At 34.3% G+C, this 120,938-nt stretch overlaps 25 protein-coding genes and 2 long non-coding RNA genes across 34 annotated transcripts in view; 17 read left to right on the top strand and 10 right to left on the bottom strand.

Moving 5' to 3' along the window:
- Positions 1–1,646: 1,646 nt before the first annotated feature.
- Positions 1,647–6,409, top strand: LOC105642588 (importin subunit alpha). Of its 2 annotated transcripts, none has more exons than XM_012227461.3 (11): positions 1,647–2,031; positions 2,654–2,750; positions 2,848–2,939; positions 3,041–3,172; positions 3,313–3,498; positions 3,598–3,761; positions 3,867–3,945; positions 4,609–4,737; positions 4,946–5,073; positions 5,170–5,546; positions 5,861–6,409. In XM_012227461.3, the coding sequence occupies exons 1-10, from the start codon at positions 1,807–1,809 to the stop codon at positions 5,543–5,545; spliced, it is 1,608 nt and encodes a 535-aa protein (XP_012082851.1). In that variant the 5' UTR covers positions 1,647–1,806; the 3' UTR covers position 5,546; positions 5,861–6,409. The 2 variants fall into 2 exon arrangements, with proteins under 2 accessions (XP_012082851.1, XP_037496197.1); XM_037640269.2 differs by lacking the exon at positions 5,861–6,409 and adding an exon at positions 5,630–5,762.
- Positions 6,410–7,182: 773 nt separating this feature from the next.
- LOC105642587 (uncharacterized) lies at positions 7,183–8,838 on the top strand. The gene is made up of 3 exons (XM_012227459.4): positions 7,183–7,724; positions 7,825–8,211; positions 8,309–8,838. Exons 1-3 carry the CDS (start codon positions 7,307–7,309, stop codon positions 8,668–8,670), a joined length of 1,167 nt encoding a protein of 388 aa, XP_012082849.1. The 5' UTR covers positions 7,183–7,306; the 3' UTR covers positions 8,671–8,838.
- A 1,023-nt stretch (positions 8,839–9,861) lies between these two features.
- Positions 9,862–11,059, top strand: LOC105642586 (GATA transcription factor 15). Its single transcript, XM_012227457.4, has 3 exons — positions 9,862–10,266; positions 10,382–10,507; positions 10,631–11,059. The coding sequence occupies exons 1-3, from the start codon at positions 10,240–10,242 to the stop codon at positions 10,874–10,876; spliced, it is 399 nt and encodes a 132-aa protein (XP_012082847.1). The 5' UTR covers positions 9,862–10,239; the 3' UTR covers positions 10,877–11,059.
- Positions 11,060–11,860: 801 nt separating this feature from the next.
- LOC105642585 (GATA transcription factor-like protein) lies at positions 11,861–12,991 on the top strand. The gene is made up of 2 exons (XM_012227456.4): positions 11,861–12,166; positions 12,269–12,991. Exons 1-2 carry the CDS (start codon positions 11,984–11,986, stop codon positions 12,812–12,814), a joined length of 729 nt encoding a protein of 242 aa, XP_012082846.1. The 5' UTR covers positions 11,861–11,983; the 3' UTR covers positions 12,815–12,991.
- Positions 12,992–13,606: 615 nt separating this feature from the next.
- On the top strand, positions 13,607–14,519 carry LOC149496484 (uncharacterized). Its single transcript, XM_089721611.1, has one exon. It carries the CDS (start codon positions 13,709–13,711, stop codon positions 14,282–14,284), a length of 576 nt encoding a protein of 191 aa, XP_089577737.1. The 5' UTR covers positions 13,607–13,708; the 3' UTR covers positions 14,285–14,519.
- A 756-nt stretch (positions 14,520–15,275) lies between these two features.
- On the top strand, positions 15,276–16,174 carry LOC105643302 (uncharacterized). The gene has a single exon (XM_012228407.4). The coding sequence runs from the start codon at positions 15,398–15,400 to the stop codon at positions 15,932–15,934; it is 537 nt and encodes a 178-aa protein (XP_012083797.1). The 5' UTR covers positions 15,276–15,397; the 3' UTR covers positions 15,935–16,174.
- Positions 16,175–17,058: 884 nt separating this feature from the next.
- On the top strand, positions 17,059–18,008 carry LOC105642582 (histone H1). The gene is made up of 2 exons (XM_012227454.4): positions 17,059–17,293; positions 17,367–18,008. The coding sequence occupies exons 1-2, from the start codon at positions 17,198–17,200 to the stop codon at positions 17,835–17,837; spliced, it is 567 nt and encodes a 188-aa protein (XP_012082844.1). The 5' UTR covers positions 17,059–17,197; the 3' UTR covers positions 17,838–18,008.
- Positions 18,009–19,730: 1,722 nt separating this feature from the next.
- LOC105642581 (uncharacterized) lies at positions 19,731–20,596 on the top strand. The gene has a single exon (XM_012227453.4). It carries the CDS (start codon positions 19,981–19,983, stop codon positions 20,431–20,433), a length of 453 nt encoding a protein of 150 aa, XP_012082843.1. The 5' UTR covers positions 19,731–19,980; the 3' UTR covers positions 20,434–20,596.
- Positions 20,597–27,236: 6,640 nt separating this feature from the next.
- LOC105642580 (putative galacturonosyltransferase-like 7) lies at positions 27,237–29,615 on the top strand. Of its 2 annotated transcripts, none has more exons than XM_012227448.4 (2): positions 27,237–28,872; positions 29,190–29,615. In XM_012227448.4, the coding sequence occupies exon 1, from the start codon at positions 27,759–27,761 to the stop codon at positions 28,848–28,850; it is 1,092 nt and encodes a 363-aa protein (XP_012082838.1). In that variant the 5' UTR covers positions 27,237–27,758; the 3' UTR covers positions 28,851–28,872; positions 29,190–29,615. The 2 variants fall into 2 exon arrangements, with proteins under 2 accessions (XP_012082838.1, XP_012082840.1); XM_012227450.4 differs by having other exon boundaries at positions 29,166–29,615.
- A 2,630-nt stretch (positions 29,616–32,245) lies between these two features.
- Positions 32,246–36,406, bottom strand: CSLD5 (cellulose synthase-like D5). Its single transcript, XM_012227447.4, has 3 exons — positions 35,347–36,406; positions 34,251–35,055; positions 32,246–34,156 (listed from the first exon to the last, which is right to left on the bottom strand). Exons 1-3 carry the CDS (start codon positions 36,255–36,257, stop codon positions 32,384–32,386), a joined length of 3,489 nt encoding a protein of 1,162 aa, XP_012082837.1. The 5' UTR covers positions 36,258–36,406; the 3' UTR covers positions 32,246–32,383.
- An 840-nt stretch (positions 36,407–37,246) lies between these two features.
- Positions 37,247–39,823, bottom strand: LOC105642578 (uncharacterized). Its single transcript, XR_016320795.1, has 3 exons — positions 39,339–39,823; positions 38,370–38,452; positions 37,247–37,593 (listed from the first exon to the last, which is right to left on the bottom strand). It is a non-coding gene; the product is annotated as an uncharacterized LOC105642578 (long non-coding RNA).
- A 1,155-nt stretch (positions 39,824–40,978) lies between these two features.
- On the top strand, positions 40,979–43,601 carry LOC105643301 (COBRA-like protein 7). The gene is made up of 2 exons (XM_012228406.3): positions 40,979–41,833; positions 41,989–43,601. The coding sequence occupies exons 1-2, from the start codon at positions 41,302–41,304 to the stop codon at positions 43,398–43,400; spliced, it is 1,944 nt and encodes a 647-aa protein (XP_012083796.1). The 5' UTR covers positions 40,979–41,301; the 3' UTR covers positions 43,401–43,601.
- Positions 43,602–43,739: 138 nt separating this feature from the next.
- On the bottom strand, positions 43,740–46,803 carry LOC105642577 (syntaxin-42). 3 transcript variants are annotated; one of them, XM_020682780.3, is made up of 8 exons: positions 46,187–46,803; positions 45,515–45,788; positions 45,296–45,385; positions 44,978–45,055; positions 44,606–44,683; positions 44,463–44,528; positions 44,300–44,380; positions 43,740–44,103 (listed from the first exon to the last, which is right to left on the bottom strand). In XM_020682780.3, exons 1-8 carry the CDS (start codon positions 46,372–46,374, stop codon positions 43,996–43,998), a joined length of 963 nt encoding a protein of 320 aa, XP_020538439.1. In that variant the 5' UTR covers positions 46,375–46,803; the 3' UTR covers positions 43,740–43,995. The 3 variants fall into 3 exon arrangements, with proteins under 3 accessions (XP_020538439.1, XP_012082836.1, XP_020538440.1); XM_012227446.4 differs by having other exon boundaries at positions 45,515–45,791; positions 46,187–46,788; XM_020682781.1 differs by having other exon boundaries at positions 45,515–45,759; positions 46,187–46,373.
- A 982-nt stretch (positions 46,804–47,785) lies between these two features.
- CDA1 (cytidine deaminase 1) lies at positions 47,786–49,041 on the bottom strand. The gene has a single exon (XM_012227444.4). It carries the CDS (start codon positions 48,853–48,855, stop codon positions 47,920–47,922), a length of 936 nt encoding a protein of 311 aa, XP_012082834.1. The 5' UTR covers positions 48,856–49,041; the 3' UTR covers positions 47,786–47,919.
- A 1,412-nt stretch (positions 49,042–50,453) lies between these two features.
- Positions 50,454–53,398, bottom strand: LOC105642575 (Myb/SANT-like DNA-binding domain protein). 2 transcript variants are annotated; one of them, XM_012227443.4, is made up of 5 exons: positions 53,072–53,398; positions 52,144–52,566; positions 51,972–52,065; positions 51,350–51,855; positions 50,454–51,208 (listed from the first exon to the last, which is right to left on the bottom strand). In XM_012227443.4, the coding sequence occupies exons 2-5, from the start codon at positions 52,477–52,479 to the stop codon at positions 50,621–50,623; spliced, it is 1,524 nt and encodes a 507-aa protein (XP_012082833.1). In that variant the 5' UTR covers positions 52,480–52,566; positions 53,072–53,398; the 3' UTR covers positions 50,454–50,620. The 2 variants fall into 2 exon arrangements, with proteins under 2 accessions (XP_012082833.1, XP_012082831.1); XM_012227441.4 differs by having other exon boundaries at positions 51,350–51,882; positions 53,072–53,394.
- Positions 53,399–53,672: 274 nt separating this feature from the next.
- On the bottom strand, positions 53,673–58,312 carry LOC105642574 (uncharacterized). Of its 2 annotated transcripts, XM_012227440.4 has the most exons (6): positions 57,775–58,311; positions 57,105–57,304; positions 55,031–55,316; positions 54,847–54,932; positions 54,595–54,686; positions 53,673–54,501 (listed from the first exon to the last, which is right to left on the bottom strand). In XM_012227440.4, exons 1-6 carry the CDS (start codon positions 58,063–58,065, stop codon positions 54,245–54,247), a joined length of 1,212 nt encoding a protein of 403 aa, XP_012082830.1. In that variant the 5' UTR covers positions 58,066–58,311; the 3' UTR covers positions 53,673–54,244. The 2 variants fall into 2 exon arrangements, with proteins under 2 accessions (XP_012082830.1, XP_020538450.1); XM_020682791.3 differs by having other exon boundaries at positions 53,673–54,686; positions 57,775–58,312.
- A 2,995-nt stretch (positions 58,313–61,307) lies between these two features.
- NDT1 (NAD+ transporter 1) lies at positions 61,308–66,939 on the top strand. Its single transcript, XM_089721924.1, has 9 exons — positions 61,308–61,751; positions 61,954–62,043; positions 62,275–62,381; positions 64,569–64,617; positions 64,756–64,862; positions 65,271–65,365; positions 65,463–65,551; positions 65,634–65,728; positions 66,266–66,939. The coding sequence occupies exons 1-9, from the start codon at positions 61,682–61,684 to the stop codon at positions 66,500–66,502; spliced, it is 939 nt and encodes a 312-aa protein (XP_089578050.1). The 5' UTR covers positions 61,308–61,681; the 3' UTR covers positions 66,503–66,939.
- Positions 66,940–67,793: 854 nt separating this feature from the next.
- On the top strand, positions 67,794–70,638 carry LOC149496482 (uncharacterized). Its single transcript, XR_016320835.1, has 2 exons — positions 67,794–68,955; positions 70,097–70,638. It is a non-coding gene; the product is annotated as an uncharacterized LOC149496482 (long non-coding RNA).
- Positions 70,639–72,808: 2,170 nt separating this feature from the next.
- Positions 72,809–79,102, top strand: LOC149496481 (P-loop nucleoside triphosphate hydrolases superfamily protein with CH (Calponin Homology) domain-containing protein). The gene is made up of 19 exons (XM_089721094.1): positions 72,809–73,260; positions 73,473–73,639; positions 73,719–73,862; positions 73,984–74,220; positions 74,318–74,389; positions 74,781–74,849; positions 74,952–75,029; positions 75,194–75,325; positions 75,411–75,492; positions 75,604–75,699; positions 75,780–75,953; positions 76,039–76,145; positions 76,251–76,431; positions 76,576–76,735; positions 76,840–77,093; positions 77,198–77,364; positions 77,474–77,668; positions 78,138–78,628; positions 78,714–79,102. Exons 1-19 carry the CDS (start codon positions 73,143–73,145, stop codon positions 78,838–78,840), a joined length of 3,051 nt encoding a protein of 1,016 aa, XP_089577220.1. The 5' UTR covers positions 72,809–73,142; the 3' UTR covers positions 78,841–79,102.
- A 118-nt stretch (positions 79,103–79,220) lies between these two features.
- LOC149496480 (uncharacterized) lies at positions 79,221–80,715 on the top strand. Its single transcript, XM_089721097.1, has 4 exons — positions 79,221–79,637; positions 79,732–79,893; positions 80,354–80,410; positions 80,522–80,715. The coding sequence occupies exons 1-4, from the start codon at positions 79,539–79,541 to the stop codon at positions 80,651–80,653; spliced, it is 450 nt and encodes a 149-aa protein (XP_089577223.1). The 5' UTR covers positions 79,221–79,538; the 3' UTR covers positions 80,654–80,715.
- Positions 80,716–82,427: 1,712 nt separating this feature from the next.
- Positions 82,428–88,490, top strand: FUM1 (fumarase 1). 2 transcript variants are annotated; one of them, XM_089721095.1, is made up of 18 exons: positions 82,428–82,571; positions 83,479–83,647; positions 83,747–83,864; positions 83,949–84,098; positions 84,440–84,550; positions 84,693–84,776; positions 85,544–85,642; positions 85,736–85,786; positions 85,883–85,932; positions 86,005–86,086; positions 86,180–86,274; positions 86,369–86,435; positions 86,600–86,650; positions 86,816–86,911; positions 87,488–87,586; positions 87,671–87,700; positions 87,784–87,849; positions 88,206–88,490. In XM_089721095.1, the coding sequence occupies exons 1-18, from the start codon at positions 82,535–82,537 to the stop codon at positions 88,290–88,292; spliced, it is 1,542 nt and encodes a 513-aa protein (XP_089577221.1). In that variant the 5' UTR covers positions 82,428–82,534; the 3' UTR covers positions 88,293–88,490. The 2 variants fall into 2 exon arrangements, with proteins under 2 accessions (XP_089577221.1, XP_089577222.1); XM_089721096.1 differs by lacking the exon at positions 82,428–82,571 and adding an exon at positions 83,206–83,362.
- Positions 88,255–90,025, bottom strand: LOC105643300 (protein PHOSPHATE-INDUCED 1). The gene has a single exon (XM_012228405.4). It carries the CDS (start codon positions 90,012–90,014, stop codon positions 89,031–89,033), a length of 984 nt encoding a protein of 327 aa, XP_012083795.1. The 5' UTR covers positions 90,015–90,025; the 3' UTR covers positions 88,255–89,030.
- A 12,615-nt stretch (positions 90,026–102,640) lies between these two features.
- On the top strand, positions 102,641–106,604 carry ERS1 (ethylene response sensor 1). The gene is made up of 6 exons (XM_012227434.3): positions 102,641–102,830; positions 103,559–104,488; positions 104,779–105,147; positions 105,262–105,528; positions 105,817–105,944; positions 106,132–106,604. Exons 2-6 carry the CDS (start codon positions 103,583–103,585, stop codon positions 106,376–106,378), a joined length of 1,917 nt encoding a protein of 638 aa, XP_012082824.1. The 5' UTR covers positions 102,641–102,830; positions 103,559–103,582; the 3' UTR covers positions 106,379–106,604.
- A 766-nt stretch (positions 106,605–107,370) lies between these two features.
- On the bottom strand, positions 107,371–109,640 carry LOC105642567 (Ribosomal protein L19e family protein). Its single transcript, XM_089721191.1, has 5 exons — positions 109,464–109,640; positions 108,426–108,548; positions 107,822–108,135; positions 107,649–107,707; positions 107,371–107,560 (listed from the first exon to the last, which is right to left on the bottom strand). Exons 1-5 carry the CDS (start codon positions 109,573–109,575, stop codon positions 107,536–107,538), a joined length of 633 nt encoding a protein of 210 aa, XP_089577317.1. The 5' UTR covers positions 109,576–109,640; the 3' UTR covers positions 107,371–107,535.
- A 956-nt stretch (positions 109,641–110,596) lies between these two features.
- LOC105642566 (subtilisin-like protease SBT1.5) lies at positions 110,597–113,006 on the bottom strand. The gene has a single exon (XM_012227432.4). It carries the CDS (start codon positions 112,964–112,966, stop codon positions 110,705–110,707), a length of 2,262 nt encoding a protein of 753 aa, XP_012082822.1. The 5' UTR covers positions 112,967–113,006; the 3' UTR covers positions 110,597–110,704.
- A 4,598-nt stretch (positions 113,007–117,604) lies between these two features.
- On the bottom strand, positions 117,605–119,049 carry LOC105642565 (ethylene-responsive transcription factor ERF071). The gene is made up of 2 exons (XM_012227431.4): positions 118,644–119,049; positions 117,605–118,552 (listed from the first exon to the last, which is right to left on the bottom strand). Exons 1-2 carry the CDS (start codon positions 118,816–118,818, stop codon positions 117,783–117,785), a joined length of 945 nt encoding a protein of 314 aa, XP_012082821.1. The 5' UTR covers positions 118,819–119,049; the 3' UTR covers positions 117,605–117,782.
- A 1,377-nt stretch (positions 119,050–120,426) lies between these two features.
- The window catches only part of LOC105643299 (protein SEED AND ROOT HAIR PROTECTIVE PROTEIN), a 1,033-nt gene continuing 521 nt past the window's right edge, over positions 120,427–120,938 (top strand). Inside the window, exons 1-2 of the mRNA XM_012228404.4 lie at positions 120,427–120,798; positions 120,875–120,938. The exon at positions 120,875–120,938 is cut by the window's right edge and continues 521 nt beyond it. Of these exons, the coding sequence (XP_012083794.1) occupies positions 120,597–120,798; positions 120,875–120,938 (266 nt within the window). The 5' untranslated portion in view covers positions 120,427–120,596. The remainder of the gene's footprint in view (positions 120,799–120,874) is intronic.

The following is a 120,938-nucleotide window of genomic DNA, read 5'->3' as shown; positions in this document are numbered from 1 at the left end:
TTTGCTACTTTCTCAACCGCTTCGCTTTCTTGCTGAGTATGCTAATAAAATTATTTTTCAACGAAATGTGAAATAAAATGAATTAAAAAATACTTTTTTTTTAAAAAAAAAAAGTAGAAAGAGAGAGTAGAGTTCAAAAAAAGTCTACTTTAAACAAACAGGAGAGAGGGAACCCACGAAAATTGAAATAACCATTAACTAAGATATAAGGGAGGAACCAAAAAATAAATCCCAAAAATTATGTTATTGGCCTCATTTTGGTTTGTAGTTGCATCAGCCAAATGTTTACGGAGCAACGTTGCTAACTTGGAAAAAATCATGTATATTTGTAATAGAATTAAAGTATAACTATAAAGGCACAAGCATACAAAATAACAAAGAAAAGAAAATAGCAGTAGAATTTTCATGCAAAATAATTTATAATTTATTTAAATGAAATATCAAGAGTGGAATGTAATTTCCTAAATTAAATTTGAAATAAATGTATATATGTTAGTCTAATTAAATGTATCTATGGCTTCGTTTGTTTCCGTAAAATAATTTGCAGGAAAATATTTTCCACAATTTTCTATTGTTTGAGACGCTCAGAAAAATAAGTCAATTGGAAAATATTTTCCTGGTCAAAGGAAAATTAAATCATTTTTTAAAGAAAACAACATTCCATTTTCGAGAGAGTAAAATATTTTCCGGATATTGACAAACTTTATAAATTCATATTTTTTAATTTATTAATCATTATAGTTACTACCACTAGTTACCATTTACCACTGGTCACTACCACCGGCTACCACCATCGGTCACCACCCGCGGCTTTCATAATTTATATATATATATATATATATATATATATTTGCATTCTTTTCATATTTAACAATAGATTTTTTAAATTTTAAAATTTATATTATTATTAATATTTTTTATGATATTATGAGATAAATACTTTAATATTTTTAACTAATTTTTATTATTACAACCAAATAAGAGAAAATAAGTAATTTAAAAAATATTTTTGAGCAAGTTATTTTTCGGTAAATTATTTTACCGAGACAAACCAAATCTTAGTTAAGTCTAATTTTCTAAAAGTACCGGATTTACCACCTAGGTAAAGTATCATTTTCTCTCTATTTCTTTTTTTTTTTTTTTTCTTTCTTTTCGGAGGATATTCAAAAGTACAACAAAATTAATAGGAATTCTTGATATCCAATTCGCAACAAGTCATAAACATATATATTTTATTTTTCTTTTCTTTTCTTTTTTTTTTTTTTTTGCAAATAAGCTCTAATTCTGTCCTAGTTTCATCAGTTAAACATTTAGGCATTAGCTATAAATTTTGAAAAATTGAAAGGTTAAGATTAAAATATAAAAAATTAATTGCCAGAGAAAAAGAATTAAGATTCAAATTAAAATTTTTGTTGAAGGGAAATATTCAAATTAATTAATACCTATTTAAATTGTTAACAAATATTACTTAGAATATTATCCTAGGGCCAGAAAAGCAAGAACATTTACGGCGGCGGTACGTTAGAGCCCTTGAACTTCAAATTCAAAAATCACAGTGGCAGTTTACGTTAATACGAACCAATCCAGGCCCACTTTTTATAGTCCCGGTAGTTGAATATTGAAAGAAACCCTCCTATAACAATACCATACCATATCATTCCTTCTCATTCGATCCACGTTCAATAAAAATCCAAAAGCCCTTCCCTCCCTCGTTCTCCAGGCACTTCTTTCAAACCAATCAAGCAAAGCAAATCTCTCTTTTTATTTTGTCTTTTGTTTGATTGGATTTTGATTCGATAAACGACCATGTCGTTGAGGCCAAGTGCTAGGACGGAGGTGCGGAGGAATAAGTACAAGGTGGCGGTGGATGCCGATGAAGGGAGGAGGAGGAGAGAAGATAACATGGTAGAGATCCGGAAGAATAAGAGAGAAGAGAACTTGCAGAAGAAGCGACGTGAAGGACTCCAGGCTCAGCAGCAACAGCAACAGCAACTCACCTCGTCATTCACCAATTCCGCTAACGATAAGAAGGTTTTTCTAATTTTACTTTCTTTAACTTTTTGTATTTGTTTCATTTTTCTTTTAACTGCTCATTTTGGATCTCTATTTTAGCTAGATTGATTTATTTTTTATCAATTTTATCAGTTTGATAATAAACGAGGAGTGGATATTAGTTACTTGAAACTTGAAAATTTGTGCTGACATTTGTTATTGAACTGTTTGGAAGGCTTAAAAGAGATTTAACACTGTGAATTCTGGTGTTGAGTAGGAAAAAGGGACTTGATATTGTGTTTGCTAAGGAGAAGTGACGAGTCCGGTTGTGGATGTGTGAATCTTTTGGATTAATATGAAGTGGTCTTCTTGGATTATGATTCGATGAATTTAAGTTTATAGATGTATTAATTAATACTGAGATTTGATTATGGAGTTGGAACTTAAGACTTACAAGTCGCGGGGGTCTTCGCTTTAATATTTGATCTGGAAATTTCTTAGCACTTTGCGGGAAATTATACCTTGCCAATACTGTTGCTTTGGAATAAAAGAAGTTTATTATCTACCCTTTGATTCTCGTGGTTTGTTTTTAAACTTAGATGCTTGATTTCTTTTTTCTTTTGAATTTGCGGAAATGATGTTCTTATTACTGTGATTGCAGTTAGAAAGTCTTCCAGTAATGGTTGCAGGTGTCTGGTCTGAAGAACAGAATTCACAGCTTGAGGCAACAACTCATTTCCGAAAGCTGCTCTCTATAGGTTGATTTTGGTTTTTGTTTTTATTGTCTCTGCTGTTGTAATATTTTGAGTTGAATACTTGATGGATATAGTTTCTTACTTGGAATCTTCTATACAGAGCGCAGTCCTCCAATCAATGAAGTTGTGCAAGCTGGTGTTGTTCCTCGTTTCATTGAGTTCCTTGCAAGGGATGATTTTCCACAGCTTCAGGTTTGAACTTTGCCATCTTCTTTTGCTATGGATCATTATGATTATAATTATGAATCCATATTTCTTAGCAATTTTTTTTTTTATTGTTTCATCATTGTTAGTTTGAGGCGGCATGGGCTCTCACAAATATTGCTTCTGGAACATCAGAGAATACCAGGGTCGTAATTGATCATGGGGCCGTCCCAATATTTGTTAAGCTTTTAAGTTCGCCAACTGATGATGTTAGGGAACAGGTAAATGACCTCAATTTTGTTTGTTTTTTGATTTACTGTTGCCTTAAGGTTTGAATATTCAAACTGTATTCTATGGCTGCAATCCAAATTTCATATTGAATGCCTTGTACCACCCTTCACTTTTTTGTCTTGAATTATAGGCTGTTTGGGCATTAGGAAATATTGCTGGTGACTCACCAAAATGTCGGGATCTTGTCCTTGGTCATGGGGCCTTGATGCCATTGCTCGCACAGTTCAATGAACATGCAAAGCTTTCTATGTTGAGAAATGCAACGTGGACTTTATCTAACTTCTGCAGGGGCAAGCCACAACCTTTATTTGAGCAGGTTTGACTCTCAAGATTGGTTATTGGTAGGAGGTGTGATATTTCCCCTTTTATATAATGGTTCTTACTAACATATGTACTGTTCATATTCAATGAGCAGACAAAGCCTGCCCTCCCAGCTCTTGAGCGTCTTATACATTCAAACGATGAGGAAGTTTTGACAGATGCATGCTGGGCACTTTCGTATCTCTCAGATGGAACCAATGACAAAATTCAAGCTGTTATTGAGGCAGGGGTCTGCCCCAGGCTTGTTGAACTTTTACTGTAAGTAATGTTTTGATTTTTGGCTTTTCTTATATTTTTAGATGAAAATTTTAACCTTTATGTAGCTGCAAAAGCTGAAGTGGTTTGTACTTGTTCTTTTGCTAGCCATCCATCTCCAACAGTGCTCATACCTGCTCTACGTACAATTGGAAATATTGTCACTGGTGACGACATGCAGACTCAGGTATAATTTTCCCACGCTGCCCTGTCCTTGCCCTGTCCCTATTTCTTGATATACACCTCTTGTTTCCTTGCCATCTTGTTTTAGTAATTTCTTGTTATCATTCTGTTGATTGGATGAAGGGCATCAATCCGTCATTATGTTTTGTAGGTTTTCCTTTCTCTATTTTAAAATGGTCTCATATTTAAATAACAATTGCATAATCTGAAAGTGTACAATGTTTTATGGGTCTATATCTACATTATAATTTTAGAATCACCAAATGGAATGACTATTTTGGCTAGTTGGACATGATATATGTATGTATATATTTCTTATGGTTGGGTGTGTGGGAGTAGATGGGTGTGGATGTGTTTCAGGCAACAACTAGGGATATTCTTACTGTACCATATGCGATATACTTTGAAGGTCAGATAAACTCTCTAGTGTTCTTTATCTAAGATTAGTATTGAGACCATGTGAAACCTGCAACTTGAGTGCAGCTGTAAGAAAAGTAATATTTGTGTCAAATATTATTATCTGTGGCTAAAATTTCACTAGTGCATGATATGCATAATGTATGTTCAGTGTGGGATATTTGAAAATTTTACATGGCTTCTAGTGCTATTATGATCCTTCTGAGTTCTGGAAAAATGAGCTGATGCATCATCTTACTCCTGATCTCAGTGTATAATAAACCATCAAGCTCTTCCGTGCCTTTTGAATCTCCTGACACATAATTATAAGAAGAGCATCAAGAAGGAAGCATGCTGGACAATCTCAAACATCACAGCTGGAAATGTAAATCAAATACAGGTGAGTGGGTCTCTTCCATTATGTCACAGCGTCTTAGGCTTCCCTGCACATTCCATTGCATTGTTTCATAATAGTTCATTGTCTCATATCTCTGGATTATTCATATGCTGCGGTATATTCTGAGGCTAGTGGTACTCCTGGCGATTTTCAGCTTTAATGGTTATGTTTATTGCCTATTTGAAATGAATTGTATTTTGAATCTATGCAGGCCATAATTGATGCTGGTATTATCGGTCCGCTTGTTCAACTGCTCCAGATTGCTGAATTTGAGATAAAAAAAGAGGCTGCATGGGCAATTTCAAATGCTACTTCTGGTGGCTCACATGAACAAATCAAGTATATATTCACTTCCATAATCGATCTTTTTATTTGCTCAGCAAGTTTTGATCCATGCATGTCACTAAAAGATTATGTTTTATTTATGCATTGTAGGTTCTTGGTGAGCCAAGGGTGTATTAAGCCATTGTGTGATCTCCTGATTTGTCCTGACCCAAGGATTGTAACAGTTTGCTTGGAAGGGCTTGAGAACATTTTAAAGGTTGGTGAAGCTGAAAAAAATTTGGGCAACAGTGGAGAAACAAATCTGTATGCCCAATTGATTGATGACGCAGAGGGGTTAGAAAAGATTGAAAACCTTCAGAGTCATGACAACCATGACATATATGAAAAAGCAGTGAAGATTCTTGAGACTTATTGGCTGGAGGAGGATGAGGATGAGACACTACCTTCTGGTGATGCTTCCCAATCTGGATTTCACTTTGGAGGCAATGAAGTTCCCGTTCCTTCCGGTGGATTTAAATTTGGTTAAGGTATGCAAACTTAATTCCCATGAATGCTCTTCAGATACTAATCTTGTTCAAAATGTGACTGTGCCAACCCTTCTGGCTAGTAGGTGACTAGGTGTCTTCTTCCCTGAGAGTGTGCAAACATACGAGTTAATGGTGATGAGAAGCCAGCCCCTCTCCCCCCCCCCCCCCCCCCTCCTTTCCTGTTTTTTTTGGGTGGGTTTGGACAGAGCATATGAGCCTATTCACTCCTATTATTGTTTTTAATAAAGTTTTAAACCATGAAAATGGGAAGGATTAATTTGCACTTAAATGCCATCTCTGTTTTATACTTTCAGCATATAAGGTCGCTGGTGGAATGAAGCTGAGAGTCCAGGTTCCTGTTTTCGTTGGGCGGTGAAGGCACTTGCCCTTGGGTCCTGTTTTGGTCCGGTTTCTAGAATGCCATTGAATAAAGCAGGCGTGTGGATTCAAGAATTGCATTAAATGGTAAAAACTTATCACTGATAATTAGCGTTGCTGGTGGAAACTACACAAACATAGTCCATTGCTTTCATTTTTCTGTCAGTTTTTGTTCATTTTTTATTGTTCTAGATTTTTTTTTTTTTTCCATTTAATTCCAAGGATGGACATGTAATCTGCGTGCATTTTCCTGGTTTATGAATACGAGTTAGAGCAATTAAATATAGAAAAAGGCTACATATGTTAAATATTCTGCTTCCAGAGACAATCGGGTTCTCGAGATTTTGTCCTTTGTAGCATTTGTTAGTTTGGAGGATCAAATTTTTTGATCGGTTGATTATTAATGTCAAAAATGCAATTATTAGTCTGCTCTTTTGGATGGAACCTCTTATGCTCTGATAAATGATTATTATCGCTGTTATTTCTCTTGTTGACTTCTCATTTTCTTTTTTATGTCTATTAAGTCCTGTCAATTTCTCATTATCCTAATAATCCTGATAAGATTTCATCATCCTCTGCTGAGCTGTTGTGGGGACCATAAAAATCGGCTTCATGTTACCTAAAAAAAAAAAAGGTTCGCATTATATTTACAAAAATATCTACAGCTTCGTTTACTCTTAGTTGCTGTCGACAGATTAAAATTATAATTACATCAGGTAAGAAATTCTGGAAGGGGAAAGACTGGAAACTTCAAATTCAATCAAATCTTGGTTTTGCTGAGTTGTAGTTTAATACAAATTTAAGCAAAGAATCGATCAGAGGCAAACTTTTTTCCAAATCAAAAAAATAAAATAAAATAAAAAGTATGTACTACGGTCCCGCAGGGAATTATTGAAGTTACACGTTTCGAGACCTTGTGGTTGATTTTACGTTGATTAGAGAGATGAGGCATTGCCAATTTGCCATGACGATCCAAAGCTACATTGTCCTTGTTAACCGTTACGACGAAAACACCCCTAAACTGCACAGGACACTCAATCGTCAATACTAGAGCGAACGAGGAGGGTATTTCAGTAATATCTTCAATACTCGAAATGCCTGTTGTACTGTAGAACAGTAGAAGTATCCACCGTCAGTACAAGAAGAAAGAACTCGGAAGTAGCACAGAAGCCGCCATCAGACAAGGTTACAACTGTAGTACTCGTGACTAGGGTTCTTTTTTTTGTCCCTATCTCTTCCTCCATAATTCATTTGCGGTATTTTTATACTTTTGAGAGTATCAATCAACTGTTTACTCGGAAATAGGGCATATTTCATCAATGCTTCTATCTCTTTCTCTCTTTTATTTTTGACACTATTTCTAAAATCTGAAAATAACAGACATGAAAAGCCAACTATCTTCAAGCGATGACGATGAAGTTGACGCGTACCCATCATCACCTTTGGTGACGAGTTGTTGGTGGAGATCAGCTGCTAAGTTTGAAGAATGTGCAAGGCTTAAGCATGGCTTTCCAAATATTTCAAGTCTGACTCCAAGACTTAGACTTTTTAGGGAGCTTGAAAGATTAGCTTTAATTGCACATGAAGGACTTAATGAGCTACGTTACAAATTACAAATCTATCGGTCCGGTGATTATTGGGTACCTACTGGAGGATTAAAGAAAGAAGAAATGGATATTCCTCCGATTGTTACAATTCTTTTGGTGGGTTTCTCTTCTTCTGGAAAGAGCTCACTTGTTAACCTAATGTACAGTGTTCTTGGTCGAACCGGACTCGTTCTTTTCGCTCAAACAAAGTCAGGTAATTAAAGCGCACATTTCTTTAATTTCTATGTTTTAAAAATTAAATTTGAAATATAATTTCACAGTTCTGAAAATAATTTTTTTTAACATGATTTCAGGAAGTGGTAAAAAGAACTATACGACAATGTTCATGGAAGAGCACAATGTATTAAGATCAATAAAAAGTGGGTTTTGCGTTTATGATTCAAGAGGGTTTAATTATGACAAAGTAGGAGAGGCTTTAGAAGAATTGTCAAGTTGGATGAGTGATGGAGTGCACCATAACCAGCTATGCTTGAGATCAGGAGATCATAATGTTTTGCTAAAAGATATTGATGCAGAACAATTATCTTCTAGAAATTCTTCAAAGTTTATACAGAGAAGAGTAAATTGTGCAATGGTGGTGGTTAACGTAGCTGAAGTTTATAAAGCTCTAAAAGCTGGTGATTCCAAGCCTTTAGAGGCTACAAAAGAACTCTTTTGCTCCTCTGCTTTGAGAAACTGCAGTAAGCTCTCTCTAATTTGACTCTCAAGTACTTTCTTTAGTTATTTTTTTAATATTTCTTACACTTAATTTGACGTATAATACATTTGTGATTGCAGATGAGAATCCCATCTTGATCTTGACACACGGCGACTTATTAACAAGTGAGGAGAGAATTGAAGGCAGGCTAAAGATATGTGAAAGTTTAGGCATATCAGAGACAAATGGGATATACGATGTCGTTTGCCTTACAGAATATGGATTTTTAGCAGAAGAATCTGACCCTGTTAGTGCTTACAATGTAGCTGAAGCAGTATATAGGGCATTGCTCATTTCTGACAGGGAACACTTGCCAAAGAAAACTTTGCAAGACTGGACGCTCTTCATATTATCATGGCTAATGTCTCTCATGGCTATTTTTTTCGCTTTTCTTGCTCAAATTTGCTCTGCACTTGGACATAGCAACAAGCTGAAGCGTTAAAATTTAAAGAGAAGGAGATTAGGAAATACATACATATATATTTTCTGTATATTATATTGTTATGTGTTGTTTAGCTTATAATGACAATTTTAGTTAGGCTAACTGAATATCTGTTTAATCTCAAATTAGTTTAGTTTTATAATCTATATATTAGCTAGGGTTTTCAGATTCTTATCCTCCAAATGATATTTTATTGATTTTGCTGATATATGATCAGAATTGGTTATTAATGCTCATATGGGTTCAAGATTTTATTAACATTTGCATATCAGAAGGAACAGAAAACAAGTATTTAAAATTAATTTGCCTTCAATTTGAATTTAAATGAAGTTGAAAAACACCATTTTTTTAGTTTTATATGTGGAACTGAGTAAAATAGTTACAGACATGATTTCCTGTAGTCGAGGAGGATACAGCTTTCAGCCATAACCAACATCCACTTTTTGAACTACGATCTGCAAAAGGCTTTTCTTTTCTAATTAATATTAATTAAGGTCATGGCTCCATTATTCAACGTGCTTTGGGAGACCAGACATGATGGTGGAATTATTTTTCAAAAAGAAAATAAAGTACAAAAACCAAAGAATAATTAAAGCACCAATGTTTAAAAAATAATAAGTGGCAGCAAGAAGGTTTGGCTATGGGATGCTGTTGCTGTCTGTGGAGGTTGAAGACAAAAGAGATAAAGACATGGATAGGTGTCTGTGTTTATGGACCAGAATCTATGGGCCGGGTTTTTGTCTCTTCCTCTATCGTGTTATGTTTTTAACATTTTAGTTACTGCCCTTACTTTTTCATCTTACTCCCCTGTCGTCTCTGTTTAGAAAATTCAGAAATGTAAAACGACAAACATCACAACTTCTCAAGATTCTTCTCCTTTCTACTATCACTATCATTAACGCCCAGCGCTCTTACCCTCCAAAGCCATTTCTGGCAGCGATTTTCAACATGAGCACCAATTAGTGAAAGTAAAGACCAATCTTTGTTTGATAAAGCTAATGCCCTCAAAATATTGTAACGTAGCTCTCCGAAATCAAAATTTTATTTATTTAAAATGGTTAAGTCCCTTTTATTCGGACCAACTTGCATTGGCTATAGATTATTAATTTATTATAGCACACAAGTATCCGGTGTATCATATAAACTAGCATGCAACAGGATCAGATGAGGTAGGAAAAGAGGGTATTTTGGTCAAACTAAATAAAATTAATAATAGAATTAGGGTTTTTGCGCCGCAGCACCAGAATCAAAATTGAGCACAGACAGTACCGACCTACTTACGTATTTAGTGAGCCAAATGTTTATACTATCAACTAAAACCTTACCCTTTTTCCTATTCCCCTGTTTTTCTCTGTTTCCTCCTCTGCTCTTACAAATTAAGTGACACTATCTATTCACCGTCGCTGAAACCCTTTTACTCCTCTCTTAGAACTTCTATATGCAATATTTTCCCTGCGATTAGTTATTCTCATCTTCTAATTTGTTCTTAGCTTATGTGCATGGTAATTGCTGTGTCCAACACTTGAGCACTTGTAATCTTGGAAAGTTCTGCCTCTCCACTCTCTAATAATGAGGATTATTGATTTGAACAAGAATGTAATAATCTTATCCTTATTGAACAGACTTCTTCTTTTATTTTCTTTTCTTGTTTTAATTAATTAATTGATCATACCATGTATTGATGTACGTCTTTCTTCATGTTCTTAAACAGGATCAAGAAACAGAGGAAACACTTAATAACACTCCTTCAAGCAATTGTAGTGAGTTAAAGAAAAGCTGCACAGATTGTCACACCACAAGAACACCTTGCTGGAGAGTAGGTCCAGCTGGTCCTAAGGTTTGTATCATTTTTCAGTAAACATTTATGATCTTATTTATCCTTTTTTTTTTTTTTTTTTTTTTTTGGCATATATGTTTCAATGCTATGTACTTACTCTGATTTACTGAACCTTGTTTGTAGACTTTGTGCAATGCCTGTGGAATCAGATACAGAAAGAAGAGGAGGGATCTTTTCGGTTTGGACAAAGGAGGAAAAGATAAGAGTAAAAAGAAGATTGCTAAAAGTAGTAGAAGTAAGCTAGGAGTTCCATTGATGATTTCTGGAAGAGAGATGTTATTGCAGGAACAATGGAAAAGAAAGCTGGGAGAAGAAGAACAAGCTGCCTTTCTGTTGATGGCTTTATCTTATGGCTGTGTCTCTGCTTAGAACAAAACTATTGTAGCCAAAAAAAAAAAAGAAAAAAAAAAAGGGATGAGAATTGTAAAACTAGAAGAAGACGATGTTATCAATCAAGAAAAGAGAATACATAAAATTATTTTTCTTTAATTTTCACGTAGTAGTAATATATTGTGTTGGCTTTTGGATGCATAATATTTCATGTTTCTTCAATTTGTGTTCGACTATACATCCAAACATTTTCAGCAGAACATAATATATTTTCCTTTGTGTTAATATTCATAAGTGTAATACTATCTCAAAACTGATGCATTTCTATTATTTTCATTTTATTTTTTAATACTTCAATTGATCTAATTTTAGTTTTAACAACTTTTGTGTCCCCTCTTCTTTTAATTAATAGTTTGAATTTAACTTTTTTTCTCCAAAACCATTTTTTTTCCCTTTTTCACACACTAAAAGAAAGATTAAGATTTTCTAATTACTAATTTTATTGATAAAGTTAATTTGTTTTTCATTTAATAGAATTGTATTCAAATGCGAAATGTGTGAAGTATGAATGTGATTTTTTTTTTTTTTTTTTTTTTTGGTAATAATGTGAAAGTGAAATTTTTACCTTGCCGAAGCTGTAAACTGATAAATTAAATGAAATCAAATCGATTTTTTTTTTTTGGGGGTATGATAAGGAGGTATAATTTCCTTAATCCATAGAGCATATAAATTTGTCTGTGATTTATTACTTAAATTACTACCTTGCTAGTCAAATCAAACCGATTTAAAGCAAATTTAATTTTCGTTTGGTTTCTCCTTTAAAATCAAGTTTTGACTTGACTTTTGATTAATGATGATGCCCCTTAGACAATTTAAGTAAGTATACTACTAGAAGCAGGAAGTAACTTCTCCTTCTATCCAGATGTCTCTCTCCACAAGCAACACGAACACAACACAAAAGTACTGTTGCCACGTCAATAAAACTAAGACACGTGTCCTGACGAAACATCTCCACTTCTCTAGAATGTCCTCTCTCTCTCTCTCTCTCTCTCTCTAGTCTTCCCTTCCCCTTCATATCTTCTTTCTCCTTTACCTCGTCTGATTCGGAAATTGTTCATTGAAAGATTTCATCAAGAAAAGAAAAAAATGGAGCAATCAAGATTAGCTACAACCGCAACAAGACTGTATAGGATCCTATTTTTAGCACAGAATCAAGCTCGGCAACGAGGATTCGCCGCCTCTTCCACTGGTCGTGTAGCTGACCCTGATATTTTCTCCACGGAACGTGATCGTGAATTGAAACCCACCGTTCCCTCCGGAGAACCCGAAGTAACAAGACAGACTCACTATTTTTACTTACTAAAATTTAAGTACAATGTTAAATTTTCGTTGTTTATAATATTGAATAATTGATATATATGGAATTGGCAGGAAACAAGAGATCACTACGAGCCTGAAACAGCCAAGCGAGGAACGGAAGCTGAAGCAGAAACAGAACACAGGACCAGTAAAGAAACTGAACCACTGGCGCAGTCGAAACTGCCATATGCTTCTTCTCCTAGGCTGGAAAGCATTGGAGTGAATCATCCTCTAGATCCCTATGTTCAACAAAAACGGGAAAACTCGACGGTGACTGCGGAAGAAATAAGCTGCGCTGGTCTAGATGGTACGCCTTTGCCGGAAGATAAGGAAACGCAAGGAGAAGAAGATGAAAATGAATACTACAGACATCACAAGGCGTCCCCGTTGTCGGAGATTAAGATGGCGGATACTAGGACACCAATAAGAAGGGCAACTGATAGCACAGCCGATGCTGGCTTGGGCAGAGACGTAATTGGATGGTTGCCGGAGCAGCTTGACACGGCTGAAGAGGCGCTGGAAAGAGCTCGTAGGATATGGATGGAGAATGCTATGCGTGGCGATCCTGATTCACCACATGGACGGATTTTGAGAGAGCTTCGTGGAGAATGGTTTTAAGTTCTGACAGGAGATATAATTATAAAAAAAATCAGTATGTTTGGTGTAATTCCTTTTGTTTCTTACAGCAATCTTTTAGACTTCTACGTTTGAATAATGAAGCCCACATGTAAAAGTTCCAAAGATGGCCAATTGTGGTATAGTAATGTAATAGAGACCGAAATTTTAACTCAAGAATTGATAATACTTGGAACACTACCAAATCCAATTTTTGAGCACATGCAGAAGGATCCAATTACAGACAAAACTTTCATTTTTAACAGAATGAGGATGCAAAACGACATTTTAAAATGTCGGCAATTTAGTTTGGCAGAATCCAAGTAGAGTTTCTTCACTACAAAGTGATATAAGACGGAATTCTTAAATACTAAAACGACAATGGTCAATTTTATATCAAGTAACACGGTTACTTCGCCATTTGGCATGCATCAGTTGAACACCGGCTCTAGCTCTTAATCATCAATCTTTTCCCTTTTGGCCAACACTGAAAATTCATTTCACATGCAAAATTTTGTTATTGAAATTTTAATTTCCGGCCTCTTTTAATACAAAAATAAATAAATAAATAAATATGAATGTTTGCGAAAATAATTTTTACTACTGATCTTCTCATTAGTATAATTTTTTGGACCAGATGATACTGATAGGCTAACGAAGGTGCGTGAAAGTGTGAAACTCATTATTAAAATGGGATAAGGACCACTATTTTTGTAAATTTTATTTTGTTTGTATTTTTTATATTGTGATAATTGTTCATGAAAATGGTGCGGTCACCAATACACACACCATATGTACCCATATTTGGCTCTTCGCTCTTTCTCCATCATATAATAGTAACACTAAACCTACACTTCTCTTTATCTCCAATCCTTATATCCTCTGCCCAAAAATTTAATGGCAATCGCCATGAAAATTCTGCTCATTCTAAGTCTACTCTTAGCATGTACTTTCTCATTTACAAAGTCAACTACCACAGTATCGGCAGTGTACAAAGACCAAATGCCATGCACAATGTGCTATTTATGCGACAACCCATGTCAGCCTCTCGCATCACCACCACCGCCACCCATCCCTGAATGTCCTCCACCACCTTCTCCTCCTCCACCACCTCTTCCTGAATGTCCACCGCCGCCGCCCATCCCTGAATGTCCTCCACCACCTTCCCCTCCTCCACCAGCTCTTCCTGAATGTCCACCACCGCCAGCTCCGGTCCATCACTGCTCAGAATGCCCGCCCAATGCAATTCCCATTCCATCTGGGCCTCCAGCTCCTATAAAGCCTGGATATGAACCTCCAGCGGGTGGTGAGTTTTACGCTCCTCCAGGTTCAGGTTATGGAACAAATCCAACGCCTTACTTTCCGAATTATATGCCTCCGCAGCCATCTTCCGCGACTGACTATGTCCATTTGAAATTGATGCCGATGATTATAGCTGTTTTGGTTTCCTTTACAGCTCTATGCTGCTTCTAAATATTACTGTATTATTAATATTTATATATATACACATATATGTGTGTGACTCTTGAGCTAATAGGAATTCGCAGAATAAAATATATGATTCATTTGAGTAGATCGACCTAGAAATTCTGGTGATAAATGTTGCATGGTATGTTCCTCCTAATTTTATTTTACCAATTAATAATGGAATTGTATTTACTCTCAGATTTAATACTTAATTAATAGTAGTTCTTAATTATTATTTTTATATGTAATTTTTCTTATATTAATAATAACAAAAATTAATATTCGGATGATTTATTTATATCTGCCTTGTACTACTTTAATTTAATAAAATCATACAGCCATTACTTAGCTAAACTTTCTTAATCCGATTTACTAATTTAATTTTGAACTCAGCCAACCCACTCAGCATATATACGAGAATTAGGAAAGAGGACTCAAGCAGGATTCTTAATTAAAATGGTTAATAATTTTTTTTTTTTTTTTTTGAGAAAAGGTTTAATAATTGTTTTAGATTGTAGGTAGAATGCTAAAAATGCTAAAAATAGAAAGTAAAGAATCAAATTCTTCTTAGCAAAAGAACAAAATAAAATATTGTATATAGTTGCATGTATTTTTAATTTTTTCTAAAATTAAAGGAACCAATATATATATATATATATGTGTGTGTGTGTGTGTGTGTGTGTGTGTTTATTTCTTACTTGTACATGAAAATATTTTAAATGAAAAAGAAAGGAGATATCAGGATAAGAAATTTAACCTTCAATATTACAAGACTCATATTTTGGGTTTTTAGCCCAATAAGAATGGCCTGGCCCATTAGTTACGAGGTAACTTGACTGCTGAATGAGCAAAGCGACTGCTATCTTCGTCTACAAGTTTCATCTAGAACAATGGTTTTTAATTTTTAAATTTTTTTTTCATCTTCTTTGATAATGGTGACGTAGAAGACAAAACATGGGATAGTCCAATCACCAATGCACATGGGCCCACTGCTTCCCTATTACTAAAATCATCATTTGTCCTCTTCTCTCTGCTCTCCACTGGTTTCACCTTTCCCATACTCCCTCTCCGAAATTTTGATCAAACAGTTCCTTCTCCTCCGTCAATTCATAATTCCAAATGGGAAACTCAGAAACCCTATTCTCAGTTTTCATTCTCTTTCTTGTCAACTTCTCATTAACCGCATCAACAATAACACCAACCTCGTCCAAAGACCAAATATCATGCACAATGTGCTCCGCCTGTGACAATCCATGTCAACCCCTACCACCGCCGCCACCTCCTCCAGTCTCTGAATGCCCGCCACCTCCTTCACCACCACCACCAGCTGTTGTCTCTGACTGTCCGCCGCCACCTGTAACGCCTAGTTCAGGTACATATTACTACTCCCCGCCCCCGCCGCCATCAGAGCCTACCTACATTTACTCATCTCCGCCTCCACCTGAGAATAGTGGCGATTCTGGCGAATTTTATCCGCCACCAAACTACGGGAACTATGCAGCTCCACCGCCGCCAAACCCAATACTTCCTTATTTTCCGTTTTATTATTATAATCCTCCGCCATCTTCTTTTGCTTCTCAATCTGCCCGCTTGGAGATGCATTTTCCAATTGCGCTTTCCATTTTTCTTTTTGTTTCTTTTATATTCTCCTACTGAAAATGATTACAAATAATAACTGTTTAAGTCTTTTGGTTGTGTAGAAAATAAAATTTTTTTGTTAGAGTTTATGATATAGGAAAGATATAGAGGAGAAGAAATAAAGCTTGAAGATGATCAAAGAAATATCTCTTCAAAGCCACTCATATTGTAATGTTTTCTCTTGATTCTTGATGTATTCTTCATTGTCATGATTTGTCAAATTCATACAAAATTTTATAACATTTTCCGTTCCGATCATTGTTAGCAGATTAATTAGTTATCTTTCCTACTTCAAGCCTCTCAGTTGTTTAACAATTAATGCAATTGTCACCATCAGTTAACGTTGTTAACGTTATTAGTTGGAAATGATTGGAACTTTGTTTAAAAAATGGATAAAGTCAGAAAAAGGAGAGAGAGAGAATAGCTTTTCCAGCTTGCTTTAAGGAGTAAAAAGGCCAAGAGAAGCTTCTAATAGGGAAAAGTCGGTGGAGGAAAGGAAAGATTAGGCGAATTCAGCGCCTCTGTAGTCCACTACAGATCATGGCATGTGCTTTTTTATTAGTAAAGGAAGGTAATGTCTACTTGGAGATATGAAAATTATGCTCTTGCACATGACTAATCGCTTTGGGTTGCTCTTTTCCTATATTTTATTTGCTTTCTCCAAATTGTGAAAAGAGAAAATTAAAAGTCAACATTATAATACTGGGATATGGGTACATGGAAGAACATGCTTACGGCCAAGATACACACAAAAATTACTATAGATATATACATTTTCATTTCATTATTGAAATTAATAGCTAAAAATGAATGTTTGTCTTATAATATTAAAAAAAATTACCAGATTTTTTAATCATCAGTGTATCTTCTTTTTTTTTTTAGATATGTAATTATATTTTAATTGATTAAATTCATGGGGTTTGCAAATAATTTCGATATTTAATAATTTTATACATAATTTCCATATTTATTCTCTTCATGTATTGTGTGCATATGTATAGTGGATACCGCCCACTTCAGTTTGGGCTCTTGGGCTTTCGCCCATCAACATTCATATTGGGCCGGCAGCCTTCACGTCATTTTGGCCAATCACGAAACGTCAGCGTCTATCTCTCACGTTCTATATTCAGTTATTCACCACTGTTATTTCTACTCTCCGCGCCTAAACAAAATTTGAAATTGAAAAAGAAAATCTCTTACTCATTCCAATACAAAATATTTCACTTTCCTCTTCGTCCTTCTCTTGATCTTTCACCTTTCTCTGTGTCTCTCACCAAAAAAATGGCGAAAGGAACAGTTGCTACTGCTACGAAGAAGAAGGATAACAAAAAGACCACCAACTCCCCCCCTGTTCTCCACCACCCTCCTTACTTTGAGGTATTCTTCGTTTCCAATTTTCTCTTTTCAAATAATCAAAGTTTTTAATTTATTTTTCTTTTAACAATTACAGATGATAAGTGAAGCTATATTGGCGTTGAAAGAGAGAAACGGATCAAGTCAGCCTGCAATCGCAAAGTTGATAGAAGAAAAGTACCAAACTGTTTTGCCTTCAAATTTCAAGAAACTGCTTTCGGTACAACTAAAGAAGTTCGTAAAATCTGAAAGACTCGTTAGGATCAAACATTCCTACAAAATTTCTTCCACTGAGAAGCTAAAGTTGGCCATCAAAGAAACCTCCACTACCCAGAAATCAAAATCTGACGCCAAGAAGAAGCCTTCACTGGCTCCTAAAGAAAAGAATGCAAAAAAGATTAATATTCCAGAGAAGGGATCCAAGACTAAAAGACTTGGTCAGGTTAAGACCCCTGAGGTTCTCAAGAAGCCCAAGAAAGATGGAAAGACTGAAAAGATGAAGAGACTGAGTCAGGTGAAAACACCTGAAGTGCTTAAGAAGAAACAGAATCCAAAGGCTAGAAGGTGATGTTTGATGGATCGGTGGATATTAGGTTGGTTCTTTTTGGTTCTTGGCCTGGGTTAAGTTTTTCCTTTTTCTTTTTAATGCAAAGACCTTTTTTATGCTGTTCTTAATTAAAATGTGGTAATTGACAATTCTATCTTTAAAATACAAATATAATCTAATTAATTGATGATCTTTCTTTTTTTTTTTCTAAAAAAAAAAAATATTAATTTTATATTTTGGAGTCAAACAAGTTATACATTGATTAGTCATTTTTAATTTGAAAGTTACCAAATTATCATTTTAATTTAACTATGTAAAGAGCCAAAATATGAATAAAATGTTGTCAAAATTTAAATAAATGCCAGAAAATATGGTTGGAAGAAAATAGGATATAGAAATTATGGGGGGTTTCGATGTCTCAATCTAGTGATATTGATGGTGTTTCATTCATGGCTTGAAGTGTTTAGGCTACCCTTTTCAAGTTGGAAGTTTGCAAAAAATGGGAAAAAAAAAAGTGCAATTAATACCATCTAAAAATTGGGTAGTTGGTACAAAGAGATGAATGTGACAAATCTAAAACACTTTCACATATTTTGTTTTTGTCTGGATTTTTTGAGTGGGAAAGCAATTTGCCAAGCACAAATAATAGTAATAGGTACCTAGGATTCCCCTCCTTTTTCTGCAATATTTAAGCTTCATTATTATCATTTGACTTCAGCAACATCAAGAGGTTCTATGTTTATTTCATAGTAATTAGCCGGCCTGTGTTTTCTTTATAAAAATAAAATAAAATAAAATCCAGAATTTGATAATTTTTACTTTGTGTTAGCCAAACAAAATCAGTTTGTGTTAACAAAGTGTGGTTTCATTGGTTTTTTACTTATAAAAATAATATAGTAGGTCTCGAGTTCAAATTCTATCAAACACAAATTTTCACCTATTTAATTATAAAAGAGTGACTTCTCTATTACGTAGTCTGTAATATTATTTTACATTATTTAAATAGTTTGTTCGATCAAACTTCATTTAAAAGGCAATGAAAATGATAAGTGGAGACAAATTAATGTATCTCTAATTCCATTTTCGGCCATATGAGATTAGATTTCCAATTAAGTAGAAAAAGGTCAAGAAAGTTGCACCCTTTTCTTATATTTTGATGCATGCAAGGTGATCAAATTAGGCGTGAGTCCTATTATTTTTCCTATATCAAACACTACTCCTGCATGTCTACCCATTTTATAGAATTTGGTAATAAGCCAAACAAGGTTTCCTTTTCCTACTCTCATTCTCCTCTATTAAATATTTTTTTTATCAAATTCTAACAAATTTCTCCACATTAATTTTTTTTTATTAAAAAAGGTAACATAGTAAATTAAAAGCATATAAAAAAGGAATGGGTATGATATTATAATTCAAGAATTCAGAGGCCATTTCAAGTTTGAGAACGCGAGAATTAACCCTTTAGACGATATATTAAGGTATTTTGATATTTTTTTCTTTGTTTTTAACGATTAAAATTATTTTAATTTAATATAGACAAAAAAAAATTTATATAGTGGAATAAGTTTATAAATATTAAATAATATATACATAAAATTTATTGAAACAATATCTTGCTTTTACATACATTAAAATTGCTTGCTTGGCTGGCCAACGGAATGCAGGAAACCAATATCTTGTTAGTAGTATACCATTTTTTTCAAATGTCGAGCAGATCATGTGTCTCGATCACACAGACGTGCTAATCCCATCTTAAGAATGAGTAATGGTTAACCTCCACTAATCACAGTCGTTAATTTAGGGAAAGATAAAATCCGACGGTCAATGTACATTGTATCTGGCACGTGCCATGTAGAAAGGCATGCAATACCATTAAAGAATGCAAGTAGGTAGCAAATAGCCAATCTCATTTATGAATGCCGCTCTCTCTGTTCCGTCCCATTAATAAATAAATTATAGCTCACCTCCATCCCTCCCATGCCATCTATTTATCTTAGAGTAATCTACTTATATATTATATAAATTAAAAATATACTACAGGTATTGATTTAGCTTATCATGCCTCATTTATTTTCTTTCATCTAAGACCCAATTTATCAATTCTCATCTACCCGCCTCGATTCCTCTTCTTCTCTTGAAAACAAGCCAAACCACCAGTAGATCCATGGAGGGTGTTTCTACCGCTATGTACACTAAGGTCAGACGCTATTGGAGGAGGAGAGGCTACGAGAGGTTAAATGAATCGACCCGGAGACGACAGAACACGGTGGAGTTGGGTTCAACCCTCCAGAAAAAGAGGAGGGTATGGCGGATCAAGATCAAACCTAAGCTTAAAATCTTTAAAATGTCTTCTCCTAGAAAGTTCTTCGTTTGGCTTCGCGACGCTTACGTTAAGATGATGATGGGATTTGCTAACTCGCGCGTGATTGGAGCTGGATACGGTGGCGGAGCAGGGGATGGCCTTGCTACTTTTGGAAAACGGCCAGTCAAAGAGTATGATGAGAGGATGATCATTGAGATCTACAAGTCGTTAATGATGGCGCAGGGTCAGTTGGTGGCCCGCGAAGCACCCAGGTTTGGCTCCGTGCCTAGACTTCCTGCTATAGTAGAATCATAATTAGTGTTGTTAATTACAGTATATTTATGAGCAAATAAATTGGGGTCAAAAATTGCCGCAAGGAATTAATGTTCTGTTTTTTTTTTTTTTTCTTTTTCAACATTCAGTTCTCAAATAGAATTGTAATTCTAGCAAGCAATTAGAATCTTCATCTTGGCAGTAAGCAGCTTTTAAGATTTTTCAAATAAAAAAAAAAAAAAATCCTCAGATAGAATCATATAGACTGGGTCCATTCCATAAAACCACTGTTTGATTTCTGATTTCTGATCATCCCATTTGGGAGGATGAAGTTTCAACTTTCAACAGATGCTAAGCTGATGGATTTGAAATTCTAATTTTTGTTGCGAAAAAAAAAGAAGAAAGAAATTAATAGTAATTAATTAGTTATGGGGTCAAATCAAGAGAAAATGTTAAGAGGAATATGCTAAGCATGTGTATTTTCATAGCTTCTGCCGTTGGTTTAGCTTACAATTAACCGCTCTAGTTCTAAATAAGTCTTCTTAGAAGTGAAAAAGAGAACATGCGTGCTTCGTGCTTCAGCTGAACAAATTTATTACCATTTATTATACAATGCTATCAAGTTGGCAGGTAAGGTAAGGTCTACACGTGCTGCCCTTCCTAGCTCGTCGGGTCGGTGTGTTGGTATATATATATATATATATATTGTTTATTTACATTAATCTCTGTACCGATTTTCTACTTGTCATGTTAATATTTAATTATTTGAATTTACCGTTTAATTTAAAATTTAATTTTTACTGAAATAATTATTGAAGATTTAATATTGATTAATAAAAGTTTAAAGATTTAACGAGGAAAATTCGATAAATTTTGAGAGTTAAAATGTGAGAATGGAATGAAACTACTGTTGTGTTGATTGTAAAGAAATGATATGTGATTTATATTATTGGATTTTTCTTGTTATATAGTATTAATATTTAATACTTATTACTTAAGTTTAGTCAGCACATCAGATTTGACTCATCAACCTATTTTTCACTCTAAATTCTACTTTCTTGCGACACACACACTCAGAAATATGCTTGAAGAAGATTTAGATTCTTTCTTTGTCGTTTTTCACAGCAATTATAATTTATACCCATCCCCTGTTTTAAATTTTTTATTCTTTAAAACCAAGATTGTCAATATCAAATTTAGCTGATCTAATAGAATTATTAGGTGATATACTGATAATTAATTTGTAAAATAGAGAACTCCGAGTGCCTTCTGAGCACCGTCTCTCCAAAATCTTGGTCGTTTGGTCTATGAGCAGTCATCACTTCTTCAACTTTATTATTTATATACCCACCAAAATTACCCAACTGTTCAGTCATAATTGAATTTGACAAAATTTAACTACGAAAGCATCATCTTTTTTTTTTTTTTTTTTATTTTTTTTTGACCCAAAACAGTTTCAACCATTGACCTTATGCAAAGGGTAATAAAGGAATATGTATTGTCCATTCATTCCCTGAATGGAAATCTCAAATTCCTCTCATCATCATATTAGGAAGTTGATAGGAACTTCTGTGTAGAACAAGAAGTGAGGGCTGACCTATCCATTGTCCAGTAGAGGTGGTCAGCAGCGGATGACAACGATGCAGTACTTATCCAAGAAAGTCGCAATTTGGTGACCATATCCATTTAAATAAGGCCTGACCTAAATGAGGGCCCATATTTATCGCAGTTCACTTTAGGGCTTGGCTTTTGAATCCAATTCCGAACCCACCATTGTAGAAAAATGTCCAATGGGCCTGTTATTTTAAGCAATAATCCGATCCCTCTAGCCTTTGAATTAGCAAATTTGTTCTAGCGTGTTATTTTTAAACCAAAAATTCAGTTTTTTTACGTCTTATTGTTTTTGCTCTCTAAGAATTATTTTTTAATGCCTTTTGATTTGTTAAAATTTGGACAAAATATTAAATTTTTTTTAAACCTTTTTTATTTTGTTCACGCTTATTTTAGTATGATTTTTGGATAGTTTCCTTATTTTACAGGCATTTACATTCAATAATAATAGTTACATTATTAACATTAAAAATTGATACTAATTTTAAGAATAACCATAAAAAATAAATATAATTCGATTTTTCAATTAAAAGTTGATTCTCAGACTCACTCTAATTTAAATTATTTTATTAGTTTAAAATATCATTAGGCTTTCAATTCAAAATGTATTTTCCTTCCATAAAATTAAAAACTTTTAGAGGGTTTCATATTAGCAACGAAACAAGCATGAAGCTTTTAATTTACTATTTTGCTCTACATTGTGTAGGTGTCAATTGTTTGAAGTCCCAAATATATATGTATGTTACACACTAAGATATAGTCTACTTAAAAGTGCATATACGACCTGATAATAAATTCAATTTTAACCCCTTCTCCAATAGTCAAATATATATATGTATATACGTGTGTGTGTGTGTGTGTGTGTGTGTGTGTGTGTGTGTGTGTGTGTGTGTGTGTGTGTGTGTTAATATTTATACATACATGGTAATGGGAGGTTATACATACACATGTAGCAAATAATCGCGTTGGTTGAAGGAGGCTGTTAGGTTGTTGTTAGGGAAGCTTAATATATATAAAAATAATAATTATAATAAGCGATAATGACTGTTAGCAAATAAAATATTGATAATATAAATTAATTATAATGAAAAAAGTTATTCAGTCAATTTTATAACTTTAGAACTTTCTTTGGCCATTAAGCACAGGAGTATATGCTATTCTTTTCTAGACTGGCTTTCCAAGTCTTCCCATTCTTTCCGTGGATATGATGCACATGTCTAACCAATATAAAAGGATTAACTTTTATTTATATTATATATTATATAATGAAAAACCATAAGTATAAACTAAAAAATATATACATATATATGGTCTATTTAAACAAAATAAATAAATAAAAATAAATTGTTTAAAATATGCTTCAACTGTTAATGGACTGTAGCTTAGTCGATTCAGGTAGGAGTAAAGTCCACATCAGTACATGAGTTGAAGAAGAAATCTGAAAATTGATATCTAAGAAAGCCGAGGGTGAAGCCCATCAAGTATACGTTAGATTTAACCAAATACGTCACTTGCATATATACAACAGCTACGTGTTTCTACCTTCAACAAACCTGTTTGTTCCAGAAATTAGAAAGCAAAACCAATATAATCTTCCATTTTTAATTTCTTTCTCACTAGTATATTATGAATTACATATTGAAAATATTAAATTAAATTATTACTTATTTTTAGTTGATTGATTATGATGATGGGATTTTCAATTCTATTATCCTATTCTTTATTGCAGTTTATTATGTTTCAGTGATATAAATTTCAATCTAACCTATATATAAACAGATTTTGGTGAAATGAGTAAAATTGCAGGTTATTAGAAATAAGAAAAAAAAAATGTAAAACATAATTGTTTGATCGATTGTTCTTCCAATCGAGAAGGAAGAAGTCAATGGTATGTAGGTAAGGCATAAAACTGACCACCCAACGGCTAAACGGTAAACAAGTAGAGAAAAGGATTTGGTTTTGAAAATTGAGCTCTTCTTTGCTAGTCAATCTTTAAACCACTCTCTAGGTGCTACCGGCTGCCCCAATTAACGTCTATAATCTGACGCCGACCGGCCGCCGCTACTTGAACCCCAAATCAATAAGTTACTCATTTCATTATATATTTATTTATAAAAAAATGTTTATATCGTAAATTCAAATAATGTTATTTCATTTTTGTTTGATAATTTCTCAAAAAGATAAAAAAAAGGTCGTTATCCAATCAACCGTCATCCGCATATAACATTTTCAATTGTCTGAAAAGAAGTACAATGATTTTCCACTTCCTTGGTATGTAATGGCATCTGAGAGAGTCGAATGTCCGCCATGGTTCATTCAGGCTTTTGTGACGAATTGCAACCGTCGGATAAAGTCATTGATGTGATAATAGAGTCACCGACCTCTCTGTGAGGTAATGCAGTACATTTTCATTTTTGGTCACTTTTCTCATCATGACAATCTGAGAATTCTAACCTGCGTTCCATATATTTCACCTTGATAATTTGAAATTTTTAATAAAAAAAATTAAAATTCCATTCATCTGGAAAAAGATAATACGACTGAACACTGTAAATACTTAAATACTTACAAATTTTTAGGGGAAAAAAAAAAAAAGTTCAAATATGAACGAATGTAGTTGATAATAATGAATACACAATAGTTGATGGGTTCATATCCAACATGAATGCACAAATCGAATTGAAGCACTTATATTTTTTCAGAAATACCTGATAGATAACGAAAGTCAAGTCAGGGGAATTTAGTTGAAGGCGCGGCGCCTTTCTAAAACTTTTCCTGAAATGTAAACTAAACTCTGTTTTTGATATGGACAGAATGTCAACGTGATGGAGCATACTTGGATCCTTCAATGGAGGTCGGATCGGATCCGATCCATAAATGGGAGGGTGGAAGCCAGGCTGTGGGAAGTGTACGGACTGGTAAAGAAAATGTTATCACCGAGGAACACGCTTCACAAGGTCTAATAATTATGTAATGCATAGCCATAGCTGTGATGATCAGAACTTGCTGATGCACCGTACGCCTGCACTCCGTAAATGGGACATGACACAATTGGTAAAGATGAAGCCACGTGTTACCCACTTATTGGTTTGACTTAAACAGCTGGTCTACACTACCTTCTCATTCAGTCGCTCCTGATGTTTTCTGACGAGTTTACAGTTTACCCTGGATTTTCTCTGCTCCTTTTCGCCTTTTCCGTCTCGATTATTGTACAATTTTAGATTTTTACATTAACGTAAAATGACAAAGAGTACTAGCGTGGGGTCCAAAAGATTCTGCGGGACCCGACCCGACTAGTAGAATGACAAACATGTATGTCTACCAAGGAAAGACGTCCATGATACATAATTTATTTTATCATTTTGATGCGCTTAAAATAGTCCAAACAGCAGGGTGCAGGGATGGGATGAGGGAACATGCATTGCTGATTCGCTGCGTCAATGATTTTGGTCACGGTTTTAATTGGCAGGGTATCATTCACATGGTTTCACCTGTTAAAGAGCTGGCTACGTTTCTTTATTTCTTTTCTTTTTTTTTTTCTTAATTACTTGAAAAGTTTGTGATTAAGTATAATCCAAAGTGAAATCTTCTTTGAACGTTTCGTTTGCCAGTTCTGATCTGCAAGTGGGATTACTGCAAGTTAACGTTTTATGCAAAAGGGGCAAGTTGCCTCTTTATATATATATATATATACACTTTCAATTTTATAAGCTCTTTCTCTCTATATATAAATTAAAGAATATATAACATTATTTTCTTGGCTAAATGATATATGTGATGATATGTAAAAACGAATATACTCTCTCGCCTTCACATGTATATTTGTGAAAATTGTCAAAATATAAAAAGAACGCTAGTAGTTCATAGCTTTTTTTTTTTTTTTTTTTACCTCTACAGGATCATTTTATTTATTTATGTATTGCAAATTAACAATGACTGCTAAATGGGAAACTAGTAAGAAGAGCAATAGAAAGTGGGGGAGAAGGATGAAACTGAAAAACAATTTCCAGGTTCCTTTATTAAGATAAAATTTTATTTAAGCGATAAGAAATTAAGGTTTGGACGTTAATAATTTTAGCAATTTTCGTGCATAATCCATTTATTGGAGATCCAAATCAAAATCACATATATGAAGAACATGAAAAGTACAAAGCTTTTCCATCACTGGGATTAAAGAAAGAAAGAAAGAAAAAAAAAAAAAAAAAGAGCTTGATCAGGATTAGTTTATTTGCCGGTGAAATAAGTTGCTCTATTCTCTAGCCCCAAAAAGCAAAAGCCAACATTGCAAAGAGGCCAGTGAAGACCACTTTTAGGTATAAGTGTAACACAATCATTGGAGCAGGCCAAACACTCCTTTATTAAGCTAATAGTATGTGATATGATGTTGATGCCTCATCCATCCTTCCATCGCAACTTTCCCAAAGGCCAAAAGGCCACAGGGGAATTTTATTATTTCTCATTACAACAACTCGATAGCCTTCCAATTTAATATTTAACCAAATCGCAAAGACGCTAACATACCAATTTAGTTCAAAATTAGTTAATTACACGTGTAAACTCCTAAATTTATTGATTATTCTTATTATTAATTCTTCATTTAACTAGGAAAAAACAGAAACCAAAGTTACTGACAGTAAAATTAGATTAACAAACAATAATGTGGTATATAAAAACCTCAATTTCCATCTGAAACCCAAATAAAAACAAATAAAATCAAAACTAAAAGAGAATAATGTTAAATTCCTCTTTTTTTTTTTTTTTTACCCCTGTCTTTCTTCTGTCAATCGAAGAAGATCTAATTTCATTAAGTAATGGCTGTACGATTCATTACCTAAATAAGATTTTAAACTTAACAAAAATAAAAGTTTAAAGCCTCAACATGAAAAAAAAAAAAAAAAAAAATAGCTTAATAAAAAAAAACAAGATAAACTCAGGGACTTGAAAAATACTTTTTGCCAAATAATTATAATAATATAGAAGATTACCAAATTGTATTTCAGGTGTAGACTAGAAGGCAATGGGTATGTATATACTATGTACAATATACAATATACAGTAAAAGTACAAGAGTTGGTACTAAGTGCTAGTTTGAGGACGCAATTGTAATTGTAAAAGAAGACAAGGACAGCTGGTTCTTCCCCTCTCCTAATCATGTTAATCAATGCGAAGGAAATAAAAATCGAATACTACTAAAATAGATTTTTATATTTCCAATTTCAGGTTTTTTTTTATTAAATTTAAAAAATTACTCTAAATTATACTAATTTGTTTTCTGGCCGTGGGGGATTTCTATGGTGGAAAACACAAGGAAAGGAAACACAAAATCCCTTCTCTCTCCAGTCTCCACTTGTTTCTCTCTTCTGCTTCTATACCTTCTTCTACAGGCCAATACCGAGAGATAGAGTGCAAGTAGGGAGACGGAGAGAGACCGGTGGGGTGAGTAGAGCGCACTGTAGCACCGGGGCCTTATTCTGTGCCCTGGTTTGGTTTAATGGATTCTTTCTGTTTTCTCTCTCCTTGAAGGTCGCTTCGTTCCCACGACAATTCTACTTCGAAACACACAAAAAGATCGATTCTATCTTTTTTTTTTTAAAAAAAAAAATTTCTAATTTCCGCATTTCACATCACCAAAGTTCACTCTGGCAGACCTTAAAGGAACCCTAGCGTTCCTTCGATCTTCTCTTTTCTCTGTCCTGCCAGATCGCGTTGATTTCAAATCAAAGAAAAAGAAGAGGAGAGGGAATTACCGTGGAAAAATGCTTTGGATTATGAGATTCTCAGGCTTTTTCTCCGCAGCAATGGTCATGATCATCCTTTCACCTTCTCTCCAATCCTTCCCTCCTGCCGAGGCCATCCGATCGTCTCACCTCGACGGCCACTTGAGTTATAAGGCTGACGATTCGTCAGAACGATTCTCCTTTCGAAAAGCTTCCGTATTTCGCAATGCCGAGAAATGTGGCTTCACCGACAATCGAATCTCAGGGAGAACGGGTCTCTGCGATCCTTCCTTGGTACACGTTGCGATTACACTTGATGTCGAGTATCTCCGTGGTTCAATCGCTGCCGTTCACTCTATATTGCAACATTCATTGTGTCCAGAGAGTGTTTTCTTTCATTTTTTGGTCTCAGAGACCAATTTGGAACCCCTAGTGCGATCTACTTTCCCTCAACTGAAGTTTAAGGTGTATTACTTTGATCCAGAGATTGTGCGGAATCTGATCTCCACTTCCGTGAGGCAAGCCCTTGAACAGCCCCTCAATTACGCGAGGAATTACATGGCTGATCTATTAGAGCCCTGCGTTCGCAGGGTGATTTACTTGGACTCTGATTTAGTTGTGGTTGATGATATTGCAAAGCTGTGGACTACAAACTTGGGTTCTAGAACAATCGGTGCCCCGGAATACTGCCACGCAAACTTTACCAAATATTTCACGGGGAGTTTCTGGTCAAACAAACGATTTTCCGGTACTTTCAGCGGTCGGAAACCGTGTTACTTCAACACTGGCGTAATGGTGATAGATCTGGTAAAGTGGAGACGGGTCGGATACACAAAACGGATTGAGAGGTGGATGGAGATTCAAAAGAGTGATCGGATCTATGAGCTAGGGTCACTACCGCCTTTCCTGTTGGTTTTTGCGGGACACGTGGCGCCGATAGAGCACCGGTGGAACCAGCACGGATTAGGTGGTGATAATGTGAGGGGCAGCTGTCGTGACCTACACCCGGGTCCTGTTAGCCTCCTCCATTGGTCCGGTAGCGGAAAGCCCTGGCTCAGGATCGACTCGAAGCAACCATGCCCACTCGATGCACTATGGGCACCATACGATTTGTACGGACACTCGCATTGAATCACAGGAGTAGTCGCCGCCGGTAAATTCCCTTCAGGACTGTTTTGTCACTAATCTTCTTTTTTATTTTATTTTTTTTCCTTTTTGGTTCTTTAATTTCTTATTTTGCCATTTGATTATTTTTGTGTCTTCTTCTTCTTCTTCTTCTTACTAGACCTCACCGATTTTTCTTTATTTTCATTTTTTTAGCTATAATATCAAATCATTTCTGTCAGGAGATTTGTATTTGTATTTTATTCTATTTTTTTGTTATTTCTGTCTCTGGAAATAAAATGAAATAAAACAACAAGGGATATTCAATTTAATAAAGTGCAGTGCTTATTGGATTTGATATCACAGTTAAATTAGCAATTAAGGCCAAACACAGCTGCTCTGTTAATAGGAGGAAAGGATAATCATCCTTCAATGGAGGGAAGAGGGGGCGAGAGACAGACCACAACAGACTGTACTGTACATGTGAGAACAGTGACGTTGGAGCGTGGAGATAATTTTTGAAATGACCAAATTGCACTTTTTAGTCTCGTTAAATTACTAATGTCGTTGCAATTGGCAATTGTAAATTACTAACATCTCGGTTGGTGTCGGTTAACTTGTTTTTTAGGCTTTCGGGGTGTTCGTTCCTCGTTTTTAATTAGGTAGCATTGATTTTGTTTTTTCTTTTTGTACAAAAAAATGGTAGGCCAGACCCATCTGTATTATGTGGTACAGTCGAGTGCTTACTATTTAAGCATTGGGAAATTCTATGTTCGCTATACATTATTACAATACGACCCTATTTGCTTTTTGCACGCCATTATAACTAGAAGAATTAAAAAAACAAAAAGAAATATATACAAATTGTAGATGGAGGGGAATGAGCAAACGTTGGAGTGGGCGAAGTCACATGTGGGTTGTGTAATGGCCAAATGCGTGGCCCCAAAAGACCAAAAAGAACTATACAGGAGAGTTAAGGCATTGGAAGAATCTAAACTAAAGACTAAAGAGGTGATAATGGTAGCAAAGTTGAAGATTTATCAGATTATATTATGGGGGTGGCAGCGGTGGGAGGTTTGTGAACCACCTCATATCCTGTCCTTTGCAGATTTCGGTGGCATCCTATTTTCATTAGGTTCAGCTTCGCATGTTTGTTTTTCTGGTAAATCTGCGGGATCGCATCTATAATTTTAGGTTATCCCGCTGTGATTACAATTAGAAAATGATGTAGAAATTAATATAAGTTATCCTGAAATCTTATTTAATATATATTTTTTTTATATATTGATATCTAACAATTGAATTCAAATTCACATTTATAAATTTTTATTTTGAGATGAAGATAATACTATTATTATTTTAAGAAGAATCAAAACTTAATTTTGGAATCGAAGGGGACCCATAATTCAATTGTTGCGTAGGAAGTGTCCATAATAGAACTAGGGACCGATTCCTTCTGCCCTGGCATCACACGTGGACATTTGCTACGTGTGGTTTTAGTTTATTCCATCATGGGATGGGATTAGATTGTATTTTAATTTCATTTTTTCTGTACAAAAATATCTAGAAATTATTTATCATGTGATTTTTAGGTTTTACCTCTCTATGTGCTGGCGGCTTGTTTTTGTTTTAGCTGTTTCTTAAACGTCAGATGAAATTAATTAATTAACTTTATAGGAAAAATTGATTAGGACTAAGCAACAGAAATCATAAAAAAGATGGATCTGAACTTGACAGATTTTGTTTGTCTCCGCCAATAATTGTAATCTTATACAAGAAAAATAAAAATTTAATCATTTGGTAAGGTTAGATAGTTCTGGAATGTAACAACGGGGTAATCATCCCCTGTAACACAACTATTTGAAATCATTCGTTTAATTCGCGGTCTCGGTGGACCCACTGCACACGTCATTGCTTTCATGCCCTTTTCCCCGTCCCCCTTATCTGGAGAGAGTCGGTTACTCATGTATATGGAATTGCACACGATGATATGCCGTTTTCTGATGATTTTCTCGGCGTTTTTCCGCTCATCGTTTAAGCCTTTTTATAAGAGGATTGGTTAATTAATCAAATAAAATAATCAAATAATAAAAATAGTGAAAAATCCTAATTAAGGAGATTGATTTGTTTATTTTTAAATAATGGATCAATTACTTACAATTAGATATGGTTTTCTTTATGCAGAAGTCTTACAGCTCATCTAACGTACAACATAAAACTGATTTAAGAGGGTAATTGGTCCCATCGCATGAAAGTGTCTGTCCAGGATGCTAGGATTTTGAACACAACATTAAACCAGTGCAACAGCAAGCCCTGAAATAGTATTATTTGAGCAAATTCCAAGCAGCTTGATTGTTTTAGACCAACAAGAATGAAACAGAATCCTAACACATCAAATTGGGAGTTTCAGACCTTCAAGGAACTTGGTACGAGTTGCTAGCAAGTGCAACCCAAACATCATTCGGTCATTGATACCTAAAATAACTCGACACCATTTACTGCCAAAAACAAACAGACATTTGGGTTTATATGAGAAACAATACGCAGGTAAAAAGGACCACGATTTGTTCTCTGCTATATTTTGGTATGTACGGTTCGCTACATATAAAACATTTGCTTACACAAGGCAGCAAGCTGTTTCTATCAAGTGGGACATACAGTTTAGTAGTCAGCCTTGGATGATTAGGCACCATATTTTAGCCTAATCATGGTAGTCTGGTAGTTAAACCAGTCAAAATTCATGTTGCTGCAATCATTTTAAGTTCTAGGGGTAAATTTTTAATTGCGCATTTTCCATATGCCAGTTGAGTTACTCTTAACTATTTCTTAAGGTGAAAATTGTAAACATCAAAAAGACAACTAAGCAATTGACAGGCAAAAGCATGTGGGCTATAGAAGCAAGTAGAGGGGAGAAGTGGGACAAAAGCAATGTTGAATGTTCCTTATGGATAGGACCACTTGAAAAGACTATTTAACAAATGAAGCATTATTTTTGCTAGAAAATGAATCCAAAACACATTTAGAAAGGTGCAGGTTAAGGTAGCAAATTTTTAGGAGCTGACTGTCTAATCTTATATTATAACACTGTACCTTCATTCATTTTGTTGGTCTAATCTTATATTGGATGTCCATTTTTCCGTAGGTCTATATCAGTGTGGTGGGATCTGAAAGAGAAATGTCAAGAAGTCCTTCCTACCCTTCCTTCTTTTAAATTCATTATTTCCTTTTCAGAATAAGGTGATCAAGCAAGCTTTTATCTTTCAATTCATAAAACAAAAGGTCTTGTGTTACTGCAGATCAAGAATTTTATCGAAACGTATAACAGATGGTGAGACAGATAATTCTTAAATATGATAAGATTTTACAATATTCTGAGGTAAATTTAACTCCAAAGAACTCAATGCAACTGCTGATACACAAGCTGTAAAAATAAAAAGATTACATACTTCTTCAACAATAATGGAGGAGAGAATTCAAATCAATTACAAAGTAAAACTACAAATATGAAGTTGAGAAACTTCAAATCAATAACTACTGCATACAGGCCTATTTTATATCAATCATGGGAACTGAAACTGATTGTAGACTTCCGTTCCAGAAGGAGGACTAATGTACACCCAAAGCAAAGAAATGATAATAGAGAGCAATCCAGACCAGACATAAACAATGGTTGGTACCTTCCCTCTTCTTCCCATCAAGCCTTTTGCAAAAGGGTAGAGATGAGACAAAACCCAGAAGCTGAAGAACACACCTCCAATAAGCTTGCTCCACTGTGGAATAGGACTGTACAGAGTCCTTGATACTCCTACTGCAATTGCAATGAGGTTTAACATCATTATTGTAATTGGAGGTAACATTAAGAAGCTCCATTTAACCACATATAGCTCAGCAAACTCATCATCTCCATCCTCAGGCGTGCTGGATTTCGATGTCAATGTGAATGAGATGTCAACTCCTGCTATAACCTTCAGTAGTCCTTGCAATACTGCTGCAGGATGTGCACTTGTTCCTCCAATCAACCAAAACTGTTCGTTTCTCCACCAATCATGGAGAGTGATTCCTGACCATTTGATTTCTAGGAGTGCAAGCAAGCATAGTGTAATTGTTATACCCAACAAGAACACTAGAAAGGTCACACTGAGAGATTGGACTATAAATTGACCAGAGAATAAAGATACCGCTGGTAAGAAGCAGTAAACTATGAGAAACATAGATGTAAAAGGGTACATTCCTACATTGAAATATGCAACCCTTTGCAAGAATTTCATCCGGGGACTGGCAAATAGTGCATTGTTTCTTGAGAAAAATATTTCTACTGAACCAGTTGCCCATCTAAGGACCTGATGGAGCCTGTCTGTTAGATTGATTGGAGCTGTACCTCGAAATGCATCCCTTTTGGTTACACAATAGACTGACCTCCATCCCCTATTGTGCATTCGATAACCTGTCACCACATCTTCTGTGACAGAACCATATATCCATCCTACCCTTTTGCCCCACTCAGTTTTATCCTCGTAGAAGCAAGAGATAACACTAATTGCTTCTGCAACAGTTGCAGCATCCAAAGGCTCTCTAGGAACTGCAAGGGAACCGGCTGGCCTTCCATGATTACCCTTTCCTTGCACATCTTGAAGTAACCTTCCTTGATATTCTGCAATTGGAATAGATGCAGCAAGAGAAGTGGAATTTCCAAACCTTTTTGGTAGGAGCAAAGACTCAATTTCTGCATCATCGTCATTGTGGTCTCCATTTATTGGCACTGCTATCTCATCTTCTTGTTTCTTTGTTATCTTGGGTTTCCTCAAAAACAACTTAATTTTCTTTCTGCCAAACCATCCATGGTGTTCTGTGGTTCTAGGTGGACTAAACCCATATAAAGCTGTTCTGCGAAAGATGCAGCCTGTTCCTACATACATTGGACCCTGCAATCCATCAAGAGCTCTCATGCTCACATCAAAGAACACTGTGTTGTGATTTGCATACCGATCACTTGGATCAATCCCTTCAAATCTTTGTGGGAATTGAACGTAACATATTCTATCACCACCTCTATCGAGCATAAAGCACATCCCTTCCCTCAAAGCCATAGAGTTATAAATGTAGTGATCACAATCAAGATTTAAAATGAATGGACCATTTGACATGATGGCACTAGTTCTAACTAGAGCATTCATTGCTCCTGCTTTCTTGTTGTGATCATAACCTGGCCTTTTCTCACGAGACACATAGACAAGCATTGGCAATCTAATATCAACTTCTGTTGTGTCAAGCAAGTTCTCCCCATCTGCTTCTGCCCCAAAAACAGGTTCTGCATTTGGTGGGGCAAGCATTGCCTGTAAAAAGGCATATAATATTAAATCATTACCCAATTCAGAATAATTAAACTATAAGGGTAGTAACTTTACAGATTCCAAAAGAAAGAATTACCTGAATTATACCGGCATGGTCTCCCCTTGAATGGTCACTCTCTCCAGAAGTCCAAGTTCCTGGCCAATGAGAACCATCAGACATCCAAGTAGCTTTTGCTATCTTAATTGGTTCTGATAGATTGCCTCCCATTTCCATTTGTTTCTTCTTTGCACGAAGCTCTTCGTGAGCATTATAAGCATCTGATCTTCTCCTAATTGATTCAGGCAATGAATTAATCCTCACTTTAAATTCATCATATTCTCTTTTCACTCTTCTCCTTTCTCTGACAAAGTCAAGTCTCACTTTGTTCTTAAGAAAATTCCGCTTCTGCCCGAAATATGCCTCAGGGTTTCTGGGTTCAATATTGTGTTTCCTGCAGAAAGGAACCCAAGTTCTTGCAAAACTAGCTGTCTCAGCTAGAGCTTCAAATGTCAAAAGAGATCCACCATCATCTGATAAGTAACAAGCAAGCTTTTCGACTGGATAATCAACTGCAAGGATAGAGAGAATAGTGTTTGCAGTAACAAGAGGGGGTTCTTTCTCAGGGTCTGCAGTTGAAACGAACACATCAATGCCTGGAAGGTCTGACCGGCCTTTTGGGTTGCGAAGATTGGGGGATTCAAAACGATCTTTTAGTACAGACAAGTCAGTCACTCTGTTTACTGGGCAGAGCTTAGGAAGCTGGTCAAGAATCCATGAAATGGCAAACCAAGACTCACAAGTTATGGACATTCCCCATAACCACATTGCTTCACGATTGGGGTGTCGAATTCTCCATGTAAGAAACAAACCAAGAGCCACCAGACGAATAGCGATCAGTAGTCTGTATAGCAATAAATGTCATTCTTAAAATGAGATGCTAATGCCACCATATAAAAAAAACCCAAGATATGTTTTGCAAAATCCAAGAGATTTATTTGACAATATTATGTTGATATATAAAAACTTGCTCACTTTGAAAGCAATAATCAGAACCAAAAAATTTTGGATTAAAAAAAAAAAATTAATTTCAATAAATACAAAATCAAGTTCAATAAAAAGAGAAACGGAGCAATTGAAGTTCATAATACGGGAAAAAAAGAGAGAGAGAGAGAGAGAGATGCTGTAAGCAAACCTGTAAGGGCTGAGAATTGCAGCGGAAACCCCAACTTTTCTAGTCAAAGGCCTTCTAGATCTTTCTTCAAAATCTGGAGGATGCTCAAATCCATTTCCTCCTGACCCAATTCCATACCCATCTTTAGGCCACACAGCATTTCCATACCCATAAGTTCCTTTTGTCTCAAACAACCACCTTGTATGATCAAAATCAGGAGGATGATTCAATGCCTTAAATGATTTCACAAGAGAAAGTCTTTTATCCAACTTGGGCAACGGCAATGCTTGGTCTTCTTCTTCACTTTTAGGGTCATCATCTTCTTCATCAAATTCCTCATCATCAATATCCTTGTATGGTTCTTTACAACCAGGACAATGGCCAACTCCATTAGATCCTATACAATCTAAATAGCAATCTCTGCAAATTTTGAATCCACACTCACATTTCCCTTGAATGGCTTTCTCATCACAACCCTTCATCCCACAAATAAGCCCTGATTTGAGTGACTTGGTTACCTCCATAGAACAATCAATAACATGACCACGAGTCACTGAATTGAAACCACCGGTGAAGATAGTACCAGAGATAAAACTCCGGTCAGGCTTGCCAGCATTGTTGATAACATCAGAGAGGCTAGTCTGTGAGACAGACATAGGCTGGTGGTCCGGTGTAGGCGGTATATGGACGGTGTAAGTGACAAATTCTCTATTGGTCTCGTCTGTAGTGTCGTCTTTTGACATCGAACAGTATCTGCCTCCACTTGAAGTCCGGTTCTTGCTGTTACTGAGCGGTGAATTTGGGTTGTTTGATATGGAAGCTCGTGGTATTGGACTCGTTAAGCCCATGCTTCTACTTCCTCCTCCTTTGCCTCCCGACGAGACCGTTATGGTCACCGGAGAAGAAGATGGAGAATTAGCCGTTTTCACCATTCTCTCAAAATAGCATTCAAAGATTGAATCTTTTTACCGGGAAATTGAAAGGAGCAGAATAATAAACAGAACGCAAATAAGAAAGCCCTCAAAGAACCAAAAGCAAGATGGGAAAAATTTTCAAGTGAAGAAATAATAATAAGAGTGAAGTCTTAAGGCGATTCGATTTGAATTTCTGAGAGGAAAAAGAGGTTTTTGGAGGGTTGGGAGATTACTATAACGGTCGGATGATCAGAACCGTAGGTGGAGCTGATCTGACGGTTGTAATTTAAATGAAACGGTCGGGTTTAGGATGTGACATGTTCATGTGGTCCATCGTGGAGTAAAAGGTCAAAAAGGTTAGGGGCAAAAAGGACTTTCCCTCATCTCTGCTTTAAATGGTCGAAGCCGTTGAGAATGTAGTACATAATTTAATATGATACGCGATAAAGTTAAAAGTAGGGACTGCGATGCGATTCAAAAGTTGAGATTCACATATTGCATTTCTATTTTAAAAGGTTTTTATATGCTAATTATATGGTAATCATTTTTATATTTAATACAAATCTATTTTGCTTTATAGATTGATAAATTCTTAGAATTTTAAATTTTATGTCACTAAAATTTTCTTAGAATTATATAATTTCATTTGGATAATTAATATTTGAAATATTTAATATTACGTAATACTTGTTATAATTTTCATTAGTACTTGCCTCCTAAATCAATTGAAAACCTATAACATTACTTTGAGAGATAAATAACTTGATTAAGATAAAAAAATACTCATTTTAATAACATTTGCTCTTTTCACAATAATTAAAAAAATGATTGAAATTTATTGATTTTCTAAAAACATATGATAGATTGACTAAATTACTTTTCTTTGATGTAAATATAAAAATAAATCACACCTAATATATACGGGTAAGTTGAAAAAAATAATTAATAAAAATTAAAATTTACACCACAGTAAATATGGGTAAAATTAAAAAAAATAATTAATAAAATTGAAAAAAAAAGTAATAAAAAAATCTTAATAAGAAGAATTGGAAATTACACAACATAACTGTCACGACCCATTTCCATGGACCGGACCGGCACTAGGACTTGAATGGGCTTAAGGTCCTCAAAGCCCGTAGTAAGCCTATATTATGCAAATCTCATTTACTATTCATAATTGTGGATACAGGCCCAATAATTTATTTCAATTATGTATCACTAGTACAATTCATCCACAACCCACTAGAATACAATTGCGGAACTCTACCTGTACATTTACATCATCATTTATTTATCGTTTACAATCTTCTATACTTATGTCTCAACTCCATAGGATTTTTCTTTCTTCTATTACCTGGAAAAAAAAATAGGTAGGCAGGGGTGAGCGCCAAACTCAATGAGTAGGGTTAGATAACCCTCTCACTCCACACAATCATACAGATGCTAAAATATTTTTATTTGTTTATCGATTAAATTTATGATCATGCAGTGTCACACAAATGGCAATACAACTGCAACCACAATTATTATCACCTTCATATAATCACATCACGTGGAAATTAGTCAGTGCCTCACTGACCAGTCCTCTCATTGTTTTTTTTCCATTCTCTCTTTTTTTTTTAAAAAAAAAAATGCCAACAGGAGGCAACCCGGTGGTCTCCATCCAATCTAGATCATCAAGTGCAACAGGAGGCAACCCGGTGGTCTCCATCCAATCTAGATCATCAAGTGCTCACAACAGGAGGCCACCCTGCGGGCTACAATCAAATCTAGATCATCAGGTGCGCAACAACAAGAAGTCATCCTGTGGTTTTCCATATAATCCATATCATCATGTGCACACGGGGGCGCCGATCTCCCATTTACCCGGCTGACGGTCAAATTCCATATCATATCATATTCAGGATCCATATCACATAGACCGTCCTCACAAACCCATGGTGGCCCACTTCATCCCAATTCCACACAAACAAGGCACAACATATACACAGCACAAGTAATCACATAATTTATTTAATATCAACAAATAGTGCAGCACAATATGGCAATTCAACAAATTAATGCATGATAGCATTTAGCCGTGAATGCATGAATGCAGGCGGATGATACTAGTTATCTAACACTACTCACAGTTTTTGTTGTCCTTAAAAGGACTGTCTTTCTTATTGCGCGCTTCCAGCCTTTGTCTTCACAGTCCGAAACTTTATAAGTATCTATATAATAAGAAAATTCTACATAAGAATTCTAATTTGAAAAATGCAGTTTGCATTCATTTATTTGTTTTCGTTACTCGTCGGTTCATTAATTTATCAAACTAACTGTATATCTATAGTGCATCTTTATTTGATTATTTCTTCTAATTTATTCATTAAGTAAAACGTCTAGTTATTCGGTAATTTATATTTTATGATAATACTAATCAAAATATTAATATGATTAATAATAATAATATTAATAATGATAATACAATTGATCATATAATATTCATAATGTTAATAACTTTAGTCAGTATTTAATTTACTGAACTATATATAAATTCGTTCTTCTTGTTTATTTATTTATTTGTTTATTTATCACTCTCCTAATCTTATTTTATATTTTTAATTTCTATGAATAATTTAAAGTATTTTAATTTCTAAAATAAAATTTATTTTCTATCGACTTTTCGGCAACATCTCCCCTAAAAATTGGATTATCCACCTGTTAAAATGTCAACATTATATCAATTAATTCCAAACAACACAGCCCATCCATCGGGCAATCAATCAATCAATTCAATTTTCCCATCCTCCGTCCGAATAATAATATCAACATTACCTTCGATTCTTAAATCCTCATTTTAGTCCATTCATAATAGTATTATCAAAATTCCTCAATCAATTATTTAATACCGAATTTAATTTTAACTAACTATTATTTTGAATAAATTTTTAACTAACTAAATAACTAAGATTACTAACTAAATTATTACTACTTAAATTAATTTCACTACATAAAATTAATTAACTACGCAGAATAAGTAAAATTAAATGAACTAAATTAATTACCTACAACAATAAAATTAATTCAGTAACTAAAATTATTAAAATTAATTTTTACCCCAAAATACAATTCTTGTTGAACCGGATCCCACTGACAGTGGCGGAGAGAGGCGGAGAGAGTGGTGATGTTCGCCGGAGAGACAACCGGAGGCGATTGGAGCAGCGACAGTGGCAGCGGCTGCTTGCGCGATCGACGGCGATGGTGCTGTGGCGCTGCTCGATTTGGCAGTGGGCGCGCTGCTGCGTGACGCGACGGCCTGGTGGCGCGACGCAGCTGGCCGGCGCAACGAGGATCCGCTCGTCTGTGGAGGTGGCGCGACGTGGTTGCTCGCGTTTCTGCTGCTCCAAAGCTTGCTGGAACGCGACGCAGGAAAGAAAGGAAAAGAAAGGAAAAGAAAGAAAAGAAAAGAAAGAAGAAGAAGAAGAAAAGGAAGAAGAAAGAGGAGGAGGAGATGGCGGCGAGGAGCTCAGGTGGTCGAAAAATGAGAAGGAGAGGGAGGAGCGGCGCTGCTCCTTGTGTGCGCGAAAAGAGAGAAAAAAAAAAGAAAAGAAAAAGGAGTAGCTCTAGAGTTTTCTAGGCCATTCTGGTTCGATTCGAACCGGTTTGGTCTAAATCAATGATTTGGTCTCATTTTATTTGGTTTTTAAGTTTTCCAATCGATTTTTCGGATCCTTCGTGTGGTTCTCGACAAATTAAACTGATTTTTAGGTCCGGTTTGATTTATTTGTTTATTTTAATTAGGTTCCATAACATTTCCTCCATTAACCAAAATAAATAAAAAAAATAAAAATAAACCATAATTAGTAAGGAGATTTGTTTTTAGGGTAAATATATATTAATCGCTGGGATTTTATATTATTTCTCGAAAATTTTAACTGTTTACGAATCGAAATTTTTGACATTTTATTTGGGCTTGGGCCCAACTCCTAAAACTTTGGGCTCGAATTAAAATTGCTCGGTCTTAACAACCCATACTATCAAAAATAAGGATTTTTGATTTAATAAAAATTCCAAAATTTTGAAAATAAAAATTCGGGGTATTTCAATAACTTAATCACATAGATTTAATTAAAGTCTCCCCTAAAAAAAATAAAGTATTTTGAATTAATGATCCTTCGAACTAATAAGTATCTAATTATCTGATTTCAATAAGTTTTTTTTTTTTATCAACGAAATTAATTTATTTTATTATAAATAAAATATTATAATTATGAACTATATTATATTATAATTATTTTTACTAAATATATAGTCTACAATTTGGTTTAGTCATAAATTCTTTAAGTCTAACTTTTGAATTATACTAGTATATGTTAAAAAAATTTAAAGAACAGTAAAATAAATCTTACCATGCAAATGAGCTCTAGGGAAATAGTCAAAGTAATTGATATTTAATGTGATTAATTAGTATACATTTTAGCCTTAACCGGAATGGATGTTAGGTTGACTCTGCATGCACTAACTAGAGTAAAGGGCTCCTTCAAATTTGAAAAGAGAAGACATAAATGTTAACGTTAATTTGAAATATACATGTTCCAGATAATCCTAATCCATTAGATATTTAGACGGGAGATTTAGATTTCAAACATTAGAATTTGAACATATGACCAAATTACCCATAAATTGCATCCAGTCCATGCATTATATATATTGTCTTGAAAGATAATATACAGAAAGAAAATGGCGAGAGACTTGGTAAGATTACATGCACAAAAGGACGTCATAATATTAATATTGATGGACTTGGTCCTGCCATTTCCTTGTCCTCTTCAAATACCAAACCAGATTTATAATATTAGTTACAAAATAATTGAAATTAAAAAGACCAGTTCTTCAATCTCCTCCTTTCTTGCTGTTATAGAATAGCAGCTGTCCTGCCGGCACGCCATTGAACTTGTCTTCATGGTTCTTAATTTCTTCCTTCTTTGCCTGATGTCGCAAACATTCATTACTATTCTCTGCTGATTACGTTCTTTCTCTTCATTGACTCCTAGTTCTGGTTATCAACCAAAATTAAGACATGGCTAGAAGAAATAATTTGTTTATCTTTTTCACTTTAGTCTCATTCTTTGTATGTAATTCTTCCTCTCAGCCCCAACCAGCCCCGCCGCCGCCGTTAAACGCCACCTGCAACGGTGTGTACTTATCCTACAGTTACACCGGAGGATATCCTATCCCGCCAACTGACCCCACCAACCAACCGTATCGGTTCGAATCCAGTGTAAACGTGCTCAACAACGGACCTGATGAGCTCAAGTCTTGGAGAGTCTTTGTTGGGTTTCGAAATAATGAGTTGTTGGTCTCTGCAACTAATGCTGTGCTGGCAGACGGCTCGTCTCTGCCTGCTTTAGTCGGGAACGGTACCGTTTTGGCTGGTTTTCCTCAGACTGACCTCAAGTCAGCTATTGGGACTGCTGGGGATTTGACCCAGATGGAGGTTAGGATCCAGTTAGTGGGCACCCGGTTCGGAAATGATAATTCGGATGCTCCATTACCGGTTAATTTGACTCTAGTTAATGATGGGTATTCTTGTCCTGACCCAACAAGAAGAGGTAATAATACCATACCCAAATAGTCAAATTCTATATTTCGATTGTTAGCATTCTGTTTTTGGCCGTTGAAGCAGTTACGTTCATGTTTGTTTAATACTATCATTTAAACTAATCATTCCAATTTAATACCCTGAATCATTGTTTATATTGTGCAGGTAATGAATTAGAATTGTGTTGCGTTACAGATTTGGGAGCTAAAACAAACATTTCTCAGGAAGATAACGTACAGCCCCGCCAAGATGGTGATCTTATAATCATGTACGATATAATCAGCACATCTGATTCTAATTACTGGGCACAGGTTTCTATATCAAACCATAACCCTCTTGGGAGGCTTGATAACTGGAAATTAAGCTGGGATTGGATGAGAGGTGAATTTATATATGCCATGAAAGGAGCTATTCCATATGTTAGTGATGTCTCAGATTGCATATTTGGTGAGCAAGGTGAACACTACAAAGATATGGATTTCTCTCAAGTATTGAGTTGTGACAGAAGCCCTACAATTCTTGACTTACCTCCAACAAGAGCTAATGATACACAAATTGGAATGATTCCTTTCTGCTGTAAAAATGGGACTATTCTACCTCCTAACATGGATCCATCCAAATCTGTTTCAGCTTTTCAAATGCAAGTATACAAAATGCCACCTGATTTGAACCGGACACAACTCTTTCCACCGCAGAATTGGAAAATCAATGGCACATTTAGTTCAGATTTTCAATGTGGATCCCCAGTACGGGTAACCCCTAGCCAGTTTCCTGATCCAAGTGGATTGCCTTCAAAAAAAGCAGCAGTAGCTAGTTGGCAAGTAGTCTGCAATATTACACATTTTAAAGAAGAGTCTCCAAAATGTTGCGTATCATTTTCGGCATTCTTCAATGATTCTGTTATCCCTTGTAGAGCCTGTGCTTGTGGCTGCAATAGCAACCCAAGAAAAACCTGCAATACCAATGAACCAGCTTTGCTTTTACCACCCGACGCTCTTCTAGTCCCATTTGAGAATAGAACTGATAAAGCTTTGGAATGGGCTGATCTGAAAAGAAAGGCTGTGCCAAATCCTTTGCCGTGTGGGGATAACTGTGGAGTTAGCATAAACTGGCATTTAATGTCAGATTATAGAGGAGGCTGGACTGCGAGGATTACCCTCTTCAACTGGGGTGAAACTGATTTAGCAGATTGGTTTGCTGCAGTTCAACTAGACAAAGCAGTGCCAGGATTTGAAAATGTCTACTCGTTCAATGGAAGTGTGATACCTAGTTCAACAAATACAATATTTATGCAAGGTCTTAAAGACTTCGATTATCTAGTGGCAGAAAGGGATGGTGACAATCCAAGAAAAGATCCTCGAGTCCCTGGGACGCAGCAATCAGTTATCTCATTTACTAAGGAAAAAACTCCAGGTATTAATGTGGCTGGTGGTGATGGATTTCCAACCAAAATCTTCTTTAATGGCGAGGAATGTGCACTGCCTACGGTACTTCCAAGCAATGGTCACAGGACAAATGCAGCTAACAGATTTTTCAGCTTCCTACTATTTCTGTCTCTTCTACTAATGCAGTGGTAGCCTTTATAGAGGCCACTATTACCAATTCTTTTCCTGATTTCTAAATTTGTTTCTCTTGTATGTATTTCAAGTTTCTGCTAAATTTCATGTTTGGCAATTTGGGTAATGGCGGATTTAGATTACATTTTCAATGGCATTTAAGACTGTAACTTACTCTGATATATTCTTTTAATATATGCATAATCTTTTATGTTTTTATCACTTGTGAGACTTGAATGTGAAGAACATATTGCATCATCACTCGTGAGAGTTGATCAGCTAAAGGGCCATATTTAAACGACACGCTTCAGAAGTCGGAACTGCTAGTTAATAAATTCCATCTGTAAGAAAGGACACCAATTAATATTTTATGCCTTTAGCTTCTTTATAATGAGATATTTGCAAGAAATTTTTGTTACAACAAAGTCATCCTTCAAAGAAATTATGGAGAGAGCCTGACAGACTTTCAAAATAACGTCAAAAAATTGAGGACAAAAAAGGCCCGGACTGCTAGCAGACTATTCTTCCCATTAGCAAACCTTTAGTGGCAAAAAAGGAAAAAGAAAGTACACGTTTGGAGCAAGTACAACTAGCACGCTAAGGTAAAACAATATTATCACAAAAATAACTCCTTTAAGATCAGGAGGATTAGCATGATGAAACATAAAATAACCAGCACTGTCGCACACATCACCATTCCTCCTTTCTTTTGTGATCTTTCAGCCTGCGATTCGGGAAACAAGCTGTGATTATTTTTAAGTTGATCTCCAATGCTAGAGCAAGCAATATGAATCTAATTTGAAATGGAACATTCAATCATAGAAGAATGAAACAAATTACCAAACATAGTTAACCTTAGAGAAACATATTCAAAAAAGATGGATGGGCATGTGCATGTATGTGAAAGAGTAAGACAGAACCTTCTGCAGTTGTTTAAAGCCCTCCTCCACTGAATTAGCAACATTTTGAATGTTATAGTCTATCCGATCAACAATTGTACCCTGCTTGAGAACATGAATTTCATTAGCACCTGGAACTGATAAACTGTGCCTGCAAAATGCAATATAAAATTGTGACTCAAACCTGATCTATCACAAGAACAGATAGGTCCTTCATGATTTGAGCAAGCTCATTAACTGATGACACAACCTACAAAGAGAGATAATATCAATTTCAATGAAACTCAGCAGCTGATTTCGAGTGACCAATTAAGTGTACTCCAATACCTGTTTGATCTCTCTCTCCCTTTCCTCAGTTAGATGTTCGCTCTTCTTTAGCTTAATCATTTGGTGCTCATTAAAACCCTAATTTATCAATCATCGAGTCATCATATCAAATACACAAGTAGTTTAAAAAAATTTGTTTTTCAAAGGGACACATCCTTGTTTAAAAAAAAAGTGACAAAGGAAAGTCTTGAATCAGACCACACACAACTCAAGAGAGAAAGTTGAGGCTGTGGGCTAAATCTTCAAAACATTTAATTTATGTACCACAATGATCATTTTTCACATCCATAATAATAATGATTAATTATATAAGTAGACAAATCTAAGGATCAAGCAGATCTTACTAAATGTAGGTTAAGCAGAACAGCATACCATGTCACTAGATTCACCATCTTCATATCTAAATTTCTTCTCATTTAGGTTAATCTCAAAGTCCACCCCATCATATCCCTAGCCACAAAAAGAATCAATATTATTTAATATAAACACATAAAAGTAACACTGTAAATAGTTAAGCTGTAAGCAAACAATAGTTTAAAACCAAAAGAGCAGTTCAAGGTTATGTAAGAGGAAGTTCAGCAAAGTACGCACATTAGTTCCAAACCTGCAATATACAATTTAACTGCATTTTCATTGCTAGAAAAGAGTATGTCATTTTGTAATGATTTATGCACATATGCATTTCCAGACCTCTCTTTGCTGCTGCAGACGTTTAAGATACGTTGATTGTCTTCTCCGAAGATCCATTGAAATATTTTGAAGGTCTGTTGCAAGAGAACGCTGTGTAAAGAAGAGACATCCAAATCAACCAAAATTCTTCATTCAGGATACCTAGCATGTAAGCACGAGATGATGCTAAAAAGCATAATTCAGGAGCAACTGCCAACTGGGGAAGAAAGTCAACCATACCTGTACATTTTTTCTAACATTTGAATCCTCAGGAGACTCACTGGCAGAAAGTTTCTGCAATCTCTTCTCAGACTTCCTCAACAAATCAGTAATATCACGAGTAAGAGCCTCAATCGTTCGTTGATCTTCTTTGCCATCTCCAAAAGAAGGCATTAAAGCTTTCGCATGAGCCTTGACTAACTCCGCCATTTTGGTTCTAACAAGTTGAATATTTGCAGCTATTTCTTCGGAATCATCCACCCAGTCTGGCGGCAAACCAATGGTAAAGGCATCACTACTGTACGAAGGAAATCGTATCTCAAGATGAAGATACTTGGAAGTTTTAAAACACACTCCCAACGACGGAAACACAAACAGAAAATGAAAAAGCGAAATGCCAGAGCAAAATCCATGAAGTTTCATTTCCAGAAACTTAGAGCCATAAAACAATTACAGAATTATCAAACACAAACACAATACTTCCAATATGAGAAATTTTACACTGATAGGAGTGCAATTAGGGATGGCGGTGCGAATCAATTAATTAGCAAAATTTGAAGGAAAGATTGATTAATTCCTTTTAATATTTAACGAATAGAATAATCATTATATAACCAAAAATAACCAATAAAAAAATTCCTAAACAAGTTAATTGATGGCAATTAATAGAGCGTGTTAAGCCAAAAGGGTTACCTGGAAGGAACCGGTTCTTCAGTGCTAAGAGGAGCATAAGAGGTATGATTGGAACGAAGAAAAGAAGTGCTAACCATTTCAATAACAGGACCTCTCGAACTCGAAGCTGACGATGATAGAGGAGAACGCACGCTCTTCACCGCATCTCTGTGCTTCTTGAACTGCATGGTCCGGTTTCTCGTCGCCATTGATAACCAAAAAAAAAAAAATCAGATGCAAGGTTTCAGGAAGGCCAGAAGAGAATTTAGCGTGGGTTTGTTGATAGAAGACGAGGATTAGGGAGTGAGGAAAATAGTTTCTGCGGAATTTGAAGAGTTGGGAGCGCGAGAGGATTTGAAGTCGTGGAAATTAGGATTTTAGTGGGTTTTGATGAAACAGAATTTTGATCTTGAGAATCAGAGCAGCTCTGAAATGTCAAAAACTGACGCTACTTTGCGTATTTGCGCGTTTTCGTAAAGAAACTGGGCTCGCGTTTTTTAGAGACTTGATCATTTCATGTTTGGGCTTCCACTGGTGATTAAGCCCAATCTTTCATGGTTTTGAACTGAAGCCCGGTCTTTGTAAATTCCCATAACGTTGATTTTTCATCCTCTGTCGTTTCCCAAAAAAATAATTAATAATAATAATAAAACGAAGACCGAAATAATTGAACGACAATAATGGTAATAAAAAAAGGTTTTCGGAGGGAAAGTTTCCGGTGTCTTCACATCGATATGAAAAAGTTGCCATTTGATAGGGAAACAATTCTTGTATCATTGGAATGATTGTTTTCCTTTTAAAGCAATCATTAAAATGACTGTTTCCCTTTAAATAAGAACTTGCCAGCTTAACAGAAATTACTATTCCACTATGAAGGGTTTGGTGCTGATGACGCAGAACGGCCTGATAAGAAATAAACGAACGAGAAGTAAAACAAAAGTCCAGAGTACATCAATGGCAATTACTTGTCCTTTCAAACTGGAAGAGAGTATGAAACGCAACTGCCACTAATTCTTTGATTATACCCGTTAAATAAATTGTTAGCATGTTTTTTAATTAACACTTGTGAATTTGATCACAATTATTAGTTTCCTTTGCTCAATTCCAATAATGAAAAATGTGTTTTCGTGTTGAAGTGAACCTTTTTTTGAAATATTGGAAGTACAGGTCAGAAAACTCCACTGCCACTAAGTATTTTTTTTTTTTTTTTTCCTAAAATTGATACCAATTTCAGTGGCAGAGGACCCTAGCTGCTTTTGGGATGTCCCGGAAAAGCTTTCAAAAAATAATCAGCAGTCGCAAATGCTTATTTCTTGCCACAGTAAATTGCACCCACCAACTACAAATATGGCCAAAAGAGTGCACACTCATGGTAGTACTGCTCTAGTAAATCAAATTTTCCTTTTCTCCTCAAACCTACAAGGTAGCAAGATACATTTCCAGCCTATAAATGAAGATTTATTTTTAATTCTGTGACAATTGATTCTTACTTTGATCAAATTGTATCAAACCTCAAGTTTGCAAGATACAATTCCAGCTAATATTCAATAATCATGTCTGCAGGAAAACTACCAAGACAGGGAACATCAAACATGAAATCTGATAACAGATACACAGAGATTTAAATGTTGACTAAATTTAATTCATTAATAACCCCTTCGATTTCATTCCCATCTTTCATGGCAGCTTAAAACAAATATTATTGAGAGAATTTTATAAAAACAAAATTAATTTACCAGTAACAACAAGATAATTCAAGACCTGGATCCGCAATGGAACACCTTAAACTCACACTTCGATGAAATCGTCTGCAAAAGCAACCTTGCCGTGTACTCCTGTCTCACCACAGCCCCTTCTTTTTCCACCAATACAGCAGCCACAATTTTCTCATACCCACCCCCGCCGCCTTTTACCAAGTACGACACAATCGCCGCCTGTGCTGGGCCCAAGCTCGGATTATACGCAGCAGACTCTATGTAAGAACCTCTATAAATTTTACCTTCACAGTCCATCAACGCCACCCCAGATGGGCACTTACTATATGGAGCATGAGACTTGTTGGCGGCCTCTAAAGCCTCGTATTTCAAATCATCGCAAATAACGGTACTAATTCCATTTGGAATATTATTATTACAATTAGAATCATTTAGCAACGACAAATTGTTATCATGTCGTTCTAAAACTAAGGGAAAATCCTTATCGAGAAGATCGTCTGGCCCGAACCTGTGAGGTAGAAAATGCGATAAGGGCTCAAATTTCTTTTTACCTCCATTTTTGCCAGCTGCACCGCCGGAATTATCGATATTACTATCGTCTGTGACAAGGATCTGGATATCGGGAGCGTGGCGGATTTCCTGGAAGAATTGCCGGCAGTGACCGCAGGGGGCGGCGGAGACGGCAACGGAGTTGAGCTTGGGTTCAGCATTGAGGGTAAGATTAGTGATTAGGAATTGTTCGGCATGGACAGAGTGGTGGAGAGGGAGGCCTGGAAATTCGAGATTGGCTCCGAAGAAGATGCGACCGGAGGATCCAAGCCCGACGGCGCCGACGCAGTAATTGGAGATGGGCGTACGGGCCAAGGACCGGGCCGAATTGACCAAGGTAGGTAGGAGCTCGAGGACAGTAAGGCCTGATTGTTTGGCCATTGATTCGGCTTCGTGGGCTTCGATTACGAATCCGAGTTGCTCCATCTCTGGTTGGTTAGAGGTTTAGATCAGTGATTAGAGAAATTCGAGAGAGAGAGAGAGAGCCTTCCCGGAAATGGTGAAGAAGGCTGGGGAGGTGGGGGAAGATGGCGTGGAGCGATTGCGAATATTTATAGGGGGGATAAGTGGTCTGAGTTTCTGGTAAATTAAATTTTGCTAGCTCAGCGATAGTTTCCTCCTGCCTTCAATTTTTCTGTCATTTTCCTATGCTTATTGCTTTGCCACTAATTTCAATAACATCCTCATGAAATTAAATAATTAACTTGGAACACTAGGTCAAGTCGTTGATTTACTTATTAAAAATAAATTTCAAAATTTTTTTATTTACATATAATCAATTTCTTGAAATTAAAAATATATAATTTTAAATATCTTAAATTTATTAAGTGTAAAAAAGTAATAGATAAATGCTATTTAATAACTATATTAATTCATCTCTAAAGTTTAAAGTGCTACTTTTACCGTTAGGTGCATATGAAATATGAATGACTAAATAGCTAAAAATTGTAAGAAATTTAACAAGTTTAAGAAATTGTAAAAAAAGAGGGATGAAATGGTAATTAAAGTTAAAATTTATTTTATCCTAAAATTGAATAGAATTGTCATATCCAGGAAATATAAATTATTATGTAAATATCAAGTAAAGACAAAGGGATTTGTTGAGTGAAAGCAAGAATTGAGAAATGTGATGGAGGTTTCTGATTGAACAAATTGGCATTGCCTTGTCTGGAATTGGCAATTACAATTAATTTTAAAATTATGTTTAGGTAGGGAACTATGACTTTAAACTAATTACGTTATTAATATGTACAAAAAGGTATGGTCAAACTTCCAGCATGTGATTGAGATGCAACCAAAGCATAAGTATTTTATTTTATCATTTAACTATTAAGAAGTGGCATATAATTGACAAGGAGACAATATTGCATTATGGGCCAATTGGGCCAACCTATATACTTGAATAATTTTCAAATATAACATAATCCTAAATCAGATTCTTTCTATCCCAAATTTAATAATTCAGCATCTCATGCAAATACACTGGATTTGCCTAGCACTTGTGCCAAGTGCAAAATGACTCCTTTCCAAATTGCCTCTGCAATTTGCTAGTGGAAAGAAGATACTTAATCCACACTGTTTTTTAGATGGGTCTTTCTTTGCTGCTGTTTTGCGTGATTCTTAATGAGATAAATAAAAAAAAAAGGGTCGCCACATGCAAACAGATTGAAGAACATATGTTTTTAATTTTAGCGAATTGATGCTGACTTTGGATTACACTGCTTGAATTTTTATATCAGTTGCTGCAAGCTTGCAAGCATTTGTTTATTTATTATTAGCTGATGTTAACTTATCATCAACTTCTAATAATAGAAAAAAAAAAATGAAAAATGATCATTTCCTTGTCATTAAAATTTGATGTTTAATGTTAATAAGTGCCGAAGAATAATGAGAAATCTCAAGTTCGAGTCCTATTAATAACCGGTTGTTTTCCATGTCATACCAACCAATCTAGGCTGACAACATGTCTCTGGTGTCATTTCACGTGTCAACTAGATTTAAGTTTGATTAGTTGAGCAGAAACATTTTAAGTAACATAGCCTAAGAGAAGAAGGTTTCAGAGCTAAAGCTCTAGTGATGAGTCAAGATTTACATTAGCTAATGTTAAGTAACTAAAACCTGTGCAGACTATGAGCCAAGACCTCATATATGCATGACCTGCCAAAGAATGAAAAACTATCTCCACAAGGATCTAAATATCTGCACGAAGCTTCCTTATTAACCATCTCTTTCGTAGTTTGACATCCAAAGCCATAAATGTTTTAGCTTTCATGTCATCCTCCAAGAAATCACAAGCATCTAATATAAGGTCTTCATCCATGTCTGGCAAAGCTTGAACTGCTTTAATTACATTCTCTATCGAAAAAGAATTTGAAATCTCATCCTGCCTTTTATCTGATAAAGATGAAACCGCAGTTGCCATCTCCCGGAGAGCACTTGCCATGCCCTCCTCTTTGCCTCGAGCCCTTTTAGAGTAATCAGAATTGGACTGGTTTTCTAACTCACGTTTCTTATTCCCACTAAGCACAATATTTCTTGAAGCTGTATGTATAGACTCAAACATGTCGTCAAATTCCTCTTCAATGGAAATTGATGCAGCTGGAGATTGAGAACTCTGCGAAGCCCTGGGAAACTTGACTTCTTGAAAATCATTTTGCAGCTCCAAACATTGTGCCGAGAAGCAATCACTTTCGTCGAAGTTCTGATCACTGCATATCATACATAAATCTTTGTAGTATGGGACAGGTCGGGTCATGAACTGTCTCGCATCTGTATGTGTCTGCAAGTAAATCACATCAAAGCTTTTAGAATGCCTTTTAGTTAGTTAAATCTTACTAGTTCACTATTAATTCCACAGTCATAAAAGATATTCAATCTTGCTCCCAAAAGTTTTCACTACAAACCAAACAAGCCAACACACCTTTATATAGTCCTGCCAGACATAATCATCAGCAGTCACCATTTGACGAGTGTCATTCCAAGCAAACCCAGGCAACTCAAGAAGGTTCTTTATGACATTATGTTGCCTTCTCAGAGTTTTGTAGCGATTTTTTAGAACATCTACATCATAATTAAAGCCAAATTTAGCATTAAAGGATGTAATCATATCCATCCATGCTTGTTTACGGAATACACCATCAATCTGATTCCCTTTCTGCATATGTTCAAGCATAAGATCAATGAAATAGCGATCCATTGGAGGTTGCCAATATGTTCTAGTGCGGTTGTTTGCGGTGCTTCCTGTTGCATTTGCTGCAGCCTGATGCACATCATCTAGTAACTCTTTTGATACAGAATCATCAACTACCACAGTTGACACACAGATTCTGTAATCATCATCAACTGTAATTTCTTGAAAAGTCTCCAGAGCTCCCTTGTTCACACTCTTAGCTTGATTTCCTTCGATTGTTTCATTTTCTGTTGAATCTGGCAACAACTCTAGCACATTGTCACCTGCTTAATAGTAGCAGCAGATTCTAAAACTTCAAATAACATAACTGTAGACATGTGATTTCAACAACAATATCAATACTGAAACCCACCTTTTTCTTCAAAGTTTGCATCTCCATATATCAAACATAAATCCTTATAATACGGGATAGTTTTTATCCTATATGCACGTGCATCCGGGTGCATCTGCAATAATAAACCAATAAGACATTCCAATACATAAGAAAAAATTTTAAAGTTACTGGAAACTGAAGACTATTTCACCTTGATATATTCATCCCAAAAATTATTATCAGCTGTCACCATTTGCCGATTTTCATCCCAGCTAAACCCTCTCTGATCAAGGAGCTTCTTTACAGCCTTGTATAAATTTCTCAAAGTTTTGTGCCTATTTTTCAGAACATCCTTTTCATATTGAAATTTGAACTTGGCATTGAACAATGAGGTCATATGCTTCCATGCTCTTTTGCTGAATAAATGATCATCAAACTTATTGCCTTTGCTGACTTGCTCTAACAGAAGACCAATAAAAAATCTATCCATTTCCGGTGTCCAAATAGTCCTCAAACGATCATTACCATTCCTGGCTCGGATACCCATTCGCTTACTCAATTTCAGAAAATGTATCACTGCCAATACACTTTGCACTCGCAACAAAAAAAAAGTACAAAAAATCTTATCCTCCGTCTGCAAAAATCGTTGCGCAAGAATTCGATTCAGTTCTATTAATAGAGTTCATTTCAAATGAGTTTATAATAGAATTCATGAGCTTGGAATAATGTTAAGGAATTGAATTCTATTCATCATATGATTTCCAAACAAGAAAATCGGTATAATAGAATTCAATCGACTCGAATGCCTTTATCATAAAAGTGCGAAATTGATCGTGCTTCAAGTTAATGCCTATAAGGAACAGCAAAATTATACTATTCTACTTTCTAACTTATTATAAAAATTTCCATTTTCTTCAATAATTAAGGGTTTTTGGATCAGACACAGATAACTAAGAGAATGATTCCAAGATTCATACACACATATATTAGCTCAAGAAATCGAATGAGCACATAATTAAGAGCAGAGAGTAGATGGCGACCAAAGCTCCTAATGTCTAACAGAGAACAAGCTTTATGTAAGTGCCCATAACAGAGATGAGGTAAAGATAGAACCTTGAACAGGATAGATTAAAACGCACCTTGGAATCGATTTGGAAGAGCTTAGACCTGGAATAGGTTACAGTTTGCGGTTTCTGCAAACTTAGGGATAAGGATTTCCTGGATAGGGTTCTAATTTGGTTGGATACAGCGATAACCTTGATCGAATTACCCCGACTGTAAAGATACGAAGGGCTTGGTTTTGTGAATTGGACTTTTTGACGTAGTTTGCATGGGCTTCCTTTTACGGCCCGCTTTGAGAGATCAGAAAATTAGAGTTTGCCGAACGACAGGATCAAGATGGGTATGCCGTGCCCAATTGGCTTTATCATCAAGAATTACCTTGCTAAATTAAACAAACGGCGAATCATTTCCAAAACGATGGAACAGGTATTCTGGAAACTATCGATTCTCGTCATGCAGAGATTAAAAACGGATAACGTTTTGAGCGTTGGGGAAACAATTGATAGCGAACGACAGGAAAGCTATCTTAGGATTTTATGAAGATTTTTTGTCGTTTTCAGAAAACTTTTTGTAAGATTTTATGGACAAATCAATGAAAATAAGAAAATAGCCTTTACATTAGAGTATTTAACAAAGCCTTCAAAAAACTAAGATAGAAAATGAGGATCCACACCAACATTACTCAAACAAGTGGTAACCATTGATAACAAGTGACAAAAGTACATTGCTCCTGGAGATGAAACATTAAAGAAAGGTTTTGAATGGATAAATATTCCCTTCTTCATTGCAGTAAGATTATCTTAATTGCTATAGTCTAGGGCAAAATTTAATTCCTGAAGAGCTATACAACTAATTCAAAATAATATATAAAATAAACCTGATAAATTAGGAGATGCCATGTGCTCAGAACCACTGGCACAAAGCGTAGGTCGGCAAACAGAGTTCATATTTCCTGTAAGCAATGCCAAAAGTTTTAGGAAGAAACCACATGAATCAAACTAGGAGGCACGGTCAGTGATTTACCAATATGCCCAGATTATAAATCAATGAAGGTTCCCATGCAGCAAAAAATAAGCAAGTGCCAAATTATATTTCTCCTTTTTCCTTTCTTTAACAATGGAAGCCGCCACCATTGGGATGAGAACTTACAAACAGCAAAGATTAAGCTGTTTGGCATGAGAGGAAGATTTTTATGCAAAGGCATTTCACCTTGAAACTTCTCTTTCTCCGCCTACATCCCATCCCTATTATCACCATCGTGAATTGTGTGAAACAAAAAATTGGAAATCAGGAAGATTAACATCCAAATGTCGGAGCCAATCGTCAGCAGCTTGCAAAAGATAATTTGCTTGCTGCCATTCATGGACTCCACTCGGAGTTAAAATTGAACCTCGCAGCTTATAGGAAGCAAGGCCAAAAACAGGTAGACTAATCTTGGAAGAAGCAACCATGTCATAGGCATTTCTACCACTCGGTGCGTCAAATTGTCCTTGATTCTTGCCTACAGCTGTCACAAAAAAGATGCATGAATGGAAGCTAGACTTATGTAATGCTATCAACTCATCGAAATTTGAGACACAACAGGGCGAGAGAAATGTACTTCTAGCATGTGAGGTTAATGAATGGAAGGTCAAAAAAGATGCATCCAGATTTTGTAGCGTTGGACCCATTGGTATTCTATATATTGGATACCTGCATCAAAGTTTCAAAGTAATACCGAAAAAAAAAAAAAAGAAAAAAAAAGAAAGAAAGAAAAAGAGAATGATTAAACCAAAAAAAAGAGAGAATGATTAGAATGAATCATGATTCAAACACCCAAAACTTGATAACATGATAAGGAAAAAGAAAATACCAAGCCACAGAAACCCAACTTGCAGGCAATAAATCACAGCTCCTAAGAGTTTTGATCTCTGGAAATTCAGATGCAAGAGTTGAAACCTGGAGAGGCCAGGGTAAAGTAAGTGCACACGGGAGAAAAACTGACAAACACAAACCTGAACATTTTAATATTCCTGAACATGGAGCCATGGACTTGCCTTATCATATAAAGGCTTCCGATGATGTGGTTGTTCCTGTTCCAAATACTCATAAACAAGCAGCCCATGTGAGCTGGAAATCTGAGTTTCATTGTTGAATGAACAATTAAGAGCTTTATCCCTCAATGAAAGTCTTTGCAATCCTTGTGAGTTTAGGTTCTTGAGATTGTCTAGACCCCACACTCCATCAACGCCAGTTTTAGCCCACTGTTCTGCTTCACAGTCACTGCTACCAGCACTACTTGTCTCCCTCGAAGACCTAGCATCACCATCATCACCATCCCTCCTAATAAAACACGAGGAAAATATCCATAAATAAGAAGTATCTTACAGTATTCCATGCAAACATAAACCAAATCCAGAGGAAGTAGTTGAATATTGAACATATGAAAGCTGTCTTGAACATGAAACACTACCCACAACACAGTTTATACATATACTTATTTCAACAGATTAAATGTCTATAATTTTAGAAGGATAATGAGAATCTTGACCACCAAATTGCTTTTGTGAACAGAAAGAATTGAAGAACAAAAGACAGAACAGAGCTTCAGAAGGTACAATTGATTTTCATACGGTTTTGATGAGGGACTTTATGTTTCTAGCTCATGTTTGGCATAAGCCTTCCTACATAAACAAACTACAGAAGATGACTGAACCTTTATTTTCTAACATTTTGAATACTAATGAACTGTACAAAATATCAAATTGTGGAGTAGAACAGCTGGGACCTGCAGCCTTACAGATTTCAACAGCTTGTCCTGCCAAGTTGCTTAGCTACTTGGATTGCCAGAAAAATAGTCACAATGGATTACTGGCTGGAACATGTGCAAGACAATGGCAATGTCTGATAGTTGTTGAAAATGCTCTCATGGAACTGATTTTGACATTTCATTGTCTTCTGTCTAGATATATAACCTCTATATCTTGAAGAAATGAGGCACCCATTGATAACTGATGATTTTGATAAACAACAGAATGGTGCAAATGGCTGGATAAAAATTCTACTAGAATTATAAACAGCAAGGATAAAGCTTGTGATTATAGCAAGCCAACCTCCCCATCACTAGTCCCAACTCCCAAGATATCTAATGCCAACCAAGTGGTTCAGAAGTCCTAACTTATAGAGCAAGCAGATGAGGAAAAGTTATTTCTTTCACATGGGTAAAAACAATTGGAAAATATGAACGGGTGAAGATTTTAAAATAATTGAATGATCACTAAAAAAATATGTAAAAAATATTATTTCAATCAGAATTCACCAGTGCATAAAACAATATTAAAGGATAGAGCATATCCCTAAATTATACCAAATGATACAACAAGGCTGCAGATGAAGAAAAAGTAAGAGGACTCATGGCACTCAAGAGGTGGTTGCAAGAAGGGCACATGAAAATAACAGAAAAACAAATGCTCAAAATGCAAACAAACACATAACAACATCATAAAAAGCTAGCCATAGTAAAAAATGAAGAAACATGACCATAAAATACATAGCATGAAAATTTTCAGCAAAGTATGCCTTAGGTTCAGTTCTAGAACTTGTTCTGATGATTCTCCACAGCATAATTTCAGCCATCATATTCAGTTATACTACACCTAATCCATCTGCAGCTAAATTTTCCTTTTTATTCTGTTAATATGGCTCACTGTGATTTTTAAGGTAAAAAGACCCGAGTTATATGGGCACTTTTACATTCTTCTTGCCCACTCTCAAATAAAAAACCAAAGAAGCTCAAGTTTGGTTTCACAATCCATCAAATCATAAACATTATTAAGAGAACAGGTAGACAATGATTTCTCAATGAAATCACTCACTCACAACTAAAAAGAATATGTACAATATTAATGGCATTGCTTTCCTGGCACAATTCAAAAGGCTCCACTTGTTAACAAACAGAACATGAGCCCTTCTGACTAGCATGCAGTGCAAGAGAGGGGAAATTGAGAACAAGTCTCGACAATTGTTTGTTTAAAAACCCATTACCACCGCAACAATTGGGAAAAAAGAAAGGAAAAGAAAAAAAGCAACAAAGAACTAAATAAAATACGAAGTAAATGCAAACAGGCTCACCTCAACCTATTTGGGTCCATATACAATTGTATGCCTGACAAGGATGGGACATAGTATTGTTTAACAGTTTCACTCCCACTTAATATTAGAGGCACTACCACTCCATATACACTCCACTCTTTGAATGATTCCCACAGATCCCCAAGGTAAAAGAATGGCTGCATATCAGCTTCACGAGCACTTCGACCCTGCAATCTTGCCTGTGGACCAGAGACTAAAAACTTAACGACATAAAAGTTGCCCAAGATTGTCAAGCAAATGTAATGAAATTGGAATTTTTTCTTTCCCCTAATGTCTACAAATAGCTAATTCTCCCTATTCCTTTTCCCTTTGTCCTCTATGGAATAAGTAAGAGTATCTGCACCAACAATAGAACCTGAAGAACTCTTTTCAGATAATAAAACAAAATGATTATTTTCAATTTTGATTAAAATACACAGATCTTAAGTGCATCTACATTTATTCGATTTGTTTTCACCAAGCAAAATATTTAACTCACATCAGCTTGATTGCCTATCCACCAAACAATATTAATTTAACAGATTCAAAATCAAAAGGCATACAAAATGCAAGCAATTTTGATATTCAGAACTCTCTTAATTGACCTGAATTTGCAATTTTTAAGCATATGAACTAGTGTAAGACTTCACATTCTCTAACTGAAAATTACCTTGTCAAAATAATGAGCAGGAACAACAGGAGTAACCGATTCCACAAGGCTATCTAAATTGGTCAGATTAAACTTAGTAGTAGGAGCAGCCGTCCCCGAGTTAGACATACACAATGTCGTCTCGTCCGACTCGACACGAGTCTGAAACTCTATTGAGTTGATTTTGTGTTCACAATTCAACGTCCTATGAAGTTGTTTCTGCAACAACATCTGGTGGTGGTGGTGGCGCCTCACCGCCGGCGGGTTATAGAAGCGGTCCCCAGGGTGAGTTCGTGTCACCGCATTAGACATTATTAAAATATAATTTGGGGGAGGGTTTTACTGGGGTTTTAAGCGAGGAATGGTGTAAAGTATTAAAAAGTGTGTGTAAGTAATGAGTATCTGCGTGTGTTTTGGGTATTTCTGTTACTGGTGCTATCCTGCTTGGTAGGTTTAGATTTGGACGAGAATAAGAAAGAAGTGTTATTGACTGGAAGAAGTAAGATGATGACAAGACCTTTCTCTCTGTTTTATGTTTGGCGAATTTTGCGACTTTCCGTTTCTCTGGGGTGGGGTTTAACGGTTGTGGAATGCCAAAATTGACCTCGGCAACCAAAATGGCTTTTTCAGCTTCTGTACTTTAAAATGGCAAAACTAGCCCTAAAAAACAAAACAACAAACTTAATTTTGGCCGCTTTGTTTGGCTGAAAGCAATATTTTTGTTTGGCTGAAAGCAATATTTTTTTTTCAGTAAATCGGTACTAAACTGACGATTCAACCGGTTTCGTCACTGAAAAACTGGTGACACGTGTTTTTCTTTTTCAAAAAAATACTTATGGCCGGTTTGAAAAAAATGAACTCTGAAAAAAAAAAATCCTAGAATTTATTTAGGAATTTAAAGTTTTGTATTTTGAATGAAAAAGAAAATAGTAATTTAAATACTACCAATTGAATTCTATAAGAATGAGTATGACCAATTCAAATATTATTAAAATTTATGGAATTTATAAATGAATTTCATGAATTTAAACATTAAATTTTATAAACTTTAAAAAATATACAAACTAAACACATAAATTCAATCTTGCTATTTTTCGTGGCACCTAAAATTTGGATATTGTAACATTATATATTTCTCCATACTAATAACGGTAATTTTTATGTGTAAAATATTAATTTGATAATGCGAATGGTATATATTTTTGAATAACAAATTTTTTTTATTTTTATTGCATAATAAATATTTAATTGATTCAATTTTATAAGTTTAAGTGTTTAATTATTTAAACTAAAGAGTCTGTAAATTGTAATTTTATAAGTTCAAGTAATCAACGAGTTAAAATAAAATTGAGAGTACTATAAAAATTTTTCGTAAAAAATATAAAGGTGAATTTCTATCTTTCATATCTCAAGTGTTTTATTTCATTTTGATTTCACTTATTAATTACTAATTATTAATTTTCTTTTAGTGTTAGAGAGGGAGATTTTAAGTTGAATTTTTCTAAGTTTGACATATATTTATTCATAAAAAAATTATAAACTTTAATATTTTTAACAATAACTAATATTAATAGTACGTGGCTCATATATGTTGCATTAATATTACTACGAAATTTATTAATAATTCAGTAAAAAAAAATTAGTGCTTCTAAGCTGACTTTTTTAAATATATTATTAATATATTAGATATATTATAATCTGGCCCCATTCACTTTTAGGCTAAATAAGTCAAATAGATAATATTATATCCAATTACAAAATGTTGTTATTTTTAACTAAATATAAAATTTAGATGTGTAACTGTTCACGTGATCAGCGAAAAGTTTCAAATTCGTACCCTTTATCAAAATGTCTTTTATCAATGGAATAGGTTAAGGAGACGGTTAATCTTTTTATGTAGCATGCAATATTATATAAACTTATCAAATCTCTTAATAAATAAAAAATATAAATTATTAAACTTCTCAAGACATGACAAATTAAATTATTTATCAAACTCCGATAGAAATTTACAAGGTAAGTTTAAAATAAAAGTAATGATTAGAAGAAATTTAATTTAAAGCATCCACCTTTAATATGGCAAATAGTGTGAATGTAACTGTATATATATCTAGCTCATTTAATTTAAATAATAAATTTCCTCTAATTCTATTATATCCATCCTCTTAATTCTTTAAGTTAAGTTTATTTTATTTATTTTAAAAATATATAAATATTGCTTAGTATTTACACCAAATAATAAGATAATTCAGTAACAAATTAATGCAATTAAGAATATATATTTATTTATATCCCCAATCCATGTGACTATGAAATGACATGTGGCAGTACTGACTACTAACTAGCAACAAACACATTTGCAGAGTGATATATATATATATATAAAAAAAAAAAAAAAAAAAAAAAAAAAAGAGGAAGAACAGATTGACCAGTTTATTAGTAGAAATTAATAATTATCGGTTTGAAAGTTTCAAAGCTTTTCTGCTTTTTCTCTAGTTTTATTTACTCTATTGATAGTTTGCTGATGATGGCGTGAAAGAAATTGACAATGTCAAATTTGGGCTTCTGAAACATCGGTCAACCATCACATCAACTGCTGGAAATTTTTTTGAGCAGTTTAGAATTTAGCCTGTGCCTTCAATTATACGTACCCAAGTTTTTATGTTGCCAGTTATCTTATAAATATGTGTACAGAAGAAATAATATTGTGCAGTTTCTTTAATTAGTTAATTAATTAGTTTTTCTTGGAAAAATACTCATGTAGAAAATATTTTTCAGAAAAATATTTTGTTGTGGATGTTGATTGTTAAGTGAAAAATAATTAAAAATAACTTTCTTTGATGTAATATTAAAAAAATTATTGTTTCACCAAATATATTTTACGTAAATCTAAAAAATAAAGTTATGAGAAAAATCAAATAAAATATTCTGCAATTTTAATTTTATTTTCTTTTCTTTTCATCAATAAGTTATTTTTTATTGACTTATTTTATTTTATTTAAGTATTCTGAATAATGAAGAATTAGAGAAAATATTTTTAATAATTTATTTTTTAAAAACAAATAAAGTCAATTCATTTTAAAATGAAAAAAATATAAATGGATAACTAAATTACATCTAAATTTTAAATTTCAGTATTTTCAAAAAGTAAATTGAGTTTTAATTCCCTGACCTATGAACTCCTTTCATAAAAAAAAAAGAAAAAAACAATTTTGTGTTCCGAGTTAACGCATCAAATTGCATTTTTATGGAAGGAGACGGTAATTAACTAAATTTAAATTTAAATTAAGGACTTTTAATTATTTTTTGAAAATAATGAGATTTAAAACTCAGACCCCCAATTAATTGAAGCAAGTCCAATGTTTATTTATTTATTTTTTTTTGAAAGGAAGTCCAATGTTTGATTAAGTTAAGCATTTTCCTTAAAAAAAAAAAAAAAAGCCGGCTTTGATTAAACAATCGCGATCCTGATGGGAACCCACGTGCAGCGAATCGTTCGGCTAAGAAGTGATAGGCCAAATTAGATTGGACAGTAGGAAACGAAACGAAACAAAAGCCTCACATTTTGGAAGTCGGGCTGGTCATCAAATGAAGTGTAATGAATATCCCCACCCAACCATTTCTCATCGATTTCCCTCTCTCTCTCTCTCTCTCTCTCTCTCGATCTCATCGAAATTCATCTGTAGCTATGCCTCCTTCCCAATAGCTTCCTGATTTGTCCGCTCCCGAGAAATTAACCAAAACCCTAACTCCGAGCGGTTCTATCTTTGGCTCACCCACGCATAACGTGCGCAAGCAAACACAGAGAACTATCCTCTGGCCATGCGACTGTGGTTCTCTGCAATCTCCCTCTCGAGAGAGGATTCTTTGTGTTTTTCTCAAATCTCCTCTGCTTCTAAACCTTTTGATTCTACGGATTCTGCAAGAAATGCCCACCGATTCTCATGGCCCTAATCCCAGGGGTCTTCTCTGCAATGCAGGCGCTGGTGCTGCTGCCGGTATCTTTTTTTATCTTTTATATTATTATCTTCTATGTTTTGCCCTCTGCTTGATGGCCGGGGAAAATCGAATGAGAAAGTTTTTTAATTTTGTTAGTCAAAGGTCATTGCCAATTGAGAATTAGGAAATTTGATTGTGCATTTCTTACTAATTTTCCAGGCGATTCTGATCGCTGTTTTCTTACCGGTATTATTGATGCAGGAGTTATTGCTGCAACTTTTGTGTGTCCTTTAGATGTCATCAAGACTAGGTTTCAGGTTCATGGGCTGCCGAAGCATAGGAATATTAAAGGTATGCTTGTCGCTTCACCTTATATATATATATATATATTTATCAATTACGTATTGAATGTCATAGTTGCTGTGAAATTTATCCATATGAGGAAGAGTTCGTGGATTTTAGAATTCTGTTCTATCAGACATCATTGTTTTTTAACATTTGCTCGTGTATATTGTTACTTGTGAATGTTGGCATCGATGAGCAAAATTTAATGAATCAAATATTTATTTCTCTCTTTGCCAGGAAGTCTTATAGTTGGTAGTTTGGAACAAATATTCCGGAGGGAAGGCTTACGTGGCATGTATCGGGGCCTCGGTCCTACTGTGCTGGCGTTGCTTCCTAATTGGGCAGTAAGTGATTTTTCTTCCCGAATTTTTTTTTTTTTTAAATTCATGCTGATTTCCAGAAAAGAAAAGGTTAAAGGAACACAATCAATTATGCTTCTTTCTGATGCTTTGTATGATATTGGTTCTGCTATGGGAAAAATTGAGTAGAAGGGAAATTTTGGATTCCTTGCTACTTGATCATATAACTTTGTCTGAAGTGTTTTTAATTAAAGTTATTCTTGTTTCCTTTAAGAATTTGAGAAAGAAACACATTAATAAATTGAGAATTTTTAATTTATTATCCACTTTATGGAATGTGTTGACTTATAGAAAATTTGGTGCTTTGAATTTTTTTTTTTTTTTAAGACATATTACATTTGATGTATTAGACCTGTCTTCTATGAACAATTTGGATTACTACTACAGGACCACTGGTTTCTTCAGTTAGAAGTTTGAAGTTGATCTCTTTGGGACTAGGTGTATGATACCCATAGAATTAATTTTTTTAACTGCAAAGAATGTAGATATGGAATAAATGTTGAAGGGGCCCTTATTATTCGACTAAATATTGGGAGATGCAAGATGTTATTCCTTTGGCTATTTTTTGCAGTATACTGATGAGTGGAATTTATGGTTTTGAGATAATACGAATGCCCTTGGACATATATGAAGAGAAAATGGGGCATTTTCTTCAATGTAAAGGAATTTTTTTGAAGATGATTTTGCTACTGTAATTTTTTAATAATCTCTAAGCTTAATTAAAGGGAACCCTTTAATTGTCAACCCTCTAGCTTACAAAGGTGGCACTCCATCTGGCATTTTACTCATCAACAATGGGTTGAAAATAAAACGGAATTTCATTCATAACTGACAAGAATCCTTGACGGTCACTGATCAGGCACACACTTCTCTTCTGAAGCCTCAATAGTTTTTATTGCATTTTTTTTCATGAATTAAATGCTTTGTAATTGTTGAAGAAGAAATTTAAAACCAATGTTTTTTATATGTTTGAGTAATAACATGCAATGTTACGTGTGAAATTTTGAGCAGTAGGCCAGTACATCCTTTGGATATGCTTATTGCTATGGTGCATATCTCTTGTTATTTGGATTAGAGGTTTATCAAGTATTCTTGGTATTATGGATACCATATATTGGGTCCTCATGAATTCTGTTGTGTGTTATCTTTATTAACAAAAGTTAATTTCAAGCATACTAACTGAGGCAGCTCCACCCTGGATATATTTAACGTAATGTGCATTACAGCATTACAATAAATCCTCAGCATATGGATGTATTAATATATTTACGTGTTCTTTTATGAATAATTAGATTAAATAATCAAGTTTTTTCATTACAAAAACTATTGAGAAATTTGAGGCCGGCATGGGGCTTTAGTTTTCTTCAAGGTTGTGCTTGGGTTCATGCTTTTGGGCCCATCCTTGATTTCCAGAAGCTTTAAGTTTTGGTATACATTGCACTAGATAATTCCAAATGTTAATTTAAAAGTAAAAAAGGGTGCATTTCATGACATAAACCTTGAAAAATATTTAGCGCTGCCTTCCGAAAAAAGATGTCATGGAATGAGGATTGCTAAATAGCATTTGACGAAGTGAAGAAATATCTACTCAATTCTCCTTGCCAATTAGGGGTGTGCAAATGGTTGGTTCAGTTCAAACTAAACAGAAGTTAATAAATACAAATGGAATCTGCCTGGTTCTTGTAGGCATTTTTGAGTTGTTTTGGTTTAGTTTGCTCAGTTCAAACCGAAGTCTGCACATTCCTACTGCCAACACCTGGTTACGCTCTTGATGTATTGGGAGTAGGAAGCATTGAATGAAGAAAATAATTCAGTTATGAGGCCAAATAGTCTATGTCCATAAATGATATCGAATAAAAATAACTAATTCATGTTACTTCTCAACCAATCATTCATCTTGCCAATTCGAATTATACATCTTAAATAATAGTTATAATCAGTAGAGAGGAAGATGTGATCTTCTTTAGGAATTTGAGGTAGTGGTCCTCTATTCTGAGAATTATTTTGGTGGATTCAGAAAAAAAAAAAAAAAAAAAAAATATATATATATATATATATATATATATATTCCTCTTTCCTAGTTTTTCCTCATTTTTCTTAATGGGTTTATGGAGTGTTTAACTTTTCCATTTTAATTTTCTTTCAAATGACCCAATTTTTTAACTTTTGCAGGTTTATTTTTCAATATACGAGCAGCTCAAAAGCTTTCTTTCTTCCAATGGTTAGTACTAACCTGATACTTCTATTTGATTTTCGTAAGAGTCATCTTGCTGTGCCTTTGTCCTGAGTGCTATGCCTTTAATTGTTTGTGTTCTTAATGCCAAGTTTTAATGTTTCTGTAACTGTGCTACTTGTGTAGATGAGAATCATCTTTCAATAGGTGCTAATGTGATAGCTGCTTCTGGTGCTGGAGCTGCAACAACTATTTTTACTAATCCTCTTTGGGTTGTTAAGACAAGACTTCAAGTGCGTTCTATTGATTCACATCGTCATTTCTCTATTATTACCATATGTTATTTGTCAATAAATAATATATATTGCCATGCTACAACCATAAGATTTGTAAGGTCTTTATATAGTGAAGAGACAGGAGACTTGAGTTTCGTTTGTTTATATGGTTGGAATGCTATGTATTTGGAAGAGTGACCTTAACACATTTGTCGGTTGTACAAAACCAAAATAATAATCGAAAAAAGAAAAAATCCCCACAGTTATGAGTGACAGTATTTGGTGACTGGTAAGTAGAAAAATAGAGGAATCAGTGGAATGAGACACCATTTTAGCTTGCTACTAGCATGAGTGATAAGTCATTGCATCTTCAAAGGGTTTGCAGCATTGAAAATTGACTTTTGCTCCCCTCTTTTTGTTTTTCAGACCCAAGGAATGAGAGAAGGTGTAGTCCCATATAGGGGTACACTGTCTGCTTTGAGGAGAATAGCTCATGAGGAGGGTATTCGCGGTTTATACAGGTAATGTTTTCTAAGCTAATTATGCTGTACCATGCAAGGAATTTGTTGATTGCAAAGATGAAACATAATAATATTTTAAGCTTTGTGTGATGCGCAGTGGTCTTGTCCCCGCACTGGCTGGCATCAGTCATGTTGCCATTCAATTTCCTGCATATGAGACGATTAAAATTTATTTGGCCAATCGAGGTAATTGGTTATCTGTTTCAGTTGCTGACAATATTGATATGTAGACTAGAAAATTGATATTGACTTAAAGAGGTTGTGCCAGATAATACTTCAGCAGATAAACTAAGTGCACGTGATGTTGCAGTTGCCTCATCAGTGTCAAAAATATTTGCTTCCACATTGACATATCCGCATGAGGTATGTTGCTTAACAATTTTCTTTGTGCTATGCATCTATAAGATCATGGTTGACTGTTGCGTAATTACCTTTCCCTCCGACCCCTCTCCCAGTTCAGTCACATTTTTGTCACTATCTACTTCACTAGCCTTTTCGGTAATTTCCTTTGCGGATTAGATTAACTTTGAGAAGAGAGAAAAAGGATATTGAGATACTTTTTGCTTGTGACTTGAAAAGATATTTCCTTTTCAATCTTGCAATGTAATTTCCTATTTTAACATTAAGTGTGTTAAAATAGGACTATTGTGACTTGAAGGGCTCTAGGACTATTCTCTTCTTGATATAAAGAGTCTGTTATCCATCTTTGGGACATATCTTTTCTCTTACCTGATAAGCCACCTTTAATGGTCGTGTTTGGCTTGTCTGCCGAAGTAAAGCTTAAGCTGTTGTGTTTCGAGGGTCCAGATGTTAAAATAGACTGTAACAGCTTGTTGCTATTATTATTGCCCCTTTAGCTGACTCAAATAATAAAAATGAATTGTCATACGACATTTGCAGGTGGTACGCTCAAGGCTTCAGGAACAAGGCCATCATTCTGAGAAGCGATACTCTGGTGTGGTCGATTGCATAAAGAAAGTATTCCAGCAAGATGGTCTTCCTGGTTTTTACCGTGGCTGTGCTACAAATCTTCTCAGGACTACTCCTGCTGCTGTCATTACATTCACCAGCTTTGAGATGATTCACCGGTTTCTTGTTACTCTTTTCCCTCCTGACCCCCACCCACACACATTGTGATGGTGGATTCATCTCAAGGTTATTTCAAACAAATAGCCCAACTTGAACAAAATGGAAGAAGTGATGAAGTTAGCTTGAGATTGGATGGTGATACGTTCTTCTAGATTGTTTGTGTACTCTGTATTTGTCTCTTGTAGTTTTGTAACATCAACAGCAAATTGAGGTCTGCATCCCCTCCTAGAGCTTCTGCAACTAAAAGTGGCTGAAGGGGAAGGAAATTTATAATACTGACAGTGATAGTGGCGACAAAAAGGGTACTTTTGCGGACTTAAGCATTTTTTATTGATGGCTTCTGAATAAATTATATTAGAAATTCTGATTTGCTGTATCTTATTTGTACATACAAGCAGGATCGCTCTATATCTAGTCTGTATTTAATTATTTCTTCCCGCAAGGATTGCTTATTAAACACAGTTTATTCAAACTTTTTTTTACAATGTCTTTTATGGTCTTATTTGGCATTGAAGCTGCAAGCTTACTTTGTGGAAATAAATATTAACACGTGTTAAATAAAATTAACAATTTCCCCTCAAAACTAATTAAGGTCTTTTTAACAAAAAGGAGAAAGGAAGACCTTTTTATCCTAAATCCTTACTTCAGCTCTAGTAGTTGAGCTGTCCGAATCAGGGAAGCTCTGTTTATGTTAACATGGTCAAGGCCAGACAAAGAAAAAGAGCATGAGTGCTTGATTAGATAATACAATGGTCTAATCACTTATCCTATTAAGAGGTTTATATAATTGTTTTAAAGGAAGGCAAATTAATGCTATGTTATTAGAGTTAAGGTGCAAAATTTAAGTCTTGATATTTGTTAATTATGTCTGTCCCTTAAAAGAAGAACACCAAAAGCTTTTTAGGGCTAAAACAATGAACCTGATTTGAAAAAATCTTCTTCTCTTTCTATCCCCAATGCCAGTTAAAAGTGTATTAATAAAGGAGATAGAACCCATAATTTGACAACTCATTAAGTAAGAAAAGGGGATCCTATGACCTTCATCTCCTAATAGGTCCATGTTAGGAAATGAATAGGACCTTTTATTCACTTCCTTTTAATCCAATTCTCTTTCTCCCTCTATTATTTATACAACTGGATTTTAGATTTTCGTATAGGCAATAAAATACACCCATTTGTTATGCCCTAAAGTTTAACAATCACTTTTAACACATGATTCCAGAGAACATTCTGATCTGGGTAGCTTAAACTAAAAGATACAACCAAAAAAAAAAAAAAAAAGAAAGAAAGATACTGTATTAATTTGCAAGAAATAATGAATTCCCACTTCTCCTTTTTTTTTTTTTTTTTTTCCTCTCTTTGTTTATTTGTGGTGCTTAAATATTACAAAAAATATATTTGCAATTAGTACTATCCCATCCCAATATATAATTAGAGGACATGGATACAGGAGAATTGAAGCAGCAAAAGGACTTCCCTTTCATCAGTACCCATCATAGCTTGGTCGGTTCAAAAGCTCAATAGAGCAACCAAAAGATCTAGGAGTGCAATACCTTCATCATTCATTGGGAAATGCAAGTTGCCCTACTCATAATTATCAAAGAAAAGAATAATAAAACAAAATAAAAGTTGGAAAAAAAAAAAAAAAAAAAGGACCAAACTTAGTTGATGCTTATTCCCTCTTCCTTTCTTTATTTCTCATACTTTCTTATTAAGGTTTTAAACCAAATTCTCTAACAATAACCACCACTTGGTTGCAAACTCATTAACAAAAGATTACCTACTGGCAACAGGCAGTTTGGTCTCTTAACAAACTGTCCTTTCTTGAATATGAAGGCTTTATTACTTTTCAATTATATATGCCTCTTTCATAGATTTTCTCTGCAGTTTCTAACTCTCTCTATTATATATATTTTTTCTTGGAAAATCAGCAGTGTTTGTTTTCCAGATGGGACACGGATAATAGTTTCTTTCTAATCTTTTTTGACATTCTGGCCACCCAAGAATAATAATTGCAATGATGTGAGTGCCTTTTTTTGTTTTTTATAATCTTTTCTAATAGTAAAAGCAGCATCTTCATCCTGTATAGGAAAGCCTAAAGTTACCCTTCAAAAGTTGCAGTTATTATTGTTATTGTAGAACTGGCAATTTCTTTATTCTTTCTGGGCCACTGCTTGAGTTTCTTTCTTCTTCTGTTTTTTTTTTTTTTCGGTCTTGTTATATGAGAAAGCTTTTGATTTAAAAAAAAAAAAAAAACATTGAGAATTCTCAAAGAAAATAAAACTGACAGGTTAAAATTCTTGATCTTCTATGTTTAAAGTCAAATACTCAATGACCTCCATAATTAATTAAATAATAATTTATCCCCATATCAACGAAAATAAAAAAAGGAGCTTGGAGGGTCACCAATGATGCACCTGTAAAGTTGCAAAGCATATGGAAGGCAATCTTCAGTTAGAATTTCCATTGCTATGGAGCCCTCAGAAAATCAGAGAAAAAAGGTAAAGCTATATATACCAATACACAAACTACAATAACATATTTTGATTATTAGTTTCTTTTAGTGTTCTAATTTGTAAATGCATTATCATATTAACTCTAAATTCTAATTATTATGTGCATATGCATATAAAGTATTCCCAGTTACAATAAAGTATTCCTTAATTTTAAAAAAATGAACATTAATTAAAATGTAAGCTAGGCACTTAGAAATTCTTTAGCCTCTGCTCTTCCTGGTACCTTGCTTGGATGTAGCTCATATAAGAAAACCCTTTTGCTTTAGTTAGTTAAAGAATATTTAACTTTTACCTAACTTAGGATCCTCAACTTTACCTACTGGAACAAATCCATAGTCTAGTCTACAAGTGAAGCAACATAAAGAAAAGGAAAGTTTTAATTAGGAGTTGAAGCGCAGTGGATAAGTGTTTCATGTGCTTCTATTTATATGATGTGGCTTTCCATCTTCTGATCTTCATTTCTGCACCACAAAGTGATGTGAACCTGCATTTACAATTCATCAATCTAATCATTTTCTATGGCAATAGTCAAATTTGTGGGTTCTTTTATCACTTTACTAACTGAAATACTGAGTTGCTGACATGTTGTTCAAGCAAGAAAAAATAAAAATGAATTTGATTTGTAAAAGGAAAATGATTACTATTTTTCTTTCCTTTTCTCTTTTCAAAAAGTTCAGAGGGTAAAAATTCATTCTTGTGTTAAACTCTTAACAGTGCAGTGCATGGTATGATTTGACAATTAATTACCTTTCTGTACAATTAATGGAATGATTAGCATAAGTGACAAATTCCATGGAATCCTAATCAAATAACGCGTTGGGACTTGCAAAATTACTATTTTCCTTCATGGATAATTCTCCCTTTGAAGTCACATACTCCATCGCCCTGTCTTAAAGACTTTATCTTTAAAGTTTGACCTTCACACGGATTATGTTAATTCATTGCATTTAAGCTAGAATGATTAATTATTAATTAATTTTCAGAATTAATCATAATTGCTGATATTTATCTAATGAAACAGGTAATTTTCTGAGAGGAAATAGTAACCCCGTTAAGATATTTGTTTTTCTTATTTTCTTTTATATAATTCATTCTAATTTCTTTTGAATGCATCTTTTTCTTACAGGGAGGAAGAGAATGTTCAATGTTCGCCGGCATGGAACACAAGCTTCCCGTCCATACTGCCCTGATAATTTCTGAAAATTTATTATATTTGATAGACCAATAGAAATGCGCCACCTAGGGTATAACTGTTGACCCACTAACTACGTGGCTCTTTCCAATTGATGCAGTCTAAAACAATTTGCTGAAAGGCTGTGATATGATCATAGCCCCATGTGGCAAATAAATAATCGACGGCCTGCCGAATGCTCCCGTGATGTGGGTCCAAGAAACCCGCGCCACATGGGCCTCACACAAATCCGCACCTATCTGCTTCGGTACCGAACCATCAATTTGAATTTTTTGAACGTTGAACTTGAAGCTATCCATTCAAGCATCTAGCTGCTCATGTGATCATATGAGTGCGTATAAATATGCCCTCGCCCTGTTATTGGCGTATTGCTGCATGTTCTGCTCTCTTGTCTCATTTTCTCCATTTTTAATAGCATTCCAGTTAAATGGGCTACGACAGGTTTTCCTCTTAATAACATTAATCTTAAAGTTCTATCTCTTTCTTTCTTTATTTTAATTTCTTATTAGTATGGGTTAACATTCGAGTGTAGCCGACATTCTATTAACGACACTTCTCACATTGATCCTAATAATTCAAAATTAAGTCAACTTGTTATTTTTTTACACATACACATAGATCTACATTTGATTATACGCGTGCACATGCACAAACATGCAAAAATTTAGTAAAGACTATTTGTATATATTGTGGTGAAATTGAAAAAGAACAGAAGACAAAAATGGATGAGAAAGAAGAAAAAAAAAATAGTTACTTGGATCTGAAGATGAAGACATATTTTGGCATTTGGTTAAAACGATGATGATGATGATGATGATGATGATGATGATGATGATGATGCATTATGAATGGAAGAAGAGCAGGTTTGGTAACCGTTTTTCAACTACCATTCCACCATTTGAAAGACACACATTGCCTAACAAGTGTGATCAGTTCTCAAGTAAATATCAGATGCACTAAGCATTTGGAATGGTTGCTTTTCAACGTTTTAACTTGCTTAAGAATTGATGAATTTCTTTTTCTTTTTCTCCCGTCCAGTGTGCTTTCTTTCTTCCCTTTAGAACTCAAAAACTTCTCTCTATATATAGATGAAGGAAAAAAAATAATTATTATTCTAAGCAAAAAGAAAAGTATAAGGTAAGCTATTAATGGACACAATCTTAGCTTTGACAAAACTAGAAGGTTATGCAGTTATAATTGGTGGATTTCAAAATTTGAAGACTGAAAAAAAAATAGGCATCCCCCGTAACACAAGTGTCACTAGAAGCCAAGGTCAAGGCGGGTTCTCTTCTCTTCTCACTTATTTTTCAAATTGCAGCAACAAAAATGGCCCCACTAAATTCATTTGAATGAGCACAAAGTAAGCATATTTATAAATTAAACGGGACATAATGTGACGTTTTGGTACATAAAATCAAATCCAACCAAATAAACAAACCCCACCCACCGCCCACTTCCTTTGAAATTTTATTTATTTTTTGAATTTATATGGGAGGGAAAGGGGACACTTCAATATTTTATCTTAAGAGTAGACCAAATTTTATAGCTGGGATAAAAAAAAAACCATATGAGAAATTAAATTTGTAATTATAAAATGATAATTTAATTATAAGATTAAAAATACATTTGAATTTTACCTAAATTTAAATGTAGTTGGTATTTTATAAAATGCTTTAAAGTTTTAAAAGCGTTTCCAACTGCATGAGATAACTTTATTTTACTAATTTTTTATTTTTATATTACTTGATTGCATTTATATTTCAAATATATATATAGGATAAAAAAGGACATTACAGCTGGAACAATACAATTTTTCTCTTTTTAACTAAAAGAGTTAAACATTTTAATTCATATTATGAATAAATAAATGTACATTGGAAGATACACTATATAAAATACATAAAATATGACATAGTTGAATGTTGTAAATGTAATAATTGTATTTTTGAGATAGCACCAAAAATATGTATTTCAGTTTGTAATATTAATAAATATTAGTTGGTGGCCTGGCTGCTTTTCTTTTAAGACATTTGTTTTTATTGTCTTCTTTTTATGCTTTTTCCAGAATAGGAATAACAAAAGTAAAACACGTACATAAAAAAAATGATTACCAAATAAAGCTTTAATTTTTTCATATTATCTTCAAAAAAAAAAAAAGCTTTAATTTTTTATATAAATTACAAGACAAAAATAATTATTTTTTATTATAAATATTTTCAATTAAAAAAATGAATTTGAATTTGAAATTTCTAACAGCTATTTTTTAAAAAAGAATATAAAATGATCTGTGTGAAATTTAAAAATATAAAGCCTGTTTAAGTAATATAAATTAATCTTTTAAAATAAAATGAACAAAATTATTATTAATTATTTAAAAATTTAGAAGATCCAATGTGGTACATGGTAATAGTTTAGCGCCTTAATTATGAGAAGCGTTAACGCACGGTGAAAGCACCTGAAGTACGTTGTCCCGGCCAGGAAAAAAATAATAATAAAAACAGTATTTTTACAAATTCTTTTTTAAAAGAAAATACAAAACAGTTCCGGGTTTTGAAGTATGGAGGCTTGGATACAGGTTCGGAAGTGCAGGTTTGGAAAGGAGAAATGTAGCAATAAGAGTATAAAGGGGAGAAAGAGAGATAAGCAATGTATAGCTCGTAGAAGAAGAAAAAGAAGGAAAAAAGAGAAAAGCAAAAGCTCATGGAGAATGTGGCTCTGTATTAGTATCAAACTAACCTCACCACACCAAACAAATATCAAACCTCTCTCTATCTCTATCTTTCAATCTCTTTCTAGTCCGATCTCCCGTTTTTTTCAAAATTTTTTTGCTTAAAGGAGTGGAAGTGAAGCTACAATTTGGCAAGAGCTGATAGTGAATTGTATATTTTACATTTTTTTCTTGTTTGTGAGAAGTTAAGGGCTTGATGGTGGAATTGTGAGAAAGAAAAGAGAACAGTAGCTGTTGTCGTTTGGTGGGGAAATGGCAGGGGAGGGAGCATTGTCGTTTTCAGTGGCGTCTGTGGTGGAGGATGTACTGCAACAGCACGGCAATAGACTCAGAGATCTTGATTTGGAGTCCAGAAAAGCTGAAGAAGCTGGTACTTTTTGTTTCTTTTTTCTTTCCTTTTTTAGCTTCTGCTTCGCTTGTCTTATTGTTACTAATCATGGATGGAGTGTCCTTGGATCTTTTATGTTCACATTTTGAGTCGTCAATTAAAAATTATATTTGGTGATTTGATTTTCTGGAAATTAGAGGCTAAATGGAGCTAATTGATTATAAGAATTTGATATCATGTCATGTATTTTGCAGCGTCGAGAAGGTATGAGGCGGCAGGGTGGTTGAGAAAAATGATTGGAGTGGTTGCGGCCAAGGATTTGCCGGCTGAGCCTTCGGAGGAGGAATTTAGGCTTGGTTTGAGAAGTGGAATTATACTTTGTAATGCTCTTAATAAGGTTCAACCTGGAGCTGTGCCTAAGGTGAATCTGCTGCCTAATCTTTTTTTACTTTGTTTTAACCTTTTTTAAAATTATATTTAAAGTGATTCATTGCTCTCAGGTAGTTGAAGGTCCGTGTGATGCTGCTCTTATCCCCGATGGTGCTGCATTATCTGCATTTCAGTATTTTGAAAACGTGAGGAATTTTCTTGTAGCTGCCCAAGAGATTGGGCTGCCTACTTTTGAGGCATCTGATCTGGAACAGGTATGCATTGCAGTTCCTGTATGGAAAATTGAGTGGAAGAGAAAGCGTTTATTGTTTTTGAATCATCTTTTCTATTGTATTAAATAAATGCTTATTAGCTAATGTTTTTGCTAAATTTCAGGGAGGGAAATCTGCTAGGGTTGTGAATAGTGTTTTGGCTCTTAAATCATATTATGAATGGAAACAGACTGGTGGAAATGGAGTTTGGAAATTTGGTGGAAATGTAAAACCTGCAATCTCAACGAAATCTTTTATCAGGAAAAATAATGAGCCATTCATGAATTCCTTATCGAGGAATACTTCAATGAATGAAAAATCTTTGAATGTTCTATCCACTGACCTCGACTCTAATAAAATGGTTGGTAAGCTTAACTGTTTAAAAATTGCGAGCCTTTATGGGTTCAATCCACTTTGATTATGACAAATATTTTATTTTTTTTGTTTCTTCTTTACAGTCTACGACTGGTTCCTTGAGTACTCTAGTTCGCGCTGTTTTGTCAGATAAGAAGCCTGAAGAAGTTCCACTGGTAAGACATTACAATGCCATTGGCAGTTAAAATTATCAAACTTGATTGGGAATTCAGGAGCAATATGCTGAGCTATACCTAGAGATAGGAAATTATATAACTTACTATGCTAGCTGATATTGTCTATTGCCTAGATATATATTAAGCAACACTAATTTCATACATTCTAAGGCTTTAGGCTAGTAAGCCTGCCCTATTATTTACTAATTACTAATAATGTGTTGATTGATCTCATTTGCAATATTTCAAGAAGACAGTTATAGGGCGTTTTAACTCTCACATATTATGCATTCTGCCATTAGGAATTGGGATTTTCTATTACTGCCACTACATCCTATTGTTATGATATTGCTTTTGACAACAAATTATGCTGCTTCTTGCTGTGCAATAGTTGGTGGAATCAGTGCTAAGCAAGGTTGTGGAGGAGTTTGAGCATCGCATTGCAAATCAATATGATCTGGTATTCTACGCAATTCAGAAATATGCTTTCTCTTTACAGAAGAACTTGGGCATTAGTTATTCAATCTAACTATTTCTCATGGATCAATGTTGTAATTTCAAGGTAAAGACGAAACCTAAAGATGTGGCTATTCCTCAGGTCAACAAGTTCTCATTTAAACCTGCATCTGGTGATAAAAAGGTAAACTCCTATCTTTGCCTTCTAATGACGAAAATGCCTTATCAAATCCAAAGATACTAATAAAAGCAAACAAGAAGCCTCACAATTTTGAAGCCTGTGACTTTATAGTTGGAATATAGTTTTAACTTTTGTGATTTTCTTATCTGTTTCATTCATTCATCTAGATTGAGGACAAGAATATCAGAACGATAAAAAAGGAGGAATGCTTTCATAAGAACCAAGTTCCTGAAGAGGAGCGTAAAAATCAAAACCTGAAACAGCTGATGCTCTTTGATCAACAGCAAAGAGATATTCATGTAAGATCGGTAGTGATTTAGACACACTTTTCCTTAGTTTTTGGAACAAATTAGAGCGTTGATGTTAATTATAATTTTCATTTAGGAATTAAAACATGCCCTTCGCACAACAAAAGCAGGAATGCAGTTTATGCAAATGAAATTTCACGACGAGTTTAGCAATTTATGTAAGTATTCTAATTCTTTTTCAGTTATTCTCTTTTCATTTTGTGGTATAGGAGTCAAAATTGGTTTAAAAAAGCTCTGATCTAAGATTGGAGTTTGTTCTTTCTTCATAGGCATCCACATTCACGGTCTAGCTCATGCTGCTTCTGGTTATCACAAGGTTCTCGAGGAAAACCGCAAGCTATACAATCAGGTGCAGGACCTCAAGGGTAAGTATTGCTAGCCAAAGACTAGGTATGCTCGCTTTTTATAATGTACTCGTGTCCTTAAGTTCTATTGTAATTTTCAGGAAGTATTCGGGTTTATTGTCGAGTGAGGCCATTTTTATCTGGAGAATTAAACTATTTAAGCAGTGTGAATCACATAGAAGAAGGAAATGTTATTATTAACACACCATCAAGACAAGGAAAAGGATGTAAGTCCTTCAGCTTTAACAAGGTGTTTGGACCAGCTGCAACCCAAGGTAGTTAAAATTTTCATTTAGAGTTTTTTCTGATAAATACAAATTGATGTCGCCTTTTACACTTTCAACTCCTCTGAATTTGCAGCGGAGGTCTTCTCTGATATGCAGCCATTGATTCGATCTGTTCTTGATGGATATAATGTTTGCATATTTGCATATGGTCAAACTGGATCAGGAAAAACTTATACCATGGTAAGAAAAATTTTAGACATCCATGAAAGTGTGATTATTTATTGCTCGCTGAGATTTATTGATAAAATATTCAAAATTTTTAACTTTTTCTGTTCACACTTCCAGACAGGACCTAAAGATCTTTCAGAGAAAAACCTAGGTGTAAATTATAGGGCATTGAGTGATTTGTTTCTTCTAGCAGAGCAAAGGAAGGGCATCTTCTGCTACAGTGTTGCAGTACAAATGATTGAGATTTATAATGAGCAAGTCAGGGATCTCCTTGTCACTGATGGAAGTAACAAAAGATATCCTTTAGAGCATTCCTTTTCCTCTTCACAAACTGGAAGGATCAGTTCTCCTTTCGACAAATCAATAACTTATTTGTTTAAATATTTTGAATTTTTATTCACAAAATAGACTCAGATTGCCTATCCTTAATTTGTTGATACATTAGAAATCCGCAATAGTTCTCAGACAGGTCTAAATGTACCAGATGCAAACCTTGTACATGTTTCATCAACATCGGATGTCATTGATCTGATGAACCTTGGACAAAGGAATCGCGCCGTTGGTGCAACAGCCCTAAATGACCGTAGCAGTCGCTCTCATAGGTGAGTTGCCTTTTCTGTTCTTCATCTTCGATATGTTTCTATATGCAAAGATGTACAGTTATGCCTTCAACTGAGATTAATTTTTATATTTTGTGAAATTGTAGTTGCTTGACTGTTCATGTTCAAGGAAGAGACTTAACATCTGGAACTATCCTTCGCGGTTGTATGCATCTGGTAGATTTAGCAGGGAGTGAGAGAGTAAATAAATCTGAAGTGACAGGAGATAGACTAAAAGAGGCGCAACATATTAACAAATCTCTCTCAGCTTTGGGTGATGTGATTGCTTCACTTGCCCAAAAAAATCCACATGTCCCTTACAGAAATAGCAAACTTACACAACTGCTCCAAGACTCACTTGGTAAGGTCAAAGTAACACATTGTTCAAATTTCAGTATTTGTTTTGTTTTCCCCTTTTTTTCCAATAAAAATGATTATGATTGTGATTTGTGATTCTTGTTTCAGGAGGACAGGCAAAGACATTAATGTTTGTCCACATAAGCCCGGAGCCTGAAGCAATTGGAGAAACAATAAGTACACTTAATTTTGCACAACGTGTAGCCACTGTTGAACTAGGAGCAGCTCGAGTGAACAAAGATAGTGCAGCAGATATCAAAGAGCTCAAAGAAGAAGTTAGTCATTTCCTTTGTCTCCTTTACATTTTCCATCATAGCTGTCTTAATCATACTTTAACTTCAGGGTACACTGTATTAAACATTTGATTCCTTTCCCCCTTCCTAGATTGCTAGCCTTAAGGCAGCATTAGCAAGGAAAGAGGCAGAACCAGAACACTTTCAACATTCTGCATCTGGCAACCCCGAAAGGTATAGAAGAAAAGAAAATGAGTCATCACCGTTGAATTCTAGCCTGCGGATTGGGGATGTGAATGATGGCAATGGCTTCCGGCAACCTATGGGTGATGTAGGTAACATAGAGGTGAATCTTGCTATCCTATCATCATTAGTCATAATTTTTCTTAAAGATTGCTGATTGACACTTGTATAATTATAAGTACATAATCATGTATTTTTGCAATATGAAAGTTACACTATTGTAGAAAAACATCGCATTCAAAGTAGCTAACTGAAATTATGACCATCTTCAATCTGGTTGAGGCAGACTTCACCTCATTTCATTTTGCATATCTATCAATCGTATCGAAATATTTGAGGGTTACTTCATATTATGGTACTTTTGTATTTCACATTGTAGATGTCTAGGCATCATGGGTGTGAATTGAGCAAAATATTAGCATTTTGTACTTCACATTATAGATAATGCTATGTATAGATAATAAAACTATATTATGAGAAAAAGATTGTTGAGAGTTGGCATGGATGGGGAAAAACCTTCCTAGTCAGTAAGTACTTAGGTTTTTTTAAACACTGATGTGCTGCATATACAGGTTCATACAAACGCTACATTGAGGCAAAAAAGGCAAAGTTTTGATCTCGATGAGCTGTTAGCAAATTCACCTCCATGGCCTCCAGTTGTTAGTCCTAGCAAAAATTATAGGGAAGATGAGAAGGAAGTGGGATCAGGTGAATGGGTCGATAAAGTCATGGTGAACAAGCAAGATGCTATAAACAGAGTTGAGAATCCATTAGGAAGTTGGGAAGCAGACAATGGTAATTTGCCTGATGTCTTTTACCAGAAGTATCTTTCAGATCCTACAAAAATTTACTCTGAACAATCCTACAATATTTATGGGGGTAACAACCGGTTCAACATTAGTAGTACTGATGATATGGATGATCTTGATGCCGGCACTAGTGATTCATCAGAACCTGATTTGCTGTGGCAATTCAATCAGTCCAAATTTTCTGGCATAGCCAATGGAATTGAGTCAAAGACAAAGAAGCCAAATTCAAAAGCAACTAAAAGTCCAGATTTGAGGTACTTCAGATGTGCTCTTTGTTTTGGTCTACACTTACATGTTAAATTCTAATGTTTAACAGAGTTGTTAACATTTGTTTTGCAGCAAGAACTTGAATCCTATGCTAGGCCCTTCGCCATCACGAAAAAATGGAGTTAATGCTCCTTTGCACCGGAATGGAAGGCAGCCAGCCCCTGTTGATATGAAACGCAGAACTGCAAATAGAAAGTAGGAATTTTTAGCCACGTTGAGGAAAGATTTCTTTTTTTTTTTTTTTTCAAAATATAGAATATTATATATTTCTTGATTTTTTTTTTCTGTGAGGAAAAGAGAGGTTTTATTACGTTTCTTTTTTTTTTTTCATTAATTTTTTTCCTTGTAATGTTTATAAAATACAGTAAAATGGAGCAACAATTCCAGTTGCTTGTTGTATTCGAGAGTTCACCAGATGTATGACTTGCTTGGTTTTCACAGAAGGGATATATTTGTTTGCACATTCTTTATTACTTTCTGTTCCTTTAGGTAAAATACTCGAACTTTAATTTTGGGGAACATGCATAGCACGTGCATATGCATATTCTGAATGCTTCCAAATTGAAACCTAAAAGCAGAATGTCAGCCACATACCGCCACCTGAAACGGACCACCACCAAATAATTTTCCATTTGATACCAAATTTGTGGCCAGAACCCGTAATTGAAGCTCCAATCGAAGTCCACAACATTTGTTTAGCGCCATTTCTAAATCCACAGTTCATTGAAGAAATCTCTAGAACCTTCTCAGTAGTTGCTTTCTTTCGCCAACACGCCATAAAAAACCTCAACTTATTTTCCGCAGAAACCCATGCAAGCATGCACATTAATTTAATCGCTTACCAAGTAACAGAGACCCAAATCAGTTAGGGTATATTAAGTTAAAACCTCCGTTAAAATGGCCGGGGCCGGAGAGGCTTGTTACTATTCGGTGCTTGGATTACGTAAACAAGCCTCTGCAACTGAGATTCGTGATGCTTATCGAAAGCTCGCTCTGGTAATTTAAATCAATCTCGTTTTATTATTTCTTTATTTTCAGTTTTTTGATCACGGCAAGTTTTTAAATGCTATGTTTTTTTATATATTTGAAGAAGTGGCATCCAGACCGGTGGGTGAAAGACCCTGTTGTCGCTGGGCAAGCGAAAAAGCGATTTCAGGAAATTCAAAAGGCTTATTCTGTGTTATCAGATAAAAGGAAGAGAAGAATTTACGACGCCGGAATGTTGGGGTTTCTTGGTGACGACGACGATGAAGTGAATATAGTTTATTTCTTTTTTCTTTAATCTTTATATTTACTTCTATACGACAACGACAGGAGCATCTTGAATGCAATATATGGTCGAACGACCGTCTGTGTGCCTCTTTTAAAAAATTCGTCCCGCACACAAGATAGTCTTTCGTTAAATAAGACGGAGGGCCGTCTGTTGATTGCTTGGACTTAGGCAACTCACCTATAAATAAATAAAAAAAAACACCGTCTTTACGTTTAATGACAGGTCCGTACGCATTAAAGGGCTATTTCGGGATATAATGTCTTCCCACAAACCGACATCGTTTCATAGCCTCGAGAAAATCACAATCTGTTTTCCTTTCTATTTGGACTTGGAGACAACATGCAATCATGCAATCTCCTATTATCAGATTCGGTTTATGCAATTGTTTTCTTTCGCTTTGATTCCTTTGTTGGATATTGAATAGTGATTTTTGAAACAGGGATTCTGTGATTTTATGCAAGAAATGATTTTGATGATGGAGAACGTGAGGTCACAGGTAATAAATTTACAATGTTCTTTATTAATTAATCGTTCAATTACTTTTCTTATAATGGGAAACATGAATTGAGAGTGTATTTTTGTTTGTTTAATGTTTTTTTGTTATTAGGAGGGGGATGATATTGAAGATCTTCAAGGGTTGTTAATGGAGATGATGGAGGAGGATGAGAGATTGAAATTTGGGTTGGACTGGAATATTTGTCAAACTCCTAAAAAAAGGACTCGCCTCACTGCCTTGTGATACAAATTTTTTTTACAGACTATTATGCAATGAGAAAAAATAGTTCACTTCTCATTTCTCAAGCATTTTGTTTTTAGCATTATTTTAAATATGGTTAGGTTTCACACAGTATAATCGAATGAATTCAAACATTTCATAACCCGTTATTAAGTATAACATCTATTTGGTTCAGCTAATTTATACAGTAATTGGTAACTTATTTCATGTAGCAATTGGTAACCGATTACAGTGTCAATTAGTTATAATTGATTTGTATTTATATTGTATTTGAAATTTTATAATTTCATAAAAATAGTTATTTAATAAATTATTTTTCTAATAAAAAGTTTTTATGATCAATATAAATATGAATTAATGATAACACTCGTTGTATATGAGATTCTCACCGGCCATTACTCACTAAATAGGTGATATCATAATTCGATCCCAATTGACAAAATAGAAACACAACAAATAAGTTTAATATAATATATATATATATATATATATATATATATATATATATATATATATATAAATAGATATAGGTATTATATAAAAAAATATTCAAAAAATTTAACTATGGTATACAAGAATTTAAAATATATATATATCCAATTAAAATATAAAAAAATAAAGGAAAAAATAAAAAAATTCAAAATATTTTCTACTTCAATATTATATATATAGATAGAGATAGGTAGATAGATGGTAAATGACTATGCTTTGGGACAAATGAAGAAAGAGAGGGCACCTATTAATTTGGAAAGGAAAGATTATTATTATTAAAAAAAAAAATTAAAAGAAAAGCAATTTGAATGCTTATGGGATTTTTTTTTTTTTTTTTTTTTTTTTTTTACATTTTTTCAGAAACCTCAAGTGTATTTGTTTTTTAGTCATCATGTTGTTACAGTGAATGGATCTATGGGCTGAAATGGATATAAATGCACCATGAAAAAGTATTGCGTAGAATACATAATTTATTCTATGAACTTTCACAATAAATTTTGTGGTATTTAAAATTTAAAATCATATTTTAACTTTCTAAATTTCACTTTTGGATTTAATCCTTTTAAATTTTTTATTTTTTTATAATAATCTCACACATCCTAAATTGAAAAACTGAATCAATCTGAAAATATAAATATAGAAAAAGTGAAATTTAGAGGGACCATAAGATTAAAAAGGGAATTTCAAAAACTCAAAATTTTTTTATAAAAATTTAGAGATTAAATTATATATTTGGTCGAAAGTATTCATATTTATTAGTAATTATAGAAGCTACATTAATGTTGCTGTAAATAAGAGATCACATGAAGTGCATTAGTGTAGCATTTTTTAGTAATTAGAGATACTATAATTAATAATGCTATAAATAAAAGAGAAAGTGTAGTATTGTAGACATCATTATTTCATAAAAGCCACTTGATCTGATCTGATCTGATCAGATCTGATGGCTGGAAAGATATGTAAGAAAAACAATGTGTAACCCTTATACTACATACTAGTAACAATCATTTAGGCAAAATTGTGTCTGCTACCTTAATTTCTCATAGCAAAAGGATACAGTACGTCGTATGTATAAATTCGATCTTTGTTTTAATAAATTTTAGTATGCATATGATCATATTGATAAACAGTTGTTGATGAATTGGCGGTTTGATGCAGTTGCAATTAGTTAGGCTATTGGAAAGGCTCTACCAGCACAGTTGATGCCGTTTTGACTGGTATGGCCTTACTTGTTCCAACTGTAGATTTTTTCTGTTGTTGGCTATAGGCCTCAAAATAAGGCAACATAAGAGGAGTTGAGGCAGTCAAATTACTCTCACTTCATTTTATTTCTTTCATTCTGGTGGTAATGATCTTCAACTCATTTTGGATTCAGGAGGATCTTAATTGAAGATGATGTGGTGTCCACCTACTTCACTTGAAATAGCAGGTAAAATACATTGCTGAACATTTTATTTATGTTAATACGGTTTAAGTGCGTTAGCAAATCAAAGAATGAAACAATTCTTTTCAACTGAGTTTTAGTCGTTTTACATTTTCTTTTGATGTGATAATATTAAAAAAGAGTTAATGATAAATTTGAATCATAAATTTCGAACATAAATTTATTTATACGCTAAAAAGACTATTAAATGATTATGAATAATTATAAATTATGAAATTTCATTAAAATTACAGGAATTAAGATTTTACATTTTTTACGAAGCGTGTATATGAGATATATTTGTCAGCTTTTATTGACGAATTATTATATTCTTATTAAGGATGTATATATGTTGTATTACTTCATGCATATATTTCTTATAAAAAAAACTAACAAGCTTAATACAATATTTTTTCACCAAATTGAATAAAATTATTATTTTTAATGAAAAAAATATTAGTATTTTTAAAGGGCAGTTTAGAATTTTCGGTAACACTTAACAGGGAAAAAATTATACTGTTTGAAAATATAGGGATTAAGTAGTTAATTTTGCATAGAGATTAAATAGTATTTCTCTTTTGAATTTTAATAAGCACGACACGTGCCGTGCGTGGCCCCTCCCCAATTGACCAATGACCATACCGCAGCCATGCCAGAAATCCAACTAAAAGCAATTAGCAGACACCCTAATTGAATAAAAACCGCTCCGGCGTCACCTTGCCTTCACAGTTCACGCTAAAAGCCGCAATCTTTCGTTTACTAGTATTCCATTGAACCCGTCCCTGTCATTTGCTTCGGTAAAGCAAAACTCCTCGACTCTCACGTTCTCCAATTCTTCATTCAGCTCATAATCTATTGGTGTATATAAGTTCACTTTAATATTTCTCGGCACTGATTTTTTTGGTGTGTGTAGGATTAGTTGAAGGAAAAATGGCTACAGGGGTTGTCGCTCGGCGCCTCTCGCATGGATCAACTTCTTCGCAGTCGATCGGTTCATTGCGTTTTGCGAGCTGGAGATTGTATTCTACTGCCTTTAGAGAAGAGAGAGACACTTTTGGACCGATTCAAGTTCCTTCTGATAAGTTCGTATTCAAGTTCCTTTTGTTTATTTTAAGTTTTCAGATTCGCTTTTCTCCTTATTTTACTAATTATATCAATTGTTTGATTTTTGTATCCTGTAGGTTGTGGGGTGCACAAACTCAAAGATCATTGCAAAATTTTGAAATAGGCGGGGAGCGTGAGCAGATGCCTGAACCGATTATTCGTGCTTTTGGCATTCTTAAGAAATGCGCTGCCAAGGTTGATTAATGGAGTGTTTGATTATTTGTTCTCAATGATATCAATTGCTTACTTAAGTAAGTTGTTGATTTTGTACTATCACAGGTGAACATGGAGTATGGTCTTGATCCATCCATAGGAAAGGCAATAATGCAAGCCGCCCAAGAAGTAGCTGAAGGGAAGTTAAATGATCATTTTCCACTTGTTGTATGGCAAACTGGAAGTGGTACTCAGAGTAACATGAATGCCAATGAGGTCAGCACTCTCACTTGCTAGTTTCTTGTTTCCTTAAGCATACGTACTTCAAAAAAAAAAAAAAAAAAAAAAAAAAAAGAAGAAGAAGAAGAAGAAATTGGACACTTAAAAAGCACACAGCACGGTTATTTGGTAAATTAATGTTCTACAGGGTCTTGGATATGCAGATTATACAATACCCACCGACCTTCCTAGGCCACCCAATGCATACTTGCACAGATAATTTAAGACGTTTTACATAAAATTAGACTTTCTTTGATTAATCAGATATTAAATGTCATACAATATCATGACTTTTGCCATTATGGTAATTCATATTGGGTATCTATCATGGATTCCAGGTTATTGCCAATAGAGCAGCTGAGATTCTTGGCCATAAGCGAGGTGGAAAATTTGTGCATCCAAATGATCATGTGAACAGATCACAGTCTTCTAATGATACCTTCCCAACTGTAAGTGTGGCTTACTTTTGAGCATTCAGTTGAATCATAAATCTTATTCATTGATTTTTCTTTTTTCAATTATGTGCATTTTCCTCGTTGAACCCATTTTTCTTTTAGTTGTTTAACCTATTCTTGTTCTTTTATTTTCCAGGTAATGCACATTGCAGCTGCAACAGAAATAAATTCGAGATTAATACCGAATTTGAAAAATTTACACACTACTCTACATTCAAAGGTTTGATATTTATTATTCTTCTAAAATAGGCAAATAGAAACAAGATGAATAATTGAAATTCTGCTATTTTCTCTGCACATTCTAAATGCTGTTTTATCACTTAAAATTTTCTTTAATTTCATGCTCTTGGATTGAGTGCTTCTGCTATGTGGTTGATCAGAGAATGTATTCGGTTTCTATATCAGCATCTTTGAAATAAGGATTGCTAGGACATTGTAGGTCTATAATCATGAGAGTCCAATGCTCAGTCACAAACTATCAAGTGTAACAATTATTGGCAAATGATGGTTTAATGTAATGTTCACCCATGTATATCCTTAGCATGATTTCATTAATTCGACACTTCCTTTTATATATTATTCTACATAAATCATGGAATATTGTATATCTTTCGTTCTTTCTTTCTGAGTTGTGTCAAAGCTTATGTTCATGGACAAGCCTACTGGTCGTGACAATAGGGACATTTGGGAGCTTTTGTTGCAGGCTTGCACTCCATCAGGCTATCTTTTGTTTGTCAAATTTGTTTATCAGAAATTGTTGAATTCCTACTGCCCCTATTATTGAGGACAAGCCTGTGTTTCTCCTAGATATCTGCTATTATCTTTGGTTTGGTCATGAAATGATCCTTGGCTCTACTAATTCGGTAGCATTTAGTATTCTAGTGTATCTCTATCATGTTATTTTACTTTTGCACTTTGAGGGTGTAAATTACATTGCTTTGACTATTCTATTACATCAGAACTTATGGTTCTTTCTGTTCTAAGCAGTCTATTGAATTTAAAGATATTGTCAAAATTGGCCGCACACACACTCAAGATGCAACCCCTTTGACCCTTGGGCAAGAGTTTAGCGGCTACACCACACAGGTCTCACATCTTTCCTGTGCCATCCTGTTATTGTCCATTTGGTCCTCCTTTTTGGTTGTTTGTGCTTACTCTCAGTTTGTGCCTTGTTTGCAGGTGAAGTATGGAATTGATAGGATCATGTGTACTCTACCTCGCATGTATCAGGTAGGCATGTAGGTGGTACATAAATTATGCTAGTATCCTATTTCTATCCTTCTTTGCATTTCCTTTTTCAACTGATTGAAGATAATATTTGAGTAGCTTGCACAAGGCGGAACTGCTGTCGGAACTGGATTGAACACAAAGAAGGGGTATGTAATGCCTTAAGTGTAAAGCTCTGTTTGATTTGGATTTACTATTACTGATGTTTTACATGCATCTAGATTTGATGTCAAAATAGCAGCAGCAGTAGCTGAGGAAACAATGCTACCATTTGTCACAGCAGAAAACAAGTTTGAAGCTTTGGTTAGTTTCTAACTTCTTCATGAAGTCTTTTTTTCTGCTTTTTCTTCCATGAAATTTCTCTGTTTTGATTTTACTATATTGTGGAATTGACAGGCTGCACATGATGCTTTTGTTGAAAGTAGTGGAGCACTTAACACAATTGCTACATCTCTGATGAAGGTTGCAAATGATATACGTTTATTGGGAAGGTTTGTACAGTAGTTTTACACTCCTTTTGTGATCCCCATTCTTTTGTGATCTGATTTAATTTTTTTGAGCTTTTACTCTCTTTTGCTTGTTCAGTGGTCCACGATGCGGCCTTGGTGAACTCATACTCCCCGAAAATGAGCCAGGCAGCAGTATAATGCCAGTAAATCTTTACTTTTTATCCTTTTTTTTTTTTTTTTTTTTTTTTTTTTTTTTTTTTTACTTTTTTATTTTATTTTTATGGGTTTAGAAATATATTAAAGCTAATTTCAAGATTTTGAATTATATAATTTTTTATCTGACCAATCTTTTTTTTTTTTGTTTCAGGGAAAGGTTAATCCCACCCAGTGTGAGGCACTAACTATGGTCTGTGCTCAGGTAAGTTTTGATGTCAGCAGTTCTCTTTCATTTATTGAAATTATTTGGCCAATTGGACAACCCATCTGCAAGCAGTTGCTGAGAGATTGATGTCTTAAGTTATTTTATTTCATGTTGAAAATTTCCTCTGAATTTTCAATAAGTCTTTTTTTCTTAATTTGGCAGGTCATGGGAAATCATGTGGCAATTACAGTGGGTGGATCAAATGGCCATTTTGAACTTAATGTGTTCAAGCCTATGATCGCTAGTAATCTTTTACATGTATGATATGTTTCCTAAAGGTCAAATAGCTATGATCCAGTTATTTTTTTCACTGTTGATATTTCAATTAAGAAGTTCAAGTATCAATAATTGGAGTATTATGTTACATGCCATGTTCTATATTGGGGCCGGCCTAGATGATGATATGAGGTGCTTTATGTAAAAGCAATTAAGTCTCCCTGTTTCACATTGCAAAACTTGGAACACTTGGTTGGATAAAGGAGTTAATTTCAAGTTGTGAAGTTATTGATGAATTGCAATTTAGAGGCCACAAAAACTCTATGTTTCTTGCTAAATGCATTTTTCAAACAGTGCTTTGAGCTAAGGAGTTGCAAGAGTAATGTTCATGAAATTTGTATTCTCAGATGATTGAATGCATTATGATGTACTCCTATGGCAGTTCTAGATGTTGTGCATGCAAAAAGTTCTAGTGTTTCATGGTGGCCATTGAAGAAAGCTGATGTTTTCTTGGTTGGTTTGAATGAGTAGCCTTATATTGCTGAATATACCAGCAGTTCTTCGCTCAATTATGTTTCTGATCTCTCTGAACTATGTGTTTTGGTTCTTTCTTGGCAGTCTGTGAGATTGCTTGGGGATGCATCTGCTTCCTTCGAAAAGAACTGTGTGAGGGGAATTCAAGCTAATCGGGAAAGAATTTCAAAATTACTTCATGAGGTAGTTTCTTGCTAAATACAGAAATTTGGATTAATGGTGCATTTGGTGTGTTCTTACCATGTGTCAATTTGCCTGGTCTTGCAGTCACTAATGCTTGTCACAGCCTTGAATCCTGTAAGTTTTTGTCCCTTGTTAATCTTTAAATTCTCTTTGTTCTGTGCTTCAAACAGTTTTTACATGACCCCCCTTTATTCCAGAAAATTGGTTACGACAATGCTGCAGCAGTTGCCAAGCTAGCTCACAAGGAAGGAAGTACTCTAAAGGTGATAATTTCTTGTATCTTTTTTATTCTGCAACCTCTTTCAACTTTATCTGCTCTCTCTCTGATGTATATGTGTTCAATGTGATGTTCTTTCAACTAAATTGCCTTATGTCATGGGAAAAAAAAAAATCTCCAAATATTTTTCCTCTTCTGCTGTGAAGGACATTCTGGCATCTAAAAATCATTTGTCTTTTCAATGATGGAGAATACCTGTATTGTTGTAATTTGTAAAGAAAATTGTTTTTGTAATATATCATCTTTTGTGTTTAATATGCAATTCTGTCTATGACACTTTTGTTTCTGAATCCTCATGGCAACTTTAGATTGCTGAAAACCATTCAAAATTTAATCGTGCAGGAAGCCGCATTGAAACTTGGGGTGCTTACCAGTGAAGAATTTGATAGTCTTGTGGTGCCCCATAAAATGATTGGCCCATCTGACTGATAACCCAACAAGGAGTTCCGTTCAAAGGTGTTGAGTATTAGAAATCATTGAGAAGGAATAATGATAAGCAGTGATTCTATTTTGTTAGAATTTGAAACACATTCTTAGAGGTTTTTCCTCCAATTGCATCTTATTTATCAGATAAACAACTTCAGCTTTTGATGGGGTTAATAATGAGAAGCCTCCCTCATTTTGTAAGGCATGTTCATTGTATTTGAGAAAATCACAAGCGGCAATGGAAAAAATTAGTATTCTTTTGGAAAAAAAAAAAAATGCATGTTTAAATTAAATGTATGGGTGGTATGAATCATTTGATATAATTTTGTCATTGTATCGGTGCGATATTTACTGTTCTAGTCTTAAGTTCTGTCGCTGTCAGTAACATTTTCACGTGGGAATTATTTGCAATTCTCCGAGTCTTCAATTAATTTTTCACATCTTCTCTCCTTTTTGAGACTAAACACAAGGACAACTCTCTTAAGAGAGTAACTTGCCATGAGTCATATCTAGCCTTGGAACGGATATTGGTGGTCTATCTGTTAACATAAGAACTCGATAAATTTTTCAAAGTTGAAAAATCAAAACGGAAATAGGGAGAAAGGTAAAGAAATAGAAATTACATCCCACTAAGGCAATCTGCAAACTTTCAATAGCTAATCTTAACAGTTTCTACATAACTTTGATTTAATTAAACCAATAACCTTCAATATCTTCTGTTGCAGTGAATAAATTCTAAAATCAAGCAGGAGCAGCGTTAACGGCCTTACATGTGTTGCTATTTAAGTCCCAAATTGCAGGAAGGAGGAATTTCTTATTATTAGCACCATAAGCATTAAAACTAGCATTACTAGCTTCATCCACAATCAACTTTCCAGGATTTCCTGGATAAGCACCAGCACCAAAAATTCCAGGACAAGCACTAACAGCTTCCAATGGCGCTTTAATATCACCTTGATAATACCCATTCTTATAAGGATTAGTAGCAGCTCCTGCAATTACAGTTGCAATATTCATTATCAACCCATCACCTCCTAATCCATTTGGCGCCATTAATGGCTTCTGTCCAGGCGGACCAAAATCCGGTAATGCATAAGGCCATGCACACAAACCAGGGCACTGATTTGACGCGTCGCCCACATGTGCGTAAACTATTTTAGCCTTGTCAATCTGAAGAGTTCCATGAAAACCACAAGAACCTCTGCAAAATCCATCCACAGTCACGTCACTAGCGGTCAAAACTAAGTACATGCCATCAGCATCAACTGGTAACGTTTTCTTGTTTATTTGATCGATTACAATCTCACTTGTTCCTTCTCGTTTAATGCTCTTGCCTAGAGAATATGCATCGTCAACTTGTTTAGTGAGTTTAAAAATGGCAGAAACTGGGTTTTTATCTTTGTCTTTGTAAGAATCGATTGTTTTCCACCATGTGGAGACACTTGGTTCTTGTTTGACTTCTTTGTTATCAAAAGAAGCAAAGAAATCTGTTATGGTTGTTCTGTCTTCTGCAGAGAATTCTCCATACCATAAAATATAGACATTGATGCCACTCTTGTTTGTTAAAAGAGGGCCTCCATGGTAGGTTATTGTGTTGGATGCTGAATCTGGAGAAGAAGCCTGGTCATTTTGGCTTTGGTCAGTAGCAGCATTTGATAATTCTGGTGTAATGGCTAAGGCACTAACTATAACGAGTAGGAGGCAGAGCAGAGAATTGGATAACATTTTTTAATAAATAATTTGTTGTAGTGTAGGTAGGAATGCTGATACTTGATAGGCTTTATATATAGAGAGAGTTAAGAGTTAATGAATTTCAGGTTTGTAATTAATTATTGGAGAAGAGGTTACACTTGCCAAAATTGAAAATGATTTTGTCGACAATCTGTTATATTTCATGACTTTATTTATTTATTGGAGCGGCGAATATAAATTAGTAATAATAAATTTAGATTAAGTGGACAATAAAGATAACAAATGTAATGAAATTTTGGCTTAATAGCCAAAGCACAGTATCTAAAATTAAAATATCTCAGATTTAAGTGTTCAAAATCCCTTCCCGCCATTCTTTAATTGATTGATGTAATTTTGGTCTTAATGACTTTATAATTTGTACTTTAGTGTGTACATTATCTATAAAAACTTTTTTTTATTGCATAATCAAATTTATATATGGTCATTCAATTAGATTTCATGTCTTATATACAGAACTATCGAAGAGATTTGATTTATATATATATTTTTTTTATTGATTTATATATATATTTTTTTTATTGCAACTAATCAAATAAATGGTTCTTTCCAGAGTACCAAAAAGAATTACTATAGTTGCCCTATGTAAATGAAATTCGGATTCTTACAGTTTCCAGCTTTATTTCTTTTAATTTAATTTGAGGCAAGATACGCTAACTATAAAGAACTGAAAATAATTACAGTTATTTATTGCATATGATATGTTAAATAAATGTTAAATTCACGTGAAAAGGAAGTAAATTTTCTGATTTACAAAAAAGAAATTTTTCACGTGAAAAAGAAATTATTACAAAAAATTAACTAACATAACTAACATTCATGGTTTCCAATTGCCAAATTAGTTGAATGGAGACCTTTTTAAGTTTTCAACAGTTAAATTTGGGCAATTTAGGTTTGCTCTGAAAATAGGTAATCCAAATCACATGCATGCATGGCTACTTTGCTTCCAACATTTTACTATGGAGTTTCGACTATACGTACACGTCTCTTCTACTCTCTTATTGCTTCTCCAATCTCTTATCCATGCTATTAAAGGCAGACCTTCAAAAGACAAAACAATGGAGAGAGACATTTAACTTCCAATGGAGTAGTTTCAATAAGAGATAAAAGATTAGAACATAGACATCACCATTTATATATTTTATTTAACATATAGATAGTTAGAACAAAATAACAAAGTAACAAAATAAGATTTTCAAAATCATAACAAAATGAAAATTTCAAAATCATAAATAACTTATAATAAATAGTTTGTAAATTGTAAAACTCGAAAAAAAAAAGAAAGAAATACATTAAAAATGTAGAAAATTTATATAAAAAAACGAAAAACATAAATGTTGAAAAAGTAGAGAGCCGAGTCAACATTTTTAAGATTTTTTTTGTTTTAAGATTATATATATGCTAGGCGATCCTTCGTACTTCGCACGATTGTATAATAATTATATTTTTCATTTCAAATATAAGATATATGTATTGAGTAAATTATAAAAATTCATTTTTTAGGGAAAAAATAACTGGAATTACTAGTAAATATAAAGTTTTGTAGGTATTTAAAATAATATAAATACTTAATTTTTATTTTGTAGAGATTTATCTAATTGGAAGTATATAATTAAAAAAACTTATTAAAACATAATAGTTATTTCATCATTGCATAAAAACATATTTAAATCCTTTGAAATTGCACACAGTTTAAATTCCTATAAAAATAAATAAAATAAAACTAAGCTAAGCAAAATATAAAATGAAATAAACAAGTAAACGACTTAAACAAAGCAATGGAATACCATAATGTTCTTTCAATTAACAATAAATTGAAGAAGTTAAATAAAGAATTAAGTTAAACTTTCAACAATAAAAAGAAATTTAAAATTTTTTTAAAAAATAGAATAGTGAATAAAAAGATAATTTTGAACTTTCTATTTATATACGATGATATATAAATATTTGAATTCCTGATCGGCAAAAAAAAAAAAATTAAAAGCTAAAACCATTAATTTCACATTAACCCAATTCTTTGAATTTTAAATCAAAATTAGAAAAACCACATAGGTAGCGTTTTTCATGATAATTCAGTAGCCTTTTTCATGATAAATTCGATATAGTCATACAAACAATAAATTGAATTGAAGATCTCAAATATTATCGAATTGAAAATATTCAACTTATCATAAGAAAAAAAAAACTAAGTTTGAATCTTTATAATTGACTAACAAACTGAAAATCAAAAGAGAGAGAGAGAGAAAAAAAAAAAGAAGAATACTACTACTCATTATCTTATCGTTTTTAAAATGTATGAGACTATTCTTATAATTGACTAACAAACTGAAAATCAAAAGAGAGAGAGAGAAAAAAAAAAAAGAAGAATACTACTACTCATTATCTTATCTTATTGTTTTTAAAATGTACGAGACTATTCTTGAACATTGATAGGTTAGTTATCATGAGAAAAAAACTAAATTTTATACCTAATAATTTACTCAAATATTAAAAATCATTACCAAACAAATAAAAAATAATGTGTATTTTTGAAACACGTGGTTTTTTTTAACATTTTTTCAAATTATTAAAGTTCTAAATATACTATATTTGATTTGAAGTTTAGACTATATAAAAATAAAAATTTTTATATTTGTAAATTATGAAAATTTAAAAATTTAGATATTGTATTATTTTTCTATCACATATTTGATTTATACCAAAAAAATAAATAGCATATTTGATTTGAATTTAAAAACTAATAACAAAAAATAAAAGAATATAATCAAAACTAATAGCATATGTAAATAATGAAAATATAAAACATATAATTGAAATATTTAAATTTTTAAATTGCCATAATTAAATGAATTTAAAACTCATGAAAATGAAAAGAGAATTAATTATTAAAAAGTAAATGATAGGAGAGAAAAAATGGATAAAAAAAAGAGAAATGCTCAAAAAATTCACAAAAAAGATAAATCTCAATACTTAAATATTAGGGGTTTTAGACTTATCCTTCCTCTAGACTCATTATCTTCACAATTATTACTGAATTATTTAATAATTTCCCAAATAAAATATTTCCCTTTTTTCATGGATTGTTATTTTGGGCTTAATAAATAATAAAGAAAGGCCTTATATTTGCAGAAAGCCCATGCGTATTTGGATTGTTATTGCATAATATTTCCCAAACCCCTATATTGCATTGCCCAATATAGCATTGGGCTTTAGCCTTCGACACTAAAAACTTGGGCTTACGGCTACAAATTTGTGGCTAATCACGAGCGTTTAAAGATAGGGCTTTAAGACCCAATTTGTACTCCTGGAAATTGTCCATCGCTCTTCTATGCGTCCCGTCTTTTTTGCGCGGTTTCCAATTCTGCAACGCGTGTGGCTGCTTCTCTTTAAAAGTAACGAACCTTTAACCGAATAGAGTTGTTAAGTTAATTCTATCTGCCCATTTTTGCTTGTAATACAGAAGTCTACTGAGAGAAAAGAAGGTATATAATACATTGAGTGTTAGTGCAGAATCTTTTTTTAATTGAGGTCTACTGAAATTGAGTTATTAAGTTCTGATGCAAAGCTGAATGTTGCTTAATGCAGTGCATGGAAGTTAATTGAACACAGCTGTATGGTTTAATCAAGATATCCTTAGCCTTGAAATAATACTACGCATCTTCAGGTGTGATATGTAAGGAATAGAACCTATTCTACCTTTAGAATCTTGTGGAGTTGTCTGCAAGTCATCGCACTAAAAGGGCTAATCCTGAAATTGAATGCATTAAAATCTTGAATGAATAAATTATATTCTACCGTATGGTATGCTTAGAATTTGTCTTGAAGTGTTTGATTCCTTGAATTGCAAAGTTCAGTCCCTCTCTGTCCTTTTTTCACAGGGCACGCTCAGTTGTAAGATTATTGTCTCGCAAAGACATTTTTAATTTCTTCTCACCTTGTAATGCATGCTTGAAATGACAGCTCATCTGTTCTTGTAATTATATGTCAAGTTATCTACTGTTTTTGGACCTACAGTTCTTGGGTAAATGGCATTTCTATCAAATCTTACCAGAACTGATAGTATTGTGGTTTCATCTGCCAAATGCATCGAGCATGCCCATTCTTTATGTAAAAACTGAAAGATGGGGATTCCCATTTACTGCTTTGATGAATGTGGGCTTTAGATGTCGAATAGATGCTTTTTCATGTCATGATTGTCCTCTTTGATAGGCAAAAGAGATGGGTTTTTCTTTGAGCATCTTAGGTGAATATATGCTGGTAACTGGGGCGTGTGATATTGTGAGTAATTAAAACCAATTTCATTCTTTAGGGATAATTAAACTTTAGGTGGGTTTTTTTGTTTCAAGTCATTGGCAAATACATCAACAATTGGAATCAAAATGCATGAATGGCTATAGAGGAAATCGAAATTGGCATCCTTAAGTGTGGGGAGACATGCATGTAAGTATAACCCATGTTGAAAATGTTGGATTTAATTTTCTATTGTGGGCTTAATATGTAAAATTAAATATGTACAGCAGTCCAATTGTAAAGTCAATTTCAAATGTGGTCTTGATTGTGAATAATTGACTATTGAGGTATCAACTAATTATAGATATTAAGTGTAGAGACCATTATATAATTCCTATTTCGTTAAAGGACCGAAATAGGAATTGTACTAACCCTACAGGTATATAAAGGTCGTGGTCCCCAGAGAACTGAATACGATTCAGTTTTACGTTCCTTTCGTACTGCTTCCGCAAAATCGATTCTTCAATTCTCTGGAAGGCTGCAAACCTAATTCTACACATCAAGATCGACGAACAACGATGTCAGGTACGCAACCTTTTCTTATTCAATCTATTTTGTTGAATCTAGTGGTGTGCATGATCTAGGTTATTGTGGAATTATTTGAGATTAATTCTTAACAAGTGGTATCAGAGCCTTGTGCATAATTGCTAGATTTTAGATTGATTTTCGTATGTTTTTATTTGTTTACCCTACTATTTACGAATTGAGGGTTTTGTTTAATAAAAAAAAAAAAAAAAAATTTTGTTCTCACTGTTCTTCGGATTCTCCAAGAACAGGTAAGAGGTTTTGAACTAACGCCATTGACGATTAATTGTTCGTTTGGTATTTTGTTGTTTTTTTGGTGGCCGGATCTTGTTTAAAAAAAAAAAAAAAAAAAAAAAAAAAAAAAAAAAAAAAAAAAAAAACAAAACAAAACAGTATAGGTTTCTTTGAAGAGAGTCGGCGGAAAGGAGTTTCCGTCTCTTGTTGGTTTTAGGGTTAGGGATGAAAAATTACGGTTTGGTCCCTGGAAAATTTCGTATTAGGTCCCTAAATTTCTGTAACTTCAGATTAGGACCCTAATTTTCTGTAACTTCAGATTAGCCCCTAAATTTTCTGTAACTTCAGATTAGGGCCGTAATTTTCTGTAATTTCAGATTAGGCCCTAAATTTTCTGTAATTTCAGATTAGGCCCTAAATTTTCTGTAACTCCAGATTAGGCTTTAATTTTCTGTTTTCTTTCGATTAGACCCTGAACTTTATTTATTCAAATATATTTAGTCCTATTTTATAATTTAGTCTCAAATTTAGTGACTTAAAGACTAGATTATAATTTTTTTTGGGCTAAATAATTTTAGATTATTAAATATTTAGACAATCAATTCATTTAATTGCAATTGTTTTGTTTTAATTACAATTAAATGAATTAATTTGTCGACTTGAGATTAAATTTTGGAGTGATTAAGTCCCTATTGTGTTTGATATTTGTTAAAATAAATTGATTTGATCAATAAGTCACCAAAGTGACCTCTATTGCTTGAATTGATTTATTTTAGAATATTAGACAGGTGTATTAGAATTCGTTGCGGATAGTTAATCGGCCCAAAGGAAGGTTGCTATCTGGCTGAGTTTTGAATACATGTTTGGCAATAAATATGTGATAATTGTTTGATTATTTTCCATGACAATGATATATCGGCCTAAAGGAAGATTTATTATTTGTCAGGACTATGTTATCAATATTTGATTGCTGCATTGAGATACTAATTACAAGTTAATGTTTTACATCCAAAGATGAGAATATTAATGTTGTGTCTGTATCTTATTTCCATTTTTTGATCTCTACTTATGTGAATTGTTTCATTTGTGGATTGTGAGCTTATACTTATCTATTTGTTTATTTTCTCTGATGTCAGCTAACATGTCATTTAATCCTGATTGTGTCCCTAAACTTGAGGGATCAAATTTTGAGTCTTGGAAATCAGACATTATGATCTTTCTGGGCTGTATGGATTTGGATCTTGCATTCAGGATGGACGAACCTGCTCCTCTTACTGATACGAGCACTGATGTTTAAAGGGTTCAGTATGAGAAGTGGGAGCGTTCTAATCGCTTAGGTCTGATGATCATGCAGAAAGGAGTCCCAGAACATGTTCGAGACTCTGTCTCAGCTGAAAAGGACAATGCTCAAAACTATCTTGCCGAGCTGGAGAGGGCTTATGTCAAGAATGACAAAGCCGAAGTGGGAACACTTTTAGGAAAATTAACCTCCATGAAGTTTGCTGGCAATGGTGGTGTTCGGGAGCATATTCTTAGCATGTCTCAGATTGCAAAGAGACTGAAGGCGCTGGGTATGGCTTTACCAGATGACCTTTTAGTCCATATGGTTATGAATTCTCTTCCTTCTCAGTATGGACAAATTAGGACTTCCTATAATTGTCAGCCGAATAAATGGACTCTTAACGAGCTCATTTCTCATTGTGTTGATGAGGAGGAAAAGATGAATTCTAACAAAAGAGAGAGTGCTCATTTTGTTTCTTCAGTTGGGAAGGGCAAGAACAAGAAAAGAGAGAGGCCTTTTGCAAAGACTGTTGAAAAGGCTATTGAGAAACCTGCTGCTGCTACTGCTGTAGATCCAGTACAAAAGAAGCCTTATGTGCCAAAATGCTTCTTTTGTGGAAAGACGGATCACTTGAGAAAGGACTGTTCTAAATTTGCTATTTGGCTTGCAAAGAGGGGGCTGCCTCAACTACAGAAAGCCAACTGACGGTGAAAGATACGTCTATGTAGGAAATGGCGATCCGGTTGAAGTAGAGGCAATTGGACATTTTAGATTATGTTTAAGTACTGGTTATTTTTTGGATCTTATAGATACTTTTGTTATTCCCTCTTTTAGAAGGAATTTGATTTCTGTTTCCTTTTTGGACAAATCTGGTTTTCATTGTTCTTTTGGAGACAGTGTATTCACTTTATCTATGAGTTCAAAAGTTTTGGGTACTGGTTGCTTGAATGAATGTGATAATCTATATATGTTAGACATTGATACTAGTTATCATGAATCCCTGCATGTTACTACAAGAGGTACCAAAAGAAAGTTGAATATTGATAACTCAGCTGTACTTTGGCATAGACGTTTGGGTCATTTATCCAAATCGAGAATTGAGCGTCTTGTTTCTGATGGTATCTTAGATACACTTGATTACACAGGTTTGGATTCTTGTATTGAGTGTATTAAAGGAAAACAGACTAAACAAAAGAGACTAGGTGCCATTCGGTCATCCAATGTTTTAGAACTGACTCATACAGATATTTGCGGTCCATTCCATATTGCAGCTAGAAATGGCCAAAGATATTTTATATCATTCATTGATAACTATTCTCGTTATGGTTACTTATATCTCATTCATGAAAAATCTGAGTCTTTGGACGTGTTTAAATCTTATAAAGCCGAAGTTGAAAATCAACTAGGAAAGAAGATTAAATCTGTTCGATCTGACCGTGGTGGTGAATATTATGGTAAATATGACGGTTCAGGCGAACAACGTCCAGGACCTTTTGCGCTTTTCCTACAGGAATGTGGAATTGTCCCTCAATATACAATGCCTGGTACTCCCAGCATGAATGGTGTATCTGAGAGACGTAATAGGACTCTTATGGATATGGTAAGGAGTATGATTAGTCATTCTACTTTACCAGAGTCTCTGTGGAGTGAAGCGTTAAAGACAACGGCTTATCTTCTCAATAGGATTCCATCTAAAGCAGTTGCTAAAACACCTTATGAACTTTGGACTGGACGTAAGCCTAGTCTAAAGCATCTTCATGTTTGGGGATGTCCAGCTGAAGCAAGGCCTTACAAGCCGAATGAAACAAAACTGGACTCCAAAACTATCAGCATCTACTTTGTTGGATATTCTGAGCGGTCTAGGGGTTACAAATTTTACCTTATGAACTTTGGACTGGACGTAAGCCTAGTCTAAAGCATCTTCATGTTTGGGGATGTCCAGCTGAAGCAAGGCCTTACAAGCCGAATGAAACAAAACTGGACTCCAAAACTATCAGCATCTACTTTGTTGGATATTCTGAGCGGTCTAGGGGTTACAAATTTTATAATCCTACTTCTAGAACCTTTTTTGAAACGAGAATTGCAACATTTTTTGAGGATGTTGATTTTGGAGGGAGAAATAAAGAAAGAAACATTGTTTTTGAAGAGGAACCAAGTCAAGATGATTCGGTTCTCATTCCTTTTGTTGTTTCTGATAGCGTACAGACTCCAGTTGCTCCTATCGCTATTCAAGATCCAATTCAAGACAATGCTATTCTTCCTCAAGAACAAATTCAACAACCTCAAGAATTAGAGCCTGTTCAAATGCCTTTGAGGAGATCCACTAGGGAGAGAAGAAGTGCTATTCCTGATGATTATATAGTGTTTCTTCAGGAACATGAGGATACTATAGACATGATAGATGATGATCCAGTTAGTTTCTATCATGCCATGCAGAGTTCTGACTCTCATAAGTGGATTGAGGCAATGAACGAAGAGTATAAGTCTATGCAAGACAATCAAGTTTGGGATCTTGTTCAATTACCTGAAGGAAAGAAACCCATTGGTTGCAAATGGATATTTAAAACCAAAAGGGATTCTCAAGGTAATGTGGAGAGATATAAAGCACGTCTTGTAGCAAAAGGCTTTACTCAAAAGGAAGGGATTGACTATAAAGAAACCTTCTCTCCAATTTCTTCGAAGGATTCTTTTAGGACAATCATGGCCTTAGTTGCAAATCTTGATCTTGAGCTTCATCAAATGGATGTTAAGACTGCGTTTCTCAATGGCGACATTGATGAAACAATATATATGGTGCAACCAGAAAGTTTTATAATTGGAGATCCAAAACATCTGGTATGCAAATTAAAGAAATCCATTTATGGACTCAAGCAAGCTTCTCGTCAATGGTACTTTAAATTCAACCAAGTAATTGTCTCGTTTGGTTTTGAGGCAAATGCTGTTGAAAATTGTATGTACCATAAGTTCAGTGGGAGTAGGTTTATCTTTTTGGTCTTATATGTGGATGACATACTTCTTGCTACTAATTGTAAAGTCTTGCTACATGAAACCAAAGTTTTTCTTTCAAAGCATTTTGAGATGAAAGATTTAGGTGAAGCTTCTTTTGTTTTAGGGATTTAGATACATCGAGACCGTTCTCGAGGTATTCTTGGATTATCACAAAAGAGCTATGTTGATAAAGTGCTCAAGATATTTAGTATGCAGAATTCTAGACCATTGGATACCCCTATTGCAAAAGGTGATAAATTTAGTAATCAACAATGTCCAAAGAGTGAACTTGAAATTCAGGAAATGCAAAAGGTTCCTTATGCGTCAGCTGTAGGAAGTCTTATGTATGTTCAAGTTTGTACTCGTCCAGACATTTCTTTTATAGTTGGCATGTTAGGTAGATATCTCAGCAATCCAGGAATGGATCATTGGAAAGCAGCCAAAAGAGTCATGAGATATCTTCAGAGGACTAAGGGACATATGCTCACATATAGGAGATCAGATCAGCTTGAGATCATTGGGTATACTGATTCTGATTTCGCTGGATGCCAAGACAGTAGAAAATCCACATCTGGCTATGTTTTTCTATTGGCTGGCGGTGCCATTTCTTGGAAGAGTGTGAAACAAACTCTACTGGCAACCTCCACCATGGAAGCTGAATTTGTAGCATCTTATGAGGCATCCAATCAAGCTATTTGGCTGAGAAACCTTGTCACTGGGCTGCGTGTAGTAGGTGGAATAGAAAGACCACTGAAGTTGTATTGTGACAGCAGGTCAGCCGTTTTATTCTCCAACAACAACAGGAGCTCTTCTCGATCAAAATACATTGAGATTAAGTTCTTGGCTGTGAAGGAGAGGGTACAGAGTGGACAGATATCCTTAGAGCATATTGGAACAAACTCCAAGATTGCGGATCCGCTTACAAAGGCAGTGATACCGAAAGTTTTCCATGAGCACACCGCTCATATGGGTATCGTTTTGTTTGAGACTGTCTAGTTTTAGTGGGAGTTTGCTCTTTATGCATACATTATGTTTTTGAATGCTCTATTTTATTTTGGATATGTTTTATTATGAAATTTTGTTGAGTACTCATTTTGGTTGATGGTTACACTCTGTATTATTATTATTGTTTTGCTTGATCTCACTTTTGTTGGTGACCAGTTGGAAACAGACATGATGATCACATTACATGTAGTTTTCATGCTACACTTCTATAATGAATCTATGTCATTTAGGGGTATTGGTAATGTAGTTGATGATGAACTTAGTCATGAGATCTATGGCGAATGTTTCTTCAGCTCTTTATCAATATAACTAATGGACGAGATTGTTTTTGGATACCTTGTATGACTGCGTTTGTTGAGCTCATTTTGGTGTATGTATTTTATTTAACATATGTTCGCCCAAGTGGGAGATTGTTGGATTTAATTTTCTATTGTGGGCTTAATATGTAAAATTAAATATGTACAGCAGTCCAATTGTAAAGTCAATTTCAAATGTGGTCTTGATTGTGAATAATTGACTATTGAGGTATCAACTAATTATAGATATTAAGTGTAGAGACCATTATATAATTCCTATTTCGTTAAAGGACCGAAATAGGAATTGTACTAACCCTACAGGTATATAAAGGTCGTGGTCCCCAGAGGAGTTGAATACGATTCAGTTTTACGTTCCTTTCGTACTGCTTCCGCAAAATCGATTCTTCAATTCTCTGGAAGGCTGCAAACCTAATTCTACACATCAAGATCGACGAACAACGATGTCAGGTACGCAACCTTTTCTTATTCAATCTATTTTGTTGAATCTAGTGGTGTGCATGATCTAGGTTATTGTGGAATTATTTGAGATTAATTCTTAACAGAAAAGCTCTCCAGTGCTTGTCCAACTATGTCTATGACAATGCTAGTTGTACCAGTTGTTGTCATTTCTGGACCCGATTCTATGCATCTCAAAGGAATGATGGCTGCCGAACATGGGCGCGTGAACTCTCATAGATGCATCGCCAATAGTAATACAATGGATTACAATTTTGTCGCCACCTGTTTGCTTCTTTCATTTGAGTTTGCGGAAATTCAATCGAAATTCTTGTTTTTTATCTTACAAACTTTCTGCATGTCATTTCAAGGAAATTCAATTTTAAACTCGACCACAAATAATTTTATCCGCTCACCTTTTATTATAATTAATTAATTGCTATACTATATATACCCTTCTTTTCTCTTCCAATAATTCAACCAAACATACTAATTATTATTATTATTATTTTGTCACTATTATGGCATATAGTGGTTTTAATTTCCTTAACCAATTATGAAAATCTTTAAATTAATAATTAAGGGTCTGTTTGTTTTCTTAAAATAATTTACATGAAAATATTTTTATAATTTTTCGTTGTTTAGGGCGCCTAGGAAAATAAGTCAATGAAAAATATTTTTTTAGTTAAAGAAAATTAAGTTATTTTTTTAAGAAAAATAACTTTTCATTTTCAAGAGAGTAAAATATTTTTCAAACATTGACAAATTTTATAAATTTATATTTTTTAATCATCATAGTTACTACCACCAGTCATCATTTACCACCAACCATTACTACCGGCCATCAGCGGCTTTTATAATTCATATATATTCTTTTGCATTCTTTTGATATTTGACAATAAAATTTTTAAATTATAAAATTTATATTATTTTTAATATTTTTTATGGTCTTTTAAGATAAAAATTTTAATATTTTTGATTAATTTTTAATATTATAACCAAACAATAGAAAATAAGTTATTTGAAAAATATTTTTCCGCAAATTATTTTCCTGCAAATTATTTTAAAAAACAAACAAAGCGTCTAAGTAATTAAATATTTAATATCTCATAATATAAGATGTTAAATTAAAAAAAATTGAAAATTTTAATTATGAATTCCTTTAATTCAACACCAGCTTTACGTTCTCATGTTTATAATTTATTTATGGATTCATCTGATTCAACATCGGATCATGAATATGAATTTTTCTAGTTCAAAGTCAACGTTTTCACATTCTTTTTTTTTTTTAATTATTTAAAAAAAAAAAAACTACCCAACGAATTAGGTTACGGAGTTGGGTGATGGCCCACTTTCCTACTTAAAGGACACTATCAATCAACTGGCTGCCAAACTGGGATGCCTAATCCTTGATCTGCACGTGCGAACATCACATGAACGAGCCAACATTGGCACGTGTCAATTTGATTTTGAGTTCGTGTGTCAACTTAATCGTCCGTGACGCTTTAAGGCAGCTCCCTCCACTTTACTTACTTTCTGTCTCCACTTGCTTTGCTTTGCTTCTCTCACGGCTTTTGGTTTTGGCTCCCCTAAATTTTTACCAGACTCGGACATTGAGATAGAGTAATATCATTATTTGATAATGAACGGCTCAGATCGAACGCCTAAACCTCTAGAACTCATCTCTCACCATTCACTTCTTCTTCCTTACATCTGGTAAAGATTGTCTTCTTGTTTTGTTCTCACTGTTTATGAATTTCTTCATCTTTTTTTATTAATTTTGGTTATTTGTTACGTTGATGGCTTTGCTTATGAGGATATCAAAGAAAATATCAAGACTTTCTTTGTTTGCAACTGTGAATTTTATTCAATCATGTTTTGCCTACAACTATCTTTGGTTATAAGCATCATTATTTTTCAACTTCGAATCTGTTTTTGTTTATTTGACTATTCGGATGGTTTTGGATTAAATTTTTAAAATTGATGCTAAGCAAGTTGGTATGATTGATTAAATTTCAATCGTGCAGTAATAATAGTGAATACACTGGAGAAGGTTATGACTTTTTGTTTCTTATTGAGGATCAGTTGAGGTTTTTTAGCTCCTTAAAAAAGAATATGAATGGAAATTGTTTGCGTATAAGACACTTGTGGAGTTACAGTCACCGTTGAATTGTATGTAACAGATTAGATTCTAATCCTGAACATACATAATAAGGCATATCATAAATAATGAAGCAAGCAAGCTAGGGGAAAAACAAAAGAAAAGGAAAAGAGATTCATGTCGTAGTTCTACATGCTTGCTCTCTTGTTTTCTCTAATAATTTTTTTTTGGAAGTGGGAATGGCCATTTTTACTTTATAAAGTCGTACATTGCTCTGCTGGTACTATTATTACTACGTGTTCTGATTGATTTATCATGACATTTTCTTTGTGATGCCTTTCAGATTTACTCTGGCTATCTGGGAATAATGGAGTCCTGTGATTGCATTGATAACCAATGGCATCATGAGGAACTTCTTGTCAAATATCAGTATATATCGGATGTTTTAATTGCGTTTGCATACTTCTCGATACCCATTGAGCTCATATATTTTGTGCAAAAATCTGCATTCTTCCCATACAGATGGGTGCTCATGCAATTTGGTGCTTTTATTGTTCTTTGTGGGGCAACCCACTTCATAAACTTGTGGACCTTCACTATGCATTCTAAAGCCGTGGCCGTGGTGATGACTATTGCAAAAGTTTCTTGTGCCATTGTATCATGTGCAACTGCTTTGATGCTTGTTCACATTATTCCTGATCTACTGAGTGTTAAAACTCGAGAATTACTTCTTAAGAACAAGGCTGAAGAACTTGACAAGGAGATGGGACTTATTCTTACACAGGAAGAAACTGGAAGGCATGTAAGAATGCTGACTCATGAAATCAGAAGCACACTTGACAGGCATACTATATTGAAGACTACTCTTGTTGAGTTGGGTAGGACCTTAGGACTAGAGGAATGTGCTTTGTGGATGCCATCGCGGTCTGAGTTGACTCTGCAACTTTCTCATACCCTAAACTACCAAATACAAGTTGGAACTACCGTGCCGATAAACCATCCAATGGTCACTGAAGTCTTCAACAGTGCCCAAGCAATTTGTATACCTTATACCTGTCCATTGGCTAGGATCAGACCTCTCGTAGGCAGATACAAACCACCGGAGGTTGTTGCTGTTCGTGTTCCCCTGTTACATCTTTCAAATTTCCAAATCAACGATTGGCCTGATCTCTCTGCAAAAAGTTATGCAGTCATGGTTCTGATTCTCCCTACAGACAGTGCTAGAAAATGGCGGGACCATGAGTTGGACCTAGTTGAAGTTGTTGCAGACCAGGTCTTCCATGGCTCTTTGCTTAATTTCGAAGCCGGAATAGAATTGCCAGATAACTTTTTATTTTGCTGTCCCATATCCATTTGTTTAATCTAGAGATTTAATTCATGTTTCTTGCTACCTGTGATAATATGATGGTATGTTGAGAGATGTGAGAAACTAAGAATGATGCGAATCACATGTGTCTTTTGCATGCAATACTTGCACATATTGTAAGTGCATAAGCTTTCAATATAAACTTGGAGAACAGAACAAGATTTCCATTTCTGAAATCCTTTTGGATATTCCTATAGGTTGCAGTTGCTCTTTCACATGCTGCTATACTGGAAGAGTCTATGAGGGCACGTGATCAGCTCATGGAACAGAATGTTGCCTTGAAATCAGCTCGTCGAGAGGCAGAAATGGCAATTCATGCTCGCAATGATTTCCTCGCTGTCATGAACCATGAAATGAGGACACCAATGCATGCAATCATTGCATTGTCTTCACTTGTTTTGGAGACTGAGCTAACTTCAGAACAACGAGCAATGATTGAAACAGTACTAAAGAGTAGTAACCTTTTAGCAACACTGACTAATGATGTCTTAGATCTTTCTAGACTTGAAGATGGCAGCCTGGAGTTAGAAATTGGGATGTTCAATCTTCATGAAGTTTTCAGAGAGGTGAAAGTCTCTGGTTTTTTCCTGTAATATTTACTAGTACAGTTATATATATTTACCACTCTCTTTCATATAGAGACAGTGTGGTTATTCATTTTCTCTGTCTGGAACTTGTAGGTTGTTAATTTGATAAAGCCTATTGCATCCTTGAAGAAGTTGTCTATGACATTGATCATAAGCCCGGATTTGCCTGTGTGTGCTGTAGCTGATGAGAAACGTCTTATGCAAACTATTTTAAATGTAGTAGGTAATGCTGTCAAGTTCACAAAAGAGGGCTATGTTTCAATTATTGCTTCTGTTGCAAAACCAGATTCTTTAAGAGACTGGCGACCTCCAGAATTTTACCCAATGTCAACTGATGGCCACTTCTACCTAAGAGTACAGGTTGATCAATGCATTTGAATTTTGCTTGGAATTTTAGTTTGAATCTGTTATAATCTTAGAATCCATATAAAGGTATCTCTTGGTTTGTTGTTTCTATTTTGGTAGCTTAGTGGCAGTCTGGTCTGCTTATGCTGTTATATTTATGTCGTGGTTAGTTATGTTAGCCTCATCTATATGTAAGTTCTTACATATGAGCTAGTTTGTCAAGCAAGCATTGGTTTGCTGTTATTGCGGTTCTTTGAATTTAAGTATGGTTTTTATTTCACCCTATCCTATTGGTTGTTGCAGGTGAAGGACTCTGGTTGTGGTGTTTCCCCACAAGATATCCCACTCCTCTTTACCAAATTCACTCAGCCAAGAAAGGGATCAAGCCGAAATAATGGCGGTGCAGGACTTGGACTTGCCATCTGCAAACGGTAGAGCTACAAATAATATTCCAAATACACTGCATAAACAGCATCCAATTCTTAATATAATATTTTGACCAGTATAAATTGTCTTTTTTTTTTGAGAGAGAGATTGTGTTTATCCTTTGCTTGTATTGCATTTTCCTTATGTAATCTGTTTTCCTTGTGTTCACACTATTTCAAATAATTTAATCAGGTTTGTGAGTCTAATGGGAGGCCATGTATGGATTGAGAGTGAAGGCCTTGATAAAGGTACCAATGCGACATTCATTGTCAGACTTGGGCTTTGCAGCAATCCAGGTGACCGTGATTTGTCTACTCACCAAGTTGCAGCTAGAGGTCGAGCAAACCATGGAAGTGCAGATTTCTCTGGACATAAACCATTATTCAGAGATGGTGACGGGATGGCTCTTTTAAATCCGCGTTACCAGCGAAGTCTTTAGATACCAATGCAAGCAGATATCAAGATATTACGACAATGATACCGAGGTCGCGAAAATGACAATATGTATTTCTTGTTTGGGGCTAAGTTGATGAATTAATTCTTTGAAGCCTGAATATATTGAAGGCAAAATAGTACATTTCAGTAAAAGTATATTCCACAGACGAATATACAGTTGTACGGTTACAATGATAATGTGAAAGTTTCTGATAGGAGTTCATGATTCATGAGTTTGATATCTACAGCGTTTATGATGTGCTTTGCTCGAACGAAATGATATTGGCACTGGCATAGCATGTGCTAGACATATTAGCACTAGATCTGATAGGCATAAAATTTACTGAGGATCTTTCACGGAAGTGGTAGCATTAGAGGTTCGAATATGGGACCGGTTAAACAATTATTGTGTTTTTTTACTTTAATATTATTTTGATTTGTTGTTACAAGATAGCCAGTATTATAAATGCATTTTTCAACAAGCAGAAGCTGAAAAGGATAGTCGGATAGCAGGAATTCACGACAGGCATTATAAAGATGATGTCGACAAAAGCATAATCAATTCGATTTTCTTATTTCTAGCACAAAGGAAAATTCAGAAGGGAATTTCCAAGCAATCTCTCTACACTATTAGCCCACTCAGTTCAGTCTTGATCACTACCAAAACTTTAATCTATAATCTAACTTGAAGAGATTAAAAACTTTTTTCATAATATAAAATCTTTATAGGACATAGATTCCGTGTTATAAAATCTTATGAGAAAGAGGCCAAAACACATTCCTCAAAATGATTTAACCAGTTCCTGGAATTTGGCCAGATTATGCATCTTAAAACATATACAGGGTTTATCAATTTTTCAGTAGAAGATTTGAGGCCAGCCGTCTAGAAAAACAGAGAAAGATGATTAAATAAACAGCCACCATACAGGTCCTCATAGCCCCACTCGTCTCATCGTAATATCATGAAGCAATAAATACTCGAATCAAATCAAAATATAACGAAAGCATAAACATATAAACGAAAATTGATGCTACATAGTGCCAATATTTTAAACTTCTTCCATCTAAGATATGAAGTAACATAGTCTAAATCAACAAAAGACCACACCAAATCAACAAAACTATTCTGCTCAAACAACAGAATGTCAGAACCTCTGGATCTCATTTCTTGGATTTCTTAGACCCCCTGAAAAACAAAGTAAATGGAAAAAAATACATCAGACAAGGATTACTGGGCTTATTCACAGGTTTAAAATTCTATCAAATGTACTTACTCAGTTGGTTGAGATGCAGCAGCAGGCGGAGCAGCTACAGGTTTCTCTCCCCCAGGACCCTAAACAGAATTTTAACATGACACATCTCAAAATCCCCTTAATACAAGAATAACTGCAATGAACCTCAATATACAAAATCACAGAGTAGAAATTGCTTAAAATTAAAAGCATACCTGGGCCAATCGTTCCTCCCTCCTCGCAAATTTCCTTTCCCTGCTTGCCTTGTTCTTTGCCCTCTTAGCCTCAAACTGATCAGACAGAGTCTTCTCTCTAGCTTTCTCAGCCTTTGACTTGTGAATACTTTCCATAAGAACACGCTTGTTCTTAAAGACATTACCCTTCACCTTCATGTACATGTCATGGTACATGTGCTTGTCAATCTTCTTTGATTCTCTATACTTGCGGAGCAGACGCCTGAGAACACGCATCCTTCTCATCCAGAGAATCTTTGTTGGCAGCCTAGCCTCTCTTGTACCCTTGCGCTTACCTAGAATTATCCATTGCAGCTTGACAGTTAATGGAAATTTATAGAAATGAATATTATAGATGCACAATGAGAAAAGTCTACTAATGAAAACCAGTAAACTTCCCAGTATGTACTTCAGCAATGCATATTTCTTAATAAGTTCAACTCGTATCATTATTTCTGAATATCAACTGATTCAGAATTGAAAAATAGCTCAATACAGCCCATAACTAACTAAATGGCCAAAGAACATATTCATAATTTACAAATTTCAATTTCTAAAATATATACTAGTCAGGCGGAAAATATACCATATCCAGAGTGTCGCCCTTTTCTTTTGGCTTCCTTCATTCGACGTGCCCGAGATCGGGAGTGGATCTTTGTTGGCTTCCTGATGATGAAACCATCCTTAACTAACTTCCTTATGTTTTGGCCTGTATTTTGCAAAGAAAGTTTAGTTGGCAAAAAATTTCCCAATACAACCAGAATTTGTGCATATCCCACAGATGTTCAATTTGCTGTTCCAATAAATGGCATTAACAAACAAATAGATAACAGGAAGCAAATGCACCTAAACACAATATTGTAACGCAGGAGATAAATCATTTGCCAGTGGATGTGAAGTCCTGATATATAGGATAGGACAAAAATAATAATGATAATTCACGAAATGAGATAACAATATCATCCACGTATAGAAGGTTAACAACCAAAGCAACAAAGCAATGAAGTGAATATCAAAATGCAGTGAGCAGAAAGTATAAAACATGAAAATCAAACTAATTGACAACTACAAAGTCTGTAAGACTCGGAAATTATTTCTTCAGTCTTTGTCACCTGAGTAATAGATTCAACATAATACAAACGTTATTGGTTATTTACTTCGTGAAAAATGCTGGTTTCTGCTATATGAATGCACAAAGCAAACAATATTAGAAGCAACCCGGTCGTTTTAAGTGTGTGTGATGTAGGAGGAAGGAAAGTTAATTGAGAAATACATTATGAAAGATTTCTAGGATCCTTAATTTGACACTATTGGTAATGGACATTAATCATTACATCAAACTTTACCAACCAGTTTTGATATATTTCTCGAACATGAAGCCATTAATCCAACAACTGTATCAATCAAAACGAGCCCCAATCGCAAGCTACTGGCAGAAATACAAAACAGTTTGTACAGCAACGATGCAAAATCCTAATCCATTTTCGCCAAACATCATTCACACAGGCAAAGCGCACACACACAATCCACTAGGTAAATCTTAATCCCATAACGGAGGGAAATGATATATGGACAGAAAGAGAAGGAACAAAAAAAAAAAGAGAGACAGAGGTAGGAAACGCACGAGAGTTGGCCATGGAGATTTCGTTGACTTCATTGGGATCGAGCCATACCTTCCCTTTCCCACACTTGAGAACGCTCGCGGCAAGCCGCTTTTGGAGCTTCAGCGAAACCATTTCTCTCTTTCTCTCTCTCCCTCTCTGGTGGTAGCTGCTATTTGCAGAGAGATAAGAGAAGGAAATGTTAAGCGCATATATATACCACAAGACTTCTTCGCTGCATCCCTAGGGTTTCAGACATTTTGGGCCTTTTAGGGTTTATATTTCTTCTCTTTATGAATTGGGCTGAAAAATAATTCTCCTTCTAATGGGCCTATGTTACTAATCTGGCAGGCCATGTTTACTCATTTCTGGGCCTGAGGTCTTACAATGGCTAATTTCTTAAATTCCTATGTAGAATTTTCTTGCTTTGGAGCAATTCAAAAAAATTGCACTACACACTAAATCAATTCAAAAAAATCATTTGGTATAAATAAGTGTGGTAGTGTTTTTTTCACTACAAAAAGGATGATATAATAACAAATTATGATAATTTTTCTTAGACGATAAAGAGTAACCAACTGGCTTGGTGTATTAGTCTATCCATATACCAAAACATAGGCATGTTGATCATAATTTTTATTCAACAAATATTAATAGTCCAAACCGCACTTAGTGTATATATAAATTGAAAAATAATAGTTACAAACAATTTCTAAAAAATGGTGAAAAGTAACTAGTTCAAATATAATTTGTTCAAAATGCTAAAATTGAGAAAATTAAAATAATCATTTCATCATACTCAACTCAATAAAGCCCTAACCATAAATAAAAATCATAAATTAATTGTGCGGAATAACTTATTTACTTTTTATAAAAAATAAAATTTAAATGTATTTGGCCACTCTCAATTTCCAAGTGATCCTTGAAATATTTTTTTTTTAAAGATCAAATTAATTATTATACAAATTGACAATTAATTATGAAATTTAAGATGAATAATAGTTCATGTTTAGATAGAAAATTAATAGACATTATGAATTAATTGTCCACTTATTTGTTTTAGTAAAAAATTAATAAGGTGAAATATTATTTTATGAGTAATACCTTTCAAAAAACTCATATTGATTTCTATATCACCATATACTAAAAGATAAAATTCGAGAAACTACAAAATATAATTTATTAAAAAAACTTTTATTTATCTATAATTAAATTAGACTATAATTTTGGTAATAGAAGTATTGGCACAAAATAGTTTAAGTAATCAAAGCCAAGTCACCACTAAAGGTGAAGTAACTAGATGTTTCCCATCTGTCCACGTAAGCTGCCCAAACCCGCTTGGCACGCTTGCGGCTTCATGCTTCTTCTTCACAATTCGAACCTTGTAGCTCATCTTTTCACCTTTACGTTTGAATACCATCTTTTGAGGTTGAACGATTGTAATTACACCCTCTGGTTTTTTTATATTAACTGTGTAGGTTGCCCCTTCGTTGCTGACGTGCGTCACCGTTCTACTAACCACAATCTCCTTGGTGCTCTTTGATGCGTCGAAAGCAACAGAAATTGCAGGGTAATTCAGGTCCCACGGGTTAGCGCGCTTACGTCCTTTGCAGTTTACTGATCTTCGGGTGATAACTTTGATTTCTTCTTTCCTCAGACTTGACGCACATAAAAAGTTCAGGTAATCATCAGTATTCAGATCATATACAAGACCAGGGTCAAGGGCTTTTTCTGGATTGACATGTCCCGCTCCCATGTCCCATACCGTACTCTTTTTGTGGTGGGTTTCTTCTAGTATTGGATTTCCACCATTATCAGTTGCATACGCAGTTGTCATGATTGCCGATTTGATCATAGCCGGTGACCAATCACCATGGGCTCCTTTCAAAAGAGCAGCAATACCCGACACGTGTGGGCAGGCCATTGACGTGCCAGATATTATGTTGAACTCGCTGTGTCGCTTATCACCATCCAATTCGGTTATAGACGTGGCATTAGTCCAACCTGCTAAAATTTGAACACCCGGTGCAATCACATCAGGTTTCATCACATAATTAGACCTTTCGTTGGGGCCACGAGATGAGAAAAAAGCAACAATAGGTGCTGGTTTGACCCCTACTTGAGTTCCATGAAACACCATTTTAGCACGTGGTTTCAGAGAAGATGAAATATATTTTAGAACTACTTGACGGGATGAATCGTTGATAGCCAATCCAGGAATTACATGAGGATCAGCTAAACTACTCCCAACAGAATGTGGCAAGTCGGCCACAACAATGCCGACTCCACCAGCTTTCTTTACATGCATCCCTTTTTGAACACCTGATCCACCACGATAACATAATACAATCTTGCCACGCACCAGTTTCTCTTCTAGCGTATCGGCAAAACAGTATGATCCTGATTCTCCTGCAAAAATCAAAGGTAGAAATTTCTTCTTGCCAAAGGCAGTGCCAGTGTAGAGAGATATTCCATTGATAGTAGTACCATCTTCAAGTAATAGATCAGCAGGGAACTTTCTATCTATGGTACTAGCACCAACAGTGATCACCCATGGTGCTATATTTGTCACAGTAGAATATGATGGACCTGAATTTCCTGCAGCTGCGGATACAATTACCCCATTTTCCATTGCACCAAAGGAGCCAATCGCTATCACGTCCATAGACAATGGAAGAGCCGAAGTTGGACCAATGGATATAGAGATCACGTGGACCCCATCTTCGACGGCCTTGTCAAAGCCAGCAAGAATGTCTGCGCTTTGACAACCAACATCTGAACATACCTTATAAACAGCAAGCCTTGCTTTGGGTGCAATACCCACTGCAGTGCCTTTTGCATGGCCAAAAAACGAGGCGTTGTTGACTGCTTTTCCGGCAGCAATGGAGGCCGTGTGTGTGCCGTGGCCTGCAGTGTCTCTAACGGAATTTTTCCCAGAGCCAGTCCTAGTGAGGTCACGGACTCCGATCAGCTTTTTGTTGCATAATGTTTTGGGAAATCCCTCTCCTCCTTGGCATACTCCTTTCCATCGAGAAGGGATAGGGTCGAGGCCTTTATCGTTAAAACTCTCTAGTTCTGGCCATATACCAGTGTCAAGCATACCAATGATAACATTAGCACCGTATTTTGACTCGCTGGAGAGACTGTTTCGGCTGTTACTGGTTCTCAGTCCAAGAAACTGAGGTGAATGGGTTGTTTGAAGTTGGTAAACGTGATTAGGAAGCACATTAAGAATTTCAGGACGTTCTTCTAATGCTCGTGCTTGTTGTGGAGTTAACCTAGCCGAGAACCCTTGAAAGACCGACTTATAAACATGAAGAATTTCATTAGTAATTTGACCTGAGGATAAGGAATTGGAATTCAGGCCTTGGAGGATAGAGCTATACCATTCCTCCAACTCAGAGTACTGAAATGGTTTCATATCGTTTTCAACACCAACAATGAAAGTTTGGATAGTATCAGTTTCCGATGAAGCCATAAAGAGGAGAAAAAAAATAATGAAAACCCTAGACCAAAAGGTACCCATTTGAGAAGAAATCAAGTATATTGAAGAGAGAAAAAATGATATACTTAGTTTCCATGTGAATGTGTGTATTTATAGCTGAAGGTGTAACTGCTTTGCAAGAAGCCATTTGCGAAATGAGTCAGAAGTGGAAGAGAGAGAGGGAGTCTCGCTAGGCAAAAATAACAATGGCTATAACTTTCCGCTACGCGTATTAGTAACTCATTAATTATGATGTTTTGCCAAAATCTGCTGCCATTGCTGGTTAGCAGTACATTATCTTTGCAGATTTACCTAATTAATTAATTAATAAGTATGTTACGTAAGCTTCTAGCTAGTTTCTTTTCATATATGCATATGTCTACTAATGGAGTGTTAATTCAATGGTTGCTGATTGAATTTGGTTAGTGTTCAATCTATTTCTAGCTAATTTCTACAGACAGTAGACTGTAGACATGTGGAGCCACTTGCATGTGATTACTTTTTCTTTTTGTCCCTTGATCGTTATTCTAGGGAAGTTTTTGAACTGTTGGCGAAAAAAATCTTCTTTAAAGAGAACAAATCAATGATTCTGTTCGGATCAGAGTTTTCTTTTTGAAATAAAGAAAACAACTATATATGGAAAATGTCTAGGGAAATGTATTTTCCCTTATTTTAGATGGAGGAGAAAAATATTGAAAGAGCTAATATTTCATTTATTTTAAATCTGTCAATTTGTAAAGAAAATGATGGACGAAAACAGATTTCACTTATTTTTACTAAATTATTAAAATAACCTCAAATTAATTAATAAATTTTAAGCATTTCTTAAATACCTCATTATTTAAGTGAGAATATAATTTTCAATTTTTAATAATAACATTTTATTTCCTCTAAAATTTTGTTCTTTTTTAAAGAAAATTTATTTTCTTTGATTTATTATATTCAAATACAACAGTGAAAAATAATAATAATAATTCTAAAAAAAAAACATACAAAGTAAATTAACAATTTCGTATTATTTTCACCTATTATTTTCCTTCCTCCAATTTCCAAAAAAAACAAAATCTTCTGTAAAGACATATGAGTAGCCGCAGGTTAGTATTTTCATTTTGATGAAAGGACAGGTTTAGTTAAATTTCAAGGACAAACTCAAAATCCGATTGGGCTCATGCTGGGCTTTAGGCGTCTTTGCAGATAGCACCCTATTTGTAATGAACCAACGAACGCGGTGAGAGCAAAATTAGTATAATACTCCCTAAGATAGATAATCTTTCTTTTTTTTATTTGTTCTAAAATATAATTTTTTTTTTTTCATTATAATTTGTCCTTAAATTATATATTATATTCTTATTAAATTTTATCTTATTTTCAACAATCCTCATTAATTTTTATTTATTGTTCGAATAATTGCTCATTTGTCATTTAAAATGACATAATAAGAAGCTTATATGAATAAATTTATCCTTTAATTAAAATAATTACTACATTTTTAATCTGTGTGAAAATAGAGAGTGACCTATCTTTTTGAGACAAAAAGAGTACCATTTTGAACCGATTTAACTCCGTCTCCGGTTTCTTGATGCAAAAATTGGAACTTTATATTATTTATTTACTTATTGCTCTTTTTTTGTTTGTTGAAGTTGGTAAGATAATAATTTTCCAGTAGTAGGCAATACTGAGCCTACAAATAAATCCATTTCTGGATAAGATCTAATATACTATTGTTTGGTAACATTGTTCGACTTGCTAATATAGATGGACTTACTACTATTAGTTTATTTTTGAAATCAAGTGTTTGAAAATGTAAAAATTTTGGGAGATTTGAAATCCCCAACCGTATGATAATTCATATTTTTATAATTTTTATTTTTTTTTATTCCTTATATTTGACTTTCAAGTGTTAGTTAAAGCCATAAAGGTGACTTCAATTGGTGTTATTTATAACTTCAAATAATAGTTGATAGTAATTAATTAGAATTCTTTTAACTTGCTCCCTCCCTCCGTTATATTAAACTAGCATTAAGCACCAGTTTTTTTAAATTGTGGTTTTTTTTATAAATTTTGTCGAAATTAAATTTTAATTCTAATTAGTTTTTTTAAAAATTAATTTGTATAATGAAAGCTTTTAATATTAAATTCAAGATTAATTCTTATATTTACCCCTCAATATATTGGTTTAAAGTTTAAAAATATTTAAATGTTAAAGGTAAAAAATGAAAAGTTCTTGCAAATCTAACTGTCTGTTTATCTTTTGATTTTCATCTTAAAAAATTTAAAGTAACAATATTTATTTTTTTCGTTGTATAAACTTTAATTCTGGGCTTTTCTTAGAAAAATAAAAAAGAATTGAATTACAAATATTCGAAAAAGAGATTAATTTGCAGCTGAATTAAAACCGATAATTTATGTAAAAGGAACTAAATCGTAAAGTGATAGCATTATTTTTAATTGGTTATGCAAATAATAAAAATGTAAAATATTATATTTAATATTTTCATCCAACAATACCACATGTACTCGTAAAATCTCCACTATTGTTCAAAGACACATCCCACAATCGTGATACCCTTACTTTTATTTTCCAATCATCTCTATTTGTATTCAAATTTTCAATTATATCGTACTTTTCACTTGTATTAGATAGTTTAAGACAATAAAAAAATATTAAATAATTTTTAGAAAATGAGACCAAAAACGTTTGAGTAAGTACTACTTACCTCATTGGTGAAAATAGTTGAAATGCAGAAATTTTGAACTTTAAAAAAAAAAACGAATAATATATTTAAAAAGAGGGATCAATACATTTTTGTCAAAAATACATAAGAATATAGCGATACAATTTATATATATAGTATTTTTAAGAAAGTTAAAGTGTTTTTTTAGAGTGAACAATTTAAAAATTTAAAAAAGTGTATTGCTATACAATTAAAAAAAATAAATAGAAAACTAATAAAACTACACAAATAATCAAATTAAACATTGAAAACATTAATAACACTAATAAAGTGTTGAAATGTTTTGGTAACTTCACAAATTTGAAGTCATTAATACATTTGTTATTAAATTTTATTATTTTTTAAAAATTAAAAATTAATAATAATTATTTAAAGCCGTTAATACATTAAATAACAAAATCAAATCAAACTAAAAAGACTAATTCAAAACAAATTCAAACCAAAACAATGCATTAAATAATCAAATCAAATCAAATCGAAAACACTAACTCAAAATAAATCCAAATCAATACATTAATACGTTGTATGATCAAACCAAAAACACTAATTATAAATAAATTCAAATCAAATCATGTCAAGTGGAAGCCTAATTATAGAAATATGCCATATGTCAAATTAAACTACCAAGTGGATATGCCACATGTCAACTTTCTAGGGAAAAAAAATACTTATTATATATATTGATTTGATAATTTTTTATTTTTTATTTTATTTTTATAAAATTTAAGTAACATTGATTATTTTGTTTCAACTATGCCCTTATTTAGATATTCAAATTTTTTTTTTCAATTAAACGGATATTAATTAATGAGTAATTTAGTTAATTTCTTTTTTTTAAATTGAAGTGATTTAGTAGTTATTTTCTTAATTTTTATGAAAAATCACAAATTATCAAATTTAAATAGAGAGAATTACAATTAATTAATTAAAATATGAATATTGCGAAGGGCATATATCTAACCTGTTTTTTACTCCAACAATTCTCTCCATAGCTGACAATGTTAAAAAATTCAAAAAGGAGGAATTTTTTGTTATTATTGGTTACATTACATGTTTGGATAGATTGCAGTACCATAGGTCCCACTAGTCATACTGTCGTAGAGTCTGCACGTTGCATTGCGTTAGCGCGTTGTGCCACGCATCAGAAACGTACAAGTTTTTCATGCAATGGGCGCCCACGGTGAATTGTGTAATCCAACGGATGGAAGCCCGAAACCAGCAACGCAGTCGCAAGTTTCAAAATTGGCTGCGCTTCCTACTCCTTAGGTAGGTACCCCACACCGCACCGCAACTAACTTTTGTTGTTACCTTGTCGGTATTTCATTTTGACATTTTTGACCTTCTATTCACGCGCTCACGAATTCTTCCTTATCTCCGATCTACATTTATTTCCAACTAGCGCCTCCAATTATTTTGTTGACCTTTTTATTTCTTCAAATAATAAAATAAAGTAAAATAAACTTTATAAAAAAAATATATATATTTCTACTAGGAAAAATAAAATGCTATGTTAGATTCATTAAAAGACTAATGATCCATAAAAAATAACATGTTACTTTAATTAATGAAATGACAATTTATGCAAATTATTTAATTTTTCTTTTAAAAGGATGCAAATTACTTAATTAATTCACTGTAATTTTACTTTTTTGGGTCGCACCACAATAAAATGTCAATTTAATCAATGGAAATGAAAATTTATGTAAATTATTTTTTTTTTCCACATGTGCATCTACAGCAAGCTGATTTAATACAATTGTCGGTCTTAAATATTTTTTAAAATGAATTATCGATCTTAAATTGTTGAATGAAAGAATGAGAGAAATAATAATTATTTAAATTAATTTATTTATTTTTATCCATTTTTTAAGTTTGCAAAATTAACCATTATTTTTTTTTACTGAATCGATCAGTTTGATTATTATTGGAAGAATTTCAAAGAGGCTTACATAAATACAATTGTTTAGACATTAAAACATAAAATAAAATTTACGCATCACAAACAATATGAAAAGCATAACGCAAAAAATCATAATTTCCCATAATTACATATTCCCAGCCCCACCAAAATACAATAAATTTAACAACATAACAAAACCAAAAACGATCGCCGATCTCCTTTGTTAGAGAGCAGAAGACGTTACCGGAGCAGCAACACTATCATCGTCGAAGTTCCAGAGATTTCCAACAACGCTTTCCTGAGGAGCCGTATTCGGTGCCGTTGACTGCCCATCCAGATAAGGAATCTGATAAAATTTCATGTAATTCTCATAAGCCATTAGTTCCTCTGATAATTTCTGCAGCTCGCTCTCTTGCTGCTCTGATTCTAAGTCCACTATCACTACCTCTCTGTTTTTCACTTTCTCCACTTCCATTTTCTCTTCTTCCTGTTTAACTTTTACTTCGCCCATGTAATTATTGCCTATCAGTGAGTAGGCTTCCTCCTCTGAACCAGACCCAGAAATCTCTTCGCCAGAAACGATAACAGGTTCGGTGTTCATACCATTTGAATTATAAGATCCAATATGGTTTAAATCGTAACCGAACCCAAAATCATAACTTTTGGGAGTGTTGTTGAAATTACAAGTGAGAGGCTGATAAAAAGGAGGATTGTTTCTATGATTATGTCCGTTAAGGTGATTTTGAGAAATGGTGTAGGAATCATCCTCATTAGGGAAATTGACTTTGGCTTTCTTGCCTCGAATTTTACGCGCTTCTCTATCGTAAGCTCTCGCAGCTTCTTCGGCAGTGTTGAAAGTCCCAAGCCAAACACGGACTCCCTTTCTTGGATCACGAATTTCAGCTGCCCATTTGCCCCAGGGTCGTTGTCTTATACCTCTGTACAAGTTCTTCCTTTGCCTTTTTTTAGGTGTCTTCTCTACTTGCCTATCACCTGTTTGTATAATTTCCTCAATCAAAACCAATTTCTCTAAAACCTAAACAAAGAATGGGAGAAAGAACATAAATTGAGCATAGTCAATTACCTGAAGCAGGTTGGGATCTTTTAAGAGTGAACGAATCATGGTTGCCGAATGAGCTCGGATAAGACTGGAAGGGATTGAGTTTAGAGAAGGCGGATTCAGGCCAGAGGTCAGAAGAGGAGACGCCACGGCCACGGTTGCGAGGGATGAGATCAGCTATAATAGCACCGCCACACATCTTTACCAAAGCTAAGTAATCTTGGGTTAGAGTACAGAAAATGCTTAAGGTGTTGATATAATAACAGGGTTTAAGGAGAAGTGTGAAGAATTTGTAACTTGTAAGTAAAAATGAAAGAGACGAGGGGGTTTATGTATGAGGAGGAAATGAGACGGGGCTGTTACAAGTTGGCATTATGGAAGGTTCTTCGGATGCGCCTTCCTTTCCATTTTTTAAGATCTTTTACCGTCTTTGTTTTGGTCTTTGCGTGGATGACTAGGCTAGGGTGGCAATGGGCTTGGTTAAATTCGAAAAATTACGATTTTTTTATAATTCTTCAATTGCTGAGTCAGACAAAATAAATTATTGGAAAATAGTAAATGCTAAGTTGGTTACTGTTGGGATATGCAGGGTGATTTCAGAAATTTACTTTAGTAACTTTTGACAATTTTTTAGCCTAATTTTTAATAATTTTTTTTCCTAAATAACACAGGTAGAGTATACGATAGATATAACATTTCTCGACTCATTAAATTGGTAAAAATTCGTGTAATTGAGAAAATTCAAATTTGAAACATCACACTTCTCGTATTAGTAAGAAGACTAATTAAAACACAGCTGATTGATTCAAAATGTCATTAAATAGATTCAATAAAATAAAATACAATGCATAAAGTGAAAATAAATAATTTATTAGAAATTATTTTAACTTGTGCAACAGAATCTAAGTGTATGTTTTTTAACCGGCACGCAAGTAATTTTTAATTAAAGGATAAGACTATTTAACTTGTCAAGCAAATCTGGGCATAAGATTTTCGTACTTCGACCTTTAGACCACTTGCCATAAATAAGCTATGTCATATTTGGTAGACAGGTAGAGACAATTTTAAAATAGAGGTCAAAACCTAATATTAACATAATTATATGTATAATCAATTAATTAATAGGGCATAACGGTAATTTACGTCGAGTAGTGAAAAAGTAAAAACCGCTAAGCACGCTGGATATGTCTTAACTCGTGGGCTATTATTATATTATATATGCATGGCAGCATGTGGCTGTTTTTCTAATTAGGAACGGCCCGATAAATCAAGCAAGATAACAAGAAGTCGTAAGCCCAGCCCAATAAATCAAGCATGCGGTCCAAAATCCAAACACAATGAAAGGAAGAATAAAGTAGTAAAAATTAGAATCTTGATTAGGGTGCTTATTGATGTTTCATTATAAATTTAAAACTAAATAGTTAATGGATTTTTTATATATTATCAAATCATAATCACTTTAGCAACACTGGTTAGTGGATAATTGGTGAAATTGGAATGATTAACCAATAACTGAAAATTTTTAATTTATTTAAAAATAAATTTAATAAATCAAAATTGATTAAGTAATTCGGAAGAGGTTGTGTTTCAAATTCAATCTATAAACTACATATATAAATACACATATAGATACCAGAAATGATATTGATGCGATACAAATATGTGTGTTTTGTAAATATCATGAATGACATTAAAGAAGTGTTCCACACCAGAAAAAAAAAAAATATATATATATATATATATTCAAAATTAAAATGTTGGTGCTCCATAGAATTCAATTCTACTGCCAAACCCATAGACCTGAAGTTATGCTCTTCACGTTGATAGGGTTATAATTGATTTTGGTTTATATCGTGCAACCAATGAATTAATCACTCTGTTTATTTGCCCTAAAAATCAAGAAATGTAGATAGACTATCATCCTTATAGGAAGGCGTGGTGGTAGGCCGTTAACCACATCAAGTACTCGAACATAGAATGGTTGGCTCCGGCATCCCTTTCTTTTTGGCACCCTTGCTGCTTGTCTTGTCACTCGCAGCCATCACTTCGGCTGATTATGGCGATGCCCCAAAACCAGTCCTCACTTACCAAAACTCAGAAATTAAAGAAAAGCCACTCCCGATAGGCATTCAAGGAATCGTTTTATGCAAATCAGGCAACAAATATGAACCAATCCAAGGTATGTAATTTATGCAGCCGATCAGTTTCTTCATAAGTATAAAGAACTGGTATTGATCTTGTACGATTAAATGTAGGAGCTGTGACAAGAGTTACATGTTTGGGTGTGGAAAAGAATGGGTACGAAATCGCACCTTTCTC

This window comes from Jatropha curcas, chromosome 5, assembly GCF_041381405.1.
Source record: "Jatropha curcas cultivar XTBG-Jc1 chromosome 5, XTBG_Jcur_1.0, whole genome shotgun sequence".
In the NCBI taxonomy this organism is placed as follows: domain Eukaryota; kingdom Viridiplantae; phylum Streptophyta; class Magnoliopsida; order Malpighiales; family Euphorbiaceae; genus Jatropha; species Jatropha curcas.
The sequence above is the reverse complement of the archived record's forward strand: the minus strand, read 5'-3'. Positions and strand labels throughout refer to the sequence as shown.

Coding starts and splice junctions, on each gene's coding strand:
- LOC105643300 (XM_012228405.4), bottom strand. CDS start 90,014: ATGTTATCCAATTCTCTGCTCTGCCTCCTACTCGTTATAGTTAGTGCC.
- LOC149496480 (XM_089721097.1), top strand. CDS start 79,539: ATGGCCGGGGCCGGAGAGGCTTGTTACTATTCGGTGCTTGGATTACGT. Junction 79,638..79,731: donor CTTATCGAAAGCTCGCTCTG/GTAATTTAAATC, acceptor ATATATTTGAAG/AAGTGGCATCCAGACCGGTG. Junction 80,411..80,521: donor TGGAGAACGTGAGGTCACAG/GTAATAAATTTA, acceptor TTTTGTTATTAG/GAGGGGGATGATATTGAAGA.
- NDT1 (XM_089721924.1), top strand. CDS start 61,682: ATGCCCACCGATTCTCATGGCCCTAATCCCAGGGGTCTTCTCTGCAAT. Junction 64,618..64,755: donor AAGCTTTCTTTCTTCCAATG/GTTAGTACTAAC, acceptor CTACTTGTGTAG/ATGAGAATCATCTTTCAATA. Junction 65,366..65,462: donor GGTATTCGCGGTTTATACAG/GTAATGTTTTCT, acceptor TGTGATGCGCAG/TGGTCTTGTCCCCGCACTGG.
- ERS1 (XM_012227434.3), top strand. CDS start 103,583: ATGGAGTCCTGTGATTGCATTGATAACCAATGGCATCATGAGGAACTT. Junction 105,148..105,261: donor TTCATGAAGTTTTCAGAGAG/GTGAAAGTCTCT, acceptor TGGAACTTGTAG/GTTGTTAATTTGATAAAGCC. Junction 105,529..105,816: donor ACTTCTACCTAAGAGTACAG/GTTGATCAATGC, acceptor TGGTTGTTGCAG/GTGAAGGACTCTGGTTGTGG.
- LOC105642580 (XM_012227448.4), top strand. CDS start 27,759: ATGCTTTGGATTATGAGATTCTCAGGCTTTTTCTCCGCAGCAATGGTC.
- CDA1 (XM_012227444.4), bottom strand. CDS start 48,855: ATGGAGCAACTCGGATTCGTAATCGAAGCCCACGAAGCCGAATCAATG.
- LOC105642574 (XM_020682791.3), bottom strand. CDS start 58,065: ATGTCTAATGCGGTGACACGAACTCACCCTGGGGACCGCTTCTATAAC. Junction 55,317..57,104: donor ATGGACCCAAATAGGTTGAG/GTGAGCCTGTTT, acceptor GTGTTTTATTAG/GAGGGATGGTGATGATGGTG. Junction 54,687..54,846: donor AGTTGGGTTTCTGTGGCTTG/GTATTTTCTTTT, acceptor ACTTTGATGCAG/GTATCCAATATATAGAATAC.
- LOC105642586 (XM_012227457.4), top strand. CDS start 10,240: ATGAGGATTATTGATTTGAACAAGAAT. Junction 10,267..10,381: donor TTATTGATTTGAACAAGAAT/GTAATAATCTTA, acceptor GTTCTTAAACAG/GATCAAGAAACAGAGGAAAC. Junction 10,508..10,630: donor TAGGTCCAGCTGGTCCTAAG/GTTTGTATCATT, acceptor CCTTGTTTGTAG/ACTTTGTGCAATGCCTGTGG.
- LOC149496484 (XM_089721611.1), top strand. CDS start 13,709: ATGGCAATCGCCATGAAAATTCTGCTCATTCTAAGTCTACTCTTAGCA.
- LOC105642588 (XM_012227461.3), top strand. CDS start 1,807: ATGTCGTTGAGGCCAAGTGCTAGGACGGAGGTGCGGAGGAATAAGTAC. Junction 2,940..3,040: donor ATGATTTTCCACAGCTTCAG/GTTTGAACTTTG, acceptor CATCATTGTTAG/TTTGAGGCGGCATGGGCTCT. Junction 4,738..4,945: donor GAAATGTAAATCAAATACAG/GTGAGTGGGTCT, acceptor GAATCTATGCAG/GCCATAATTGATGCTGGTAT.
- LOC105642575 (XM_012227441.4), bottom strand. CDS start 52,479: ATGGGTATCCGAGCCAGGAATGGTAATGATCGTTTGAGGACTATTTGG. Junction 52,066..52,143: donor TTTGGGATGAATATATCAAG/GTGAAATAGTCT, acceptor TTATTATTGCAG/ATGCACCCGGATGCACGTGC. Junction 51,883..51,971: donor TGCAAACTTTGAAGAAAAAG/GTGGGTTTCAGT, acceptor ACTATTAAGCAG/GTGACAATGTGCTAGAGTTG.
- LOC105642582 (XM_012227454.4), top strand. CDS start 17,198: ATGGCGAAAGGAACAGTTGCTACTGCTACGAAGAAGAAGGATAACAAA. Junction 17,294..17,366: donor ACCACCCTCCTTACTTTGAG/GTATTCTTCGTT, acceptor TAACAATTACAG/ATGATAAGTGAAGCTATATT.
- LOC105642577 (XM_012227446.4), bottom strand. CDS start 46,374: ATGGCGACGAGAAACCGGACCATGCAGTTCAAGAAGCACAGAGATGCG. Junction 45,792..46,186: donor GAAGAACCGGTTCCTTCCAG/GTAACCCTTTTG, acceptor TCCTTCGTACAG/TAGTGATGCCTTTACCATTG. Junction 44,104..44,299: donor GCTTTAAACAACTGCAGAAG/GTTCTGTCTTAC, acceptor CCCGAATCGCAG/GCTGAAAGATCACAAAAGAA.
- LOC105642581 (XM_012227453.4), top strand. CDS start 19,981: ATGGAGGGTGTTTCTACCGCTATGTACACTAAGGTCAGACGCTATTGG.
- CSLD5 (XM_012227447.4), bottom strand. CDS start 36,257: ATGGTGAAAACGGCTAATTCTCCATCTTCTTCTCCGGTGACCATAACG. Junction 35,056..35,346: donor GCAATTCTCAGCCCTTACAG/GTTTGCTTACAG, acceptor ATTGCTATACAG/ACTACTGATCGCTATTCGTC. Junction 34,157..34,250: donor ACCATGCCGGTATAATTCAG/GTAATTCTTTCT, acceptor GCCTTTTTACAG/GCAATGCTTGCCCCACCAAA.
- LOC105643302 (XM_012228407.4), top strand. CDS start 15,398: ATGGGAAACTCAGAAACCCTATTCTCAGTTTTCATTCTCTTTCTTGTC.
- FUM1 (XM_089721095.1), top strand. CDS start 82,535: ATGATGTGGTGTCCACCTACTTCACTTGAAATAGCAG. Junction 84,099..84,439: donor GTAACATGAATGCCAATGAG/GTCAGCACTCTC, acceptor CATGGATTCCAG/GTTATTGCCAATAGAGCAGC. Junction 84,777..85,543: donor ACACTACTCTACATTCAAAG/GTTTGATATTTA, acceptor TGTTCTAAGCAG/TCTATTGAATTTAAAGATAT.
- LOC149496481 (XM_089721094.1), top strand. CDS start 73,143: ATGGCAGGGGAGGGAGCATTGTCGTTTTCAGTGGCGTCTGTGGTGGAG. Junction 76,432..76,575: donor TGATGGAAGTAACAAAAGAT/ATCCTTTAGAGC, acceptor TTGTTGATACAT/TAGAAATCCGCAATAGTTCT. Junction 77,094..77,197: donor ACTGCTCCAAGACTCACTTG/GTAAGGTCAAAG, acceptor TTCTTGTTTCAG/GAGGACAGGCAAAGACATTA.
- LOC105642567 (XM_089721191.1), bottom strand. CDS start 109,575: ATGGTTTCGCTGAAGCTCCAAAAGCGGCTTGCCGCGAGCGTTCTCAAG. Junction 108,136..108,425: donor AGGGCGACACTCTGGATATG/GTATATTTTCCG, acceptor GGATAATTCTAG/GTAAGCGCAAGGGTACAAGA. Junction 107,561..107,648: donor GCTGCATCTCAACCAACTGA/GTAAGTACATTT, acceptor TTTGTTTTTCAG/GGGGTCTAAGAAATCCAAGA.
- LOC105642587 (XM_012227459.4), top strand. CDS start 7,307: ATGAAAAGCCAACTATCTTCAAGCGATGACGATGAAGTTGACGCGTAC. Junction 7,725..7,824: donor TTTCGCTCAAACAAAGTCAG/GTAATTAAAGCG, acceptor ACATGATTTCAG/GAAGTGGTAAAAAGAACTAT. Junction 8,212..8,308: donor CTCTGCTTTGAGAAACTGCA/GTAAGCTCTCTC, acceptor TTGTGATTGCAG/ATGAGAATCCCATCTTGATC.
- LOC105642565 (XM_012227431.4), bottom strand. CDS start 118,818: ATGTGTGGCGGTGCTATTATAGCTGATCTCATCCCTCGCAACCGTGGC. Junction 118,553..118,643: donor AAGATCCCAACCTGCTTCAG/GTAATTGACTAT, acceptor TTATACAAACAG/GTGATAGGCAAGTAGAGAAG.
- LOC105642566 (XM_012227432.4), bottom strand. CDS start 112,966: ATGGGTACCTTTTGGTCTAGGGTTTTCATTATTTTTTTTCTCCTCTTT.
- LOC105642585 (XM_012227456.4), top strand. CDS start 11,984: ATGGAGCAATCAAGATTAGCTACAACCGCAACAAGACTGTATAGGATC. Junction 12,167..12,268: donor TTCCCTCCGGAGAACCCGAA/GTAACAAGACAG, acceptor TGGAATTGGCAG/GAAACAAGAGATCACTACGA.
- LOC105643301 (XM_012228406.3), top strand. CDS start 41,302: ATGGCTAGAAGAAATAATTTGTTTATCTTTTTCACTTTAGTCTCATTC. Junction 41,834..41,988: donor TCCTGACCCAACAAGAAGAG/GTAATAATACCA, acceptor TATATTGTGCAG/GTAATGAATTAGAATTGTGT.